Source organism: Myotis daubentonii, chromosome 1, assembly GCF_963259705.1.
Source record: "Myotis daubentonii chromosome 1, mMyoDau2.1, whole genome shotgun sequence".
In the NCBI taxonomy this organism is placed as follows: Eukaryota; Metazoa; Chordata; class Mammalia; order Chiroptera; family Vespertilionidae; genus Myotis; species Myotis daubentonii.
In genome coordinates this window covers 30135170-30259845 of record NC_081840.1, presented here as the reverse complement: position 1 = coordinate 30259845, position 124676 = coordinate 30135170, and the positions used below count along the sequence as shown (strand labels likewise).

Sequence of the window (124676 nt, the reverse complement as noted above, 5' to 3'; positions counted from 1 at the left end):
AGTTCTTTGTCTGACCCTCAATTCTAAATTATTGGAATCAGTGGATAGAGTAATATTAGTTGTAGGTCCTTACTATTCATCACTTTGAATATTTCTTGACTCTTCCTTCTGGCCTACAAAGTTTCGGTTGAGAAATCAGCTGACAGTTGTATGGGCTCTCCTTTACAGGTACCTAACTTCTTTCCTCTTGCTGCTTTTAAGATTCTCTTTTTGTCTTTAACCTTTGACATTTTAATTATGATGTGTTTTGGTGTGGGCCTCTTTGGGTTTATCTTGTTTTGAACGCTCTGTGCTTCCTGGGCTTATAAATCTATTTCTTTCTCCAGGCAAAGAAAGTTTTGTCATTATTTCTTCAAATAGGTTTTCAATATCTTGCTTCCTCTCTTCTCCTTCTGGCACACCCATAATGTGAATGTTGGTATGTTTGAAGTTGTCCCAGAGGCTCCTTATACTATCTTCATATTTTTGGATTCTTCCTTCTTTTTGCTCTCCTGATTGGGTGTTGTTTGCTTCCTCATGTTCCAAATAGTCTATTTGACTCTTGGAATCCTCTATTCTACTGTTTTATCCCTGTGTATTATTCATTACTAAGAGGCACAAATTCGTGCATAGGTGGGGTCCCTCTGGGTGCATGGGTGGCCTGCAGTGATCAGGCTGAAACCCACAGTCCAACGCCTCCTGTAGCTCCTACCTGCCATTCCCGCTCATCCCAGCCCCACTGTGCCTGTTGCAGGCTCGTGCCCAATCAGTCCCAATTAAGAGAGGCTCATGCTGCCGCAGCAGCACTCACCAGCCATAAGCCTTGCATCTGGCGCCCTCCCAAGGGGAGTGGCCTGCAGGATCGGGCTGAAACCAGCTCTCCAACATCCCCCAAGGGGTCTCAGATTGCAAGAGGGTGCAGGCCAGGCTGAGGGACCCCACCAGTGCACAATCAGGCCGGGGAGGGACCATGGGAGGGCTCCAGGGCATGTCAGGCCCATCTCGGTCAATCCTGATCAGCCAGACCCCAGGAGCAAGCTAACCTACCAGTTGGAGCATCTGCCCCCTGGTGGTCAGTGCATGTCATAGCAATTGGTCAACCGGTCAACTGTCTGCCCTCTGGTGGTCAGTGCATATCATAGCAAGCGGTTGAGCAGTCTTAGCATATCATTAGCATATTATGCTTTGATTGGTTGTTCAGTTTTGCCATTCGGTCTATTTGCATATTATCCTTCTATTATATAGGATTTCAGTTAGTGTATGCTTAATTTCTGGCTGGTCCTTTTTCATGTATTTGACATTCTTACTAAGATCCTTGAAAGTCTCATGAGATCCTTGAGTAACCTTATAACCATGGTTTTGAACTCTATATCCAGTAGTTTGCTTGTTCCCATTTCTTTCATTTGTGACATGTTTCCTTGTCTCTGCATTTGGGCTGCTTCCCTGTGTTTGTTACTATGTATTAGGTAGAGCTGCTATGTCTCCTGTAATTGGTAGAATGGCCTTGTGTCACAGGTATCTTGTAGGGCCCAGTGGGTCAGCAGCACTAGTCACTTGAGCTGAGCACTCTAGGTGCGCCTCTGTGTAGGCTGTGTTTAGTTTTTATTGCTATTGGCATCACTGGGAGGAGTTGACCTTCAGGTCACTTGGCTGTGAGGACAAGATGTGACTACAGTGGAAACACCCCTATGGACCAGGACTTGCTCCAGTTGGGCTTTGGTGCTCACTAAGTTTGCCTCTTGAGTAAGTCACATGTGGAAGTGTAGAGTTGTAATCCTCTATGGTCTGAAGCTGTCCACCAGGTGCACTGGCTCTAGCGCCTCCAGAGAGGTGCAAAGTCAGGCACTGCCTGGGGCTACCAGGCAGGCACTATAGAGGGATCTGCAGACAGCTGTGATTTGCTATTTATATTTGGCTTGGAGGTGCCCAGGAGGGGCCCAGCTGGGAAGCAAAGCAGTCTGGTGCTAGTGCTGGGTCTTGGCCTTTTTATTGATAGGTTTGGGGCACGACGTCACCAGCTGAAGCTTGTTTGAGAGATTTTAGCAAAGTCTCAAGTCTGAGCTAGGACAGGCCATTCATATGGAAAGATTCTGCAAACAGCTTGAGTGGGGCTGCAAATTGGATGGGGTGGGGTTTCAGGGAATCCCCCGGGCGGAACAATGTGCTCCAGGCTGATGAAGACTCAGATATAGTTGCCAGTCGGCCCTGCAACAGGAGAGGTCCCAGCACAGGAACAATGATCCTGCGAGCACCCCATATGGGAGAAAGCCATCCCCAGTTCCTGCCCCAGTGCCAGCCAATCCAGTTCCTACCTGTATGTGTCTGGGTCCCCTGGTGCTGGAGCTCGGAAGAAGTGGAACTGTGTAAGTTTATGCATGGGCACTTTAAGAGGAACACCTGGGATTCCAGCAGCCTCCTTGTCACTCAGCCACGATCCCTGCTGGTTTATACAGCCCATAGTTGTGGGGACCTCTCGTCCCAGCTTTGGAATCCTAGGTGTAGTGTGTGGCTGGGACCTCTTGCTCCTCACAGGCAGCTGCTGAAGAGACCATCTCCTTCCTGATTAAAAAACAAAAACAAAAAAACAAACACAAAAAAAACCCCGGCACATGTGAGTGTCAGACCAGCCTGTTCCACACCTTTACCCCTACTACCAGTCTCAATGTGCTTTCTTCTTTACTTCCCTAGTTGTAGGACTTCCATTCAGCCAGCTTTCAGGCAGTTCTAAATGATGGTTGTTCTGTATTTTAGCTGTAATTTTTATGTGGTTGTGGGAGGGGGCGAGTACAGGTGTTTACCTACACTGCCATCTTGGTTCTCCCAACTGTTTCCATCTTGTAAATGCAAACTCTATACCAAATAAAAATAACTCTCTAATCCCCCTCTCTCAGTCCTTGGCAACCACCATTGTACTTTAAGTCTCTGTGATTTTGACTACTTTAAATAGCTCATGTAAGTGGAGTTATACGGTATTTGCATTTTTGTGACTAGTTTATTTCCTTGGCATTATGTCCTCAATGTCCATCCACACTGTAGCATATTTCAGAATTTCCTCCTTTTTAAGGCTGACCAATAATAATAGTAATAATAATAATTTTGCTTATCCATTTATGTCAATAGACATTTGGGTTGCTTCCATGTTATTGTTTTTAAAATTGTTTTCCCATCATCATTTATCTCTCTATGCCCTCTTCCATCGCCACAACCCCCCTCCAATCACCACACTGTTGTCCATGTCCATGAGTTTTCTTTTTTGCTCAACTCCTCTCCCTCTCCCCTCCCGCCCGCCCCCCGACACACACACACAACCACTCCACCACCACCTCCACCAGAGCTGTCTGCCTGCTTTCTATCTATGAGTCTGTCTCTATTTTGCTTGGTTGTTCAGTTTGTTCATTAAATTCCACATATGAGTGAAACCATGTGGTACTTGTCTTTCTCTGACTGGCTTCCATGTTTTAAGCTACTGTGAATAATGTTGCTATATACCCAAAAGTAGCATTGCTGGGCCATATGGTAATTCAACTTTTAATCTTTTGAGGAACCTCCATATTGTTTTCCACATAAGCTGTACAATTTTACATTCCCACCAACAGTGAATAATGGTTTCTATTGTTCAATATCCTTACCAACACTTGTTATTTCTGTGTGTTTTTTATAGTAATCATACTGCTTTCCAAAGGGGATATACCATTTTTACATTTTTACCAGCAGTATATGAAAGTTTCAAATCTTTCACATCCATGCCAATGCTTAGTATTCTGTTTAATTTTAGCCATTCTAATAGGTGTGATTGTGGTTTTAATTTGCACTTTCCTAATAACTAATGATGTTGAGCATCTTTTCATGTGCTTCTGTGGTGAGATAATAATCAAATCTTTTGTCCATTTTTTAAATTGGTTGGTTGTTTCCATGCTATTACATTTTGAGAGTTCTTTACATGTTCTTTTATACCCGTCCTTTATCAAATGCGATTTGCAAATATTTTCTCTCATTCTGTGTCTTTTCATTTTCTTAACATTGTCTTTCCAAGAGCAAATGTTTTTAATTTCATGAAGTCCAATTTATTTTCTTTTATGTATCATGCTTTTGGTGTCATAGCTAAGTCTTTAACCCAAGGTCAAAAATATTTTCTCCTATATTTTCTTCTAGAAATTTTATAGTTTTAGCTCTTAGGTCTTACACTTAGGTCTAAGATTCATTTTTTTTTTTAATTTTTACTTTTTATTGATTTCAGAGAGGAAGGGAGAGGGAGAGCAAGATAGAAACATCAATGTTGAGAGAGAATCATTGATTGGCTGCCTCCTACACGCCCCACACTGGGGACCAAGCCCACAACCCCAGGCATATGGCCCAGCTGGGAATCAGATTGTGACCTCCCAGTTCATAGGTCAATGCTCAACCACTGGACCATGCCAACTGGGCCATTTTTAGTTTATTTTTGTGTATGGTGCAAGATCATATGGATCAAGTGTTCTCTCTCTCTACACCCCCCTCCCTCTCATTTTGACATATGTATCCAATTGTTCAAGAACCATTTGTTGAAGACTGTCAAACTACAGCGGGAAGGCTGGGAAGGGTTAGGGGTTGGTGGGGGGGGGGGGAGTAAGAGATCAACCGAAGGACTTGTATGCATGCATACAAGCATAACCAATGGACACAAGACACTGGGGGGCATGGGAGGCTAGGGGAGGATCAAGGGGAGAAAAAAAAGAGACATATATAATACTCTTTTTAATACTTTAAGCAATAAAACAATTAAAAATTAAATAAATAAACTAAAATAGAAAAAAAAAGAACCATTTGTTGAAAAGACTATCTTTTTCTCCACTAAATAGTCCTTCTAACCTTATTTAAAAAAACAAACAGATATCTGTATTTTTGTGAATCTCTCTTGGCCTTTCTACTCTATTCCAAGTGATCTTTTTATTTATCTTTATGCCAATATCACACTGCATTGATTACTGTAGCTTCAAATAAATACTACTCTTCTCCAAGAAAAACTTTGTGACAATGTATTTGACACCTTGAAGTAAAAAAAGCAGTATAACTCAATTATTCTACATCTATTTTTACATGCTCATGCAAATCATCAAAACTTCATCAAGTAGAAAGTAAAATCCACAAGTTTTTACCATATTAGGTACAAAAGACAAATCCAAACTAAATCCCAAAAAAGACTTGTCTTTTTCTTACACCCCAATATCCTCTCTCAATTGATATTTAAGTCAGATCCTGCCTCCCACTACCATTTCCTACCCTCTTACTTTGCCTCACTCAATATCTAAAATTAAAGTGTATATTTCTTTATTGTCTCATCAGAATATTAGATGTCAGAGCTTTGCTGGTTCACTCTAGTATCTCTACCATCAAGTAGTGTTTTTTGTTGTTGACATAGTGGCCACTCAATAATTGTTTGTTCAATAAGTAAATTATACGGGTCACACATAGATCTAGCCTATCTAATAATAGAGAAAGATGGTAATTAACCGTAACTTCGCTACGCTTCCCATTGGCTAATCAGCGGGATATGCAAATTAACTGCCAACCAAGATGGTGGCCGGCAGCCAGGCAGCTGAAGCGAACAGGAGGTTTTCTTGCTCCAGTGATGGAGGAAGCCAAGGTTCTCCGCCTGCCGCAGCCAGGCTCTGAGCTCCAGATGCAACAATGTTGCAATTATAGAAGTTAAACAAACTTCAGATAGCTGCTTTCAGCCGCCAGCAGGCTCAGAGCTTAGAGCACCAGTGATGGCAACAGAGTTTCAATTATAGAAGCTAAACAAACCCAGATACCTGCTTTCAGCCAGCCACAGCCTCAGAGCTGGAGCCGGCTCTCAGCTCCAGTGACAGCTATAGAAGGTAAATAAATCCCAGAATAAAAAAAAGAGAGGAAAAAAAAGAGGCTGGGAGCTTCAGTTGCCTGCCAGCCTGAAAACGGCCCTCAGCCCCTCACCCAGGCTGGACAGGCACCCCAGTAGGGACCCCAACCCTGAAGGGGGTGTGACCCCCTGCAAACAGCTATCAGCCCGTCATCCAGGCTGGCCAGGCACCCAAGTGGGACCCCCACCCTGATCTGGGACACCCTTCAGGGCAAACCAGCCGGCCCCCACCCATGCACCAGGCCTCTATCCTATATAGTAAAAGGGTAATATGCAAACTGACCCTAACAGCAGAAAGACTGGGAATGACTGGTCACTATAACACACACTGACCACCAGGGGGCAGACGCTCAATGTAGGAGCTGCCCTCTGATGGTCAGTCGCTCTCACAGTGGGGAACTCTGCTCAGCCACAAGCCAGGCTGATGGCTGCCAGTACAGCAGCAATGGTGGGAGCCTCTCCTGCCTCCTCAACAGCACTAAGGATGTCCAACTGCAGCTTAGGTCTGCTCCCTGCTGGCAAGTGGGCATCCCCCGAGGGCTGCCAGGCTGCCAGAGGGATGTCTGATTGCCAGCTTAGGCCCAATCCGCCGGGGAGCAGGCCTAAGCCAGCAAGTGGTCACCCCCAAGGGGTCCCAGACTACGAGAGGGCACAGGCCGGGCTGAGGGACCCCCTTACCCCCGAGTGCACAAATTTTTGTGCACCGAGCCTCTAGTATATATATAAAAGCCTAAGTGACTGGCTGACCGGCAGCTATAATGGGTACTGACCACCAGGGGGCAGACACTTAACGTACAGGCATGGAAACATGAAACAGACTGATGAATTTCAGTGGGAAGAGGGGGAGGGCAGTAAGAGATTAACCAAAGATCTTATATGCATATTAGAGGCCCGGTGCACGAATTCATGCACCAGTGGGTCCCTTGGCCTGGTGTGTGGGGATCGGGCCGGAAAGCGGCAGTCCGACATCCCCCAAGGGGTCCCAGATTGCGAGAGGGTCCAGGCCAGGCCAATGGACCCCACAGTGCACAAATCCATGCACCAGGCCTCTAGTCTATATATATAAAAGCCTAAACGGCCATTACGACCAGTTGACCGAATGACTGGTCGCTATGACACACACTGACCACTAGGGGACAGACGCTCAATGCAGGAGCTGCTCCCTGGTGGTCATTGCACTCCCATAGCCAACCTCTCCCGGCTGGCCAACCTCCTGCGGTCCTCTCCGACCCAGCCGGCCCCCACTTTCCCCAATCAGACTGGGTGAGACAGCCCTGATTGGCCCTGATCGCTGGCCAGACTGAGAGCCCCCATCCGTGCACAAATTCATGCACCGAGCCTCTAGTCTTATATAATAAAAACCTAGCAACCATACCGGCAGAATGATCAGAACAACCACTCGACCAGCCACTATGATGTACACTGACCACCTCTTGATCCCTTTTCCTGGCCGGCAGGCTCCGATCGCCGATGGCAAACGGGGACCCGAGGTGGGTGGTGGGGGATGTGGCCGGCGCCAGGCCAAGGCCCCTGAACCGCTGGTCGCCCCACACACACAGAGGACAACGGGTGGCGTGGGTGGGGCTGGCAAATGGGCAGGAACAGCCGACCTCTTGGTCCCTCCCCTGGCTCAGGCTTCCATCGCGGGCAGGTGAATGGGGAACCAGGGAGAGTGGCAGCAGGGTGCAGGGCAGAGCTCACTGTCAGCAGCCAGGGAAGATAGCCCTGATCGCAGGCTAGGCCTAGGGACCCTACCCACACACGATTTCATGCACCATGCCTCTAGTCCAGTGATGGCGAACCTTTTGAGCTTGGGGTGTCAGCATTTTGAAAAACCCTAACTCAACTCTGGTGCTGTGTCACATATAGAAATTTTTTGATATTTGAAACTATAGTAAAACAAAGACTTATATTTTTGATATTTATTTTATATATTTAAATGTCATTTAACAAAGAAAAATCAACCAAAAAAATGAGTTTGCATGTCACCTCTGACACGCATGTCATAGATTCACCATCACTGCTCTAGTCTATACTAATAAAAGGGCAATATGCTAATTAGATCAGACATCCTTCCAGACAAAGCCAGGGTGGCAGGCCAAAGCAGAGGCAGTTAGGGGGATCAGGCCAGCAGGGGAGAGCAGTTAGGGGGATCAGGCCGGCAGGCAGGCAAGTGGTTATGAGCCAGCGGTTCTGGATTGTAAGAGGGATACCCTGCGGGATCAGGCCTAAACTGGCAGTTGGACATCCTCCGAGGGATCCTGTATTAGAGAGGGTGAAGGCCAGGATGAGGGATGCCCCCCTCCCGTGCACGAATTTCATGCACTGGGCCTCTAGTCTATACTGTAAAAGGGTAATATGCTAATTAGACCAGACGTCTTCCGAACATCCTTCTGGACAAAGCCACGGTGGCGGAAGCTGAGGGAGAGGCGGTGATCAGGCAGGCAGGCAGAGCAGTTAGGGGACAATCAGGCCAGCAGGGGAGGGCAGTTAGGCAGCGATCAGGCAGGCAGGCAGGTGAGTGGTTAGGAGCTAGCAGTCCCAGATTGTGAGAAGGATATCCGACAGCCGGTAGTCAGACATCCCCTGAGGGGTCCCAGATTGGAGAGTGTGCTGGCCGGGCTGAGGGACACCTCCCCCCATGCACAAATTTCGTGCACCGGGCCTCTAGTCTATATATATAAAAGCCTAAGCGATCTATATATATATATATATAAAAGCCTAAGCGACTGTTACAACCGGTTACCAAACGACCAGTCACTGTGACGTGCACTGACCACCAGCGGGCAGATGCTCAATGCAGGAGCTGCCCCCTGGTGGTCAGTGAACTACCACAGCCAACATCCTGTGGCCGGCCAACCTCCCTCAGTCTCTCCCCAAGGCTGGCCAGCCCGATGGGCCCTGATTGGGACTGGTCGAAGCAGCCCCGATCAACCCCAATTGCCAGCCAGGCCGAGGGACCCCACCTGTGCACGAATTTGTGCACCAGGCCTCTAGTATTATAATAAAAAACCAAGATGTTGAGGTGGCTAAGGCAATAAATTTGGAGATAAAGCATCCAGGGTTGGGTCATAGTCCAGACACAGCTATGCAGCTTTTGGTAACTTATCTTTCAGTCATTTTCCTCATCTATAAAATGAGCTTATGCCATATTCATCAACAAACAAGACAGTTGAAATGGTCAATAACTTTTGGTATTACAAGACACAAGTTTCACTGCCTGCAACTTCTAAGAAAAAATTGGTTCTTTATTTTAAAAATTGATTTTAGAGGGAGAAAGGGGGTTGGGGGGAGAGAAACATACATGGATTGGTTGCCTCCCACATGTGTACCAACCAGGGATGGAACCAGAAACCTAGATATGAGCCCTGACAGGGGCGTGGAACCCAGGACTCTCCGTGCAGGGACAACACTCCAACCAACTGGGCCACACTGGCCAGGGTGCTTCAATTCTTTTAATTTCCCCATCTCAGGTATACATTTTGAATGTACATCTTCAGAGGCTCTTATGTTGTTGTGTCTCAAAAATGTGCACTTGTACAAACTTTGGGAATGGTAAAGGCAACTACCAGAAAAAAATTTCTCCAAAGATTGTCCAATTCCTGTAAATATGCTACATGTCATGAATTGAACATCTGCAACAGGTGAATTTTATGGTATGTAAATTCAGCCTCAATAATACTGTTAATGAATCAAGTTCAATAGATGACTCTGCCATCAATTAGACCCCCTAAGGAACAGTTTATAAAAGAAATCTAGGTATTTGATCAAGTTCAAATGATCCTGAATATCTTAAGAACTACAGTGGGATGACCGCTTGTACTCGAGCGCAGTAAGAAACCAGTCAGGTTTCTCCGACAGAGAAAGCGAATTCATTGGTTCGGAAACTTGCAGGACTAATCCTCACGAACACCCAGCTGCCTGGGCTCCTCCAGTCCTGCCCCCCAATCTCCCTTATCCTCCGGAGTGGACGCCTACGGGGAGGCCGAGGCCGAGCAGCCCTTCGCGTCCGTTCTCCAACCCCATCTGCGCGGGGGTCTGACACAGTCCAGCCTTGCTGGCAAAGCGGACGACCTGCCCTCTGCACTGGCCAACCCCGCGGCTACCCCGCACACGGAGGCTACCTCTGACACCGAGGTTCCCCCGCACATGGAGGTGACCCCGCACACAGAAGTTCCCCCGCACACAAAGGTGACCCCGCACAGGGAGGTGACCCCGCACACGGTGGTGACCCCGCACACGGAGGCGACCCCGGACTCGGAGGCGACCCCGCACACGGAGGCGACCCCGCACACGGAGGATCCCCGCACACGGAGGATCCCCGCACACGGAGGTTCCCCGCACACGGAGGTTCCTCGCACACGGAGGCGCAGGCGCCGCCGCTCGGCCGGCCTGAAACGGCGGGCGGGGCTTCACGGTGGCCGAGCCTCAGTCCCTGAGATCTTCAAGTTACGGGCGCCGCCCAGACCCCACGATTCAGCCTTGGGTGGGAGCCCCAACCCCAGTCTGACGGCGCCGATGAGCAGAACCCCGGAAGCCGACCCCACTCCACAGGATTAACCTCGAGGGCAAGCACTGTGCCGCACCAAGGTCTCCCGCAAGGAAGCCCCGTGTCCGCACACTAGGGGGCGCGCCCGCGCTGGTCCGGACTCCGCTTCACTTGCACCTGTTTTCCCGGGAGGCCGCCTCTTCGGCTTCGCCCCCGCCCCCGGTAGGCTGGAATCGAGGCCCGACCCCCTCTTCAGCGGGTTCCCGCCCCCCACGGAGACGCGACCTGAAACAGCTCCTTCCACCAGCCAGTCATTACCGCCAGCCAGTCACCACGAGCTACTCCGCGTCGTCTTCGCCCCCTTCCGCCTCCGGTGCCGACAGCCACGCCCCCAGGCGAGCGCCGCTCCGGCCCCTCCCGCGCAGGGCTGCGCAGGCGCAGCTACGTCAGGGGCGCGCAGGCGCAGGTGCGCGGACTCCCCTGCGGGATGGGCTGGCTCGCAGCTGTGGGCGGAGCGGCGTCCGCAGTTTGGCTGCGTTGACCGTGAAATCCCAGTGGGAGTCGGGCGCAGGCGGCGCCCGCGCCTGTCATGCTCTAAGAGCCCCTCTCTTGCCGAAATGGACGCCTCCAGAAATGTAGGAATATTTATTTTGTCAGCCACAAAGTTTGTGATACTTTATTACCTAAGGATCAGGAAACTAATACATCGCCTGTTTTCCAAAGTAAATTTACCAATTTACACACAAATGCAGCTTTGAAAAAAATATGCAGACTACAGCCTCACACCACACTAACTGAACTTGTAACCTCTGGACAGGCTCAGAAAAAAAGAGTTAAATTCATTAGGTGATTCCGACACATCTCGGAGGTTGAGAGCCACTTACCCAAATCTAAATCCAGCTCCCGCCATTGCCGGGAGCCGGTCCCTGCTTGCTGTTTCAAGGGACCTGGCATATATGGCATACGGTTCTTAATATGTTTGCTCACCTTCTTGGCGCTGTGTTTTAACCAAGGTCACCTCTCCGAGAAAGGTTGAATCCCCAGGTAGGGATTTTCCCCTGAAGTTAGGGAGGGAATAAAACCCCTCAACTAAGTGCCAGGCGGGTAATTAATCACTTTAACTATGAACAATCATGCTTAAGCTACATAATCTTTACTCCCTGGAATGGAGATAAGAAACGCCCTAACCTTTGGAATAGAGATTGATAGGATTGGAATCAACTGGTATAAATACAGATGCAACAAGACAACAATTGACAGAATTCAGAAGACAGAACCTACAGGGAACCAGGAGATGGAGGAGCTTCGCTGGAGAGAACATGGCAAGGGATCCTGGACTGAACCTGACTGCAGAGGTTGGCAAGAGAGCCTGACTAGAACCTGGTGACTGAACCTGGCTGGAGAACCTAGCAAGAGAACATGGACACAGAACCTCTCTGGAGACCCAGACCAGAACTTGGCTGGAGATCCGGGCTAGAGATCCTGGCTAGGCTGCTGATCAACTGAACACTGTCTCCGTGTCATTCCTTCTTCACCGACTCCGTCCACACCTTTGGGGACCCCTGGACCTGCTGGGGTTGGACCCCGGCACGCCATGGAAGCCAGTGTGCGGTGATTTGGCCACAGCGCTGAAAGCAGTTCTGGTCAGACGGTTCCAGGCCCCGGAAGGGTCCCTCTCCCGCCTCTGCAGAGTTAACATAGCCAACCTTCGAGTCTGCTCTGCGGTTGAACAGTCCGTTTATACTAACACAATTCACAAAGAAGCATTAAGACTGAAGCCCCTCTACTTACAGAATATTTTTCTTTAATATGCTAATGAATGGCTCTTTCACAAACTGCCACCCCTTGGCACCTTGGCCTTCATGGAGAGCTTGCTTCCAGGAGCTGGTAGGACTCTGTTGGGAGCCATGGCACAAGCAACTCCATCTTAGAAACTAGAAGTCTCTAGTTCCCAGTTGCTAGAAACTAAACGTTAGAAGTCTCTAGTTCCCAGTTGCTAGAAACTAAAAGTTCCAGTTCCCAGTTGCTGGAAGCCACACATGTCCTGTAGCTAACAATAAAGAATAACCATCACACACCATTTGTCACATCGCAAACAAACAGCTTCCACTTGCTGATAGGCTAATCGCTACCCACCCCTGCTACCCACCGTCGCCCCTGGAGCAAATATAATCTGCTGCTGTAAAAAATAAAATTTGAGGCTTGAACAGATTCTTGTCTTGCCTCCATTCTCTCGTGTCCCTTGTTTGTCTCATTCTCCTAGGGTGTCTCTTTGTTCCCCCGTTGTTGTCCCGTGGGTCGGGACAGGACTCCTGGTTCCTCAGAGAAGAGCAGCGCTGGAACATGGGCGACAGCCTGCCTGGCTCATGGGATGGTGCGGTCCTTGCCATCCTTGCGCTGAGGCTGCAGCAGGCAGCTGACCCTTGGGGAATCCAACAAGAAGGTAGTTGAACAGGTTGGGCTACAGGTGGAGTTTCTGGGCAGGGTCCCCTCATGCCAGCCCAAGGATATTCTTGAAAGGCACATGAGCTTCTTACATTGCAGCCAAGGATCTTAGGATTCCTTAGTGGTGATACCACCAACTGCTGGGCCTCCACTTGGTGACTAATTTAAAAGTCCTGAGAAGCCCTGTGCAGTTTCCATCACAAAACTGTGTCATCAGAATGAATGAAGAGCAACCCAATGTTGAAACTATAAACTACGTGGGGCTAATAGTTGGAGTATTTTCCTGACAAATGTCAGGTATCATTGTTTACCTTTAAAATGTAAAACACTCCATGGCCTGCTGATCCCTGCAGTGCAGCAGAGTGCCTTGGCACTCAGTTTGAGAGCCATGGTTATGATGGTTTAAAAATGAGTGATTCTCACCCAGACTGTGTGGCTCAGTGGTTGAGTGTTAACCCATGAACCAGGAGGGCACTGGTTAGATCCCTGGTCAGGACAACATGCCCAGGTTGTGTGCTCCATCCCCAGTAGGGAGTGTGCAGGAGGCATCCAATCAATAATTCTCTCATATCATTGTTTCTATCTCTCTATCCCTCTCCCTTCCTCTCCCTGAAATCAATAAAAATATTTTTTAAAAAGAGTGATTCTCATTTTTCCTTAGAATGCATATTCAAGCTAATCATTTTCTTCCAAAGTGCTACTACAGTAAAATCCAATGTAACCTGACTCCTTCCACCCTGAAGACCCCCTAAAACTAAGCCCCACAGGAGACCATAGCAGGTGCTGAGTCTCCACAGGCCTCTCTAGATTCTGACATTCCTACAGAAGACATCTTAGATAAATCTAAAATTCCTTTGGAAGAAGAGCAATTAACTATTTTAAATAAAATAAATTAGAAATTATACTTTTTAGAAAGTAGCCGATTAATTTAGAAATTGGCCTACTATTAGGCAAACACTGACAGACAATATTAAATGCTAAGAAAATAAAAAACACAATACAGTCCATTGAACATTTATAAAAATTCTTGATGACTTTCCTACCCTGCAATATTTCATATCTGATTTTCACACCTAGTTACCAAAGAGATAAAATAGATTCAAATTACAGAATACAGCTTTACCTGGATTCATAAGTGGGCATAGCCAATAAATGTTTCATTCTAGAAACAGGCTATTAACTATACTGGTAGATATAAATATTCTAACTAAACAAAAGTTCTGATTAATATCCTGCTTAAAATAACGTTAATAATAAATATAACTGGATATTACCATAGTACAAGTACCAATCTAGACTAGACCATAAATAAATGTATAGAACATTTATGATTATGACAAAAGTTGAATGCCAAACATCAAAGGAGAGAACAGATTGAAGTAAAAAATTTCTGAAGCATTTAATTCATCATGTAGCCATATTCAAGATGTTGAAGGAAATGTCTGTATCTGCTGAGTTCTTGTTGGCAGCAATGAGAAGGCAGAACTTTCTTATGCGTTATTCTGTCCAGTCTCACAATCAGAAGCAATCTTTGATTTGTTAGTTGCTTCATAAGCTTGGATAACAAGTCTTAGGTGAGTGATAATTTCCTTGTCTGCTGTTTTCATGTTAAATCCCAACATCTTCATGATAGTTTCTCGGAAGTCGACTTCCTTCAAAGAGCCACCACAAAATTCAAGACATGTCATTAGTTTTGGTCACCTACTTACTGTATACGATGAAATTGGTATGAGAAAATTAGTCTTATTAAACATTTCTTTGTGAAATATAACATCCTATATTCAAGTATTTTTAATCTAGAAAAATGGTCTCCTCTGTTACAAGTAGCCTTTATGTAAAATTTTCTTTTAAGATTTTTTTTCTTATTTTTACACTTTTATAGACTAAACTTAATTTTATTGCTGCTTATGTTTCATCCGTAAAGTAACTTCTTTTTGAACTTCTGTTTTGCTGTGGAGTAATAGCAGCAAATACATTTCTTTAAATACCTATTTCTCCACCCATCCTTCTAAAATCATGTGGCTCACAAGCCGTAGTTTGCCAACCACTGACTTAAAGAATCTTAATATAGTTATGATAATTTAAAAAAAAAACAACACAAAAAAAACCTCTTGTGGTCGTCCTGATACTTCTTCAAGTGTGTTCTTTTCTGTGCAGAGCTCAGGAGTGACAGCATCTAAAATCTGATGGGTCCCGTCTTTGTCCCATCTTGCCTCTTGCTTGGTCGGGTCTAATGTAGTTTTCAAGTTATCTGTTTTCATAGCTGCCTTCCCTTTCATTGCTTCAACTTTTATTAAAGATTGCCTGAGCTTCTGAATTGTTTTGTCCTGTGAGGGTATAAAGTTAAGGTTGGGGGAAAGTGAGATGACTGTGATTAGATCTCTTTTAAATAATAGGTAGGCATGATGAATGATAACTCATGCTTCTATTCTTTCCTTTAAAAAAAAAAAAGAGATAGATACATGGAAAAGAACATCCCACAACTTGTGAATTAAGAGGACATTTCTCCACCATCATACTCATCAATAACCAACAATCACTGAACACTTTCATAAACTAGGCACTTGGGTTAAAAGAGGGTGAACAAGTGTTCCATGTCCTCAAAAGTCTTATAGTACAGCCTGTGCTGATTAAATACAGAAACAGAGAAAATAAGTGGCTCTGTAGTAAGAAATATTGCTGATAAAAAAAGTTGATCAATAAGTATTTAGTGCACCTGTGGTTTAAGATTTTAAAAAAAAGTATATTTGAAATACTACAACTGAAGCTTGAAATAGAGAAGGTCCAAAGAGGAGCCCAAAAATGACTAAAATGTTTAACTATTACCCCAATAAAAAAGACAAAAGTAAGACTAAAACAAAAAAGCAAGGGATCCAGCAGTTACCTTTGAGGAGTAGGAAGAGGAATACTTAAGGGCTTTCATGGAATTGATATTAGTCTGTTTTTTTAAGATTAGTAATAGATTTGCAGGCATCAACTGTTATTATTATATATGCTTTAATATTATATACATTCTTTTGTATGCGTGTAAAATAATTTTAATGTTAATTTTTAAAAGTTTGATGAGACATATGCAGCTAAAATAGTAACAATCAAAGCTTAAATACATTTTTGAAAGCCTCACTTCCTTTACTTACTTTAAGGACATTTACTCTTGTCAGTTGGGTTTTCATATTTTTATTTGACAATTTCAAATTACTGAGCTGTTTCTGAAGTTGCTGAATTTCTTCCTCTAACCTTTGAGTTGTTGCAATTTGCAAATTCTGCTTAATAGTTAGTAATGTTTGTTGTTTGTTGTCTTTCTCTAGCTGTTTAAATATCTTGCTGTTCTCGTCTATTCGGGAATTTTTAGTCCTGGAGTTTTCCTTTGAAGAAATCAATAGTATTGAAATAAAGAAGTTGTGTTTTATGATGGTGTTCTACACTAGCAAACCAGATCTACTCTAGACTGATAAACTGCAGACTAAATTATTTACATAAGTAAAATATTTTTTTTACCATAAATATGCATTATTAGAATAATCCAGAAAGTAAAATACAACAATAAAAGTGATGGCTCAGTGCTATCAAGGGTAAAGTTAAGTAGACAATTTTATTAACACCAGGTGGTGGCACAGGTTACCGCAACTTTTCTAGGAATGTATTATAGGAAATAACCCAATATTTAGATAACAGTTCATGCACCAACATAATATTTACATTATTCATAACATGAAAAATAAAAATAATGCAAATGTCAAAAAGAATAATTAGATAAATGACACGATTGATTACAGATTTCCTAGAAATCAAGTTTTCAAAAATTTCTAGTAAGAGAAAATACTAACGATATAGTTAAATGAAAGAAGCAGGATGAGAAAAACTGTGCCTTTCTCAATTATGTCAAAATATACATGGAAAATAATCAGAAGGAAATATACCTATTAACACTGGTTATCTCCAAGTGGTAGAATTACTGGTAATTTTTAAAAATTTGTCTTTATTGTTAAAAGTATTACATATGTCCCTTCTTTCCCTGTGATTTTAATTGTATTCTTTCTTACCTGTAATTTATAAAATTACTACCAGGAAAAAAAAATAGAAAAAAAGGTGTGGGTTTTAAAAAGATACCATATATTTTCATTATATATAAATAAAAACTAGTAAAATGTATATAAAAACACTTTGGAAAGATAAAATAGATGTTCCAGGCAAGCCTGGTTAAAGAGGGAAGAAAGTGAAAACACATGATATTAGGAAGGAGAAACATACAGAATGCATAGATAGAGAAAATATACCAATCATTCTAAAAGAATATTTTATAACTCAGGAAAATAAGTTGAGAATATAAAAGAAATATATTATTTCCTAAAAAACAATATAATCAACACTAATAAAAGAGAAAAATGGTAATTGGCGTACGAGCTACCCTTTTCATTGGCTAATCAGGGCTATATGCAAATTAACTGCCAACTAAGATTGGCAGTTAACTGCCAACAAGATGGCGGTTAACTGCCAACAAGATGGCGGTTAATTTGCATATGTAGGCACAATGCAGGGAGGCGAAAGGGAAAGCAGGAAGAAGCCCCCTGCCACTGACAGTGATCAGAAACCCAGGGGGGAGCTAAGAGCTGGGGGGCAGGGCAAAGGTGGCCCTGAGGCCGCCTTTGCCCTGCCCCCGAGCCATGATCGGAGAATCAGGTGCCTTTTCCGCCCTGGCCAGTGATAGCAGGAAGTAGGGGTGGAGCCAGCGATGGGAGCTGGGCACGGTCGAAGCTGGCAGTCCCAGGAGCTAGGGGTCCTTTGCCTGGGCCTAAAGCGGAGCCCACGATCGTGGGGCCGCTGCAGCTGCAGGTCCCCGCTGCCCGGGCCGAACGCCTCAGCCAGAGGCATCCGGCAGGGGCAGAGCCCGCGCGATCACGGCGCCCCCCACTGCCACTGCAGGTCCCCGCTGCCCAGGCCGGACGCCTCAGCCAGAGGCGTCAGGCCTGGGCAAGGGGCCGATCCTGCGATTGGAGGGTGATGGGGGTCAACGCCTGAGGGCTCCCAGTATGTGAGAGGGGGCAGGCTTGGCTGAGGGACACTCCCCCCGACACACACCCAGTGCACGAATTTCGTGCACCGGGCCCCTAGTAATATATAATCATGCCCAGAAAACCCAAGAACTTTAGTAAAGAATATTATTGGACTGAATAAATGAATTCAGTAAGGATATTTAATAAAATATAAACATATCAAAGGTTTTTATCTATGTTAATAATAAGTATTTCAATTAGAAATGGGATAATATGCTATTCACAATGAGCAGAAAAATCCATAAAAGAACAAATTTTACAAGAAAGACTTATATGAGGGACTTACAGTACTTACATGAAGAACATTATAAAATTCTATTGGAATACATAAAATAAGATCTATTAAAGAGAAAGAGGTCATGTACCAAATTATCAAAAATTATCAGACTAAAACCGTAACTATTTAAATTATGGATTTCTGAAAAAGTAGTATATAAGTATAGTAATAATCTCATTTTAAGTAGACATTTTGAAATATTGAGAATCAAAAATATATTTTTAATTTGTCCAAAATTATATCATTACAAAGCTGAGTAAAATGTAAACAATACTTACAAATTGCCACTTTGACAAATATAAAATTCACATGAACAGATCAACTCATATAGTGTAATCATTAACTAACTTTACTTTTGTCCTTCGTTGTTCCTTTAAATGTATTCTGTAGGACTAATTCTTCATTTGCCACTAAATGAAATTTAGGGCAAAGTCATGTTTTTCCTGATCACTTTCAATTTAATGTAAAATTATAACAATTTTACTCAAAATTATGGCTACTCAGGAGATAAGAAAAACACTAACATTAAGAAATTATAAAGAAAACCAAGTAAAAATATATTGGGTATCACAAAAATAATAGTTGAAATAAACAACACAGATGAGATCAATAGGATGGATAAAGCTAAGAAACTCTCATAGGAGGCAGCAGGAAAGGATAAAAATATATAAAATATTTTTAAAAATATATTAAGGTTTTTCAAAGAGGCAGTATCAATAGGGTGGTGTGCATGCGTGGGTGCGTGGGTGTGCATGTGTGCATGTGTGTGTGTACATGTGTTTATTTAAGAGACAGAAAGAGATTTGGCTAATCACAATTGTGAGTGCTGGCAAGTCCAAAATCTGCAGGGCAACCCAGAAAGCTGGCGACCTAGGCAAGTTGATATTGTGGCTCAATCCAAAGGCAATTTGTAGGTAGAATCTCTCTTCCTCAGGAGGCCTCAGTCTTTTTTCTCTAAAAGCCTTCAACTGATAGGATTGGGGCCCACCAAAATTATGGAAAATAATCTGCTTTACTCAGTCTTCTGATTCAAATGTTAATTAGATCTAAAATGTAACATCTAGACTGCTTTTTGAACAAACATCTGGGCACCAAGTTGACACATAAAGTTAACCATTACACAAAAAAATGAAGGATTGAATTAGAATCTAACCTTAGCCCGGCCAGTGTGGCTCAGTGGTAGAGTGTCAACCCATAAACGAAGAGGTCACTGGTTCGATTCCCAGGGCAGGGGGGGGGCGGTACTTGAAATATCAGGAGGACTACTCTGTAAAGTATATAACTGTCTAACCATTATGTTGTACACCTGAAACTAATACAGAATAATATTGAATGTGAGCTATAACTGGAAAAAAAAAGATGGAAAATTGTATATGTCTTTCATCACAATAAAAAAAAATTTTAAAAGCCAACCTTCAGATACTAGTCACAGAAGGAGAGAATATAAAAAAGAAGAGTTAAAAAAAAGAAATAGAGCAGTGATGGCGAACCTATGACACACGCGTCAGAGGTGACAAGCGAACTCATTTTTTTGGTTGATTTTTCTTTGTTAAATGGCATTTAAATATATGAAATAAATATCAAAAATATAAATCTTTGTTTTACTATGGTTGCAAATATCAAAAAATTTCTATATGTGACACGGCACCAGAGTTAAGTTAGGGTTTTTCAAAATGCTGACACGCCAAGCTAAAAGGTTCGCCATCACTGAAATAGAGAGTATAAAATGTTGAAATAAATGATAAAATTGATAGATGAAAGACTTAGATTAAAAAGTTCAGCCCTGCCGATGTGGCTAAGTGGTTGAGCATTGACCAGGAGGTCCCAGTTAGATTCCCAGTCAGGGAATATGCCCGGGTTGTTGGCTTGCTCCCCAGTAAGTGGCATGCAGGAGGCAGCCAGTCGATGTTTCCTTTTCATTGATGTTTCTATATCTCTCTCCCTCTCTCTTCTCTCTGAAATCAATAAAACATACTTTTTTTAAAAGTTCATAAAGTGCAAACAAGAGAGATAGGGAAAAACCACGTATCTAAGCATATTATAACAAAACTAGAGGCCCGGTGCATGAAATTTGTGCACTCGGGTGGGGGGTCCCTCAGCCTGGCCTTGTGCCTTTTCGCAGTGCCCTTTCGCAGTCTGGGAGCCCTCAGGGGATGTCCAACTGATGGCTTAGGCCCACTCCCCGTGAGCCCAGCTCAGGGCTTCTGGCTGAGTGGCGCTCCCCCTGTGGGAGCACACTGACCACCAGAGGGCAGCTCCTGCATTGAGCATCTGCCCCCTGGTGGTCAGTGCGCATCATAGCGACTGGTCATTCTGCCGTTCGGTCGATTTGCATAGTAGCCTTTTATTATATAGGATTTAAGAACATCAAAGCAAATAAGAAAAGTCTAAAAGCTTCCTGAAAGAGTAAATCATCTACAAATGAATAAGAATCACATTGATATCAGACATCTCAACAGTAACAGGGGAAGCAAGGAGATAGTTTCAAAGAATTTTACGAAGGAACTTTGAACTTAGAAGTTTATATCCAGCCAAACTGTCATTCAAATATGAGGGTATAATAAAAATATTATCAGGCATATGTGGTGTCAGAAAGTTTTCCAAAGATCCAATTGTTAAAAATTCATGTAGAAAAGGAGGATGTTGCCCTAACCGGGTTGGCTCAGTGGATAGAGCGTCAGCCTGTGGACTCAAGGGTCCCAGGTTCGATTCCGGTCAAGGGCATATACCTTGGTTGCAGGCACATCCCCAGTAGGGGGTGTGCAGGAGGGAGCTGATCGATGTTTCTCTCTCATCGATGTTTCTAACTCTCTATCCCCTCTCCCTTCCTGTCTGTAAAAAATCAATAAAATATATTTTTTAAAAAAAAGAAAGAAAGAAAAGGAGGATGCTACAAAAGATATGCAACTGAAGGTGATCATATACCTTGTTCAAGTTTCGTGGTTATCTAAAAATAATCAGGACCAAGTTAAAGAAAACAGAGAAAGCATACTCAAATAGCCCACAAATTAAGAATTTAGAGAATAATAATATATTTGGGGGTTGTGGTCAGAGACCAAACAGGTATGACATTCTTGTAAATATTAAATAAATAAATTTTGTTCTTAGAAAACACCATCATCAGAATAAAAATAGAATATACAGCTTTAAAACCAGCAGAAAAAGATTGATTTATCTAAGAGAAACCTGGAAAATGAACCCCTGGCAGGGAAGTAAAATATATTGAAATTATTAAATAAGTTAACAAAAATATATCCTAATATAATAATTGCAATAAATGTAAATGTGTTAAATTCACCAATTGGCCCAGTGTGGGAAACCGCCTATTGTCTTCACTGGCAGAGAAGTATAAACAGAGAACCCGGAAGGCTGGTGACCCTTGAAGCCCTAGCAAAGGTCAGAGCTGTGCACCCAGTTAGTCCAGACAATGGTAGCTGAAGCAACTTCCCCACCAGATAGTCATGTAAATCCTTATTGATAAGATAGTCTGCCTATTACTGGAAATTGCCTGCTGATGGGCTAGTCTGTGTATTACTGGAAATTGCATGCCTAAGGGCTATCCTATGGGTGTATCCCAGATCAATAAAAGCTTGGTGAGGCCTGAGCACCAGTGGAAGTCCTTCCCCTTGAGTTGGACTTACCCGCCTGGCCCCCCAATATTTCCAAATTATCTCTTGTCTCTTCTCTTTCATTTGTGTGCAGCTCCTCTTCCAGATCCTGAACCCTGAACCACGTGGGACGTGGAGGGAAACATTTACAACAGCCCAGCCTGTGTGGCTCAGTGGTTGAGAATCAGAAGGTCATGGTTCGACTCCCAGTCAGGGCACATGCCTGGGTTGTGGGCTCAATCCTCAGTGTGGAGTGTGCAGGGGGCAGCCAATCAATGATTCTCTCTCATCATTGTTGTTTCTATCTCTCTCTCCCTCTCCCTCTCTGAAATCAATAAATATACATATTTATTTATTATTTTTTAAAATATATTTTATTTTTACAGAGAGGAAGGGAGAGGGATAGAGCGTTAGAAACATCGATGAGAGAGAAACACTGACCAGCTGCCTCCTGCACACCCCCTACTGGGGATATGCCTGCAACCAAGGTACATGCCCTTGACTGGAATCAAACCTGGGACCTTTCAGTCCACAGGCCAATGCTCTATCCACTGAGCCAAACCGGTTAGGGCTATACATATTTAAAAAGTCACCAATTGGAAGTGAATTTTATCACAGATAATGTCTTTTATCACAGAGAAAGACAGAAAGCTATAAAGATAAAAAGATATATCATGTTCAGACTAACATGAACTAAAAGAAAATTGCATTAGTAACCATAACTTCTGAAAATGGAGAATTTAAAGCAATCCTATATAATAAAAGGCTAATATACATATTGTCCCCTTGGGAGTTTGACTGCTCGTTATGACGTGCACTGACCACCAGGGGGCGGCACAGAATGAAGGAAGGCCCCCATCGGCCCTGATTGCCGGCCAGGTCTTGGGACTCTTTACCCGTGCATGAATTTCGTGCACCGGGCCTCTAGTATTTTATAAAGGACAAAAAAAGAAAATGTTTTATTGTGCTTAAAAGAAAAGATCATCATCATATGTGCTCCAGTAGGCTATAAAGCAAAAGCTGACGGAACTGTAGAGACAAATGGATAAATCAAAAATATAGTTGGAGAATTTAGCATACCATTTCCAGAATCAAGGAATAATCAGAGATACTATCTAAACCATGAATAATATGCTTGAGCATTAGCTATCTATGGAAATTTACATCCAACAAACAGAGAATACATTTTTTAAAAAATATATTTTATTGATTTTTTACAGAGAGGAAGGGAGAGAGATAGAGTTAGAAACATCGATGAGAGAGAAACATTGATCAGCCGCCTCCTGCACATCTCTTACTGGGAATGTGCCCGCAACCCAGGTACATGCCCTTGACTGGAATCGAACCTAGGACCTTTCAGTCCACAGGCCGACGCTCTATCCACTGAGCCAAACCGGTTTCGGCGAGAATACATTTTTTATAAGCACAGTTTCAAAAGTATACCGGTATTAAATTATAATGTTGTACATCTGAAAATTATATGTTATTAACTAATGTTACTCCAATACATTTACTTTAAATATATATAATGCTGAGCAGTAGAATAAAAATTTTTTTTAAATATATATTTTATTGATTTTTTACAGAGAGGAAGGGAGAGGGATAGAGAGTTAAAAACATCGATGGGAGAGAAACATCGGTCATCTGCCTCCTGCACACCTCCTACTGGGGATGTGCCCACAACCAAGGTACATGCCCTTGACCGGAATCGAACCTGGGACCCTCCAGTCTGCAGGCCGACACTCTATCCACCGAGTCAAACCGGCTAGGGCTAGAATAAAATTTTTAATGCAATAGCATTTACACAAATTTTAAATATATGCACAAAAATCACATTTAAAAGAACATATGTAAACAAAAGGATACACATTAAATACATTAGATTAGTCAATGTATTTGGGGAGGAGATGGGAAAGGAATTAGCAGAAGATGGATTTGTCTTTGGACTCCGTGAAGGACATTATTGATACCACTTCATTAAGTGCAGAAAAATTTTTAAATTGAGTGTTCAATACATATTGGATAAATGAATGAATGAACAAAGGGACAAATGGAATGAGAGACTAAATGAGTGAGTGGTGAGTGAGTGAGATTAAACTTTGAGCCATAGCAATTATAAAAATAATGTAAGATAGGTCTGAGTATGATGAGCACTTCTGTGGAGAGGTAGTGAAATAGAGTATCTCCTGAAAATAAATAATATTGCATCCTACCTATTTCCATCCCACTTTTAGATTGATTTTTTCCTTATAGATTTAGAGAAGCAGAAGGTAACGGTCTATATAATAATCATTTGAGGAATATTTCCAATACCCATCATATCTAGCTAAGTGCCTAAAATTCCACCTTTGACCTCCTTTTCCTCTAACCCTCTTTTTAAGGTACATTAAGACATACATTAGCCCTAGCCTGTTTGGCTCAGTCGATAGAGCATCAGCCTGCAAACTGAAATGTCCCAGGTTCGATTCCGGTCAAGGGCACATGCCCGGGTTGTGAGCTCGATCCCCAGTGGGGGGCTTGCAGGAGTCAGCTGATCAATGATTCTCTCTCATCATTGATGTTTCTATCTCTCTCTCCCTCTTCCTTCCTCTCTGAAATCAATAAAAATATATATTTTTAAAAATAAATACATTAATAAAAGCCCTCACAATAAATATCAAATATGTATAAAATGAGAAAAGGAAGATATGAAGTGAGGAGAGGTTTTTTGATAAAATCAGAAGGGTTTGTAGCAAATTTTCCTCTCTTTTCAATATTAAAAAAAGTATAAGTAGTATTAACAGCTTTAAACATTAGATAATATCACAAAATATGATCATTTTCACTGCCAAAGAAATGCCATATACTTCACAAAATTCTTACTTTATTCCTGCCCGAGTCTAATCTCGCTTGAAAAAAGTCATTAACAGCAATTTTTCCCTCCAGACGTTTCAAGGGTCTTTTTTGTTCCCTACACTTTTCTTCGATTTGGGATGGTTCCTCGTGGTGATGATGCAGCTGCTGCAGTCGCTTGGTGAGCAACTGCATTTCCTGCTTAAGGCCTTCAGCTCCCTGTGAAGAAAAAAGTAGATTGAACTTCCTGATGGTCCATGATTTCTATTTCATTTCAATACTGTGCAAGTTCTACTGTGCTGATATTGTGGAAACATTTACTAAATAGATGGTTTCCGAAATAGGAAGGTTTGACATTTTAGTTCAAGCACGTCAAACTCAAAGGCTAACACGGACCAAATAAACAAGGTTTACGTGGGCCACAAAAAAACAAAAGCTTCAATTTTCATAGAAACGTAGGCTTATTTCATAGAGACATGCTGAATACAAAGGGCTGAAATAAAAGAGTAATCATTAACATAAAATAATAGGACATTTTAATAAAAATTAACATTTTTTTCTTGAACATTAACTTATCAGACACTGAATAACTGCACAAATTAATAAGCATAACACAAATAAACCTATCTTTCTTGTTCTCGGAAAGCAAAATATTTTCTGTTGCACACACCAAACAAGTCAGTACAAGACTAATGACATAGCAATCAGCTGCTGAAATATTCGCAGCAAGTATTAGTGGAGAGAAATGGTGCGCCTGGGCATAAGGCGCGTAAGGGAAATGAAAGCAACATGATTTTAGTAATCAGTCATTAACAAACATTGTAGTTTGTTAATAATAATTATGTGTAACAGGATATTGTAAAAATTAAGTTACAAAATTTTCACTAAAACATTTCTTACATACCGTTATATTGGCTGGGCTGCAAATATATTCGTATGGGCCGCATGCAGCCTGCAGGCCGAAAGTTTGACATGCTTGTTTTAGTTAATACTGAGTAATAAACTTGTATGATGAATTTAAGAGAACAGTGTAAAGACATTTGGAACTCTACAATAAACAGGCTACTGTGTAGCAGGTTTTACTAACACATTGAATTAAAGCAATACCCATCTTCCTTTGAATTGTAGGGTGAAGAGGCATGGAATTTTACAAAGTGATTTGAACACAACAGGGAAGTCTCATTTAAACCCGAAGGTTCAATCTCTTAATAGAGTTGACCAATAAATTCAAATAACTGATTTAACTATTTATTTTACTGCACTGACTGAACACTTTGCTCACAATGGAAACGTTATCTGCATCATACCACTATTTTTAAGCTAGCATTTATTGAGCTTACACTTAGCTGTACTAAGCATTTATCAGGTATTTACCCATTTAATTGCAACCACTCTGAGATTTGAACTATGCCCCCCTCCCCAATCCTTCCTCACCAGCCTCCACTCCCACCAAATTTTACAAATGAAACTAAGGCAAAGAGTGGATAAGTAACTTGCCTAATAGCAGAGATGGCAGTGGCAGAGCTGAGATTCATACAGGAGCTCAGTGCTCTTAACAAGCACACTATACTACCTCTGCTGTAATAATGGACATCCTCTGCTCTTTTATTACTCTAACAATAAAATCAAAATGATCATTTAGAGCCACAGAGTTTACTGAATCAGCTAATACCAAAATCCACATCTTAAAAGAAACAAATCTGAAAGAATAACTTGTCTGCAATATACTTATAGACTTCAAAATTGCTCATTTGCACCGATTCCCTGAATTCTCTCTTTCACAGCTTCCTCTGTGCTGGGATGGGGACAACACTGCTGCTTAGAAAAGAAGCCAATTGACGAAGGAATTTCTGATAGTGGGACCGTGTAGTTTTAGTTCCCCAGCTGAATGAATATGGAGGTAATATTTTTGTTTTTCCTTATGGATCAAATCTTATTGATATTTATCCCAAACTTTCTGTTCATCTTTTGGATCTTCAGAGTAAAAAATGTCTCTCTCAAAGTTCTTGGACAGGATAGCTTTACCTTTTTTCTAAATATGCCAACACAGATGTTACATTTCTCATTCGATGATTCTCTCATTATGATGATTCTATCTCCCTCCCCCTTCCACTCTGAAATCAATAGAAAATACATATTTTTTAAAAAGACCAAAAAGTTTTTTAATTACTTTAAAATACTTTGAAAGTAGTTCTAATTTTTAAAAAATATAGTTTTATTGACTTCAGAGAGGAGAGTAGAGGGAGAGAGAGATAGAAACATCACTGATGAGAATCATCGATCAGCTGCCTCCTGCACGCCCCCTACTGGGGATTGAGCCTACAACCTGGGCATATACCCTGACTGGGAGTTGAACCATGACCTCCTGGTTCATAGGTCAATGCTCAACCACCAAGCCATGCCAGCCAGGCATTTCTGAAAATTTTTAATGGAATACCTCACATTAATTGGATTATGGGCCTTGTTTTACATTCGGATTATATAATAAACTGTTATAGTCTAAGAATTTAAAAACAAACTTTTACCAGTTCTTTGACAAGTGTCTGTCTCCCATCATTCTCCAACATTCTTCTATAAGATCTTCTACTAATCCTGTTAATTGCCATCTATGAGTGACCAGACTCATTTCTTCCTTCTAAAATGAATTCATGCCATAATTTCTGACTCCAATGTTCAATGTAGATAATCCAACCAATTTAGCTTTAAAGTCATTGCTTCTGTTTCAATAACTTTCACCTACACCTTTCTTCAATCCTTAAACCCAGATCTAAAAATCCAGATTTGTCAGCAGCAAGAAGTAAAACACAACAGAAATTTAAAACTTCAATATTTTGCTATCTAATAGACACTTTTTCTCCCAGCTCCCTATCAGCTCTATACCCTCTAAGCTTTTCTTCAACTTCTCCTTGCACTTTCTCTCCATGCTTCAGAAAGGCTTCCAGTCAGCCATTCTGTACTGCTTCCTTTTATCCTTGGAAAGAAGATGACCAACAAAGCACTCAACATTGCCAATTACCTCCCAGTGTAACACAAAGTAATAAAAATCCTGTCTCTGCAAAGATCAATCAAGATTTTTCTGGGGCCTGGCTAGTCTAGCTCAGTGGTTGAGCATCGATCTATGAACTGGGAGGTCACAGTTCTATTCCCAGTTAGGGCACATGCTGGGGTTGGGGCTCAATCCCCAGTAGGGTGTGTGTAGGAGGTAGCCGATCAATGATTCTCTTTCATCGTTGATGTTTCTCCCTCTCTCCCTTCCTTCCTCTCTGAAATCAATAAAAAAATATATATAAAAAAAAGATTTTCTGGGGCTGATGGTCAAGATGGCGGTGTAGGTAAATGTGATACTTACTGCCTCCTGCAACCACATCAAAATTTACAACTAAAATACAGAACAATGATCATTCAGAACCACCAGTATTACATGAAATGTTAAAGGGTCTTCTTAAAGAAGAAGAAAAAATATAAAAAATATGAACAATAAAATGGCAATAAATACATATCTATCAACAATTGAATATAAAAAATAAAAATAAATGAACAAGCAGAACAGAAACAGATTCATAGATACAGAGAATATTTCAGTGGTTGCCAGATGGGAGAGGGTATGGAGGGATGGGTAAAAAAGGTGAAGGGATTTAGAAGTACAAATTAGTAGTTATAGTATACTCCTGGGGGTGTAAAGTAAGGCATAGGGAATATCCTATCTAATAAAAGAGAAACATGGTAATTGGCGTACGACCGCTACCCTTCCCATTGGCTAATCAGCAAGATATGCAAATTAACTGCCAGCCAAGATGGTCGCTGGCAGCCAGGCAGCTTGAAACTAACATGAGGCTTGCTTGCTTCAGTGACGGAGGACTCCAACATTCCGCGCCTGCCGCTGCAGGCCTCTGAGCTGGCAGTTTGAAACATAGTTACAAAAATAGAAGCTAGCCGAGACCGGTTTGGCTCAGTGGATAGAGCGTCGGCCTGCAGACTGAAAGGTCCCAGGTTCGATTCCGGTCAAGGGCATGTACCTGGGTTGTGGGCACATCCCTAGTGGGAGATGTGCAGGAGGCAGCTGATCGATGTTTCTCTCTCATCGATGTTTCTAGCTCTCTATCTCTCTCCCTTCCTCTCTGTAAAAAATCAATAAAATATATTAAAAAAAAAAATAGAAGCTAAATAAAACCCCAGAAACTAGCTTTCAGCTAGCCGGGATCTCAGACCTGGAGTTGATACAGAGTTTCGATTGTAGAACCTAAACAAACCAGATACCTGCTTTCAGGAGTGGAGGCCTAAGAGCTGGAGCCTCAGAGCTAAAGCTGGCTCAGAATTTAAAAAAAAAGAAAAAAGAAAAAACGGAGCAGTTGGGAGCTTCAGTCCCAGCCTGAAAACAGCCCTCAGCTCCTCACCCAGACTGGCCAGGCACCCCAGTGGGGACCCCCACCCTGATCCGGGACACCCTTCAGGGCAAACCAGCCAGCCCCCACCCATGCACCAGGCCTCTATTCTATATAGTAAAAGGGTAATATGCCTCCCAGCACCAGGATCAGCGGAGCCGCGAGGTCTCCCAGCACCGGAATCAGCATGACAGGGGACAGCGCCCAAACCCCCTGATCGCCCTGTGGCTCTGTGTGTGACAGGGGGCGGGGCCACAACCTCCCTATCGGCCCTGCTCTGTTCCTGACAGGGGAAGGTGCCCCAACCCCCTGATCAGCCCTGCTCTGTGCCTGATAGGGGGGAGCTCCCCAACCTCCTGATCCCCCTGCGGCTCTGTGTGTGACAGGGTGCGGCGCCCCAACCCCCCCACCCCACGGGCCCTGCTCTGTGTGTGAGGAGGTAGAGCCATAACCTCCCCATCAGCCCTGCCTTGAGTGTGAGAGTGGCGGCTCCCCAACCCCCTGATCGGCCCTGCTCTGTGGGTGATAGAGGGCGGCGCCCCAACCCCCCCACCCCATGAGCCCTGCTCTGTGTGTGACTGGGTAGAGCCATAACCTCCCCATCAGCCCTGCCCTGAGTGTGACAGTGGCGGCGCCCCAACCCCCTGATCGGCCCTGCTCTGTGGGTGATAGAGGGTGGCGCCCCAACCCCCTGATCCGCCCTGCTCTGTGGGTGATAGAGGGTGGCGCCCCAACCCCCTGATCCGCCCTGCTCTGTGCGTGACTGGGGGGAGCTCCCCAACCCCCTGATGGGCCCTGCTCTGTGCATGACAGGGGCGAGCTCCCCAAACCCCTGATGGGCCCTGCTCTGTGCGTGACAGGGGGCAGCGCCCCAACCCCCTGATGGGCCCTGCTCTGTGCGTGACAGGGGGTGGCGCCGCAACCTCCCCATCTGCCCTGCTCTGTGCATGACAGGGGGTGGCGCCCCAACTCCCCAATTGGCCCTGCTCTGAGCCCGACCAGAGGCTGCACCTAGGGATTGGGCCTGCCCTCTGCCACCCGGGAGCAGGCCTAAGCCAGCAGGTCGTTATCTCCCGAGGGGTCCCAGACTGCAAGAGGGCACAGGCCGGGCTGAGGGACCCCCTCTCCCCCCCGAGTGCACAAATTTTTGTGCACCAGGCGTCTAGTAGTCAATAATATTCTAATAACTATGTATGGTGTCAGATTTTTCGGGATGATCACTTATTAAGTTTTATAATATCTAATCCCTGAGGTGTACACCTGAAATTAATATAATATTAGAGTCAAATGTAACTGAAAAAATAAAAAATCAAAATTTATTCTCACCTTTATCTTTAAACTACCCAAGGTGTCTTCTTGTCCTTTCACATTCATATAAGGAGTGAATCCATTAGCACCTGCTAACTTTTTCTCCAAAAGGTCTGCTTTTTGCTCTGCCCTTTCTCTTTCAACCAGATGCACTCTGTGTAAGAAAGTAGTAGGTAACAATGTCATGAAACCAGCTCAATAATCAAACTTCAATTAAAAATAATGAAATAAGCCCTGGCTGGTGTGGCTCAATGCCTAGCGTGTCAGCCTGGGCACCAGAGGATCATGAGTTTGATTCTCAGTCAAGGACATGTACATGGGTTGCAGGTTTGATCTCCAGCCCCAGTTGGGGCATGTGCGGGAGACAACAAATCAATGTCTCTCTCTCACATCAATGTTTCTCTCTCTACCCTTCTCCCTTCCACTCCCTCTCCATGTGCCTTTGACTGGAATCAAACCAAGACCCTTCATTTCGCAGGCCGACACTCTATCCACTGAGCCAAACCAGCTAGGGCTAAGCCTATATGGAAAAAATATCCTCACTACTTGGATAAGGGTTAAAATAATATTAATAATAATGAAAACAAATATTCCCCATTAAAAATATAGTAAATATGTGTATCAAGTAAAAATGTGACTGTTTCTAAGGAGAGACTAGAAATGGTAGAGAAATGGAGAGAAATACAATCCAGTGTTAAGTCCTGTAGTAGTTACCCTGGGGGAGGTCAATTTTGAAACCATCCTTTTCAAGGGGAAATTTGAGTATGAATATTTGCCTGCCATTACTAGTAATAGTGTGATGATCAGGAGGTTCCACATGAATACAAGTACTCCTATTTTAATAACACCTGAATGGGCTCTTCTACTGGGATTTGATGAGGGAAAAGGAACTAGAAATAATGATACAGCAATAGAGAACAGCATATCTAAAAACGTTATTTATTATCAAATATTTAAACAGCTAATTATTTGGTTCTTATTTGATTACTAATTGCAAGGTATTGGTAATATTTTCTACCCTGTAGCTAGGTTAAAGTTTCAATTCATCTTCCATGATTTTTATGTCCTTTTCTAAGAATTGCATCCTACAGAATTAATGAATATGAGTTAGGTCAACAGAAATTATCTGAATAATCTAAAGAAAAAATTTAAATTCAAAAATTATGTTAGAGACAGGTAGGACACACTCAATAGGTATAACATACCTGTAGGTCTAACATATTGTAGCCATAGAATGAGAATAGAGACAGAATGGGACAGAAACAATATTTGAAAAAATAATTTCCAAGAATTTTCCAAACCTGATGAAAGACATCAATTTATAGATTCAATAAATTCTGCAAATCCTAAGCCTTGCCAAGACATATAGTCAAATTGTTATCAATTAAAAGCAGTCAGAGAAAAAGCACACGTTACCTCAAAAGTACAACAATAAGACTGATGACTGAGTTTTCAACAGAAGCTATAGACGCCAGAAGATAACTGAATGACATCTTAGAGGGCTGAAAGTAAAAATACTGAAATCCAAGAATTCTACTAGTATATACAATAAAAAAAAAAATACCCTTAAAAAAATGAAGATGAAATAAACATAGTTTCAGAAGGGGAAAAAATGGAAAAATTGTCAGAAGAACTGCATTATAAGAAACCTACAGACAATTTCTCAGGATGAACAAAAATTATCCTTAGTGTGCACAGAACTGTAGGAAGGAATGAAATGCATCAGAAAGAGAAAATAGGAATTTATACTGGCAGTTAATTAAAATGATAATATCTTATGGGATTCATAACACTTGAAATGTTAAAATATATCTTAACAATAGTACAAGAGCATGAGATAGCTCAATGAAGTTGAATTGTCATAAGGTGTTTATTTTGGAATATCATAAAAGTACAGATCTAAAGTAAACTAATAAATATGTATTTTGTAATCATGAGATCTAGGTAAAAACTAAATGATAGAAGATATTACAGGAATGGAATTTTAAAAAGCGGATTAATCCAAAGAAAATGGTGAAGGAGTAATAAAGGAACAGAGAACAGATGGGAAAAACAAACAATAAATACTAATATGGTAGAGTTAAATCTAACAATTAAGACAGAATCACGCCCTGGCTGCTGTTGCTCACTGGTAAGAGCATTGGCCAGCACACTGAAGGGTCCCAGGTTCAATTCTGGTCAAGGCGATATATCTGGATTGTAGGTTAGATCCCAAATGGGCCCCAGGCGGGAGACAACTAATTGATATGTCTCTCTCACATCAATGTTTCTCTTTCTCTCCCCCCCCCCCCCGATTTCTCTCTCTTTCTTTGTCTCTCTCTCCCCACTACCCCTCCATTCTCTCAATGGGAAAAAATGTCCTCAGGTGAAGGTTAACAACAATAAAAATAAGGCAAGATAATAAGATTGGATTAAAAATAAAACATCTAATGCTAAGTTAGCATTTTGCAAGATATATACTTTAAATATAAGGACACAGAAACATGAAAATGAAAAAATGGAAAAAGACCTACCATGAGAACAGTATGATGGTGTAGCTAAATTAATACCAAAGTAGACTTTAAAGCAAGAACTATTGAGTTGTACACTTTAAGTCTGTATGGTTTTTTGTGTGTTTATTTTTTTAAATATATTTGTATTGATTTCGGAGAGGAAGGGAGAGGTAGAAAGAGATAGAAACACCAATGATGAGAATCATTGATCAGCTGCCTCCTGCATGGGGATCGAGCCCGCAACTGGGACATGTGCCTTTGACTGGAATTAAACCAGGACTCTTCATTTCACAGGCTGACACTCTATCCACTGAGCCAAACCAGCTAGGGCTAAGCCTGTATGGTTTTATTGACCAATAAATTCAATTTTTTTAAAAAAATTTTCAAATGGAAATGTTAAGAAGTGAAAAAACAACAACTGTTTAGCCATTTGTCTGTTTTTTAAAATGATATTGGGTTTGTAAAACTATATCAATAATATTTTATTATTAGATCCCTAACTCACACCACATACAAAACTAAGTCAAGATGAAACAAAGACATAAATTTAAGTGCTAAACTAACTCACACCACATACAAAACTTAGTCAAGATGAAACAAAGACATAAATTTAAGTGCTAAACTAACTCACACCACATACAAAACTTAGTCAAGATGAAACAAAGACATAAATTTAAGTGCTAAACTAACTCACACCACATACAAAACTTAGTCAAGATGAAACAAAGACATAAATTTAAGTGCTAAAACTATAACTCTTAAAAGAAAACATACTTGTAAATCTTCACAACCTTGTATTAGGCAGTGATTTATTTCTTAGGTATGATGACATCAAAGACACAAGTGACAATAAAAGATAAACTTCATCAAAATTAAGAAATTTTGAGCTTCAAAAGACACCATTAAGAAAATAAAAAGACAATCCATGGGTGGGACAAAAATATATGCAAATCATATATCTGATAAGGGTCTGGTATCCAAAATATACAAAGAACACTTACAACTAAATGATAAAAAGACAACCCCATTTAAAAATAGGCAAAGCATCTGAATAGTATTTCTACAAAGAAGATATACAGATGGCCAGTAAGCACATGAAAAGATGTTCAAAATCTTTAGTTATTTATATATATGCAAATTAAACTTATAATGATATATGACTTCATATCTACCAGAATGGCTATAATGAAAAAGATGAACAATAATATGCTGGTGAGAATGTGGAAAAATTGGAATCTTCATATATTTCAGGTAGTAATTTAAAACTGTGTGACTGCTTGGAAAACAGCCTGGAAGTTCCTTTAAAAGTAATTGTAAGCCGGAACCGGTTTGGCTCAGTGGATAGAGCGTCGGCCTGCGGACTGAAGGGTCCCGGGTTCGAATCCGGTCAAGGGCATGTACCTTGGTTGCGGGCACATCCCCAGTGGGGGCGTGCAGGAGGCAGTTGATCGATGTTTCTCTCTCATCAATGTTCCTGGCTCTCTATCCCTCTCCCTTCCTCTCTGTAAAAAATCAAAAAAATATATTTTTTTTTGAAAAAAGTAATTTTAAAAAGTTAACCACAGAGTTACTTTATGAACCAGCAACTCTTCTCCTCAGGCATACATCTAAGAGAAATGAAACATATAGTGATATAAAAACCTATACAAAAATGTTCATAGCAGCATTATCCATAAAGCCCCCCTCTCTAAAGGAAACCCAATGTCCATCAATTGATTAATGGATACACAAAATGTAGTATACCTATATAACAGAATATTATTCATCAATAAAAAGAACGAATTACCAATTTATGCTGTAACATGAATGAATCTTGAAAACATTGTGCTAAGTAAAAGAAGCCAGACACAGAGACTATATATTGTATAACTGAACTCATATGAAATGTTCAGAAAAGGCAAGTCCATAGGGAAAAAAAGTGAACTGGTGGTTGTCAGAGACTGGAGAGGGTGTAATAGAGAGTAACTGGAATGGACATGAATGGGGTTCTTTAGGGGGCAATAAAAATGTCTTGGAATTAGATAGTGGTGATGGTTGCACAACCTGTGAATTTACTAAAAATTAATGAATTGTACACTTTAAAAGGGTGAATTTTAATGGTATATGACTATGTCAATAAAATTATTTATATAAATTAATTTTGAGTTAAGCATTATGTGAAATTCTAATTTAAATTCTGTGATCAATCAGAAATACAGACTTCATATACTATTTGCAAGCTTATGACAAACAACGTGTGAAAACAAACTAGAAAATTCCTGACCCTCGGAGCCTAGTGCCTCTGCCAAGTCTTCCGGGGCAAGCGTGAATGCCCTGTAGTACATTGTGGAGACGATCAACAGTGCTGCATGCAGAAAACATGCAAGCATGCCCTACCAGTCGGTTGCCCAGTGGGAAGCAACATCTTCGGGGAGGCCAGATCCTGTGCTTTACTCTGAAGATTGTAGCAAAGAAGTTTGATGAGGACCACCTTCAGGCCCAAAGTGCTGAATGACTGTCTCCTAGTCTCAAGAAAAGATTTTCTTCTGACCAAAAAAATTTTAGATATTTCAGACCTTTCCTGTGGCCTGGTCCTATATCCAAAATTCTACAGATATTATAGAGTTTCTATCAACTAAGGAAACTGGGTAAAGGATATTTACATTTTGGGAAGGAAAACATTTTTTTAATGTAAAAATTTATATTTGTAATTTGTTGTTCCTAAGATTTTTTACATGATAACACAATTTGTTCTTTTCTCACAAATTTACAATCCTATATAATAAAAGGCCAATATGCAAATCAACCAAACTGCAGAACAACCAGTCGCTATGATGCGCACTGACCACCAGGGGGCAGAAGCTGCGCTCTCACAGGGGGTGCGCCACTCAGCCAGAAGCCCTGAGCCAGGCTCACAGCTGGCGAGCACAGCTGGCGAGCACAGCAGCCGTGGTGGGAGCCTCTCCTGCCTCCGTGTCAGTCAGACATCCCCCAAGGGCTCCCAGACTGCGAGAGGGTGAAGGCCAGGCTGAGGGACCCCCACCCCCACCCCCATGCACAAATTTCGTGCACCAGGCCTCTAGTTTCTAAATAAAGATAAGCCAGTAAAATTGGGGGAAGAATAGGCTTTATTAATCAAATGATGTCTTTCTTTTTAACATTAGATATGGGAACTATTTCTTAGTAAACTTGTTTGAAAAAAGTAATGTGTTATAAAGCAGATTTTATCTTTGTCTTACTAAGTTCCTCTACTCTATAGTTCTGATTGTACTTTTAAAATGCTTTATTTTAGCCCTAGCCAGTTTGACTCAGTAGATAGAGCATCTGTCTGGGGACTGAATGGTCCTGGGCTCCATTCCGGTCAAGGGCACATGCCTGGGTTGTGGGCTCGGTCCCTGGTAGGGGGCAGGGCATGCAGGAGGCAGCAGATGAATGATTCTCTCTCAACACTGATGTTTCTATCTCGCTCTCCTTCTTCCTTCCTCTCTGAAATCAATAAAAATATTTTAAATGCATTTTAAATATTTTAGGTTTTTAAAAAGATCTTTATGACTTACAGACATTGCAAATGATTAAAAACAAAGTAACGTTGTGGGGGGAGATAATTCCCTACCTTAGACGGTTTTCTAGCTCTATAATTCTTTCATTTAGATCCAAGTTGCCTCTTTCAGAAGTCTGATTATTGATGCTTTTCAAAGATTTAACTCTAGTTAGACAAGCAATAAGAACCTTTAAGTCCTTGATATCATTTTTCAGGGAAATTATCTGGAAAGACTGTTTCGCGTTATCTTCTTTGTAACTTTCTAGCTCATTCTTCATATCTTGCAATGAACTTTCTTTTATGAAAAGTTTATTTTGAAGATTTCTTAGCTAATGAGAAAGGAAACGTATTACTTAAAATCATTTATAATTTTGGTTTTAGAAAATTCATGATTTTCAATCAATATGGGTATTTAAATTACATGCTATAATACAATAAAACAAAAGCTTTCAAATCTAACAGTATATTCCAATATTAATACACTTTTAAATTATATCAAATTGATACATTTGAATAAGTGAATTTATTCTCATCAACATTAAAGTTATTTAAGTCTTCTTGATTATTTTTAAGACAAATAAAGGAAAGAAGAGCTCATAAAGTTATTAAGACAAGCAAGAGGGATGTCTTGTGAGAGGGGAAGCGAAACAAGAGAGCCACCACAGGCTGCTATTGGAAGGAAAAGATCAAAAAGGATTGAAGAGTGAGGTAAGTGATTTCATTATCTTTGGGTAACATTTTTAAAATCTCTGCTCTTCTATCTGGTAAATGAAGAAAGTTCACTAGATGAAAAAAAAAATTGAGGTATTTTTAGAACTCTTCACATGTCAGATCTCAACAAATGTTCAGTTGTAACTCTCTTCCTATCCAATATATCCCAACTTCTGGTAATCACAATAATTGTTAAAATCCTGCAGCATTACCTTCATTATTTTAACCAGTTAAGTCAGGGGTTCTCGGCACTGCAGTGGTTATCATTCACCTAAGATACCATAAAAATAATGAATGCCCCCTGGAATTGTGCAATGCAGTGGTCCCATTTCCCAGTACTGTGATATAAGAACTGTGTTTTAAGATCTCATTTTCAGTTATGCTATTGTTAGGATACTGTTAAGATATGTTTCGTGAAAAATAACTAAGGCAGCATGAGTCTCAGACTCACACAATATTGATTTCTAGAGTAATTGCCAGTTCTTAGTTGTTTTTGTTTACTTCTTCCATAGGAACGGTGATTTGCAAAATCTAAGATTTTAAAACACTACTGCGTTATTTTTTATGTCAAAAACCCCACAAAATTTGAATTGTTTGACTGGATTTGGACATAATGAATTGAAATATGTTCAGGACTTAGCTAAATGTATGCATCCCCAAAATTGAGATATAGCCAGTTGATAAAAATTATCAACAAAGGACTCAGATCTATAGTAAAGAATTCAAATTTCTCAGAAAACAATCCAATTAGAAAATGGGCAAAGACTTGAAAAGAAACTTTATCAGAAAGAATATATAGATGGAAAATAAATACATAAAAATATATACATCATCAGTCATTAAGGATAAGCACATTAAAGCTACAAAGAGATATCACTACACGTGTATGGGAATATCTAAGCTACAAAATAGTGACACCACCAAATTTTGGCAAGGATGAGGAGAAACTGGATCACTCATACATTTCTGATAGGAATGTAAAATGGTATCACACTCTGGAAAATACTTTGGCAGTTTCTTATAAAACTAAACATGCAATTATCTTCTGACCCAGCTATTACACTTTTAGGGATTTATTTCAGAGAAATAAAAAGTTATGTTCACACAAAAAACCTATATATGAAGGTCCATAGAAACTTTATCTGTAATAGTAAAAAAAAAACAAAAACTGGAAGTAACCCAGATATTTGTCAACAAGTGAATGGTAAAACAAACTGGTACATACATACCATGGACTCAGCAATAAAAAGGACCAAACTATTGATACATGCAACAACTTGAATAAATCTCCAGGAAATTATGCTGAGTGAAAAAGCCAACCCCAAAATATTACAAATATATGACTCTATTTATATAACATTTTAATAACAGCTTTATTGAGATATAATTTATAAATTCAGCCATTTAAACCATATAGTTGCAAGGTTTTTAGTATATTCATAATTGTGCAGCCATATTGAATTGTTTTTCACTTTTAAAAAAATGAGATGATTCACATACCATAAAAATTTACCCTTTAAAGCATAACACTCAGTAGTTTTTAATATATTCACAGGTTGTGCAACCATTGCCAAGATCTAATTCCAGAACATTTTCTTTTTTTTTTTTTTTAAATATATTTTATTGATTTTCCACAGAGAGGAAGGGAGAGAGATAGAGAGCTAGAAACATCGATGAGAGAGACATCGATCAGCTGCCTCCTGCACATCCCCCACTGGGGATGTGCCCGCAACCCAGGTACATGCCCTTAACCGGAATCGAACCTGGGACCTTTCAGTCCGAAAGCCGACGCTCTATCCACTGAGCCAAACCGGCTTCGGCCAGAACATTTTCATTATCCTCTAAAGCAGTGGTTCTCAACCTTCTGGCCCTTTAAATACAGTTCCTCATGTTGTGACCCAACCATAAAATTATTTTCGTTGCTACTTCATAACTGTAATGTTGCTACTGTTATGAATCATAATATAAATATCTAATATGCAGGATGGTCTTAGGTGACCCCTGTGAAAGGGTCGTTCGACTGCCAAAGGGGTCACGACCCACATGTTGAGTCTAAAAAAACCCTATACCCATTAGTAGTTACTCCTTATTATTCTTTTCCCTCTCAGCCCCTGGCAACCACTCATCTTCTCTCTCTCTCTCTCTCTCTCTCTGAATTTGCTTATTTTAGATATTTCATATGAATGAAATTATACAATATGTTGCTTCTTGTAATTGGTTTTTACTTAGTATAATATTTTCTATGTTCATCCATGTTACAGCATGAATCAGTACTTCACTCTTTTTTGTTTGAATAAAATGCTATTGTATGGATATACCACATTTGTTTAGCCACTCATTAATTGATGGACATTTGAATTATATCCACTATGAATAATGCTACTATGAATATTCATTTACAAGTTCTTGTGTGAATATATATTTCAATTCTCTTATGTATCTACCTAGGAGTGAGATTGCTGGCTCACATGGTAACACTATGTTTAGCTTTTAGAATGTACAACATCTGAAATGATAACATCTTAGGAATGGAGGAGAGATTAGTGGTTGCCAGGGGTTGAGGGTGGGGGAAGAAAATGGGTGTGGATAGAAAATGGCAATCGGAAGGATATTAGTGGTATTGTGCAGGAGACAGCCAATCAAATCGATGTTCTGCTCTCACATAGGTGTTTCTCTCTCTCTCCCTCCCTTTCCTCTCTCTCTAAAAATCAATAAAAATATCAAAAAACAAAACAAAATACAAATGCTTAATATATATAACTTATTAGATAGTGTGGCAGTTTGTAAGCAATTTTCTAATATCCTAGCACTTGGCAGTCAACTTAAAAGCACTTAATTATGTACCATCTTCAAAGGGATTTCTCTGGCAAAAGACAAATTAATATCTAAATTAAAGCTCCTCAGTGATGAGAATATTGAGAAAAAAGCAAAACTAAATTGAGATAATACTCTGAGCCCTTTATCAGAATGTGTTTTGCCCCCTACTTTTACAGAGGATGTACTTTCCCATAGTGTTTTATTTTCAGATAATCCATATACCTCAGCTAAAAGATTCTTGTTTTTCACCAACAAACCAGCAACGTCAGGATGGTCTAGGTCAGCAGTCGTTTTGTTGTACATGATTGGGTTCCTGGTGGAAACCTCTTCAAGAGGTGGATCAAAACAAGCCTACAAAGAAAAACTGCAAATTAACTAAACATGTACTCTGTAGATCAACCCACAATGTTCTAGCCTACACAAAATCAAATAAGTAGCTCTAAATAGAATGCAACTGTAAAACATTCACTTTAAGGTGCGACCCTAACAATGACAATAGGTCTCAGAAAAAAAAAAAAAAGCAAGTAACATGATCTATAGTTTTATTTTTATTATTATCTCATTCACTATGTAAAAATCTTATCTTTCCTACTACATTAAAGGTACCTAAGACCAGGATATATTTCTGATGTATCGCTATCATCCTATTCTAGGTGCCAAAACTACAGATTGAATAAAGAACCCAACAGGAAAGAAACTCTACATACAAAGTTAACTTATATAGATGATAGAACTTTTCTCCCAAACTAATCTTATAAAAATATTAAAAAATGTATAAGGAGACTAAAGCAAAAATAAACAAAATAAAGAAATATGGCATAATTATTCTATGATTTTAGGTTTGTACATGACTATTCTATTTTTATGCACTCATAAGATTTGTCAATACTTCAAATTAGAAAGATAGTCTGCTATGCTTCATATAGTAGAAAGTAAAAACCATAAATTTTGACCATATCAGGCACAGAGAAAATTCCAACTTCACGGTCGGTTCCCAGAAGAAATCTGAATTGCCCAATATGAGTGGCTTCCCTGCACAATCTATCAGTAGAATGTTTCCACATCAAAGAAGCTGTTGCTAGGGGAATGCATCACAGAGGTCCAGGGAAGGGAAAGGAGGATCTCTAAAAGTGGTACTACTAGTAAGACCTGTGGGTCTGTATTTCCCTAGTCAATGAAGTGAAAACACAAAGTGGTTTCATCAAGCATTAGTGAACTTCAGAACTCTTAAGAAAGTGACCCCACTGAAAGTAACCATTCTGGAAAATGTGAAACTCACATTTTGGGTCTTTCTTTTGAGGAATTCTTGGAATAAGTCAAATTTTATATTCCAATACCTACACCTCATCAAGGGAGAAGTACTTTGAGAGGAGGAGAAAAGTGATGATTCCATCTACTATTCCTAAAGTAAAGATGATTTGTCTGAAATGCTGATATCTTATTCCAGGGATGTACTTTTATGCCAGCAAAAGTACAAACCTATTATATATTCTTGATATGAGAATCACTAGGATTATATTTCAAATATCATCTAATATAAGAGTTGTCAACTTTGCCCGTACATCAGAATTTCAAAGAAAACTCAATATATATTGATACCCTGACCCTATCACATGTTCTGACTTAATTGGTCTACAGTGGAGCCTAAAAGCATAAATATTTTTAAAAGCTACACATGCGATTCTAATGTGACTTTAGGGTTGAGAAAGGCTGTTCCATTATCTTCATTTATATATGATAATAATGAAGCAGGGAGAAATTGATTTTCAAAGGAATGAAAGTAATGTTTACTAACTAAACCAGGAAAATGAGAAATATTTTTTCCTCTCAAACCAGCTTTTAAAATTGCATCCACAAGCAGCAGAAATCTATAATATGGCTCAGTGGATGCACATCCACCTATGAACCAGGTCAGATTCCTGGTCAGGGCACAGGCCAGAGTTGGGAGGTTCCATCCTCACTAGGGGGCGTGCAGGAGGCAGCAGATGGATGATTCTCTCATCATTGATGTTTCTATCTCTCTTTCCCTCTCCTTTCCTCTCTGAAGTCAACAACAAAAATTTTTTTTAACAGAGTAAAATTTAAATATTACCACCATGCACACAAAAAGATAATTACGTGAGGGGATGGAACTATTAACTACCTAATTGTGATAAGAATTTTGTAATAAATACATGAATTAAAACCATCACGGTGTACACCTTAAACTTACATACATGTCCATAATACCTCAAAAAAGCTGGGGGCGGGAGGAGGGAGGGACTTAGGAGACCTGAACAATTTATCTCTGAGCTGTATCGGATGACTGTAACCTAACTCACAGGACTCGGGGCATGTGCAGAACCAGTCCTCACAAACACCCAGCTGCCTGGCGTCCTCCCGTTCTGCTCCCCAGTCTCCCGTATCCTCCGGAGAGGACGCCCACGGGGAGGCCCAGCAGCCCTTGCTGGTCACTAGGTGGCTAGTTTACCTGAGGCCTCCAACCCTTCTCCAGCCCCGACTGTGCGGGCGTCTGACAAGGTCGAGCCTTGCTGGCAAAGCGGACGACCCGCCCTCTGCACTGGCCAACCCCGCGGCTACCCCGGACGCGGAGGTGACCCCGGAAACGGACGTTACCCCGACACGGAGGTGACCCCCGCACACGGAGGTGACCCGCACGTGGAGGTGACCACGCACAAGGAGGTGACCCCGGATACGGAGGTGACCCCGCACACGGAGGTGACCCGCACACGGAGGTGACCACGCACAAGGAGGTGACCCCGGATACGGAGGTGACCCCGCACACGGAGGTGACCCGCACACGGAGGTGACCACGCACACGGAGGTGACCCGCACACGGACGTGACCCCGCACACGGAGGTGACCCGCACACGGACGTGACCACGCACACGGAGGTGACCTGCACGTGGAGGTGACCCGCACACGGACGTGACCCCGCACACGGAGGTGACCTGCACGTGGAGGTGACCCGCACACGGACGTGACCCCGCACACGGAGGTGACCCGCACACGGAGGTGACCCGCACACGAAGGTGACCACGCACACGGAGGTGACCCGCACACGGAGGTGACCACGCACACGGAGGTGACCCGCACGTGGAGGTGACCCGCACACGGACGTGACCCCGCACACGGAGGTGACCCGCACACGGAAGTGACCCCGTACGCGGGGGTGACCCCGCACACGGAGGTGACCCGCACACGGACGTGACCACGCACACGGAGGTGACCACGCACATGGAGGTGACCCGCACGTGGAGGTGACCCGCACACGGACGTGACCCCGCACACGGAGGTGACCCGCACACGGACGTGACCCCGTACGCGGAGGTGACCCCGCACACGGGGGGGGGGGGGTTACCCCGCACACAGAGGCGCAGGCGCCGCCGCTCGGCCGGCCTGAACCGGCGGGCGGGGCTTCACGGTGGCCGAGCCTCAGTCCCCTGAGATCTTCAAGTTACGGGCGCCGCCCAGACCCCACGACTCAGCCTCGGTTGGGGGCCCGTTTGACAGCGTGGTTGGGCGGGAACGCCACTGCAGAACGCGCGCGCGAGCGTCCCGCCAGAACGCTTTTGGGGGAAGCCCGCGCCCTCAGCCCCCGGGGACTTGCTTCCCACCCCACCCCCGCATCCGGGAGGGTCTGGGAGACCGTCCGGCTCCCGCGCCCGCGAAACATCTCCCGCGAGACCGCCCCTCCGCCTCCGCACCCGATAGGCCGGAATAGAGACCCCGCCCCCTCCTCAGCGGTTCCCCGCCCCACACGAAGGCGCTTCCACCAGCCACTCATTTCTTCCCTCCAGGCATCACGGAGTTCAAATTCCCGCCGTATTCCAGACCCTCCACCCCCTCGCTGCTCCCAGACGAAGGGCAATGCGTTCTCTCGGACTGCGCACGCGCAGGCAGGGGCGGGCGGGGCGGGGACGCAGGCGCAGAAGCAAGCTCCTCCTCGGCGGTCGCTAACCTCGTGGGCCGGCTGTCCGCGGCAGCCAGGGGAGTCCAACCTTGATTTCGGCGGCATCCATCGTGGGCAGCGGACTAGGAAAGGTCATGGCGCCGGCGGAAATCTTGAACGGGAAAGTGGTCTCCACGTAAGCACCTGTCGTTGTCAGGGCGCGTTGGGCTGCAGGCAAGGGTTCTGAGCAGCGTGTGCAGGTCAGCAGCAATGGTGCCCGCTGGAGACGGTGCTTCTGGGACAAGCCCTCTTACCTGGCCCGCTCTGCTCCCAGAAGTGCGGCTGCTGACAACATTAATTTCAGAGAGGAAGGGACGGGGGGGGGGGGGGGAGAGAGAGAGAGAGAGAGAGAGAGAGAGAGAGAAACATCAATAATGAGAGAGAATCATTGATCGGCTGCCTCCTGCACACGGGGGATCAAGCCCACCACCCCGGCATGTGCCCCAAGCAGGAATCTAACCTTGACCTCCTGGTTCATAGGTCCATGCTCAACCAACTGAGCCATGCCTGCCGGCCAGGGGCTTAATTTTCCCTTCAATTTAATGGTCCTCCAACAACCATCTCCGTGTCCTGGTCCTAGAGTTACATTCTAGTTTGGCCCTTGAATTTTGACAGTATTCCATATTCCATTTGACTTCTTCCTGTGTTACCCCCACTGGAATACCCAGCGGATATGATTGCCAGACTTACTCCCAGGGAGTGATACCCCTCTGCTTTTTGTGTAGGAGGTGACTAGTGGGGAAAGATGAGGCTGGAAGAGAGAAAGACGTACAGGGTGGTGCAAAAATAGGTTTACAGTAATAATCAAGAATAAACGGTTTCACATAGTCACAACGGTAACCCTACTTTTGCCACGCCCTCTTGCAGGTTGCTCTTGGGACCTTGAACCTCACCAGTTATTTTGTAACTGCCGTAGTTGGCAACAATAACTCCTATGAACTCCTAATTTTGTGAGTAGAGACTTTTTAGTGAATTATAGAGTCGTTGGTGGCGAAACCCACCTTGGAGCAAAGTGATTGTTTCCTGGAGAAAGAAAGTGAAGTGTGAATTAGATTGTGGTGACTCACACTGGTGAGGAGAAGCCCCAGGCTTTTAGACTAGAAATCACAATGCTTATATCAGGTTGCTTTTTTATATATATATAAACTTTTATTCTTTAAATATATATACATATATATTTTTTTTATTGATTTCAGAGAGGAAGGGAGAGAGAGAGAGAAACATCAGTGGTGAGAGAGAATCATTGATCAGCTGCCTCCTGCATGCCCCCTACTGGGGATCCAGCCCACAACCTGGGCATGTGCCCTTGACCAGAATTGAACCTGGGACCCTGCAGTCCACTGGCTGACGCTCTATTCACTGAGCCAAACCAATTACGGCCAGATTGCTTTTCAACATGTGGTTTGTTGAATTGCATTGTTTCTGTTTGACCTTCATTTTTTGTTTATTTATATTCAAACCTACTCCCTTTAGCAGTGGCTTTTTCGTATGAAAGCTTCCTTTTAGAAAGTCTGGTTTATGGAGATAATTTAGGTTTGCTTCTTGGCAGGCTGAGAATAGGTGCTCACTGAATATGTTTTGAGTGAAGAGCAAGTTAAATATATAAGCTCCATAAGGGCAAACACATGCATTGTTTTGTTTATGTCTATATAAACACTTATAAACCTTCATTTAGAACATATTAAGTTTTGTGGCTTTAAGCAAATTAGCTTACCACACCGTGCCAAAATTTCCTCAAATGTAAAATAAACATAATATCGAGGACATTGAGTTGTTTGGAGAATTAAAAGAGTTATTAACTGAAGACCATTTAGAATTGCTCCTGGCACAAAGTAAGTATCCAATACACATGAGCTGTATTAATAATTAGTAATTACAGTTGACCCTTGAACAAGGGCTTGAACTGTGCAGGTCCACTTACATACAGATTTTTTTTCAATAAAGATATAGTCAGCTCTCTGTATTCCCTGCGTTTCACATCCCTGGATTCAACCAACCACAGACTGAAAACAGTATTTTCTTTTTTTAAAAAATATGTATTTTTTTAAATATATGTTTTATTGATTTTTATACAGAGAGGAAGGAAGAAGGATAGAGAGTTTTAAACATAGATGAGAGAGAAACATCAATCAGTTGCCTCCTGCACACCCCCTTCTGGGGATGTGCCCACAACCCAGGTACATGCCCTTGACCAGAATCATACCTGGAACCCTTCAGTCCGCAGGCTGACACTCTATCCACTGAGCCAAACCGGTTAAGGCTGAAAACAGTATTTTCAATCTGCAGTTGGAAATCGGCAGATGCGGAGGGCCAACTGTATTCATTCTTCTAGGCCAGCGGTTCTCAACCTGTGGGTCGCGACCCCCTTTGGTGGTCGAACGACCCTTTGACAGGGGTTGCCTAAGACCATCCTGCATATCAGATATTTACATTACGATTCATAACAGTAGCAACATGACAGTTATGAAGTAGCCACGAAAATAATTTTATGGTTGGGTCACAACATGAGGAACTGTATTTAAAGGGCCAGAAGGTTGAGAACCACTGTTCTAGGCTATTTTATATAAGGGCCTTGAGCATCCTCAGATTTTGAAAGCCTCATGGGGAGGAAGGGGTGCTAGAACCAATTCCCCTCAGATACTGAGAGGCTACTGTCAGTATTAAGTTTTGGGGGAATCAAGAATTATACTCAGATTTTCGACAGTATGGGGCAGTGCTCCAAATCCCTGTGTTGTTTGAGGACAACTGGAGTTCAAGTATACATGGGTGATTGATTCATTATTTTTTAGACAACTGCCTTAAGGTCTATTTCAGTGGCTCTCAACATTAGCTGCACATTAAAACCTCAGGGAGCTATTTTTTTTGTTAATTATTTTTATTTAAATGTGAATATATATTAAAGAGTGCACCTATCATAAGTGTGCAGCTCAATGAATTTTTCACAACTGAATTTACCTGAGTAACTAGCACCCAGATGAGAAGTACCATTGGCATTCCTCTCACTCTCATCCAGTCACCACCCCACAAAGGCAATCACCATCCTGCCTTCTAACACTGCCTTCTAGTGCCACCTGTTTTTGAACTTGATATAAATGATATCTTACAGGATAAAGTCTTCAGTGTCTGGCTTCTTCTGATCAACATTGTGTTTCTGAGATGATTCCACATTGCATGTAGTTGCAGTTCACTTACCCTCTGTATTGTATTCTATATGACTATGCCACTATTTTACTTATCCATGGACATTTGGGTTCCTAGTTTTTGGTGGTTATGAATGAATAGTGCTGCTATGAGCATTCTTTTCTGTGTCTTTTGGTGGAACATATAATATACACATTTCTGTAGGTTACATATCTAAGAGTAGAATGGCGGAGTAATAGGACATGTGTGATCAACTTTAGTAGAAATTGCCAATCTTTTTCAGTGTGGTTTTACTAACTTAGGCTTATAAGGACCTTTTGAAAAAAGTATCAGTGCTTGGTACTCACACCGGACTGATTTAATTGGAATTGCTATCCATAAGCTACTGGACTCGGTATTTTAACAACATTTTAAAAGCTCGTTCTGTGATTCTAATGCACCTTGAAGGTTGAGAACCGCTTAAAGCCTTAACACGTTGAGCGCCATGTCAGTCACCAGTGACTGACACGGAAAGGAAGACAAACAGGCGTGGTGCTTAACGTGTCACGTCCAGTGCTCATCACCGGAGAACAATAAGGCAGGAATGTGGCCGTAGGCATTGAAAGCACTTTTCTGGAGAAGACTGTTTTGGGTATTGAAAGGCTCTCTCCCAGCATGCTCAGGGTTAACATAGCTAACCTGTCCAGTGCCCCATGGTTGAGCAATCAGTTAGTTCCTGCTAACACCGGTCATAAAGGAGCATTAAGACTAAGGCCTCTTTGTGCTTGCAGATTTCTCTCTAATGTACTTACAAAATGGCTCTTTCAGACACTGCCACACGTTGGCACCTCGACTTTCATGGAGAGTTTGACTCTAGGAACTGGCAGTGCTCAGAGTTCCTCAGAGAGGGGGAGCTCTGCAAGGAGGGGCAGCCTGCCTGGCTCACGGGGTGGTGCAGCCCCAGCTCCTTGTGCTGCAGCTGGCCCTTGGGGAAGCCTGAGCTAGAATGTGGTTCTGACAGCTTGACTAGGTTGGGCTACAGAGGCTCTGGGCAGGGTGTCCCACCTTCGCTCTTTTGCTGGGCCAAGGATATTCTTGAGGAAGGTGAGCAAACTTCTTACATTGCAGCCAGGGATCCTGGAGTCTGGGGAAAGGGTCCCTCATTCCCAAGTTTGCAGGTCAGCTTCCTCGGTTGCCATCAATTTTGGGGTCTCTGGGGGCGAATTTGCAAGCCCTGGGCAGTTTATTCCCTGATGTAGTGTTTGAATTGTAAACTCTCTTCCTTGGAGGGAGGAAAAGTAGGGCAGGTCATGAGTTCCACAGTCAGAATTTCTCCAAAATCCGGTCTACTCCCCACATCCCATCCTGCAGCGAAGGAAATAGTTGAGGCCAGAAACGTGATGAAACTTGGCCATCGGTTACTAGGCTGGTTAATGGCAGAGGCTCCACTAGAACCAAGGTCTTCACAGGGTACATGGTGTTTTCCACTTTATTAGGTAGTTACCACTTTGCTTAAAAGGAATTTCATAAACTAATCTTTTTTTCTTTATAGCAATCTTCTCACTGCCCTACTTCCCACTCTGCTGAGAAGGCCGTTCCTAGCTTTTATTTACTTTTATTGTTCTCCCTTTATACTTTCCTGGTAGCTAAGACTAGACAAAGTTCATCCTTCCAGATTCCTTCTCTGGCTTTTCCACCCTATCGGAAATCAGGATCTTGTTGCCAAATTATCTCCTTTTGGGAGGAAAATCCCCATTTCTTCCTTAAGGGGAGTTCCAAGGTTGCAGCCTGAATTTGATAATTGGAGGAGAACTGAGGGTTAGAGATAAGTCTCTCTTTTTTTTTTTTAATCCTCACCAGAGGATATGTTTTTACTGATTTTAGTGAGAGGGGAGGAACATCAGTGCCTGAGGATGCCTCCTGTACCCACTCCCACCAGTGATCGAACCCGCCACCTGGGTATGTGCCCTGACTGGGAATTAAACCAGCAACCTTTCGGTGCAAGGGATGATGCTCCAACAACTGAGCCACACTGGCCAGGGCAAGTGTGTGTCTTTTTTGGATACTTACTTATTCAACAAATATCTGTGTGCCTCCCAAATGCCAGGCACTCTTCAAAGTCATGAGGCTGTAAAAGTGAACAAAACCTCCCAAATCTCTCATATAGTTTGCATCCTGAGGGGTGGAGCTAGGCAATAAAAAAAGGTAAAGCCAAATGTGAGAGGGTATGAAAGAGAAAGCCAGAGTAGGGAAGAGGGACAGATTTCTGAGGCATGGGGTTGCAGTTTTCAATATGGGAGTGAAGTTCATACTCACTGTCAAAGTGATTTGTGGGCAATGATTTGAAGGACGTAAGGCCATGAGCCTGCCAATGTCGTGGGGAAGAGGACTCTTGACCAAAAGCAAAGCCTATGCCATGGACTTTGACCTCATCAATTATTAAGCCATTGCCTTGGATCCTGGAAGCTGATTGTGAATAGAGGAGCTGAGTGAGGGGAATCGACATTAATGGTGACAGCACACCCTGGTTTTAGGGAAGTGTCCCTTAGGAGATTATACAAAAGGGTTTAAATTAGACAGTGTTAGAAAAACTACCCTGATTTGGTTTTTAGACTAGAAACCACAGTTCTTCCATATGTATGCTTTTCATAGTGGGGCCCACTAAATTTTGTGATTTGTTTGACTATCCCTTTTCTTTGTTTGCTGTAATGGAGCCTGCTCCCTCATTGATGGCATTTTTCTTAAGTCTTTTTTCTAGAAAGACCAGCTATACACCGACAGATGATTTGCCTCATGGCAGGCCACTGAGTGAAGGTGCTCTGAGTGTTTGTGGGTTGAGCAAAGGAAGTTGGATGGTTTGTGAGCTTCCTCTGTTTGTGGGTGGTATTCTCGGAGCTAGCTTGTTCCCTCCTCCATGGGCCACTGGGTAACTCAGTTTACCTCTTTGTACCTTAGTATACTCATCTGTATATTGGAGTAATATGGCACCTAATTCATGAGGTTGTTAAAATTAAATGAGTTATTACTTCTAATAAAGCAGTGCCTGGCACATAGAAAGTTTTAATAAATAGGTGCTTGGAAAATACTTGTTGAATAAACATGTGGTATTTGTGTTTATTCAGACTGTATCTTTGGTAGCCTGTCTATTTCAAGACTATCTAACCACAGATTTGGCCACCAGAGCAGATTATGTTCCCAAGTCCCAAGCAGGCCTCTGGATCATCACCCAAGGGGAATATGGAAAGAATGTGGAAAACTGGGGTTCTCCACTTGGAAAGAAAGAGCAGGTCAAGAGCTCTTATCTGAGATAAGCCTCACAAAGGCCTGGCCTTTCTTGCTTTTAGAAATGACAGAAGTGCTCTGGCTGCTGTAGCTAAGGTGGCTGAGTTCATCCCATGCACCAAAAGGTCACTGGTTGCAACCTCCGACAAGGCACAAGCTCAGGCTTTGAGCTAGATCCTCCATAGCGGGGCATGCGAGAGGCAGCCAATCGATGTTTCTGTCTCACATCCATGTTGCTATCTCTTTCTTCCTTCCTCTCTCTCCAAAAAAAGAAAGAAAGAAACAGTTCATTCTTGTATTATTTATTACTGATCACTTACTAAAGCTGTGCTCTGTGGGCTTTTTAAGAATCGTTTGAGGATTACTCTAAGCTTCAGTGTTTGTTGACTCAGGCAGCTTCATTTTCATGTAGCTGTCTTCTCCATATAGTTAAATATCCTTTACTGCCTTCTTTGTCTACCTGTAGCTTCTGTTGAGATGTCTTTGTTAGGTCATATTTTAGGAATGCTTTTCTCTCAGTCCTAAAGTTCCAAAATTAGAAAATGAGCCATCATCTTAAACAGAATGAATTGGATTTGTAATGGACTTTTCCAGGAATAATTGTACAAGACTTTGGGCAAAAGCTATCTGGGTGACTGTTTAGGAGTGTTAGGGGTCCTCTGACTAGGACTCTTCAGAGGTAATATGATTCCATACAGATGTGCATCTTTGACTTTTATTATCTAGGCTTTTTTGCAACTGTTTGGGAAATGTTAACTTGGAGGAAACTGATAGTAACAGACTCTTGTCCATACACATTCAAACACACATTGACAGGTTGAGATAAATTATTCCCACTTTGATGTTTGCCTCTTAGAAAGAAAAGATAATGCCCCAAATTGTGTTTTATTGTTCAATAGCAGGGTTTCTCACCCTTGGGCACTGTTAACATTTCCGCTAGATAATTCTTTGTTGTGGGGAGGGGATATCCTGTGCATTGTAAGATATCTAGTTGCATCCCTGGCATCTACCCACTAGATGCCAGTAGTAACTTTGTTAAAGCTTCATCAGCGTCTGTTCAGAACTAATTGGCTATGATGACTAATTTACTAGTATCTATTGTCATGACTTGAGAAATTTTAATGGTTTACTACTATTTGTCTTACTACATTCGTTGACACTCAGATATTTTCTCCAACATCGAGACTGAGATATTTCTTCCCCTTAGATTTTAGAAGATGTTGATAGAGGATGGTGTAACTTTGGCATGAGTAGTTCTATTTGGGGATCGGGAGTATTTCTCCAAATGCCTATTTCTGCTTCACTTTGTCCCCAGATCTTTTACTAGGGTGGTATAGATCATGGCCTTGGTAGAAATGGGCATCTGCAACTCAAGGAAGTTTCTGTTAATTTAGGTTTCAGTGGTTAGGAAATTCTTCTATTATAGCATTTAAACTTTCTGGAAGTAATGAGCTATAAAAATTAAGGCACTTTCCACCATTTAATTCATCACAGCTCTGGGACCCTAACGTAAAGACACAAGGGAGAAGGAGTGCTAACTTTACTCTCCAGAGTCCTCTTTTTTAAAAGTTTCTGAACTTCAGCCATACCTGACACTTGGCTTTCTTTATTTCACTTTTCATTTCAGGGTTCTTCAGCTAGTGGCCTACCCAGGAAATTAAAACAGGAAAGATATTTTTAAGGGACTTACGGAGACCCAATTACCACTGTCTTTTTTTTCTTTTTTCTCACCAGAGCTGAAAACTTTCCACTTGTTGCTTTAGTGTTTGGAGCTATTGACTTAGTTCTTGCTGACTGTGCATTTCTAAATGCCTCTTATTGCTATTCTGGTCATGTCTCATAACAAGGCCTAAATGTTAGCTTTTAAATAAATCTTTTTAGTGGGGAGAATATCCCTGCTAATACAGTTTCAAAAACAATCCTGCTTTTAAAAAAATATATTTTTATTCATTTCAGATAGGAAGGGAGAGGGACAGAGAGATAGAAACATCAATGATGAGAGGGAATCGCTGATCAGCTGCCTCCTGCACACCCCCCACTGGGGATCAAGCCTGCAGCCCGAGCACGTGCTCTTGACCGGAATCGAACCTGGGCTCTATCCACTGAGCCAAACCAGCTAGAGCAACAATTCTGCTTCTGAGGAAAAGTTTCAGGAAGTCAGTGTAACTAATCTGAAGCTATAATTTTTTTTAGAAAAAAATATTGCAAACTGAGACCCACTTAAATGATATCATAGAAAATACAGAACATTTTGTCCTTTGTTCTTAACATTCTGGGCTGACACATTTTCCACCTATTCCACCTTGTAGAACTGGGTTCCCATAGCTTGCTACCTGCTGGAGAAAAGTATTATTTTTAATTTTATCTACACTTCCTTTTTCAGGCCTCAATGCTCACTTATTCTAGAACCCTTATGTGATTAGATAAATAAATGCACCGTATCAGTATGAAATCTGCTCTGTGCCTTAAAATGTTTGTAATTGTCAGTCTTTCCAGCTCATTTCACAACCCCAAAACCTCAGAGTCATCTGTAGCTCCAATGTTTTCTCTGTGCTTCATATTAATATGTCTAAAATCCAACCACATATTGACACCATATTCCAAGCCACCATCAACCCAGGCCTGGATATTAAGAAAAAAATTGTAAATGGAAGGTTATAAGAGAGGGTTTCGCGTGCCAGCAAAGGTTACTGGCGTGCCATGTTTGGCACGTGTTTCAGGGGTTGCCCACCCCTGACATAGACAGATCTTGTTATGTTTATGACTATGTCAAACTGGGCAAGGACTATTTTGACTATTTACTTATGGATGTAATTTAATATACTTGATGTCCTATTTGTTGTATTGTTGAGAAGTTGTGTGTTGATAAGCTAATTTATCATTGTTTCAGATCAGGTTATACTTTCAACCTTGTGTTAAATACTTTTGTAAGGAAAATCCTTCTGTGAATTAGAGTATAATTTTTTAAATTTTTATTGAGAGAGAGAGAGGAACATTGATTTGTTGTTCCACTTATTTATGCATTCATTGGTTGACCCTTGTATGTGCCCTGACCAAGGATCGAACCCCCAACCTTGGCGTATTAGGATGATGCCCTAACTAACTGAGCTACCCAGCCAGGGCTAGAATATAATTTGTAAATTCATATTGAATTTCAGTGGGATTTACTATCATTCAGCCTTATGTGGATACCCTGTGATTATTGTACTATGGTAAGTTGAGCAGGTGTGAGCTAAAGTTCCTTCCTGCAAAATTTTTTAATACAGCACTTGGTGACTAGAAACAATGAAGAAATATGAGGATTAGCAGCCTTCCAGAAGTGTTGGGCCAAGTTTTCATTTGTTCACTGTGTTATCTTGAATGCCATAACTAATATGTTTTAAACTGTCCCCAACTACATGACCCAGTCAGTATCAATAGAAGTTAGAAATGATCCATGTCGCCCTAGCCGGTTGCTCAGTGGTTAGAGCATCAGCAAGCAGACTGAAGGGTCCTGGATTCGATTGCAGTCAAGGTCACATACATTGGCTTCAGGCTCAATTCCTGGCCCTGATTGGGCCTGTGTGGGAGGCAACCAACTGGTGTGCCTCTCACATTGATGTTTCTCTCTGTCGCTTTCCCTCTCTTCCGCTCTCTCTAAGAATCAATGGAAAAAATATCCTCAGTTGAGGATTAACAAAAAAAAAGAAGAAGAAAAGATCCATGTCTATTTGAAGCCTGGAAAATTGATGGGCAGTACATAGTACATATTATACCTGTTAATGACTCTTCTGTTTTTAATTTAAAAGAGAAATACATATAATAATCCACATCATTTTTTGCTTGAAACATTGTGTTAACTCCAACCTTTCCTTTTTCTCTAGGCAAATAAGGGAGCAACTGAAGAGCCAGGTCACTCAGATGAAGGAGCAAGTACCTGGTTTCACACCAGGCCTGGCGATATTACAGGTATTATGGCAGTGCATTTCCACCAATAACCTCCTTACTCAGTCTCTCAGTAGCACTAAGACAACAAGAACTTCAGTCTCTCCCCATTTTTTATTTATTGGGAGGGGCGTGGTTTCTGTGAAACCTTAGACCAGTGGTTCTCAACCTTCTGGCCCTTTAAATACAGTTCCTCATGTTGTGAACCAACCATAAAATTATTTTCGTTGCTAGTTCATAACTGTAATGTTGCTACTGTTATGAATCGTAATGTAAATATCTGATATGCAGGATGGTCTTAGGCGACCCCTGTGAAAGGGTCGTTCAGCCACCAAAGAGGTTGCGACCCACAGGTTGAAAACCGCTGCCTTAGACCTTTGCAATTTCTCCTTGCAGGTTCCCCTTCAGCTCAACTTCTAAATGTTGGCGTGCCCTGGCCCTCTGCTGTTCTCTGTGGTCACCCTTCCCCTAGTCCATTGTCTCTTGAGATTTGGTCTTAGGATCCCTTTATGCTTTGAAAAATTGAAGACCTTTAGGAACTTTTTTTTAAAGGAGCTTTTCTTTTATGTTGATTTATCCATTGGTATTTACTGTATTAGAAATTAAAAATGAGAGGCTTAAAAAATATTTACACGTAAAAATGCCCAATAGGAAGATTATTATATATTAGCATAAGTAACATTTTAATGAGAAAACTTGTAGAAAACAAGATTTAGTGAGAAGAGGGACAGTATTTTACATTTTTTGCAGAACCCTTTACAGTCTGGCCTAATGGAAGACAGTGGGATGCCCATCGCATCTGCACTCAGTCTCTTGCTATATGCTAGTGTGATTGAAATGTATGAGCCAGCGGTCCCGGATTGCAAGAGGGATGTCTGACTGCCGGTTTAGGCCTGATCCCTTCAGGGATCCCTACGGGATAGGGCCTAAACTGGAGTCGGACATCCCCCGAGGGGTCCTGGATTGTGATAGGGTGCAGGCTGGGTTGAGAGACACCCCCCCCACTCCGTGCACGAATTTTGTTCACCAGGCCTCTGGTTTTTCTTATAAAGATGTGAAAGGGAAGGCTTTTTAAAATAGTCTTTCCAGATAATTGTGAATATACCAGGATTCAATAAGCAGAGTTTTTATTTTATTTTATTTATTTATTTATTTATTTATTTATTTATTTATTTATTTATTTATTTTTAAATGATGATTTTCTTTTCTTTTTTTTTAAAATATATTTTATTGATTTTTTACAGAGAGGAAGGGAGAGAGATAGAGAGTTAGAAACATCGATGAGAGAGAAACATCGATCAGCTGCCTCCTGCACATCTCCTACTGGGGATGTGCCCGCAACCCAGGTACATGCCCTTGACCGGAATTGAACCTGGGACCTTCCAGTCCGCAGGCCGACGCTCCATCCACTGAGCCAAACCGGTTTCGGCAATAAGCAGAGTTTTTAAAGGTTAATTACAATGTGTAATCTGAACCTTATCTTTGAACTTTCATACTTTGTTGCATCGAAATCTGTGTTGGAGTTTGAAAGAAAATGTACCCCATGCATAGTTTTGTTATGTCCTTCATTCCTCATTTGGAAAATAATAGCTCACTGGATTATGCAGATCTTCCAAATGTTAACACATTGATCTGGTATAAAAAAATCATGATCATTAATATCACCAATGAATTCATCGGAAAAGACTTTAAATATTGAGAAGTCAAGCTCACAGGAGTGAATTAAAAAATTCCGGTTTCTCGCTTGGAGACTCAAATTTTATCATTGGCCAACAAATACAATTCGTTATTTTCCTTGAAGTAGCAGGCTAACTTTGTCCACTGTTGAGAAAATATTGCCAAATATTCAAAGCTGAATAATATTGTTTGTCAGTTCTTCTTTCAAGTCAAGATGGTGTTCCATTTAAAAATGCAGCTGGCTCAGCTTGCAAGGCAAAACAGCACCAGTGCTTCTGCCGCCTGCCAGTGTACTTTGGTATGCAGCAGAAGTGCTCTATGCGTGCTCCCCAGTTCCCTACACAGGGTACTAAAAGGTCGGTTCTCAGGGTCCAGGTTTAGTAACAGGAATGGCTCTCCTGCTTCACCCGGGCACTTGTAAGTGACACTGGCATCAGTTTTTCCTGAGCATGGATGGCAGTGAAGTCACCAGCCGTCTTACTCATTCACCATTACTTGTGCAGCCTCAATATAAATGGCAATACAGTGAAAAAAGCAAGTGACATTGTCATGTCATTATGAAAATCGTTTGGCACTCAACAGGTCTGAAAGGTCTTGGGATTGTCACAGGAATGTGTGGACCATTGCCCCAGGCCAGCGATTTCCAACCTTTTTGCATCTCATGGCAAACAAACTAATTACTAAAATTCTGTGGCACGCCAAAAAATGTATTTTTTGTTGACCTGACAAAAAAAGAAAAAGGGTATAATTTTGACTCATTCACACCAGACAGCTATTGTTGTGTTGGCTGTTGGTTTTTGTTGGTTTTTGACAACCTAAGAGAAAAGAGGTCAGTGCCTCTAACTAAATAGTCAGGCATTGCATGTTTTAAAAATTCTTGCGGCACATAGGTTGAATATTGCTGCCCTAGGCAATTTCACCTGGCTCTGAATATCAGCGGTAGGCCAGTAACTTATACACCCTGGATCTCTTCTGAGTTCTGGACTCTGGCTTTCTGGGACATCACTTATTTCCCTTTCTTCTAATCTTTTTTGCTTGTTTCTCATCTCTCTGAGGAATTCAAATCTCCTGTTTCTTCCTCATCTCACCTAGAACATTTGAATACCTTAAGGCATAGCTTTCAACCACTTTTCCATCTTGTTCTTTCTCCAGGTGAGCTCACTCAGTCTCATGGTTACATGGGAGAATACATCCTAATTTAGACCTCTGTCCACATTTTCTTCCCTGAGCTCCAGGTTCATTCAGTAGGAGGCCTTCAATAAATATTTGTTATATAGACAAATGTACACAGAATGTTTTGAAGGGTTGATTTGGGTGACAGGAAACTGATAGCTTTCATTTGAAATTCCCTTCAGAAAAACCTGCTTCCAGGTAGCTCAGTTGGTTAGAGTGTCGTTCTGATATGCCAAGGTTGTGGGTTTGATCCCCAGTCAGGGCACATACAAGATTCAACCAATGAATGCATAAATAAGTGGAACAACAAATTGATGTCTGGCTCTCTTTCCCTCCCTCTCTTTCTCTCTCTCTCTAAAAAATACCAGTTAAGCCCAACCAGCATGTCTCAGTGGTTGAGCATTGACCTATGAACCAGGAGGTCACAGTCAGATTCCCGGTCAGGGCACATGCCTGGGTTTCGGGCTCAATCCCCAGTGGGGGTGTACAGGAGGCAGCCGATCAGTGATTCTCTCTCATCTCCCTTGCTAAGTTTCTGTCCAATGTTCATCAAGAATTTCAGAGTGAATAGTACTTAAATATTTCCCCCATTTTTGTTAAATTTATTAAGAGGCCTTAGCTGAGAAGACAAACACAGAAGGCCTGTTCTGCCTGGTGTGTTCTCTCCTGTGGTGGATATTTCTCTTTTTGCAAATTACTAAGAATCAAAGGTTTATGTTGTGGGTATATACTCAGTACATGTGGGGGATCAGTTATTTCTTGGCTCATGCTTGTGAGTTGTTTGTTGTAGAAAGAGTAAATGTCATAAACTAGAAATCTGTTTCTTTACCCCTTTCCTTAGCAATATTGGGTTTTTTTCCTCCTGTTTTTTTTGTTTGTTTGTTTGTTGTTGTTTTTTTAATATATTTTACTGATTTTTTACAGAGAGGAAGGGAGAGGGATAGAGAGTTAGAAACATCAATGAGAGAGAAATATGGATCAGCTGCCTCCTGCACACTCCCTACTGGGGATGTGCCCGCAACCCAGATACATGCCCTTGACCAGAATCGAACCTGGGACCCTTCAGTCCCCAGGCCGACGCTCTATCCACTGAGCCAAACCGGCCAGGGCCTGTTTTAAAGATTGATTTGTAAACTCATATTTTAAATTGATTGATTGCAAGTGTTTTTGTTTACATGAACAGTTTTCTACAGCTTTGTCTTCTCTGTCCTCACCAATAAAACAGTGGTAGACTATTTTAATCTTGCACTTCAGCACCAGAGTTAGCATCTTTCCATGATGCAAGGCTTACACATACTATGGTGTAATTGTTGGCCTTAAACAAATAGCTAATATTTCTCTAGCAAAATGGGTTTATTCAGGAACAACAAACAGTTGTAATTCAGGACATGCAGTCTAAAGTGCACCACGTGCAAGTCCAGAGAAACAAAGGAGAGCAGAAGCTCTTTTGGGGACTTGGGAGGGGCTGCTGTAAAGGACGAATCCACTGGAGGAAACTGGAAGGTCAGGGTCTGGTGACTGTTCATTGGCTGAGCTGTGGCAGCCTCCCATTGGCTGGGCTGTTAAGGTGGAAACCTTTCTTTCTGCTGAGGTAGTCAAGTTATACCACTTCCTGTGAGAGGTGCATGGTCCATCTCTTCCTGCTGGGGTCAGTCCTGTGCTTTGAGTGATGTGTGTGAGTTCTCTCTTCCAGCCTCCCAACTCCACTTTCAATGAGCTTTCTGTTTATTTTCACATAATCACATCTCTGCTGCCTCGACCTCTCATTTTTTTTCCATCCTGGTGACCTGGCACCACCATCTTCGCACACCTGCAAACCAGAAACCTGAGATCACTTCTAGGATCTCCCTCACTCCACACATCCCCTTGGGGATTATGGTGCTATTGAGCCTGCCTCTTCTAAGCTCTTGGAATCTGTTCCTTGTTTTGATTTGTGCTGCTCCACCCCCTGGGGCCACTGCAGTCTGGCGCTTACAGGTTTTAAGTTTCTGATCTGGATGCTTCCAGTCCTTTGCTGCCCTTGTCAAAATGCAAATCTGATCACCACCCACCCATCCACACCCACTCCCATCCCTCCGGAAGGAAAAACAGTACTGCTTCATAGTGCCTGCTGACATCCAGTGGTTTGTGTATATTGGTACTAGCCCTGCAGGTTGGGCACTGCCTCCTTATCATCACAGAAACTGATGCGCAGGGATCTTGGGAAGCTTTTCCGCAGCCACGGTCTGCAAGGGACTGAGTCTGGGATGTGAACCCAGATCTATCTCCAAAAACCATTTGCTTTTCCCCTTTTTTTCCTAATTTCTTAGCATTGCAGTCAAGGATATTCATGATCTGGCTAGGGTATATGTACCTAAAAGTTGGAATTTTTAAAAAACATAATAGACTGTTAACTTCCCAAATAACTGAATATTTAAAAGAAATTATGACTTGACTTTTCATTCTCAGAGATACAAATGAGGTTGTGTTCCATCCCCGTAGCATATAAAATACTTTATAGTAAGAAAAGCGTAATATGCTAATTAGACCAGACAGCCAAACAACCTTCCGGATGTCCTTCTGGACAACCTTCCGGACAAAGCTGGGGCTGTGAGGGCTGAGGTAAACATCCATGGCTGCGAGGGCCAGCCCCTTGCACGAATTTAGTGCATCGGGCCTCTAGTCATTAATAATGTAAGAACTAACACTTGCTTCCTACCAGGACTATTCAGAGTGCAACTCATTCAGTCCTCACAAAGGACATGGACAAAACAATAAAATTAATGAAACAATAAAATTAATTAATTCACCTGACCTGAATATCTCCTGAAGCAGAAAGGAAGATTAGTGAGTAGACCAATACCCAAGTTATTTTATGTTATAAAACAGGGGCCCAAGTCCAAATGCTGTTCAGGTTGTAAAGTGTTAAAAAAAAGAAGCAAAATGTGTGACAATACATGGCCTGAAAAACCCTAAATATATACCATCTGGCTTCTTCCAGAAACAGTTTGGAGACTCCTGTTGTTTAAAAAAATGTTCCTAACTCGTTCTGGGCAAGGACTTTCTTAATAATGTAATTCACCTCCTTCTGAAAAGAAATTAGCATTCTGATAAAATGCTTAAGTGATTTTCTTGATAAACTCTAATGGATTTAAGATTTGTTCTGGGGAACCAGTCTTCCACCCACCCACTTGATTGACAGTCACGAATCTACTGTTCTTCATAAATCTTCTTTTTGCATCGAGTCTAGGATGATTGTATAACCATTTTCCTGTCCTGAGAGTGAGTCTTTGAATTGGCTCCTAAGAGGTCTTTTGCTTTGCATTAGGACAGTGATGGCAAACCTATGACACGCATGTCAGAGGTGACACGCGAACTCATTTTTTTGGTTGATTTTTCTTTGTTAAATGGCATTTCAATATGTAAAATAAATATCAAAAATATAAATCTTTGTTTTACTATGGTTGCAAATATCAAAAAATTTCTATATGTGACACGGCACCAGAGTTAAGTTAGGGTTTTTCAAAATGCTGACAAGCCAAGCTCAAAAGGTTCGCCATCACTGCATTAGGATTATAACAAAACTTTGACATACGCTCATAACTGTAACTGTTAAGCTTTCTTTTTAAAATGAGTGGCAGTTTTGCCCTAGCCAGCTTGGCTCAGTGGGTAGAGCGTCAGCCTGTGGACTGAAGGGTCATGGGTTCGATTCTGGTCAAGGCCATACGCCTGGGTTGCAGGCTTGATCCCCAGTAGGGGCTGTGCAGGAGGCAGCCGATCAATGATTCTCATCATTGCTGTTTCTCTCTCTCCCTCTCCCTTCCTCTCTGAAATCAATAAAAGTATATTTAAAAAAATAAAATGGAGGTTTAGAAAAATTCTTTCTGAAACATTTAGACAGAAAACAGTTCCTATAATGGAACGACAACAGCAAAAAATATTACTACGTCTCTGAAGGAAAATGATGTGACAGCAAATTCAGCCAAGTGGATCCTTCAAGTGCAAAAATAGCAAAACGATATTTTCAGATACAGAGAGACTCAGAAAAATGCCTACATACCTTTCATGGAAAAGTGACTTACAGTTGCGTGTCAGCTACCTGAGAGATGAGTGAAAGTAAACTGCAGTAGAGAAATTATAATTTTAAAAGGACGGGCAGTGGGCGATAAAACCATTTAAACTCAGAGTTAAGTCTAAATAATGAATTGTAGTTATAAATATTAATGAAAATGTAAAAAAATACTCTGTATTTAGGACATCTTCTTTCCTACTTTGATCTAAAAGTCAGTGCATTAAATCTGGTAACTCAGTCAATGAAGGTTGGATGCTAGGGGCAAAGAATGTATATAGAAAATGGCCAAAGAAAAAAATATGTGAGGCACTAAAATTCTAAGGAAACCCCCACAGGAAGCAGGTTAGATTCAAATAAGCCATTAAAAAAATTACATTTCCCTCAACAGACTTATCTTTCAAGAGATGAAATTCAAATTGGCATTGGCAAAACAGATCTGTGTAAAGAACAACAGAAGCTAAGAGTGAGACAATGATCGTGGGCCTTGGGTTGGGGGAACTTCCCATTGTAGCATCAACATGACAGGGACTGGAAATACTCTGTCACTAAGGCCAGCTTCTTTCTCCGCGGTTGTCCTGTTAAAAGGAGTCTTGCGTCAATATTGATGGACCTACCATTTTTCCCTCTGCAATTTTGGCAGAAGCCAAATTTATAGCATTTCACCCAGAGCGTCTATTTCAACCTTGAAAAGGATAATTGTCAACCACTGGAACATGGAAAAATATTTGTAAAATAAAATTTTACAGATAAACGGTTACAGGGAAAACCTATAAATACGATCGTGATGAAGTAAATACTCGTAGAAGGAACATGGTGAGACCTAGCACAGTGGTTCAAAGGATTTGGCTGCTTCTTTGTCTTGGGGCCAGCAGACTGCCCTTTGTCTCGCACAGGTGCCTGCTCTGTGTAAGGTAGGAATAGTCCACCCTAGCTGGTTTTCTTTTGTGCGGGCATGAGAGCTCTCCACTGCCCTTGGGAGTGAGGGAGAGGAAACAGAGTGTGCCCTCTGGGGGTTCCTGTCTCAGCTGTATTGTTTCTCTTCCTGATGGCAGTCCCCCAGCCCTGTCTCTCTCAATGTCGGCAGAAATTCTACGATTTAGGCAGGCCTGCAGCACCCTGGCCTAATTTTCAGGGCAGATACAGACGTCCCCTGCTGTTTCTTTTCTTTTGGCCTTGTTTGGGGAGGGAATCCCTAATCCTACCTGTGTCCACATCTCCACCCTGCTCCGACCTTCTCCTGATTCTCCTGTTAGAGTTCTCTGCAACAAGAGTCAGAGAAGCTTTTCTGTACACCTTGACTTTCCTGATCGTCTGATTTGCATGTATTTATTATTCTAGGTTGGCAACAGAGATGATTCCAATCTTTATATAAATGTGAAGCTGAAGGCTGCAGAAGAGGTAAGGCGAGAACAGCAGTGTTGTCACCCCCACCTCACCCAGGTCCTGCCTGCTACCCTTGCCCTTTGTGCCCCTCCCCATAAAACCTTTTCTCGCCCACAGCAGACTTTCATTTATGTTGCAAGTCAGAAATGGGTGACTTAGAGCTGCAGCCTCTGGTTTACCCTTGAATATTTTCTAATCAGTGATCTGCCTACTTCCCAACGAGCAGGAATAGTGGACATGAAATTGCTGAAGTGCAGTGATGACAATTAAGTAAATGATGAGTGGGTCAAAATGAGAGGCTGATTTTTCAGAACATAGGGTGAAATGATTAAAACACCGCATGGTTTGTTTTAGTCATATCTGTATGTCTCAAGTTCTCTTGCTGAACACCTGTTTTAAATGTTCATTTTTGCAGATTGGGATCAAAGCCACTCACATTAAGTTACCAAGAACGGCCACAGAAGCTGAGGTGAGCTTTTAGGAACTGAGTGTGAAGGGGGCAGCTGAAGGCTTTCCTCTCTGGTTTGGGTTTAATAGAACTTTAGGGATTGATACATTCGGCATACAGAAGACCTCCAGGTAATTCTTTCTCCACAGACTCTGCCTCCAGAAAATCTTTGAAAATACCTACGGAGTAAATGGTGCAAAGCTAGGGTATGAATGTTTGGTACTCAGAGTGTGATTGCAGCAGCATTTGTTTCCAAATCACCTGCAGTGTTGATTAAAAAATGACCCCTTGCCTATAGTTATATGCACCTTAAAAACCAAATGTGCATTTCATTTATATGATGCTCCAGAATAAGCAGAACAGCCCAGCCGGTGTAGCTCAGTGGTTGAGCATCAACCTATGAACCAGGAGGTCACCGTTTAATTCCCTGGTAAGGGCACATGCCTGGGTTCCGGGCTTGATCCCCAGTAGGGGGCATGCAGGAGGCAACCGATCAATGATTCTCATCATTGATGTTTCTATTTCTCTCTCCCTCTCCCTTCCTCTCTGAAATCAATAAAAGCATTTTTTAAAAAGAATAGACAGGATAAATAAGTCTGTGATTAAAATCAGAACTGTTGTTGCTTGTAGATAGTGGGTTAACTGAAGGGGCAGGAGGGAAGAACTTTCTGAAGCCATGGAAATGTTCTGTATCTGCAGTGTCCAATAGGGTAGCCACTAGCCCCCTGTGGCCATTTAATTAAAATGAAAGAAAATTTAAAAATTCAGTTCTTCAGTTGTATTAGCCACATTTCAAGTATTCAGTAACTACTATTGTATTGTAAGCTGTGTAATAGAGAACATTTCTGTTATCACAGAAATCTTGATTTAGACCACGGTGACTGGGTATTATTGTTGAAGTTCTTAGTTCTTTGATGGGTTTCTTACCAGACCCCTGGTGACTATGTTCTGTGGCAAAGTAGAATTCTCTCAGGATTCAAGAGGAGGTAATTTTTTATTTTATTTTATTTATTTATTTATTTATTTATTTTATTGCTTAAAGTATTACAAAAGGTATTACATATGTATCCATTTTATCCCCCCGCCCTAGACAGTCCCCTAGCCTCCCCTGTCCCCCAGTGACTTATGTCCATTGGTTATGCTTATATGCATGCATACAAGTCCTTTAGTTGATCTCTTACCCCCCTACCTCCTGCCCCCCAACCCTCCCCGGCCTTCCCGCTGCAGTTTGACAATCTGTTTGAGGCAGCTCTGCCTCTGTATCTATTATTGTTCAAAAGTTTATAATGGTCTCTATTGTCCATGAATGAGTGAGATCATGTGGTATTTTTCCTTTATTGACTGGCTTATTTCACTTAACATAATGCTCTCCAGTTCCATCCATGACGTTGCAAATGGTAAGAGTTCCTTCCTTTTTAGAGCAGCATAGTATTCCATCGTGTAGATGTACCACAGTTTTCTAATCCATTCATCTACTGATGGGCACTTAGGCTGTTTCCAGATCTTAGCTATGGTGAATTGTGCTGCTATGAACATAGGGGTGCATATATCCTTTCTGATTGGTGTTTCTGGTTTCTTGGGATATATTCCTAGAAGTGGGATCACAGGGTCTCTGTGGTAAAGTAGAATTCTCTCAGGATTCAAGAGGAGGTAATTTTTTTAAAAAAATACATTTTATTGATTTTTTACAGAGAGGAAGGGATAGAAAGTTAGAAACATCGATGAGAGAGAAACATCGATCAGCTGCCTCCTGCACACCCCCTACTGGGATTGTGCCCGCAACCAAGGTCCATGCCCCTGACCCGAATCAAACCCGGGACCCTTCAGTCCGCAGGCCGACGCTCTATCCACTGAGCCAAACCAGCCAGGCCAAGGGGAGGTACATTTTGAGATGATTACAATTAAACTCTTAGGGGGCAATGGGACAACCTTCCTTTTGACTTGGAAAGTGTTTCTCTACCCTTTGATTTCTGTGTGACACACAGATTGTATGTGGTATTGTTTTTAGGTATTAAAGTACATTACGTCTTTGAATGAAGACCACACCATACATGGGTTCATCGTGCAGCTACCTTTAGATTCAGAGAATCCCATTAACACTGAAGCAGTGGTCAATGCTATTGCACCTGAAAAGGATGTAGATGGGTGAGTGTGGCTTAACTTTCTACATCACATTGCATGGTTCCAAATATAAATAATATATTTGCTTCTAAAGAGTAAAAACACCTAAATTACCTTTATTTCCCCCTTCATTGCTTTCACTGTTTTAGATTGACTAACATCAGTGCTGGAAAACTTGCTAGAGGTGACCTAAATGACTGTTTCATCCCTTGTACACCTAAAGGATGCTTGGAACTCATCAAAGGGACAGGTAAAAACCAAAAGCAAAGCACTGTTTCTTAGAGCCTGGCCTTGACATGTGCAGGTACAGAGGAGGTTCATTGTGGGCATAAATGGACTTGATTGGCACGAGGACTGATCTTCTAGGGGGCTTTACCTAAATCCTCAGTATTCTCAACAAGCCTGTGAAATGGGTACTCTCATTGTTCAAAAGTTGAGAAAACAGGCTCAGAAAGATTGAGTAATTTGTCCAAGAGGCAGCAGAGCCAAGTTCAAAGCAATTTGTGTGTGTGGGGGGGGGGGGGTGGCGGGGGGGCTCTATGGTGGTAAGAATTAAATAGTATGTAGGGTACAATGTGAAAAGTCCCCACCTCCCCAGTGGGCACCTAGACCAATGTCTGGAAACCATCTCTGAACAATTGGCTATATTACCTCATCACCTAAGGAGCATCTTGGTGTTTTGATTTCATCACAAATCCTTTAGCAGAGCTTATTTTTTACAAGGAAGTGTGTCCTGTGTAGAGGAAGTGGATCAGAAGTTTGAAGTGGAAAATGTTGGCCTATGTAAAAGAAAATGTTCTGTGGTTAGTGAGAAGAGGTCAAACGATAAGCCTTGTGACAGCTATCGCTGTTCATTCCCACCACTAAGTTTATATTCTGCTGCCTATTTAGCAGATTGTTGCAACTTGATAAAAACCAATCCCATGAGCCACAGCAGCTACAGGCTTCTACTTCCTCTAGTCTAACGGCTCGTGAAGCTGCCATTAGTTTAAACACTTCAGACTTTGAGGGCTTTACTTCTAGATGTTTGTGGTGTTAGCATTATATAGAAGCTTATCTTTTTTGGATAAAATTAATGTTTTGCAAGAAGCACAATTTAAGCACCAACTGCCTTAAGCACTTCAGCCACAGCTTAGGTAGGGGGGCTCAGGTGGAGTCTTTGGTACTTTATTTCTGCTCTTTTCCTAGCTCATTCTCAGACTCCGTTTGGCGGCCCCAGCAGCTCTAGCCTTGTTCCATCCTTGTGCCTAACAGTCATGGGATTGGATCTCATTGGCCAGGGGATGAAATACGGTCACATAGCCACTGTTGGGTGCTCGCCCAGACCATTTCTATTAAGTAGAGTATGTCAGTCGAGAAAAGGACATGGGTGTAGTGCCAGAAGGAGGGATGCTGAGTAGGCAAAAAGAAAGCTTTCTACCACAGTTAAATTCCCCTTTTTCACTTTCCAGCAAATAACCCTATGGATCAGGCCCTAAGCCAAAAGAAAGTTAGATGAGGAACTGCATAAATACGCCTACCCAGGTGGAAAGAATCACCAACATGTATTAATCTAATTTCCCGCACTTCCCTCCACCCCATTGCATGCCTCCTATTTGTCATCACTATTTTTTCCATGGAGTTGAATCTGATGTCTTCTTCCATATGGCTGTTTATTAGCTGTATGTCACGGTTTCTTTTTTTTCTTTAGTGTAGGTTTTCTTCCCACTTTCCGGTGACTGAATGAATGTATCTTGGCTTAAGCAGCTCTCAAAAAACCCACAGCAAGAAAGACACATGTGCTGCAAGCCTCCAGCGTGCTTGGGTCTGGGGTGACCCTGTGCATTCCTATAGTGCTTGCTAGAACATTTTGGAACGGTTTGAGGCCTTGCCCTGCTGCATCCGGAGCAAGGTTATAGAAATTTCAGACAATCGCAAAAAAAAAAAAAAAAAAGAAAGAAAGACAGACAGACACATGTACAGGACCAATTTGTAGCTAAAACCCTAGAGTTGTTGGAAGATTTCTTATTGGTGCTCTGAATCTGTTTCCATGCACTTGTTCTGAATTTTCCCACATAGGTGACATGCGAAGGAGGGCGGTTACCCCCAGTTCTCTGATGCACGCTGGCTTTTCTTGCAGGGGTGCAGATTGCCGGGAGGCACGCTGTGGTGATCGGGCGCAGTAAAATAGTCGGTGCCCCCATGCATGACTTGCTTCTGTGGAACCACGCCACAGTGACCACCTGCCACTCCAAGACTGCCAATCTAGACAAGGAGGTAGGGGGTCCAGCGTGGAGTGGAAGATGATGATGATGATGATGATGATGTGTGTGTGTGTATATTTGTGTGCATGTGCATATGTGTGGTGGCGTGTTCTCACTTAATGGGAACAACTAACATTTAAGTGCCAGAAACTATCGTGTACTTTACCTCATTATCTCATTTATCCTAACAATTCTATGATTCTTCTATAACTGTTCTATGATTCTTGTCTCATTTTGTAAGATGAAAAAACGAATTCACATGGAGCACTTGCCCAAGGTTATGCGGATTTTGTTCTGACTATATTCTTTCTGTACCAGATAGGGATCGGCAGAGTAAGAACTAGGATTGACTCCTGGCAGCCAGATCCCAAACTGATAAGAATGGTGGCCTCAGAGATAAAGGTGCTTCGGGGGGAAATGTGTGACAGAGGTCCCATGACACCCGTCGCAGCTTGTTCTTGCCCCCTGCTTCAGATTCCTGAGCCCGGGAATTCTCACATGTACACATCCTGTTGACAGTGCAGTCTCTTCAATGTGGAGAGAGCAGGAGAGAGGCCCAGCACCTTCTCTTACAATTGTCGCCCAGCAGCCTTCTGCGGGAGGTGGAAGTTCCCACATTCCACAGGGAGCAGCCTTTGGATATTTTTCATTCAGGACATCATCCTAGGCCTTTGGCTCCTTTGGGTTCTTATCAAGTTCCCCATTTGGTAAAATAAAAGGGGGGCTTTTGACGTACAGGAATGAGCAGAGCATCCGGAGAGCTGTCAGTGAGTGGCCTGCAGAAAATAGCTGATGACGGTGAAAATCTCCTGCAGGGATGGAAGGAATGTCCTTTCCACGTCTAGATTTTTTTATGTTTCGCTTTTAATTTCTGAAGTCAGGATCCTCTCTCCTTAGGTAAATAAAGGTGACATCCTGGTGGTTGCCGTTGGTCAGCCTGAAATGGTGAAAGGGGAGTGGATCAAACCCGGGGCAGTAGTCATCGACTGTGGAATCAACTACGTCCCAGGTGAGTGCTGCTGGGAGAGGAAGGCGAGTCTGGTGGAGGGCTGGGCTGAGGAAGATGTCTAGGTCATCAGGTGAAGCCTCAGTGGGAATCCCTGATCCTGTTTTAGGCTGAAGTGCTGAGGTTCAGTGTGATGGGCCTGCCCACGGGTGCTTGCAGTCAGTAGATGGGACGTCGCCCCTGGCAGGCAGGCAGGCCAGCTTGACAGCAGAACCCGTGGTTTTAGCCGCTGCTATGCAGCTCCCGAGATGACTTTGTCCAGGGAGAAGACTGCACAGGGGGCAAGAGGGAGGTTTTACAAGAAAAAGAAGGGGTTTGACCTCCTTTTTCTAGGCTGAGAGGGTAAAGCCTTACACCACGTCCATAGCTGTCCTTGGCATCCTTCTCCCTAATTCATGCCTCTCTCCTGTTTCTGTTTATGTTGTCACCATTCTTCCTTCCCACAGGTCTCGACCTTTTCTTCTCCCTCCCAATTATTCCCCTTATTGGATTTATTTTTAAATATTAGATTTTCTCCTCCCTTCTCTGTCCTCAGTCTCACCGTTGAGTGTAACCCTCTCAACTGGACGGACTGCTGTGAATTTCTTACCAGCCTGATGCCCATTCCGATCCATCTGTGTGCTCTTGCCATATTCACCTTGACATGGGCCCATGGGCCTCCTCGTCCATGTGACGCGTCAGACTCCTTAACCCCGTCCTAGGGGCAGCCACCTCTGCGGCCTCTTCTCACATGCACTTCGTGAAAACCTGCCTTAAGTTGTTGTAAACGGATCGCATGCCCGTCCGCACATGCCTTGTTTGTCCTTTGCGGCATCTACTCCTGCATCTTCAGTGGAGCAGGCTGTTCTTTCTTCATGGCGTTTTCAAACATAACATTTGAAAGTACAGTACAGTGTGTACCTGTGTACATACCTCATAGATTCAAGAAGGAACAATCTTTAATCGAGAGACTGTTTCTCTGCACAGGCCTTGGGCTACACAAAACTGCCTAAGCTCAGCTGTGACCTTCACTTTCAACCAACTTCCTCCCCACCTCGTTTCTGTCTGAAATGCCCCTTCTTCCTCCCAAACCTTGCCTGGTTTCCCTTCAACAAGGGATAGTGTCCTCTTTTGACAGTCCTCTCTCTTCCTCCCTCCCTTCCTCCCTCCCTCATTCCCTTCCTCCTCATAAAACTTGTGCTTCTTTTATCATATGTGTCTCATACTTGGTGCCCTGTGGGCTCCTCCACGAGTCAGTCAGCTTCTCCAGGGCAGTGGTCTCTGCGGTGCCCTGTCCAGCATACGCCTTCTAGCCGCTTGCACCCTATTGTATCTATCGAATTATTGAAGAGAGTTACAGCAAGGATGATCATTTTTCTCCCTTGCCATCTCAGCTTTGAAATACAGACACTAAGCTGCCAGGAATATTAGTCACTGTCAAGCCTTCGCTGTTTTTAACCTGCCTCCCACTCTCCCTACCATGCTTTTAAGACAGTAGCTCATAAATGAGCACTAATTTTCTTGTAGCGTAATTATCTAATGGGTGATCGAGAAAGTACTTACCTACAACTCCTCACTTTGAGCATTTGCGATGTGACATTCACGCTCATTCTCTTCAAAACCTTGCATCTTCTGTGTCATATTTCTGCACTGGGCATTTTTTGGGGGGGACTAGATTTGAGGGAGATGAAGAAACACCTGGGTGGGGATCTTAAGTCTTGCAGTTAGGTAAGAAATTTGCATATAACTATGAAATGTGACTTAAACATGAAACTTACCATTCTGCTCACATTTATTCCTCATGTAGATGGTAAAATGTGAATAAGATCAATGCACTATCTTTACCGATCATATAGGTGAATAAATATCAATAAGGCAGGATTTTAATGTCCCCACAAGATGGCAGAATAACTGAGTTGCAGACAATGGGTCTTCATTTTGAAAGCAGAGCTGGGTCACTTCTTGGTTCATATTTTGATTATTTAAATCATTTGTGTGGATAACATTATGTCACTTGCCAAATAAGAATGAATTAAGGTGTGTGCTTCCCTCCCCCCACCAAAAAAAAGGAATATTTTAAAAGTGTCAAGTGCAGAGCAGAAAGAATTGGCCAGAGAAACACATCAAAGTGTTCTTCCTGCTTGGCTTACTAAAGAATTTGAGAAGGACTAGATCCGTGGTCGGCAAACTGCGGCTCTTTGGCCCCTTGCGTGTGGCTCTTCCTAAGCTTTAGGAGTACCCTAATTAAGTTAATAACAATGTACCTACCTATATAGTTTAAGTTTAAAAATTTTGGCTCTCAAAAGAAATTTCAATCGTTGTACTGTTGATATTTGGCTCTGTTGACTAATGAGTTTGCCGACCACTGGACTAGATTAATAGTAGGTTTTATTTGAAGGGGTTATAAAAAGGGAACAGATTCCCCACCCTGGCCCAGTCCAATCTCAACTCACCCAGCACAGTGGCTTCTATACTGGACTCTATTACTGGGGCACCCAAATTAAATGCGAAGGAGTAAAGTCTCAGCTGGATCTTCAGTTGAATTTTGCCCCTATAATTCCCAATGAAAGAAACGTTCTAGGCCCCGGGGTATTTAACCAAGATGTTTGTTGGTTACTAAATCCATTCACTCACCTAGATTGAGAAGTGGTCGCTTTTTCCACCGACCACATCAGACTGTCCACGAAATACTATACAGACATCAGAGGGCACTCAAGTCAACCCTGTTTGATTAACTAGCAACACTGAGCTCTTCCAGTACAGCATTTGGTTGTGCAGTACATGACATGTCTCTTACATATTGAGAAACATGAAGAAAGCGACTCACATTGATAATAGTTAATAATAATTAATAGAAAGAGGTGTTGGGGTTTGAAGCTAGCTTCAGCGTTGGACTATTGAAACCTGTACAAAGGACACAACCTTGACAGTATTTGCTTGACCTTTTGAGACGACATTAGTGTTATGAGAGCTGCTGCTTTGTAATTTCTAGAAACTGTCTGAAGAGTTTTTATTTATCAGCTCCTTATAGTACATAGTGAAAATCTCTTATGTGGCTAGGATGGGAAGAGAAACTCTTACAGTTAGGTAAGAAATTTGCAGAATGCGGTTTCAATGTCAAGAATATGCCCATTTTTCACTTGATTCTCCGCAAGCTTGTGAAATAAGTAGCATTATCCTTCCTTGCATCTTTGGACTTCTGATCAGTAAGGAGCCCACAGGGTTGAGGACTAGCAGTTAGGGGAAGAGCTGATCCCATAGCCTAGGTCTCTGGTTTCTGGCCTTTGGCTACACAGATAAGCCCTCAGTTAGTATGGTCTGTCGGTTCTTGGAAACTGCGACTTTAAGTGAAGCAATGTGTCACGAAACCAGTTTTACCATAGACTAATTGATACAAATAAGAGTTAAGTTTCGCCAAAACCGGTTTGGCTCAGTGGATAGAGCGTCGGCCTGCGGACTGAAGGGTCCCAGGTTCGATTCCGGTCAAGGGCATGTACCTGGGTTGCGGGCTCATCCCCGGTGGGGGATGTGCAGGAGGCGGCTGGTCGATGTTTCTCTCTCATCGATGTTTCTGACTCTCTGTCTCTCTCCCTTCCTCTCTGTAAAAAATCAATAAAATATAAAAAAAAAAAAAAAGAGTTAAGTTTCTATGGCGTATTTTTGGTCACAAAAATACCACCTAACTTCTAAATAAAGACTGAAACACTTCTAATATTAAACATCGAGATACATGTGAGCTATACATACATTTAAGAAAGATGAATAAAAACAAGAAAGATCATTCTTTTCCAGCCCACTTCTTCCAGTTCAGGATCATACCGCTCAGGGTGCAAGGAGGGAACCAGCCCTGGATAGGACCCCTCCCATTGCAGGGCGCATCACACTCACTCGTGGGGCGAGTTCTTTTCTCATTGATGTTGAATGAAATGACATTATTTGAGGACCTGCTGTACTCTGAAGCATCCTCTCATTGTGGTGCTCCGATCAAAGAGAGGTCGTGAAAGGGCTACGATCCTACCAGATCCTGCCTGGGAGCCTTAGCGCTGCAGGGCCTGGCCCTGTCCGCCAGCCCCTCCCCAAGTACACTGAAGCCAAGTGGGGATGCTTTCTGTGTGCGGAGCAATGATGCATCACTGGGCTTTGTTCCCTTGAATAGCTATTCTTTGCTGGTAAGAATTGTAGTTATTCTTGTATCCTTTTAAGGGAAGTGTAATTATATTATTTGCCTCTTGCATACATTTAAGTAGCTGCTCATCTTTGGAATTGGATGTTGAATTGTTCCTCCATCTCATGCATGGAACTTACAAAATGCTGACAGTTGCTGTAGAAACGGTATCTGGCAGCTGTGGCATAGTTGGAGGTTTGTGCACCCAAAAAAAATTTTCCTTTGTAGGCCTTGGCAAATTAACATTTTAAAAGGAGCTCATTATAAATTGGATAGTTGGCTTTAAGAGTAAAAAACAGTTGGTATTTTATTTGTCACTTGACAGACTACAAAAGGATTCTTTTGGTTCTGAAAAACCACTTAATGCAGCATGTGAATTTTTGCAGGTAAAATAAGTTTTTCCCTAGGAAATAGCAAACACCTGTCATCCCATAGCTTTTAGGTAAAGTGGGCACTTGAGCCAGATGGGACTACACACCCTAAACTTTACTTAGTTTTTGGAACAAGCGGTCATAGTTGATCACTTCATTTAGAAATAAACACCAGGATTACGTTCTGACACTTTGCTTTGATGTTTCCCCCCATGACCAGATGATACTAAGCAGAGTGGGAGAAAAGTTGTGGGCGATGTGGCGTTCAGTGAGGCCAAAGAGAGGGCGGGCTTCATCACTCCTGTTCCCGGTGGCGTCGGGCCCATGACGGTGGCAATGCTAATGCAGGTGCGTTTGAATCAAGGTTTCTATAATAGTTCTAGGAAACTGGTAGAATTCAAGTTACTGCTCTTCTCCCCAAGTAGAAATGTCATAAAACCTGCTCAGAAGCTAAGGAGGGATATGAATCTGTGGACGAAAAAAAAAGGGAATGGAAGAAGAGAGAAATAGAATCAGTCATATGAGTAAAGTAGGGAAGGCACAATTCTACTTTACTGTGGAATAACTTAAGGAAGAGAAAGTGCAAACACTGACTTTGCTAAGTAGGATTTGGCTCTCTTGCCCTTTTTAACCCACACCAGCTGATACGGGGAGAGGCAAGCAGCCCAGAATGGAAGCATGTGAATAGATGGACCATGAAGGTGTTCATTCTGATTGCACTTGAGTTATGCAGAATTAAGAGTTGAGGTGGAGGTTGAAAGGTTCTGTTTATATTTTGTTTTTTTTAGAGCACAGTAGAGAGTGCAAAGCGTTTTCTGGAGAAATTTAAGCCAGGAAAGTGGCCGATTGAGCATAACAAGCTTAACCTCAAAACACCTGTTCCAAGGTAAAAATGAAGTTTTACAGGTTTACAACTTTGTGGGTTGTTGATTTGTAGCCGTGGCTACATGTATCTATATCCCTTCTGAAAGTACCATCAGTGGTTGGGGTGGGTCATGACTAGGCTGGGATTAATACCTTCCATGAATAAAGATGGACTCACCTTTCCTATATTTCTTTTAAGTGACATTGACATATCCCGATCCTGCAAGCCAAAGTCCATCAGTAAGCTGGCTCAAGAAATTGGTCTGTTCTCTGAGGAGGTGGAATTGTACGGTGAAACCAAGGCCAAAGTCCTGCTGTCAGTGCTGGACCGCCTGCGGCAGCAGCCCGATGGCAAATACGTGGTGGTGACTGGGTGCGACTTCTATTCATTTGCCAATCAAATCTTAGTATTAATCCTGATTGTTATCACCAGGGGTTGCATTTGCTCTTAGCATGTATGTGTGGAGGTTCCTTTACTTTGGTTTTAGCATTTTCACAGGTATTTTTTTATCTAATTTGGTCCTTATAGCCACACTGTGAGTTCAGAGTAGATTATGACCTTCAGAGATGAGAAAATTTGTCAAGTTATTCATCTAGTAAGTGAAAGAATTGGATCTTAAAACCTGGTCTTCGTATGGAATTGCTTTTTCTTAACCCCAGATTCATTAATTCGTTAGCTCTATTGAGCATTCATTTTTATTGCTGGGCTGAGTTACATATAAAAGCTAGTTTTTGAGACTAGGTTGAGAAATCTAAATCATGTAGTGCCTTTCTACAAGGTAAAGTGTATTTCTCCTTACAGTGAGAACAGCTAAAGCACAGCAGTGTTTTTGATTTAAAATTAGGGGGAAGTTACAACCAAGACTCCTAAGACCTTTTTCGGGTCTTTCGTCTTATTATTCAGGTTAGGAATCATTCTCTAGGATCTGTTAGATCTGTCTTAGTGATTCACATCAATTTAATTCCCCTAAATGTAACTTTCCTCTTTTGCTTTCATCACGAAGAATAACTCCAACACCTCTGGGAGAAGGGAAAAGCACCACCACAATTGGGCTGGTGCAAGCCCTCGGCGCCCACCTCCATCAGAACGTCTTCGCGTGTGTACGGCAGCCTTCTCAGGGCCCCACCTTTGGAATTAAAGGTATCCGTGGGAGCAGACCGTGGGTGGCCAGAGGACACCTGCCTCGCCCTCAGTCTTCTCTGGCCCTCTTGACCCATGAATGCTCACGGGGCCCTCAGCTTTTTAGACGTTAGGAATGTCTTCCTCGCACCCACCTGTCGTGGTGCTTTTGGTGAAGGCTTTCATCGGATCACCCCAGCGCCTGCTCCTGCTGTCACTCTGTGACACCGCACAGGGACTCCTAGGATGAGTACTATGTAGGCAGAGGTGCTTTTGTATGACTAATAGTCGATTGTCATGGTAACAATAAAGGTAATCAGTCACCATGCTGACTCTCTAGAGCAGGGGTGGGCAAACTTTTTGACTCGAGGGCCACAATGGGTTCTTAAACTGGATCGGAGGGCCGGAACAAAAGCATGGATGGAGTGTTTGTGTGAACTCATATAAATTCGAAGTAAACATCTACACTAATAAAAGAGAAAAATGGTAATTGGCATACGACGATACCCTTTTCATTGGCTAATCAGGGCTATATGCAGATTAACTGCCAACTAAGGTTGGCAGTTAACTGCCAACAAGATGGCAGTTAATTTGCATATGTAGGCACAGTGCAGGGAGGCGAAAGGGAAAGCAGGAAGAAGCCCCCTGCCACTGACAGTGATCGGAAATCCAGGGGGGAGCTAAGAGCTGGGGGGCAGGGCAAAGGCGGCCCTGGGGCCGCCTTTGCCCTGCCCCCCAGCCATGATCGGAGAATCAGGCGCCTTTTCCGCCCTGGCCAGTGATAGCAGGAAGTAGGGGTGGAGCCAGCGATGGGAGCTGGGCACGGTCGAAGCTGGCAGTCCCAGGAGCTAGGGGTCCCTTGCCTGGGCCTAAAGTGAAGCCCAAGATCGCAGGGCGCTGCAGCTGCGGGTCCCCGCTGCCCGGGCCCGACGCCTCAGCCAGAGGCGTTAGGCCTGGGCAGGGGCGGAGCCTGCAACCGCGGGGAGCTGGGGGTCCCCTGCCCAGGCCTGACACCTCTGCCGGAGGCCTCCGGCCTGGTCAAGGGCCGATCCGGTGATTGGTGATCGGAGGGTGATGAGGGTCAACTCCTCTGGCTGAGGCATCAGGCCTGGGTGGGGGGATGAGCCGGGGATTGGGGAGATATGATGGTCCCCTTGCCCAGGCCTGAAGCCTGGGTCAGAGGCATCAGGCTTGGGCGGGGGGTGGAGCAAGCGATCAGAGGGAGATGGGGGTCCCCTGCCCAGGCATGATTCCTGGGCCAGAGGCCTCAGGCCTGGGCGGGGGCCAGAGCCAGTGATCAGGGGGAGATGGGGGTCCCCTGTCCAAGCCTGACACCTCTGGTGGAGGCGTCAGGCTTGGGCAAGGGGCCGATCAGGTGATCAGAGGGTGATGGGGGTCTACGCCTCTGGCTGAGGCATCAGGCCTGGGCAAGGGGCAGAGCCAGCAATTGGAGGGGTCTGGGGGTCCCCTGCCCAGGCCTGATGCCTGGGCCAGAGGCATCAGGCCTGGGCTGGGGGCAGAACCAGTGATGGGGGGAAATGAGGGTCCCCTGCCCAGGCCTGACACCTCTGTCAGAGGCGTCAGGCCTGGGCAAGGGGCCGATCCTGTGATTGGAGGGTGATGGGGGTCAACGCCTGAGGGCTCCCAGTATGTGAGAGGGGGCAGGCTGGGCTGAGGGACACTCCTCCCCCCCGCCACACACACACACACACACACACACACACACACACACACCCAGTGCACGAATTTCGTGCACCGGGCCCCTAGTCATTACATAAAAGGGTATGGTCTTTTTTTTTTTTTTTAGTTTTATTCATTTCAAACGGGCCGGATCCGGCCCGCGGGCCATAGTTTGCCCACAGCTGCTCTAGAGACATAGACAAACCCTACAGATGTCTCACCCTGTGGGAATAAGAAAAGCCTACCCTGGTTGACAATGTGCTTTATACCAGCTTTTGTGCTAAGCAGTGTATGTGTATTATTTTATTTTCTAATGTAAGACAGTATTATCTCCATTTTGCAATAGCAGCAACTGGGACTTCAGAGGCAACTGGGTCAAAGGCACTAATCTTAAGTACCAGAGTGGGCCCCATGTCTATTTCAAACTCTAAAACAACACCATCAACAGTGTTTCATCTGAGTGCAAGAAAACACGATGTCTGTCATCGTACTTCACCTTCAGTTTTTGATAGCTGCAGTGCTGTAGACATGTTCTTTTAATTAAAATTATTTTTATTAATTATAATTAAGTACAATCCTATTGGCTCGGTGATAGGGCATCACATATTTTGCCTGTTCTAATGATTTCTCCTAATGTTAATTCGGGGTGCCATCTTTGCTCCTTTGCCTGTTGTTTTGATCTGTTTCATAAATGCGCTGACTTAGCTCTGCTTTTGAGCTTGTCTTAACTCCCTTACATTTGAATGAGCCTTTTTCCTTGTTCTACTTATTGAACCCAATATTCTCCTTTTCCTCATATCACAAATTGCCCCATTTTCATTGCATGGTCTCTGCCTCACCAAGAAATAAAATTTAAAATCCATCTCAAGCTGACATTTATCTCACTGATAACTTGAAACCTGGATATTTTTTTGACTGGCCTTTGGTTATTATTCCAGATACGCCAGCAAAAATCTAGCAGTTAACCTGTTTCCTAATGTGTGTCTCCTACTTAGGAAGAATTGCAGTCTCTGTGTTTGGTGTGTATTTTAAATATTCCCCTTTTTAAAATGCCACAGTAGTGTTTATGAGAGTGGAAAATTGAACAGGTTTGCCTTTATGTAACTGTAGGCTAGGACTTCTAAGATGTTAGGAATCACAAGGAACCTGTTTCTAAAGATAATACTAGTACGTTGGTATGTATGTGTTCGTGTTTTTGTTAGACTCAGATTTCAGTTGAGAGGCTGTTCAGCACAAGAAAGATCGAGTGTTTCAGCTTGTAGGAAAAAATTAAAGACACTGATCAAATCCGTCCAAATGGTTGTAGAAAATAAATAAATAATATGTGCAGCAGTTATGAAATCGATTTGATTTCCTCTGTGGAGAAACATGCCTTACATGAGCCTCACCCTTGACCTGTCCTCTAGGTGGCGCTGCAGGTGGTGGCTACTCTCAGGTCATTCCTATGGAAGAGGTAACGTGTTCTGGGATTTGGTTGACTCAGACCCTTTATTATGGCTTTTCCTTCTAGAAATTAAGCTTTATTGTAGAGGTCTTAGTGGACAAATGACTTATTTCTCAGCAGAAGTGACACTTAAGGAAAAACACCTTAATTTACAAAGTTGTGAGGCAGCTTCATTTTTTTGACATGATAAGGACTTCAAAGTCTGGCTTTCACGGGGAATTAATAATTATAAGCAATTGATCAAATGAAGCATGAGATTGAGAAGAACCAACATGGAGTAAATTCAGAGTAATAACTGCAGAAACAGGAACAGTGTATAGGCATAGAGTTGGGTTGCTCCATTGTATCCTTGCTCACTGTTTAAAGGGCATGACGTGTCGTCAGTAACTCAGTGTTGCTGTTGATCCTGGTGGGATGGTGTTTGTGGTTCCTGGACATGTCACTTAGGGGAAACCACAGTTTCTTCTGAAGACAGTAATTTATGTTCAAGATCTGCCTGTATTGGGGCTTTGTCCACTAGCTATGCTGCCATCAGCTGTCCATTGGCTTTGACATGGGGATTGATTTGGTTGGAATAGAATGGATGTTGGAAAGTTAGAAGACTAATGCGGCTTCTGCTCTTTCCCAGTTTAATCTGCACCTCACTGGTGACATCCACGCCATCACTGCAGCTAATAACCTTGTTGCCGCGGCCATCGATGCCCGGATGTTCCATGAACAGACTCAGACGGACAAGGTAGGCACGGAGGTCCCTTGGGCACTTTTGAAAGGGTTCAAGAACCTGAATTAATGTTGGTCCCTTGGATGCTAGTGATACAGGTAGCAAAGCAATGGAGTTCATTTAAAAGCCCTTTTCCTCCTTTTCTTTCAGGCTCTCTTTAATCGTTTGGTACCATCAGTAAATGGAGTGAGAAAGTTTTCTGATATCCAAATCCGAAGGTTACGGGTAAGCTCTTCCTTTTTCATTTTTGATATTGTATGACACTGAGTAAATGATAAGAAGCAGAAATCTCCTTAGAGTCACCTATTTTGGGTAAAGTTACCTCCATAACCATAGTCTTAAGAGCGTAATCGACATAACAAAGACTGGCAATAGAGGTTATTTCCCATTTACCTGTAAGTTATAATTGGTTATCCTGAAATAAATAAAGCACTGACAACCTGCCCTCAGCTACAAAGGCTGACACCTCCTGTGTGACATGGATAGGAGTCAGGAGGCCAGCATGGCAGCATAGCGGCTTCTGAAGTTTTAATCTCTGCTCTTCCCAGTACTGAGACTTTAAGCAAGAATGGTTATTTCTCTATCTTGAGTTTCTATAAAAAATATATAGTCATTGAATATACACTATACCAACCACATAGCCAGAAATCTCACTCCTAGGTATTTATCCAAGAGAAATACAAACTGTGTTCATACAAAACCATGAATGTTTTTAGCAGCTCTATTTAAAAATCTCCAAAATTGAAAAACAACCCGAAGGTCCTTCAGTGGATGAGTGGATAAACGAACTGGCACATCTACATATATAAAAGCCTAAGCGACCTTTACGACCAGCCAGTAGCTATGATGCACACTGACCACCAGGGGGCAGTCGCTCAATGCAGGAGCTGCCCCCTGGTGGTCCGTGAGCTCCCACAGCCAACCTCTCATGGTCCCTCCCCCCGGTCGGCTGATTGGCCCTGATCGCCAGCCAGGCTGAGGGACCCCACCCGTGCACCGGGCCTCTAGTCTTACAATAAAAAGGAATGAACATTACATTCCTTGTGTGTGTTATCAACAGTAGTTATATTCTCACTTTATTTTTAATTTTTACAACTTGATATTTTGATGCTGTAAGAAGAACACATGGAGCGCCCCTTTATCCAGAAGCATTAATTGTTTACATTTACTCTACTTACTTTACAGTTCTGTCACTATGCATGCGTTTTTTCCTAGACTTGGAGAAAAGTGTATTTTACATAGTGCAATGTTCTTTACCTTATTTTGTTTTTACATCCACCCCCCCACCCTCCACCCCCAATCCTATGCATCAGGTAAGGCAATTACTACCCTATTTATAAGAGTTGTGTTCTGTGAGGCAGCAAAATACCATGGAAAGAGCCAGCAACTTTTAATCTTGCCTTTGTTGGTGGAACTTTCTGTTAGCTGTAGGGAGGTACAGGACTAAATTGTTTTTTAACTGATTTTGTTTTGAGAGAGAGGAAGGAAAGAAACAGAGAGACAGAGACATCATATGTGATAGAGAAATACCAGTTGGTTGCCTCCCATACGCACCCTGACCTGGGTCCCAAATCTAGGTTTGTGCCCTGACCAGGAATCAAGCCGGCAATCTTTCGGTGCATGGGATGATGCTCAACCAACTGAGCCACACTGGCTAATTGTGTTTTAATAGCAAATTTACAGGAATAGCACAGAAGACAGATACTAGAAACAGGACAACTCAGAAAAGTACAGTGAATGGATGGAATCTACTATTTGATTTAAAAAAAAATGCTATAAACACCATTTACTGGTAGTTGCCATCAGTAAGAAATTTACTTGTTTTTTAAAAATCCAAATGCTGCCGAAACCGGTTTGGCTCAGTGGATAGAGCGTCGGCCTGCGGACTGAGGGGTCCCAGGTTCGATTCCGGTCAAGGGCATGTACCTGGGTTGCGGGCACATCCCCAGTGGGAGATGTACAGGAGGCGGCTGATCGATGTTTCTCTCCCATCGATGTTTCTAACTCTCTATCTCTCTCCCTTCCTCTCTGTAAAAAATCAATAAAATATATATTTTTTTTAAAAAAAAAATCCAAATGCTGGCATTGTCCAGAAAAATTTAACAGTTTTATTTATATTGTTATAAAGTTGAACTGCTAAAACTTGTTCACTGAAACATTTTGACTTGCATTAATGCTTTATGTCCCCACATTTATATTAAATGATCCTTTAAAAAGCTCTAGGATGCCGAACCAGTTTGGCTCAGTGGATAGAGCATCGGCCTGCGGACTCAGGGGTCCCAGGTTCAATTCCGGTTAAGGGCATGTACCTTGGTTGCGGGCACATCCCCACTGGGGGGCGTGCAGGAGGCAGCTGGTCGATCTCTCTCATCGATGTTTCTAACTCTCTATCCCTCTCCCTTCTTGTCTGTAAAAAATCAATAAAATATATTTTTTTAAAAAAAAGCTCTAGGATTTGCCCTGGCCAGGTGGTTCAGTTGGTTGGAGCATCATCCTGTATACCAAAGGTTGCAGGTTCGATTCCCAGTCAGGGTACATACTTAGGTTGTGGGTTCAATGCTGGGTCAGGGCATGTACCGAGGCAACTAATTGATGTTTCTCTCTCACATCAGTGTTTAACTGGGCTTCTCAATTGTCTGATTGAAAAGTTTTGCACCTTGTTTGGGGTTGTTGAATTAGCCACAACACTTCTTGGTCACTGCTTATTTAGGGCTAGGTTTAGGAAAATGCCTCTGGTGCTCAGTTATTGGGACAAACGTGTTAATTATTTTTAATCCTCACCCAAGGATATTTTTCCATTGATTTTTAGAGAGAGGGGAAGAGGGCAGGGGCAGAGAAACATTGATGTGAGAGAGAGACATTAATTGGTTGCCTCCCGCAGGGCCCCTGACCATGATCTTGTCTGTAGTCGAGGTACATGCCCGTGACCGGACTTGAACCTGGGACCCTGCAGTCCGAGGGCTGACGCTCTGTCCACTGAGCCAAACCAGCCAGGGCCAAGCATTTTAATAATATTTACACATGTGACTGGTAAATCAGGGCATGGCAAAAAGGATCATAGTTTTCCCTTCTGAATTTAACACGGTTTCTATTTCTGAGAAGAGACCCTATCTGGAGACAGGGAATCAAAAATTTTTTTAATTTATTATGCTTTTGTTTGGTTTGTCTTACGTTTTAATTTTACTGCCTCTTCAGAGACTAGGCATTGAAAAGACCGACCCTACCACACTGACAGATGAAGAGATAAACAGATTTGCAAGATTGGATATTGATCCGGAAACCATAACTTGGCAAAGAGGTACAAGAGCAATATACACGCCCCATTTGCTTTGGTTATACTGCACACACCATGCCCTCTGTAAGGGTTGTTAAAATGTGAAGTCTGGAAGCTTGCATATTGATATTTTTATGGTTAAGACATGACCAAGATGATGACTTACTCATTTTTCTGGCCACCTCCATCCATCTCTCTCCTTATTAGCTGTACTCAAACCTCCTTTTCTTGGGTAAGTTGGACGTTTGCTGACTATTCAGTGTTGATTGGAGTGAGGGTGGTTTCAAAGAAGTTCATGCATAAACCAAAAATAACATGTTGCAAGTTTTATTTTATGAAAAAAATGTTAGTGTCATGAAGTAGAAAAATTGCGTTCAGTCACTTCTCGAATCAGGTTGCCCTTTGTTCTCAGAACCCTTGTCTGGCATAAGTGACTTGATTTTTCTTGTAACTCTCTAGCTTGCCTACTCAGTTTCACCTCTTTTTATTATACTCTGTTATAGCAAAGTAGGTAGCTTTCAAGGTTCAAACATGCAATTTAGTGAGTGAGTTGCCTGGCTTCACTGCCATATGTTGCTTTTCTCTATGTACAACTAGCCCAGCTTAGAGTTTTATTTTGTACCAAGAGTGCATCCATCTACCCTGTATCACTGCTGGGAAGGAATTTTCATCGTCATGCAGAATGCAACTGACGGCCAATTTATTGACTGTTTTGTGATTTTTATTGGCTCAGTAACTGTTGCTAGCTAATGGCATTTTTAAGATGTCTCAGCATATAAAAACACACTGATGTTTCTCTCTTTTTTTGCTTCAGTGGCTTTGGACAGATAGTATAATATTTTATGAGGAATAAGCTAAAGATCCACTTTGAAAATTTAGTATTTCATTCACTTTTCCTTTGCTTAATGTCTAATTTATGTTTTCTAAGAAAGCAAAAGCAGACCAGTGGGGGGGAATGGATTATACCTGTTGACTGGCTATTTTATACAGAGAAACTAGACACAAGGAACTTGACACTGTATATTTTTTTAAAATAAGGATACGCTTTAACAACACATTATATCCTTCGTTTATCAAGCGGGGGGTGTTTGAGTGTGTGTCCCTCTGAGTGCTGTACAGAACTGCTTTGGGTGTTTATTGGTTTTTATTGAAAATAATTTGGCATGTTATTAAGTGTCTTAAAAATGCCTCTCCTCTTTGACCCATTTAGAGTGTAATTAGCACACTGTTCTTTCTTTTTTTTTTTTTTCCTTTTTATTGAATTTATTGGGGTAACACTGGTTAACAAAATTATACGGGGTTCAGTGCACAATTCCACAACACATCATCTGTACACTAGTATTGTGTATTCACCACCCCAAGTCAAGTCTCCGTTTTGTATTTTGTAATTGTTTGACGCGTCATACAAAAAAAGAACATTGGAAATACACTAAAATGTTAACAGTAATTTGTCCTGGGAGACGGAAGTAAGACTAGTTAGCTGGTTGATCTTTGTCATGTTCTCCAAGGGTATACAATTGGATAGCTATTCTGTCTTCTGAAGGGAGGTGATTCTTCTCAGCGTGCTGAAGGGAAGAGCAGGCCTGTTACCCAACATGCTTCTAAAGGCATTTGCCTGGCCCTGCGCTCATGGCCCTTGTGTTTCCCAGGATGGTGTAAGACCAGTGAGTCATCCCGCAGAACAACACAGACCTCTGCCTTTTGAAAACTGTGGCCTGCTGTTTTTCTTGTAAGCTCGAATATGCTTTAGAATAGGTTCCAGATTTCTAGTTGTTTGAGTTATCTAGACAGAATAAAACCAAGCCAGTCCACATTTGTTTCTTTAAAAATAACTCCTGTACACTTACTATATATGTACATCATGTCTTCATTTGAACCCATATTCTAGCTTTGCCATCTGATTTGAAATCAGATATGAATAGACAGGCATTAAGTTGGACTTGTTGCTCTACAACTTGGCTGGTTCCTTTAACTTCATGGTCCTTTTCCCAGCATTGTCCTGTGTCTTCCCTTTCTGCTGTAGTGTTGGATACCAATGATAGATTCCTGAGGAAGATCACAATTGGACAGGCTCCGACGGAGAAAGGTTACACACGGACGGTAACTGTTTGTTCCTTTCTAAGTAAATTAGTTCCAGTGAGCCACATCCTTGCTCCTTCTGTCCTCCTCCATCTGTTCCCACCCGACTGGTACTGCCAGGTGCTTTTCTGCCTGTTCCTTTCAAAGTGGAAGCGAATAGGTGTGTGGGATTGAGCGCTCCTGACAGCTTTTGCAGTACATCCTATGTGTCACCTGTGTGTTTTTCCCCTGGCATTTTTTCCTGGAGGTGGAGACCCAAGTGAATATCAGTGCACACAAATTGATTAAAATTGTGGCCATTTTGCAGTATGTCTCTTTGGTGTAAGAGCTTCCGGGTTGTATTTTAGGGAAACCATAACTACAAGCTGCTTTCACAGGACTGTCCTACTAGAATATTTATTTTAAAGATTTGACTAATCAAGGTCTTGGAATAATTACAGATTTTTTTCTGTTGGGGAGAACTATTTTCATTAAGTTCTCTGTGTATTACTGTTATTCGACCCATTTAAGCTTTTGTTTAAGCTGTGGATGCAAACAAGGATTACTTTTGCAGTTCACTGTTGTGGTTTAACGAAGTTTTCCCTGTTGTGTCTCTTTCCTCCCAACAGACCCAGTTTGATATCTCTGTGGCCAGTGAAATCATGGCTGTCCTGGCTCTCACCAATTCCCTGGAAGACATGAGAGAGAGACTGAGCAAAATGGTGGTGGCATCCAGCAAGAAAGGAGAGCCCATCAGTACCGAAGACCTGGTAGGTACCCCACGTATGGGCCAGATATGATTTTGTTGCCGACAAGGTAATTAGGGAATTTATAAAATGTACTTCATGGTGAGTAATAGGTAGTATGCTCCAGTTATAGACCACAGGTTTCTGATGGTTTGAACAACATGTTCAACCTGAGAGTATTCACAGAAGTGGGTATATGGCTTCAGTTTGCAGAGGGCACCAGAGTCCGAGTGAGGCCCTTAGTTGCTGAGCTTGGGGTCACACCCTGGCCTCTCCCCATGACGCCTCCCTACACAGAGGCCACTTGTCATGTGTTTGTTGGCCGCCACTGTATCCACGCTGATAAACACATTGGGAATAATTCATTTTCCAGTTATCTGATGGTCCTACAAGGTTAGTTCTCTACTTCAGATTTATTTCTGAACTGTCTACATGATAATATGAAGTTTGAAATGAGATGATCTTATAGATTAAATTTCTTAAATTGATTTTAGAGAGAGGAAAGGAGAGAGAAAAACATCAATGTAAAACAGAAACGTCGATTGGTTACTTGTTATATGTGCCCCAACCAGGGACGGAACCCAGGCATATGCCCTGACCGGGAATCCAAACAGCGACCCTTCGGTGCATGGCACAGTGCTCCAACCAACTGAGCCACCCAGGCCAGGGCTAGATTAACTTTTTAAAGGTCTGTTTGTGTTGACATACACCAATATGGTTGGCCTATGATTAAGCAAGCAGTATGTCAATATGCACTCATTCCAATGAACCAGATCCTTGGGGGAAAACATTAACATCCTCTTTTCGCAGTTAGTATGTGTGAAAAAAGAAAATTGTTTTAAATTTTTACACCCACAGCAGGAACTTCAAAACTCATAAAATTGAATATAAATGGGGTCTATAGTTTTATTTTACTTTGTCACCAGTTTTTCCCGCTGTGGTTGGAGGGCTTAGAAGAGGGACCTGCTATTTAAGAGTTGGTATTGAATTCCTGGGTAAATTCTTAGTTTTTGCTTTGGGAAACACATATTGAACTTGGTTTGTGGCCACTTCTGACCAGACACCAAAGTTACAAATAATTCATTACTCAGAGAACTAGCATCTGCATATGTAAACTAGATGGATTCCCCTCGTCCAGCAGCAGCAGAGCTTGATTGAGATGCTTGTTTCCAGAATTATGCTTTTTCCAAGAATTACATGTGAATGTCATTTTTATTCTAGCTGTTCTCTCTGCTTAAAATAACTGGCAAATTCAGAGTATATCCAGAAAAAAATAAATAACTGAATGGTCTAGTTCAGGTAGAACTACTAATTGGTCTAAGACGGCTAAAAAAAGGAAGATCTAAGAGTGCTGAGTTTTGGGTTAGAAGGTTGGTTTTTTGCTGGTCGGAGTGAACACATCGCGCCTTCGTTTTACAGGGTGTGAGTGGGGCACTGGCCGTGCTCATGAAAGATGCGATCAAGCCCAACCTCATGCAGACACTGGAGGTGAGCAGAGCGGCGCCAGCCTTTCGGATCAGTTTTCTGTGTCCACACTTTCCTTGGGGAGTCAAGACTTTTCTACCTGCTCGTGGCTCCCCATTCTTCCTCGAGGTTGCAGTTGGGACATTGCTGTCATAAAGAGGCAGCTTCATGTTTAACTTTTCGGGATGTCTTTTTCTTTGGGATTCCAGCTAACTTTCCTCTTGACTGTGGGACCCGTTTCGAAGCAGGATTCGCAGATTCACTGTCGTGGTTTCCACAGGGCACTCCGGTATTTGTTCATGCTGGACCGTTTGCCAACATCGCACACGGAAACTCCTCTATCATTGCAGACCGCATTGCACTCAAGCTCGTTGGGCCTGAAGGATTTGTAGGTGAGTCTTTTTGCACAGTCAGTGAATAGGTGTTTTTTTGTTTTGTTTGTTGTTGTTTTTTAACATCAGGGGAGTTGAAGTAGCATTTTGACAGTTGCTTTTCTCCTTACTTACAGTGACGGAAGCAGGATTTGGAGCAGACATTGGAATGGAAAAGTTTTTTAACATCAAGTGCCGGTATTCCGGTCTCCGCCCTCACGTGGTGGTGCTTGTTGCCACTGTCAGGGCTCTTAAAATGCACGGAGGTGGCCCTACGGTGAGGATCATAAGTAGGAAGAGTCCACCCTAGTCGGTAGCTCAGTGGTTAGAGCATCAGCCTGCAAACTGAAGAGTCTCAGGTTCAATTCCCAGTTAAGGGCACATACCTGGGTTGCAGGTTTGATACCTGACCCCAGTTGAGACTTGTGTGGGAGGCAACCAAGCAACCAATCTCTCTCTCTCTCTCTCTTTGCTTCTCCCACTCCCCTCCCTCACTCCCTTCCACTCTCTCCAAAAGTCAATGGAAAAAATATCCTTGAGTGAGGATTAACCAAAAAAAAAAAAGAGTAGGAAGAGTCTGATTGTCAGGAATAGTCTGAAGGCTAAAGGGAAGCTGCATGGTTTGTGCCTGTTTGTTTCTTCATTAGCAGCTCTTATCTTCATGATTAATAGAGTGTCAAAAGCAAGGGATGTTCAGGCAGGTAGCCTCTTATCATTCGGCACGACCAGCTCTCGGCATTTTCAGAGGGCTGGAATTGGCGTCATGGCCTACCTTTCTGAGGAAAACATCTGATAATATCTAAACGCCTCCAAGGACATGCGCTTGCTATTCCCTCAAAAAATTCCTTTATGGTCAGACTGTTCTTTTAAAATCTGTCCCATTTTTCCTCCAAAGAGTGACACTGGCAGCCAGCCCACAAAACTACTTAGCTGAGACAGGTCAGCCCTTCTGGGGAGGCGCACGCTGGAGGGGACCACCAGCATCCTGCGGTGGGCGGGGGAGGGAGAAGGGGAGAGATGCTCGCCTGTGGGCAATGCAAACAGGTTAGGACTGGGTTATTTCACCTCCAACCCGAACCTTGTGTTTTCTCGAGTCCCTATGGGTTGGGAATTTCACTTTACATCCTGTTATTGTAGCACCTTTCTTCGGCACTTACATGTGAAGACATGGTGCTGGTGTTCAGAAATTACTTGAATTCAATTCCCATCCTAGGAGCTGGTCCTCTACTTGAGAAAGAAGACCTCCTTCCCCTACAGAACAAAAGCAGTGTTTCTTAGTGTAGCGGCCACTACAGCAGTACTTCTCAAACCTTTTGGTCTCAGAACCTCTAAAAATGCATGAGGGCCTGAAAGAACTTTTATTTAGGTGGGTTATATCTATTGATATTTATTACATGAGGAATTAAAGCTGAGTTAATATTAACATAAAATTTTTGTATTGAAAAGTTACTGTATTTTTCCAAAACAAAATTCAGGCATTGTACATTTTTCAGATCTCTTCAGTATCTGGTTTCGTTGAAGGCTACTGGATTCTCTTCTGCATTTGATCTTTTGTGATATCCCATGTCCCATAGTCTTTGGAAAAGTCGGTTATATACTCCGTGAGAGAGAAAGAGTGAAAAGGGTTATGATGTCTTAGAATTATTGTGGAAATAGTCTTGACCTTGGAGACCACATGGAAGGCTAGGTCTCCAGGCCTTGCTGTGAGAACCGCTGCCATAGCACAGCCCCCGCCTCTCTAGTTTAGCTTGTTGTCCCTGAGGTACAAAGCACCCCTAGCCCAGGACACCCCTTTCTGCTAGCAGTGCAGCATGGCTTGACTCCCTTTTCCTTCCCAGTTATAACCAACATTTCTCTCTTGCACCCCTGCACTCATCCTCACAACTTTGCACCTTCATTTCCTTTCTCCTCATCTCATGGTCTAAAAAATATGCCGGGCCCTTAACCTGGGCAGCACTGAGGAGGGTTTTACACACACCTCTGCCAAGGAGCCAGACCCGCTGCTCACATTCCCTCGTGCGGCTACGTATAAGGCCAGGACGAGGTGGCTCGGACCCCTGCTTCGTCACTGCCCATGGCCCACAGTGGGGTTCCTGGACCAGCACCTTCACCCCCATGCTCAGCCCTGTGGGTGCAGCAGGGCCAGGCCTCCAGGTGCCTCTCTAACAGTGAACTTACAGCTTATGTACCCTGAGACCTTTACGCTGTGATCAAGGAAGAGAACCTGTGTGTGTTGTTTCCCTCCTGATGGTATTGCTTCTGCATCCCGGTTCAGATCCACAAAGGCGTGGGTTGGCTCTGCAGACCAGCTCATGGTCCCAGCACAGGGCTTGTCACAGACTCCATTGGTGGGCATGTCAAGGTGGCCTTCGGAGGACTAACGGCTGCCTTTTCCCTATACTAACCTTCACTTCCCCCTCTGCTGTGGGCATCACTCAGAGGTTATTGCCCTGACTAGACTACACCCCCCCCCCGCCCCCATAGATGCATCCTTTCTCACCACCGAGTTTTAGGCCACAAAGGTCCACTCTTCTCAAAGCAGCCGTTTTTGTTCTGTGCTGTAGGATTGGTCATATGTCCTAAATCCTTAGGGCAGGAAACACCCTAAACTGTCCTATATGCCCAAGCCTGCAGCTCCTGGCCTTAACACATGGCACACACCAGTTGAAGCTGATATTTAATTGTAAACAGAAAATGCCTCTGACTTTGCTTCCTTTCCTTCCAGGTTACTGCCGGACTGCCTCTTCCCAAGGAGTACATAGAGGAGGTAACGCCAGTCATTTCTAATTATTTGACCTAGAAAGCACCACAGGCTGAATCAGCACATCTCAACCGGCTCCTTTGGAGATGAGTCGGGCTATCACTCTGACCCAGGCTTGCTCCCAGGAATGCCAAAAGGCTGCAGTGTGCCGAAGAATTGGATTAAATGCAGTAGGGAAGAAGTGCCTCATAGAGCAGAATTGCCCCACATAGGATACCAGTAAAGCCACTGCCTTCAATCAGCAGTGGTTTCTCAAACTGGGAGCAATTTTATTTCCAGGGGATGTCTGACAGTGTCTAGAGACATTTTTTATTATAATAACTTGTGGGGAGTGCTACTGGAATTCAGTGGGTAGAGGCCCGGGATGTGCCGAACATCCTTCAGTGATGCACAGGGCAGCCCCAGCTACAAGGAATGCTTTGGCCCAAAATGTTAGAAGCGATGAGGCTGAGAAACCCTGCCCCAGACTATTGGAAGTTTCCTTGTCTTCCCTGGACTGGCCGGTGGATTACCAAATTCCGTTCCAATCAGAAGCAAACACGGGGACCTTTTTAGGGATGTCTTTTCTTCTGCAGCATCCTGGTTATTTTTCTAGGCAAAATTTCTAATTGGTTTGTAGCGTCAAGCAGGAGCTCAAACAATTGTGAGCTTGAACCTTTTCATATTTATGTCATTTACCATCAAAGAAACATCTCCAGAGTCAGTGTGGGGTGGTTATGAGAGAGGCCCTCGAATGAGATGGTAAGGTCAGCCGCTATCACTAATTCAAATTTTCTGCTTTTTTTTGGGAAACTTAAATTATCAAGCAATACAGGTCACTGTTTAGGCTCCAAATGAAGTATTTCAAAAGCAGCTAGAAAAAATTGTCAGTGCCTTGAGTCTGCCTTTCTTCTGAGCTATGATTTGCCTTTTATGGTCATTTGTCTGACTCACGCGTGGGAGTGCAATTCACGGTTCTGGCCCTACTGCCACCCCACCGCCTTCCCTGTGCCTGATTAGAATGACTGCCCCTAACGGCCCAGCTGGTATCTTCATTTAAGAAAGTCCACTTATTTAAAACTGTTCTCAATGAGCCTTACATATTAATTGGTTTTTATGTGACTGGAGGTAAAGAATTAGCAGTGCTTTTTGGAATATCAAGTAATCCTAATCTTGGTTTTTAGTTATTAAAGGAAAACATAAATCATGATTATAAGGATCTCAGATGTTTTAATACTTTTACCTATTTTTTTCTGCTGTTTCATGGAATCCCCAAACCCAGAGCTATTACTGCTGGGTTTTGCTCGTGATCCAGTGTATATCACTTTATATATATGACTGTTACATATTTTTTAAATATTTAATGTGTTTTTAAGCTTATGTTAGTATCATACCCTTTGTATAAAAGTTAAACAGTATAAGAATGTAACGTATAACTTGAATCTTCTTAACCATTTTCTGTATATTTCTCAACATTAAAACAAACTTCATGATATATACATATATTTTTCTATTTGTTCAAAAATGGAATTAAGTTCTCCATTGCTTTGCAACTTATACATTCTTTTGCAACTAAATACACTTTTGACAGGTTCCGTGTCATATAGATTATCTCATTTTTCATAACATCTCCATGATAAACATTTATTGAGTGTGTATATTATAAATCCCCTATGAAGAAAGTTTGTGTTATTTGCAGTTTTTCAGTGCTGCAGGAAACATATTTAAACGTATGTTTCCTTAATTTCTTTCTTTTAAATTACGTTATTTGGTTCTTACAGATGGCTTCATGTTGTTTTCTGTTGTCCCCAGTAAAGGCTCATGGTTAAGTTCCTTAAAACCTCTGTGATAGCATCCCTGATTCCCTCAAGTTTTCTGTAGCAGCTGTACCAGGCACTGTGCTAGGCTCTGTCTTCTGATGGAAGGGCCTGTGCAACACTGAGTAGAGTTAGTGAGTGCCATTATATCATATGAGTACATAAAATCTATAAACATAGGGGTTATAAACATAATTTATTTAAGGGCATCTGGTTCCCTTCAAACAGCAAGCATGCTATTGAGATATGGTATGATGGCAGCAGACAGAGCAGCTCTCGTGTTGCCAGGACAGCCAGGACACGAGCACCATTCCACTCCATGTGCACGTTGTGAGGCCGCACAGTGTTAGCGGCTCCTCAGCGCACACTCGCTGCGGTGGGAGATACGTCCGCTGACCTGCGCTCTCTCAGCTTGTCCTGACAGGGAGTGGCTCAGGCTTGAGGAGACAGGTTCTCCTTTAAGAAGGGCCTGGGCCCTGACCAGTTTGGCTCGGTGGCTAGAGCGTCGGCCTGTGGACTGAGGAGTCCCAGGTTCAATTCTGGTCGGGCATGTACCTTGGTTGCGGGCACATCCCCAGTGGGGGGTTTGCAGGAGGCAGCTGATGGATGTTTCTCTCATGGATGTTTCTAGCTCTCTATTCCTCTCCCTTCCTCTCTGTAAAAAATCAATAAAATATATTTAAAAAAAAAAAAAAAGAAGGGCCTGGAACCGTCTTCAGCTGTGCTCTCTCTGACCTCACAGAAGGACCAACACCTTCACTGTTGTTTTTACAGAACCTGGAGCTGGTGGAAAAAGGCTTCAGTAACTTGAAGAAACAAATTGAAAATGCCAGGATGTTTGGAGTCCCAGTGGTGGTGGCTGTGAATGCATTCAAGTAAGTGCAGCGCCGCGGCTCAGGGGACTGTGGAAACTGGTCAGAAAACATCTCCTGGAGCTTTTAGCTCTTTTGATTCATTTACCAGTCTTGGTTGTTAAGCTGGCTTCAGGGGCCATTAAAGGAGCCTGCACTCTGACGGGCACCGCACACGGCACAGGGAACTCGTCACCTCGCCCACTGAGGGTCCAGGCTCAGATTTGGCTCCCCTGGGTCCCCTCCCCTCCCCTCCCCTCCCCTCCCCTGCACCGGGTGAAGTGGGTAACACATAGACCTGATGTTAAATGTTCTGTTTGGTGTCCAGAGGCCTTTTGAGCTAACAGGAGATCATAGCCCTACAGAGTTGCATTATTTCTCTGAGCCTGGTGGGATGTTGTAATGACAAAGAGTCAGACGTATTGAGCTGGAAGTGTTCCTGTGAGAGAGGACTTGCGTGGGTTGTATAAATATTGTAATGCTATTTTTGGTCTTGTCATAATGGCCTAATCACAGCAGAATGGGAAGCAAAATATTTTTAAAGCGAGTACATATTGATTCCTATGCTATACCTGGAATGGTCTGGGTATTTTGACATCTCAACCTCATTGACATCCCAAATGAAATAAGTGCTATGATTATTCCCACTTTACCCACGTGGAAATCCAGGCACATAAAGCTTAAGTAACGGGCCGAAAGTCACCTCGGTAGTAAATCATGGAGCTGGGATTCAGACCCAAGCAACATTACTTGATTAATGTCCATTTATCAGCAGGTAATTCACATGGGCTTTAATGGCAAAAACGAGAGATTCTATCCTCCTCGGGCACTGTCAGGGCTCTAACATAAAATGCTGCCTTTTCAGGACAGATACAGAGGCCGAGCTGGACCTCGTCGGCCGCCTCGCCAGAGAACATGGGGCTTTCGACGCCGTGAAGTGTACTCACTGGGCAGAAGGGGGCAAGGGTGCCCTAGCCCTGGCTCAGGCCGTCCAGAAAGCAGCTCAGGCACCCAGCAGCTTCCGGCTCCTGTATGACCTCAAGGTGGGTTACTTGCTCTATGCAAAAAGCCAAAAAGCACAGTGAGGTTTCTGTGTGGCTGCCTCTGTTCAGAGCCTGTGTTTAACAGCTTCAGCTCTGTGGGTCTGATTCCCATGTAGGTGAGTTACACATCCTGGACCCTCAACTCTAGGCAGAGTTCTTACCAACTCATATTGCTGCCTACACACAGAGTAAGGGTCCAGGCAAGAAGACCCTGGGAGATTGGCTCACGTCCTCGCTTTTGGAAAGGCTCACAGCGCAGTTCCTCTGCTGGCAGGAGGAAGGGTCATATATAAGAGTGTAATTCACTACGGCCTTTTACCCAAGGCACCAACCATATTAGGGCAAGTTGACACGGGGCTACAGCAAGACTCAGATATGTTTTCTCACTTCCTGGCACAGAGCTACCTCAAGTTCAGAGAAGCCCTCGGGTGCAAAACCACGCACCCCAGCAGGCTTTAGCATTTTTTCCATCACTGAGTAAACTACATGATGTCTGGCCCAAGCAGAAGCACTGCTTATTCCATGAACAATAAAGTATAAAGTTAGTTCAGAGAAAGGTGTTTATATTATAGAGTTGTGTTTTGTTTTCATTTCTCTGTCCATGAATTTCAGGATGTGATTGGGCATTAAGTGGTGTGCCCACAACAAGGAACTTCATTAGGAACTTGGGATGTGGTAGCTAATTCTGTTTGTATTCTCTAAGCGGGTTCTTAGCTTGGTTTTTAAACGATAATCATAGACTTTCGAAAATTGACATAAAAAAAGCCATAAAGGGTTATTTCCAAAGGTAGAAGGAAGAAACCCTATTTCTCTTGAATTTTAACATTCTTTTGTTTCTCTTTGCCTCTTGCATATATAATACACTGGTGGTTAACAATGCCCTGTGGACACGGACATTTTCCTATGGAGCTTTAGTTTCACAGATGGGCTTGAAAATCTGTTCAACCGATGGTCTTTTCAGGAAATGCCATGAACACAGATGCGAAGCCTTTATAGGCGCCCTCTCTAAGCCCCATCCGCAGTGCCTACTGCTGGGGGCCCCAGGCCTCGAAGGCGAGCAGGAGACCTGCTTCGCTATAACCCATTTCTGCTTGGAACTTTGCTCTGAAAAACAGGAGGCTGCCACTTTTTGTCTTATTCCACATCTGTTGGTCTTAAATCACCCTTCCACAGAGTACTTTTGCGTCAGAAGTTTGAATGTGCCTTGGCACATAGAGCCCAGTCACAAGATGCATATGACACTAATCTCTGTTCCATCTTTATTTTATTTTTTAAATAATATTTTTAATTGATTTTTTACAGAAAGGAAAGGAGAGGCATAGAGAGTTAGAAACATCGATGGGAGAGAAACATCGATCAGCTGCCTCCTGCACACCCCCTATGAGGGATGTACCCGCAACCCAGGTACATGCCCTTGACCGGAATCGAACCTGGACCTCTCGGTCCACAGGCCGATGCTCTATCCACTGAGCCAAACCGGTTAGGGCACTGTTGCATCTTTATAAGCGACAACTGAATAGTTGCTTTATTCCTATCCATTATGCAAAGCCCTTTCATAAATTATCACTGTTTAGTTCAAAAAGGAACTTTTTTTAAAATAGATTATTATTCCTTTCCAAAAAATAAAACTCACCCAATGCATTCTCTTAGCTTTAGTTGCTAGGGAGTAGAGTCAGATAAATGGACTAATTTTAGTAATTTGCTCATCCAAGTTACCACTGAGTAGCTTTCCTTCCCAGTTCCTTTGCTGTTTGCTGTGATTCCCCCACTGGGCAGCATGTGAGAAGCCAGGCACCCTGTTGTGGATAATCAGTGGGGCCAGGCCCTCACCAGTTAGACTCCTGGCCTCTGACCACTGCGCTCTGCTTCCGGTGCCACACAGGGCATAGCCTTTCACACTGTTCCCACTTCATAGTCACCGTAGAAGTCACCGGATTGTTTTTTAAAACTATTTCTAAGTTGCCCTAACCGGTTTGGCTCAGTGGATAGAGCAACGGCCTGCGGACTAAAGGGTCCCTGGTTCGATTCCAGTCAAGGGCATGTGCCTTGGTTGCGGGCACATCCCCAGTGGGGGGGGGTGCAGGAGGCAGCTGATTGATGTTTCTCTCTCATCGATGTTTCTAACTCTCTATCCCTCCCTTCCTCTCTGTAAAATATCAATAAAATATATTTTTAAAAAAACAAAACTATTTCTAAGTAACAGCAATTACCAATCAATATGTTATATTAAGAATAGCATCTACTTCTCATATGCAAACCGGGAGTTATGTGGATGGATATCGGTTTTATTTCATAAACAGCTTTGACAGGAGACTGCTTTCCAGTCATAGAACATTATTTTTTACTTATAAAGAAGTAATTATTCTTGGGTAGTCATCAATATTGTTTGTGATGTACCTGGTGAGATCCTAAATACACACAGAGAGAGAGAGACTACCTCTGTGGGACATTTTCCACTGACAAACTCTGGGGCTTGGCATTAAAAGAAAATGTTCTAACCCAATAAACCTCAAACTATTTGCGTGTCTGTATATGTATGTAAAAACATCTTCTGGCCCTTGTAGGGACTCTGACCTAGAATGGGCCCGTGTTCCAGCGATGGTCTCCCCCTCTTTTCTGTCTATCAGCTCCCCGTAGCAGACAAAATCAGGATCATCGCACAGAAGATCTATGGGGCAGATGACATTGAATTGCTCCCTGAGGCTCAGCTCAAGGCAGAAGTCTACACGAAGCAGGTAGTTGTCTGATTGTTTTGTTCTTTCAGCTGTTTATAAAGCAGGCCTTGCAGTCAAGAAGCCCGAGTTCCCCCAGCCGCTAAGCACCCACTGCTTTCCCTCCTCTGGCAGCAGCCTCTGCTCTTCTGAAATAGTGAGTTTGCATTGGGCGATCCAGCCCCAAGTTCTTTATCACCACAGGTGGTATATGCGTGTGTGTGGAAAAGCCAGGAGGAATTGTGGAATGTCTTACTAAAGTATTGAGAGCTGGCCTTGAGTTGTATTGGCTATATAGATGAAAATAAAATACTCACGTTTGGGATATGGTTGAGTACTTACTCCCCTCACCCAACAGATTCTGCCCCCGCCACTCCTGCAATTTTTTTTTTTTTTTTTACACTAAGCTAGAAGGCAGTGAGGTGGAGATGGGTATAAGGGGAGTTGAAATGTTTCAGATAAATTGAAGCATCCACACCATCGCACCCAAAAGCTCTTCCTCGCAGTGTCAGCTTTTCATTTGCCCTGCTTCTGTTCCCTTCTTTCCCCAGGGCTTTGGGCATCTGCCCATCTGCATGGCCAAAACACACCTGTCCTTGTCTCATAACCCAGAGCAAAAAGGTGTGCCTACCGGCTTCGTCCTGCCCATTCGCGACATCCGTGCCAGCGTCGGGGCTGGTTTTCTGTATCCCCTGGTTGGAACGGTAAGTGAGTGGTGCAACTTGTCTTAAACTGAGTGCGAAGCCAGCAGGCAGATGCCAAATGAGCAGAGTTCATTGCTGAGGAGATAGTCGGAGTTGGGCCTGTTAAGGATTAATCCTCTTGCTGTGGACCCTCTGGTGTCAGTTCAAGGATGACGCATGACTACTTGTGCTGAATAACAATTCTGTTTCCCAGTGTGTGTGACCTTGGCTGAATCCAGGATGGGCCTAGTGGATGGGCTGTGATAGAGCTTGTTTGTAAGCACAACTGACATTCATTGGGCACCTTTCACGGGTTGACTCCGTGCTCCCAACAGCTATGAGGCAGGAGAGGCGCTGCACCTGCTGGGTCTTCTTGACAGGCCGCGAGCTTACTCCTGAAATTTGGGCAGTTCATAGTTTTTAAGTAAAGAAATTCCCCCTTAAAATGTGAATGAACCCTGTAGATGTGAAAGGTGAGGTTACTTATTTACACTTCAAGATGAATTATCAAATGCCTTCCTGTGGATTTTATGCATATTAAAGGAGGAAAAATGCTTAAGGGCATAGTCGCAGCTTGAACTTTGTCCCAAGGTTAGCATTGATCTGGTGCCCAGGTTTCCCCCTTAGATCATGTATCGGCAGATTGTACTTACCTGCACATAGGATTGAAATATTAAACTCACTTCATACACAATGAAAAGGAAATCAATAGCCCTCCTTTTGGAACTTTATTATTTTTTTCATATAGTAAGAAAGTGGTAGAAGGTGCCATTATAGAGACAAAAGTATGTAACATTAAAGCCAAATCCTGTTTTGAGCTCTGCTGATTTTGGCCCCGTGAGCTTGTTATTAAAGATATGACCCTGCTCCTCTCAGCTCTCAGTGTGGGTCAGGCAAGTGCCTGCACCCCTATGCTCCCTCAGCCTCGCAGGGAACGGGGGGCTTGGCTATGTTCTGATGTTCATCTTTGTCAGTCCTTGGGGTTTGTGAAATTCCTTTTTCGTAGGAATGATAACCCGTTTGCCCAGCACCTTGAATACTGCAGAAACATGTCCTTTCTAGAGGAACTATTAGCAACTGCCGGCTGAGAGCAGTAGCTGCAGTCTGTATTGTCACGATGATGTGTGTGTGCAATGGGTGACTAACCAGGAAAGCAATACTGGAAGTGGTCAGGCCAATGCGTTTGCCTGTAGTGCAGAGAGAAACACATCCTGCCCAGCTCAAGACTGTCATTTAGAACTAGCTCTCGCATTAGAAGCCAGCTTGGACCAGGACATTTCTGCACATAACCTAAGTGGCATAACCTAGATGAGCACTATTCTTAATGCCTCCTAACTGCTATTGCTGCCTGAACAGGACTGAGGATTTGAGTATTTTATGTATTAATTCAAGGTGTGGTGGTTTCTTTTCAGAATTTTATGTCTACATTCATATGTGTATGTACATATAATCTTTTCATTTTTAAAATTTTCTGATTGTCAATATGACCAATGTGTAGGGAGCAAAATCTTTGGATAAGAGTAAAAATACTGAGAATCTTTATCACTGTTTTGGGGACCATCTTTAGCATCTTCTGCCAACATGCTCATCTATGTCTGCATCAATGGCACAAGTCCTTTGTCTTTTTTTTTTTAATTAAATCTTTATTGTTCAGATTATTACAGTTGTTCCTCTTTTTTCCCCCATAGCTCTCCTCCACCCAGTTCCCACCCCACCCTCTGCCCTTACCCTCCCCCCCAACTATCCTCATCCATAAGTGTACGATTTTTGTCCAGTCTCCTCCTGCACCTCCACACCCCTTTCCCCCCAAGAATTGTCAGTCCACTCCCTTTCCATGCCTCTGGTTCTATTATATTCACCAGTTTACTCTGTTCATCAGATTATTTATTCATTTGATTCTTACATTCACTTGTTGATAGATATGTATTTGTTGTTTATAATGTTTATCTTTACCTTTTTCTTCTTCATCCTCTTTTTAAAGGATACCTTTCAGCATTTCATATAATACTGGTTTGGTGGTGATGAACTCCTTTAGCTTTTTCTTATCTGTGAAGCTCTTTATCTGACCTTCAATTCTGAATGATAGCTTTGCTGGATAAAGTAATCTTGGTTGTAGGTTCTTGCTATTCATCACTTTGAATATTTCTTGCCACTCCCTTCTGACCTGCATAGTTTCTGTTGAGAAATCAGCTGACAGTCCTATGGGTATTCCCTTGTAGGTAACTGACTTCTTTTCTCTTGCTGCTTTTAAGACTCTCTCTTTGTCTTTTGCTCTTGGCATTTTAATTATGATGTGTCTTGGTGTGGTCCTCTTTGGATTCCTTTTGTTTGGGGTTCTCTGCGCTTCCTGGACCTGTAAGTCTATTTCTTTCACCAGGTGGGGGAAGTTTTCTGTCATTATTTCTTCAAATAGGTTTTCAGTATCTTGCTCTCCCTCTTCTTCTGGCACCCCTATAATTCTGATGTTGGTACGCTTGAAGTTGGCCCAGAGGCTCCTTACACTATCTTCATATTTTTGGATTCTTTTTTCATTTTGCTTTTCCTGTTGGGTGTTTTTTGCTTCTTCGTATTTCAAATCTTTGACTTGATTCTTGGGATACTCTTGTCTGCTGTTGGATCTCTGTATATTATTCTTTATTTCAGTCAGTGTATGCTTAATTTCTAGTTGGTCTTTTTTCATATCCTCCAGGGTCTCACTAAATTTATCGGCGGTTTCCAGAAAATTCTTTTTTTTTTTTAATATATTTTATTGATTTTTTGCAGAGAGGAAGGGAGAGAGATAGAGAGTTAGAAACATCGATGAGAGAGAAACATCGATTAGCTGCCTCCTGCACATCTCCTATTGGGGATGTGCCCGCAACCCAGGTACATGCCCTTGACCGGAATTGAACCTGGGACCCTTCAGTCCACAGGCTGACGCTCTATCCACTGAGCCAAACCGGTTTCGGCCAGAAAATTCTTGAAAAACCTTATAACTGTGGTTTTGAACTCTATACCCAGTCGTTTGCTTTCCTCCATTTCTGTCATTTGTGACCTGTTTCTTTGTCTCCGCATTTTTTATGCTTCCTGTGTTGGTAGAGTGGCTTTGTTTGCTAGGTGTCCTATAGGGCCCAGTGGCTCAGCCTCCCCAATTACCTGAGGAGGACACTCTTGGTGCACCCCTTTGTGGGCTGTGTGCACAGTCTTATTGTAGTTATGCCTTGATTGTTGTAGGTATCACTGGGAGGAATTGACCTCCAGGACAATTGTCTGTGAGAATCAGCTGTGTCTACAGTGGGAGGACTTCTGTGCTAAAGACACCCTTCTGGGGCAAGACTTGCTTCAGTGGGGCTTTGGTGCTCACTGAGTCTGCCTCCTGAGTGTGTCCCTTATGGATCTGAGGAGTTGTAATCTGGATGATCTCACTCTGACCACTGGGACACTGGCTCTTGGATCTCTAAGGAAGTGCTAATTTAGCCTCTGCCTGAGGCTACCCAGCAGGAGCTACGAAGAGACCTGCAGATTCCCCTTCCTTTTTGGGGGTTTGGAGGTGCCCAGATGAGGCCCAGCTGTGAAGCAGTGCAAGCTGCTGTGGGGCCTTGGGCCTTCTCTTGGAAGTTCTGGGTCTGTCTGGCCCAGCTGCAGTTTGTTAGGTAATTTTCAGATTGCAAAGGGCCAGGGCATTCATATGCAAAAGCCTCTGCCACAGCCTGGGTGGGGCAGGGTCTCAGGGAATCAACAGGGCGGAACAAGCAGCTATGGCTGATCCTCAGCCCTGCCCTAAGGGGCCCTCGCATCTCAGTGTCCTTGTAATCGCTGCAAGCACCTGAGGGAAAGCTGCCCTCAAGTTCCGAGATCTGCCCACTGCCAGACAGTCCAGTTTCTCCCCGTATGAGTCCTAGGTCTCCAGAGACTTTCCGGAACTGGAGTTCAGAGCAGTCAGGAGCTTGTGACTACCTCCGGATTCAAAAAGACAGCCGTGTCCTCAGGTGCCAGCCCCTTTCCACGCGCATTCAAGCCTCCGTACCTTATCTCTTATAGAATTTGAGGGTAGAGACTGACATCAGATCCCTATAGTACGTTCTAGGGCAGCAGTTGCCAACCTTTCAGACCTCATGGACCACCAATGGCCTGCAGACCACCAGTTGGCGACCACTGTTCTAGGGAATACTGATTGGCATTCACATGTCAGAATTAAGTTTTCTAAAGTGTAGGTGTTTTGTGTCACAGAAGGTGACTCATCCTATTCTGTGACATTTTTACAGTTAAGTCATAAAAGTTCAACTTAAACTATTTCCTGTCTGGATCTGATTTGGAACCTGTGAGTATTCATTATATAGAACATTGTTATAGATAAAATATACTGAGTTTTCACTTATAAGCCTTATGAATTTGCACCTAAGTAGATGTTTGTGAAAGCCAATTCTTTAGAAAAGACGCAAGTGCAAATATAAGCCATAAGCATTACAGGTTCAGTCTTAAAAAGCCAATTTGGACAAGTAAGAATAGTGGTTGTAGCCTGGCTGGTTGGGTCAAAGGTTGAGCATCGACCTATGAATCAGGAGGTCACGGTTCAATTCCCAGGCAGGACATATGCCTGGGTTGCGGGCTCAATCTCTGGTGGGGTGCGTGCAGTAGACAGCCAGTCCATAATTTTCTCTCATCATTGATGTTTCTATTTCTCTCCCTCTCCCTTCCTCTTTGAAATCAATAAAAAAAAAAATTTTTTTTAAAGAATAGTAGTTACAAAACCAAGTACATTGTGTAGAAAATGTCTTGGCCCAAGTTAAAAGATACTAATTTCTAATGATGTGTTGCTGTAGCAAAAATACTATGGGCATCTATGCAAATTTAATTAAAACAAAATGTGAAAGTGGACAAGCCTATACCTCCTTTTGGTCTTGTGAATTGAGGGCAGAGGAGGTGAGTAACTGACTCCTTAGCCTCCTCAGCACCTGCTGCTTCTTGTTGCAACTGTCAGTATGGAAGAGGAGAGTGAGGCCTGGCATTTGGTTTGCTGAAGGATCTGAGGGTTTCTCTTTGAGGTTATACAGGAGCAGTGACTTTATTTTTAACTAGAGGCCCGGTGCACAGATTCGTGCACCAGTGGGGTCCCCCGGCCTGGCCTGCAGGGATCCGGCTGAAACAAGCTCTCCAACATCCCCCAAATCCGGGCACCGGGCCTCTAGTATGCATATAAGATCTTTGGTTAATCTCTTCCCGCCCTCCCCCTTCCCTCTGAGATTCATCAGTCTGTTCCATGTTTCCATGCCTGTGCATTGAGCATCTGCCCCACTGGTGGTCAGTGCGCGTCATAGCTACCAGTCAAATGGTCGCTTAGGCGTGCGCGTGTGTGTGTATGTGTGTGTGTGTGTGTGTGTTAACAAGAGGAGTACCATTTTGTTGACAACTATAAAATCATATTCTATCTTTGTGCCTGGGGCTTTCTATCTGAGGGAAACATGGGGGAAAATCACCAAGTTTATTTGGAATGCTATTTCACACCTCCTAGATGAGCACAATGCCTGGACTCCCTACCCGGCCCTGTTTCTATGACATTGATTTGGACCCTGTAACCGAGCAGGTGAATGGGCTGTTCTAAACAGGTAAGTTGTTTCTGGTGAGAGTATTGCCATTTTCTTTATGAGGCATACCTATGAATTACAGGACTCCAACTAAAGTGATGTCATTTTAGATATTGCTGAGGGGAGAGGGGGCAGTGATGAGAGTAACACATTTTTGGAGGAAGAGCATGGCTATCACAGGTGGGCAGTGAGCGGGAGAGCCGCTGCCTCTTGAACTGAGGAGGGACGGTAGCGGAGGCTAGGCCTCCTCTGCGGGAGCCCAGGAGGCTCTGCGTTCCGGGTTGATGGTGCAGGGGCAGCTGAGGTCTGTACTCTGAATAGAGCAGCTAAGAATTGGGTCAAGTCCTCGGGAGTAGACACGAGAAGGAAACAACCATGCAGATCTTGGGTCTTAAGTGAAAGGCCCACGCACTCATCACAGTGAATGAGCCATCCCGAGGCACATTCAGTTTAATTTCAAAAGCGTCAATGATGAAAATCCCAAAAATCCTTCTCCAGAGAAAGGCTGGCCTGTGAAAAATGAGAATTAGACTGAACCAACCTGTCTTAGCAGCAGCAAGAGGAATACCCTCCATGTTCACAGGGAAAGACGCCCTACCAAATCCATCCAGGTGTTTCAGGCACATACAGGGTCCCTAGCCCATATCTCCTCTGAGGAAGGGATTTAACCTTGTACTCCAGCAAAATGAGGAATAAACCAAGAAAAAAGAAGACATGGTTCTCAGGAAACTGAGTCCTGATCTAGACAGCAATGAAGTACAAGTGGCCTCGGGTTACAAGTCCAACGTGAAACAGGAGGAGGGAGGCCTGAGAAAGACTAGGAAGAGCTAGAAAAGACTGGGGTATCAAGGGGTCATGCGAACCGTAGTCCTCACCTGAGCAGCCGCAAGGATGGTTACTTACAGAAACAACTGCTCCCACAGCGGAGAGGCTGTGCTTGATGCTGGGGGAGCACATTCCTCAAGAGGCAGGTGTGACGTTGGAAAGGTCATCCTGGCTCATGCCTGGTCTGGCCTGGCAGTGTTCACACAGCCATAATGTAGATGCCGCGCATTGTTTCCAGGTCTTTGGACTGGCCCGCCAGGAGTTGTGGGAAAAGATGTAAATGATCACCGCTTTGGTAGCGCGAGAGGGTGATGGTGTAGTGTGGAAGGGAAGAGGAAACATTTCCGCAGTTAGAGAAAATATTCATTCCTGGTTTTTTTTTTTTCCTTCTAGATTGTCCATCTTCAAGAAGCTACTTTGCAAGTTAGGCTTAGTGTGTATTCAGGCCAATGGGCAGGAGTGTGGAGAAGCCGAGAGAAGTCAGCCCCTGCCTCGAAGATCTTCTGAAAGAAATAGTGGGAATTTCCCCCAAAGCCCTTCTTTGGTCTTAATTCCTATCATCATGTCTAAATGAACATAAAGTATGCACACGTCTATATACTTTACTGAAATTTCACAGAATAAAAGAAAATGATTTTACTATCTTTGTGTTTAAATATAAACTGCAGCATTAACAGACTGCTGCTATCTCTGCTGTCCTGGCTGAGCTTGTTTGTCCGGCATACAGTGGGACTAAAGAAGCAACTTGCAGTATGTACTTTATGATACTGCTCTGTTTAAAGGGGAAAATGGTGCATGCTTGCATATTTCTGGGAGGGCATATATCAGGAGGAGCAGGGTACAAAGGATGTACCTTTTTATCATATCTTTCTATGTTTCTTTTTCAAACTATATTTTTATTGGTTTCAGAAAGGAAGGGAGAGAGAGAGAGAGAGAAACATCAATGATGAGAAAGAATCATTGATCAGCTATCTCCTGCATGCCCCCTACTGGGGATCAAGCCTAAAACCCATGCATGTGCCCTGACCAGGAATCCAACCGTGACCTCCAGGTTCATGAATCAATACTCAGCCATTGAGCCACACCTTTACCCTGAAAAATAGTGCTTACACAGGCTTTTGTCCTGAACTCCCTTGGAATTCTCATTTCTGTCTCAGCTTTAAGACGATTTATTTCTGGAGTCCTCAAGGCTGGTCATGCAGTGCTAACTGTAGGTTAGCCCTTTTTGCTTTATTGGTTCAGCAAATGTTTATTGAGCTTTTACTATGTACCTGAGCTCTACTACCCACAGGACATTTTTTTTGCTCAAATGTTTTTCCTTCTCTGGTTTTCTATCTTTTATCTCTTCTTCCTCTCCCATTTTTTCCTCCCTTTCCCCCCTAGTCTTCCTGCGTTAGATCCTTCCAGAAGTTATTGCATCTTCACGCGTTGGCAAAGCAGTATTTTTCCTGGGGTTTTTGGGTTTTTTTTTTTTTTTTTTTTGGTTTTATTATTTTTAATCCCTTAGGTCAGTGGTCAGCAAACCGCGACTCACAAGCCACATGCGGCTCTTTGGCCCCTTGAGTGTGGCTCTTCCACAAAATACCATGTGCGGGCGCACACATACAGTGCGATTGAAACTTTGTGGCCCATGCGCAGAAGTCAGTTTTCGGCCTGGGTGAAACAAGTATACAAGATGAGTGTGGATGGGAGAGTTGGAAGGGGTCAACCTCAGCTAACGTACCTCAATCAGATTGAGGACGTTTTTAGCAAAAGCCAGCTTAGGAGTACCCTAATTAAGTTACTAACAATGTACCTACCTATATAGTTTAAGTTTAAAAAATTTGGCTCAAAAGAAATTTCAATCGACTGTTGATATTTGTCTCTGTTGACTAATGAGTTTGCCAACCACTGCCCTAGGTTTACATCAGTGTTGTAATTCACTGTTTTATAGCCCAAATAAAGAATGGTGGTACAGCCCAGCAGGCATGGCTCAGTGGCTGAGTATCAATCTATGAACCAGGAGGTCATGGTTCAATCCCGTCAGGGCACATGCCCAGGTTGCAGGCTTGTTCCCCAGTGTGGGACGTGCAGGAGGTAGCCATCAATGATTCTCTCTCATCGTTGTTTCTATCTCTCTCCCTCTCCCTTCCTATCTGAAAACAATAAAAAATATATTTTAAATAAAGAATGGTGGTACTTTGGGGACATATGGCAAAGGGGTCATGAGTGCAGAACCCCTGCTCCCCTTACGTTGTGCACTTCCTGGCAATGGTGCACACAATGGCGGCATCAGTCCTGTTCCAAAGCATCATGCAGACCCTGTTTCTGATGTTTTTTCAAATGTCCTAGAAAGCTTCATCGGGAATGAGCCTTTGGGAATGCAGTTTCGTAAACAAGGGAAGAAAGCAGCCTATTGTCAGACGTGGTGACTTAAAGACCATCTTAAAGGTTTTAGGCTCCTTCCTATCACCAAAGGCCATGTGGGTTTAAATCCTTAATGTTGAGGCCTGGGCAGTGTTGCTAAATGGTTAGAGTGTCAACCTGAGTACTGAAGGGTCATGGGTTTGATGTTCAGTCAAGGGCACATAGCTGGGTTGCAGGTTCCATCCCTGATCACAGTTGGCACAAGCCAACCAATCTATGTGTCTCTCTCACATCAATGTTTCTCTCCCCCTTCTTCCCTCTCTTCCCCTCACTAAAAAGCAATGGGGCCCTAACCGGTTTGGGTCAGTGGATAGAGCGTCAGCCTGCGGACTGAAGGATCCCGGGTTTGATTCTGGTCAAGGGCATGTACCTTGGTTGTGGGCACTTTCCCCAGTGGGGGGTGTGCAGGAGGCAGCTGATCGATGTTTCTCTCTCATCGATGTTTCTAACTATCCCTCTCCCTCTCTGTAAAAAATCAATAAAATATAAAAAATATTAAAAATAAAAAAAGCAATGGAGCCCGGCCGGTGTGGCTCAGTGATTGAGCATCGACCTATGAACCAGAAGGTCCCAGTTGGATTCCTGAAGGCACATGCCCAGGTTACTGGCTCCATCCCCAGTTGGGGATGTGCAAGAGGTAGCCAGTCAATGATTCTCTTTTATCATTGATGTTTCTGTCTCCCTCTCCCTACCTCTCTGAAATAAAAAATGTTTTTAAAAATAAATAAAAAGCAATGGGAAAAATATCCTTGGGTGATGATTTTTAAAAGTCCTTAATGTTGATAGGAAAAATAAACAATTAGCGGGAGAGAAGGTTTTATAAGCCAAAGATTATAAACAAAGCCCTAGGACAATAAATAATGCAAATGTTTCTACTGGGTCTTGCTTGGAGTGAATGGACCATCACCAATGCAAGAAGTTCCTGAGTAGAACTGCAATAGGCCTTGAGTAAAAATTCAAATGTTACAAGTTGCTTTTTTCACTTGGTGATAAATCTTAGAGATCTTACTTCATCCGCACTTTGAATTGCACTGTTCCTGCCCACCAGATGAACTTGCTGAGGTCATGTGGCTCCACAGCCCCTGCTCTTTACCATCATTCTGCCTTTCAGAGCTCTTCCTGCCGGGTTGCACAAAAATGGACGTCCCACTGTGACAGATGGAAAGCTGCCCATTTCACATCCCTTCAGAAGGAAGGGACGAAACAAGGTGGAAGAAGCAGAGGGAAGAAATAAAGAGGCGAAGAAGGCTGCCAAGCAATTATTGATGCCATGGGTTTTATGGAATTGATTCTTCAATCTGATAAGAGGTGTGATAAAGAGGAGGCATACAGAACAAAAAACTGCTGGCTAATTGAAGGCCTGAATTCAAAACCTACAGGAGAATTGCTGCCAGAGAAGGTCCAGTGCCTTTACCTTGGGGCTAAGAGTCCTTGCAGATCACTGGCTTCCCTGTCCTCATTCCTACCCTTCTCTGGGCTGCTAGTAATGCCTTCCCTCCCCATATTCGTAATATTACTGACAGATTGCAGCTTCTCTGATCTGTACCTCAGAAGCTGTTGCTATGCACTGAAGATGTATATACACTCTTAATCCCAAAGAGACAGCATGTATGTGCTGTCAAGTGAGGCAGACGACAACAGAACTACTGTTGCGTTTGTGTTGGCTGGTGCAGCCCTCATGGTGCCTAGGAACAGATCCAACCAGCAGAGAGCTGGAGCCACAGGTTCATTTGATGGTGTGCCAGGGAAGACGGTGTGGAGGCTTCCTCCCAGATCTCTAAAATGGAGGAAGTGTTACCAAAGAGTTATAAACCATTTTTGGTAGCTTCAGGCCCAGGCTGTGGGTGGATAGGAACCAGGATGGGAGAAATGGTATGATCAGTAGAGATCAGATAAATATGTAAGCTCTGTTTTATTGGCGTACTGTATCTGGTGATGCTAACAAGATAAGCTGTAGGTAGGATAATTCCTCATCAGATGGGATAGATATATTTATAGCCTGTTTCTCATTATATAATGAAAAGCTACTAAGGAATAACAGACAATGATAAGGGTAACAGCTTCCTGTCACTTAAGTGAGTTCAGGGATGACATTTCTTTCATGCATGAGATACTGGATACATTTTTTAAAAAAACTAAAATACGGCATTGAATTCTTGTCATAAAGAAAAACCACAGTGCACTATTTTATGTATAGTGGTATATCTGTCAGTGTGTGTGTGTATAGTATTATATCTGTCAGTGTGTGTGAGGGGAGGAGTGTAGAGGTCAGGGATGAGTTATTTGTAATAGGCCTTAAAGAAATCTGCCCTTTAAATACAAAATCAATTCACCTCTAACCTCAAACCACCCTTCAGTTCCCTTTCACTAATCTTTTTTTCTTTTAAGTGGGCCCTGGATGGAGCTCAGTGGTTAGAGCATCAGCCCGTGGACCAAAGGGTCTTGGGTTCAATTTCCGATCAAGATTTTGTACCTCAGTTGCAGGCTCAATCCTAGCCCTAGACAGGGTGCATGGGGGAGGCAACCAATTGATGTGTCTCTCTCACATCGATGTTTCTCTCTCTCTCTCTCTCTCTCTCTCTCTCTCTCTCTCTCTCTCTCTCTCCCCCTCCACCCCCCACCTTCCTCCCCTCCACTCTTTCTCTTAAAAAAAAATCAATTGAAAAAAATATATCCTCAGGTGAGGATTAAAAAAAAAAAAAAGAAAAACAAGTGGAGCCTGGGGGTGAGTGGGGGAGTCAATGGGGAAATGGGAACATCTGTAATACTTTAAAAAAAATTTATAAAGACACATTTTTAAAAAAAGAAAAGCAAGTGGAATAAGATCTACAACTTATTAAGGTGGACTTTATTGTTTTAACCTGTCCCTTGTTTCATTTTCAACTATTTCCTAATAATACAGCTGTGCTACCCTGTCTTCAATAAATAAGCTCATCTTATTTTTGCCGGAAATGTTACAAATTCCCAGATCTCAGTGGGTAATATCACCTCCATTGGTTATGCAGGTATAGATTTCTTTGAGCCAAAGTTCAAAACTGGCAGTAAGCAGGGTTAGCAACCCTCTGAGGATATAAAGGACATATTCAGACTGGTGTTTGCTGAATGAACAGATAAATTGCATTCTTAATTACAACTAAACTAGATGCTTATGGGTTTTCTTGTTTTATAATCCTTGTCTCTTCTATCTATGAATTTAAGATCTTGACAACTTGGCCCTAGCCGGTTTGGCTCACTGGATAGAGCATCGCCCTGGGGACTGAACGGCCCCAGATTTGATTCCAGCCAAGGGCATATACCTTGGTTGCAGGCACATCCCCAGTAGGGGGTGTGCAGGAGGCAGCTGATCGATGTTTCTCTCTCATCGATGTTTCTGACTTTCTATCCCTCTCACTTCCTCTCTGTAAAAAAATCAATAAAATATATATTTTTTAAAAAGATCTTGACAACTTGGATTCAGTTTTGCTATTGTGTTATCACAGTTCTTTCCTTAATGAGCCACTGTGAAAGCTATAGAATCTTACAAAGGTAAAATATATTCCTGGAAAAACATCCAAAAATGGATAACTGAGATCCCCCCCACCCCCCCAGATCATGATCCTACTGAAGAAAAGGGGTGAGTACAGCCGCTGTCCAGTAGTTCTTCCCTCCACCATAACAGGTTCTTCGTCTGGACGGTGTACTTGGGAGGGGCTGGAGGAGGAGGCAGGAATTGAGCATCCTGCAGGACCTCACAGCTGGAGCTCCCACGAATGCCCTTGTAGGTAATATTACATCCGGAGCAAGTCACCCTGAGCTCTCCCAGCAACACCTTTCCTAGGTGTTCATGAAAACAGTGTGTTATGTGTACAAATAAATGCTTGTGGTGCTTTTCACTATGGCCAGCGGCTTGTTTAAGGATTCGGAAAATGGCCATGGCCGGTGTGGCTCAGTTGGTTGGGCGACTCCCGCACCAAAGGTTGCCGGTTCTATACCTGGTCAGGGCACATGCCTGGGTTGCAGGCTGGATCCCGGGGCAGGGAGAGGGGGCGTCCTCTATATTTCTTTCTCTCCCTCACTCTCTCTCTAAAATACATATTTAAGATTCAGAAAATGTATGAAAATACACAACCTAGCCTGGCAGGAAGTAGATGCTGCCTACGCCCTTGGCTCTGATGGGACTGGAACTCCAAGGAAAGCCTCTCCACCCGCCCCGCCCCCGCCCCGCTCAGTTGAGAGGGACAAGGTTAAACGGGCAGCCAGGAATGCCCTGAAGGGAAATATGGGTAACTTGCAAGCTACCTCAACTTATTCTTGGAAATATTTAAGGCATAAAAGACGAGCGGGGCTGGGTTCCTGTGCCCGTCTCACCTTGTGCGCACACAGGGCGCGTCATCTCTACCGGAGGGTCTGGGCTTGGCCTCTGACAGCCCGTTTGGCAATGAGCCACGATGACTTCATTACACCCAAACCCACTCCGAGGAAAGTTTTTTGTTGTTATTGTTTCGATTCGTATATGTAATTTTCTCTCCAAACAAACGAGAGCCTAACACGCTGCACAGGTTTTTATTGATTGATTTGAGAGTGAGAGAAACATCGATTTTATTGTTCCACTTCTTTCTGCATTCATTGGTTCTTGCATGTGCCCTCATCTGGGACTGAACCTGCAACCTTGCCGTATTGGGAGGACGCTCTAACCAACTGAGCTGCCCGGCCAGGGCCCACGCTGCACTTGAAGTCCTGCTTTTAATATGTTCTATCTGCTGTGTCTTTAAATATTCGGTTTGGGATGGTGTGGGGTTTATAATGAGAATGCCTATCATTTGAAACCAGATTCTGCTACTTTGCGTCTCAGAAAATGTGGGGCTCCCGACTCGGGTCCCCTCCCCATCCGCCGGCTCTCTCGATGGTCCCCCTGCCCTTGCCGGGATGTGGACGCGTGGCAGGGTTCCCGCCCGGGCTCGGAGCTGGAGGTCTGCTCCCACCTGCTGGGTGGACCTATCGCAGGTGGCCCCGCAAAGCCCCGCGGAGCCCCGCCTCCCCTCTCCCCTCCCCCCTCCCCGCCGCAGCCCCCCGCCCTGGCCCCGCCCCGCGCCCGCTGCTCCGCGCGCATTGGTGCCGCGGGCTGTCAGTCCCTGCGCTCTGAGGAGGGGGCGCCGCCGGGCTGCGGTCCCACTGCGGAGGGCTGCTGGCTCCGGGCGCGACCGTGGCTTCCCGGCTGCCTGGGTGCCCGGCCCCGCCAGCGCTCGCCCCTCTCCCCCGCACTGAGCAGCAGGGACCCCTGGCCACGGACCCCGGCGCCATCGGTAAGTGAAGGAGGGCGAGGAGGTGGCGGGAGAAGAGGGTGCGGGCCAGTGTCCGGTCCGCTGACCCTGCGCGGCGTGGTGGGCGGGAGGAGCCCCTGAACCCCGGAATCTGCGCCCCCGGAGATGGCCGGTGTGAGACCCGGGAAGGTCACTTGTCCATACGAAGCCCCAGCCCGCGCGACCCTCATCGGTTCTGCCCAACCTACCCTCTTCCTCGCAGCTCGCCCTGGAAGCATGGGCTGCGGTAGGTTTCTCCTTCTTCGCCCTTTATTTGAGAGGAATGGGTTTGGGTTCCTGGCATTACGGTTGTGCAGAGAGCTTGAAGCTGGGTTATCTGTCGCACGCCCCCGGCACTTTCCTTTTTGAGTTTATCCTGAGCTTAGCTCCTGCCTTAAGGCTCCTCCAGCCGCATGAGACGCCCTCCTCCGGAGGAAGCTCCGCGGTCCGCAGCTGCCGCTGGGGAGTCAACTGCTTTCCCGGGAGTCACTGCTTCCCCGGGAGTCACTGCTTCCCCGGGGAGTCACTGCTTCCCCGGGGACTCACTGCTTCCCCGGGGAGTCACTGCTTCCCCGGGGAGTCACTGCTTTCCCGGGGAGTCACTGCTTTCCCGGGAGTCACTGCTTTCCCGGGGAGTCACTGCTTTCCCGGGGACTCACTGCTTTCCCGGGGAGTCACTGCTTTCCCGGGGAGTCACTGCTTCCCCCCGGAGTCACTGCTTTCCCGGGGACTCACTGCTTCCCCGGGGAGTCACTGCTTCCCCCCGGAGTCACTGCTTTCCCGGGGACTCACTGCTTCCCCGGGGAGTCACTGCTTCCCCCAGGGAGTCACTGCTTTCCCGGGGACTCACTGCTTTCCCGGGGAGTCACTGCTTTCCCGGGGAGTCACTGCTTCCCCCCGGAGTCACTGCTTTCCCGGGGAGTCACTGCTTTCCCGGGGAGTCACTGCTTCCCCCCGGAGTCACTGCTTTCCCGGGGAGTCACTGCTTTCCCGGGGAGTCACTGCTTCCCCCAGGGAGTCACTGCTTCCCCGGGGACTCACTGCTTCCCCGGGGAGTCACTGCTTCCCCGGGGAGTCACTGCTTTCCCGGGAGTCACTGCTTTCCCGGGGAGTCACTGCTTTCCCGGGGACTCACTGCTTCCCCGGGGAGTCACTGCTTCCCCGGGGACTCACTGCTTCCCCGGGGAGTCACTGCTTCCCCGGGGAGTCACTGCTTTCCCGGGAGTCACTGCTTTCCCGGGGAGTCACTGCTTTCCCGGGGACTCACTGCTTTCCCGGGGAGTCACTGCTTTCCCGGGGAGTCACTGCTTCCCCCCGGAGTCACTGCTTTCCCGGGGACTCACTGCTTCCCCGGGGAGTCACTGCTTCCCCGGGGAGTCACTGCTTTCCCGGGGACTCACTGCTTTCCCGGGGAGTGCTCGCTCTTTCCTCCGCGCTTCTCCGCTTCAAGGGAAAGGGGGCATTAGCCTTGCGATTCTATCAGGAAATGACAACAGGAACTTTAAGATTAAGGAAGAGTCACTTGCAATCTAACATTCTGCAAAGTTTTAATGTCTGCAGACTGCATTTTCCCCATTGCAGTTAGGTTTTTGTGTGGGTATGTGTTTTATTTCTACAGTGTGATAATCATACAAATGAGCTTCTAAATTCCTACACATGTTATCATTTCAGTATTTCTGTTAGTTATACATCCTCTGGTTAATAAAAGTTTTCAGGAGCTGAGAACTCACAAGAGGTGAAAAGACTTAAAGCTCTAATCAGCTGTAGTTCTAGTACTTATGGAAGCATTAAGTGAGGAGGGACACTTTTAAATGTTCATATTTAAGCGCCATTTTTGCTGTGAGGACTGTCTTTCTGTCAGAGGCATGTAGTATGTAACACCCAACCTTAGGGAATACTTAGATCATAAACTGATTTTCAGAGTTCCAGTTCCTTATGTGGTTCATAGAATCAAGAACTTTAACAGTAAAACCTTCAACAGTGAAAGATTTACATAAAAATAGCCCCAGGGATGCGTCCCTTTGCTTATTTTAGGACATCCATCAACTGAAATGCATAGGATTTTTGTTAGATGATCACCTCGACCTCTGTTCATCGGTACCATCATACCAATCTGTGGATTAATTTTTAAACATGCCTTTATATTTAAATGTAACTAACCAGTTTGCCAGTTGTAAAGTTTATTGTTTACATTTGGCTTTTGAATTAGTTCCAGAACCAAGAAAATAAAATCTAAGGAATTTCAACAGCTGAATTTTAAAAATAGCAAGAACTCAGACTAATCTTGATTCAATTACGAGTTGATGGGCTACATAATCTATATTTATAAAAGCCTAAGCAACCGTTCGACCGGTAGCTATGATGCACACTGATCACCAGGGGGCAGATGCTCCGACCAGTAGGTTAGCTTGCTGCTGGGGTCCAGCGATCAGGACTGGGTGAGATGGACCAGACACACCCTGGAGCCCTCCCGCAGCCCCTTCCCGGCCCTGATGTGCACCAGTGGGGTCCCTCAGCCTGGCCTGCGCCCTCTCGGCCTGGCCTGGGACCCCTCAGGGGATGCTGGAGAGCCAGTTTCGGCCTGATCCCCGCAGGCCAGGCTGAGGGACCCCACCAGTGCACGAATCCATGCACTGGGCCACTAGTGGTTAAATAACCATTAAACATTTTAAAATTTTTTGACTAGTGAATGTAGTGCAGATTAGCATCTTTAAACAGTTCGTTTTTCTGATGAAACTCTCAAAGCCCAGTTTCAGAGCATGGGTTTCAGGCACAATATTCAGTTGAATCTGAGCTCTGTTATCTACCAGCTGTGTAATCTCGGGCAAGTTGCATAACCTCTCTAAGCCTGTTTCTTGGTCTGTAGATGGCGATACCACCACCTACTCACTTTGTAATGTGGGGAGGATTAGAGATGTATATAAAAGTGCTTAGCACTGCCTAAGACACAGAAGTTGCTCAATAAATGTCAGCGATTACTATCATTTGCTCTTACTGACCTTCAACTATGAGCTCATTATGGAAAATGTTTGAACAGCAAATACTTAGAAAAAATTTATACAACTAAATTTAAGAGTGGCAAATCATAGTAATGTTACATTTCCCCAGAGTATGTATGAAAAGTAGCACTTCCTTGATGGAATTTACATTTTTAGAACAGAAACCTTATGGTATAATGGAAAGAGCATTGGAGAGTCCAGGTCTTTAGTTCTAACTCTGGCTATGACCTTACCTAACTATATGGCTTTCCACAGGCTAACTGTCCATTACCATGCTCAATTTCTTCATCAGACTGGACTTGATTAATCTTAAATAATCTCTAAAATCCTATTCAGCTTCAGAATTCTTTATTGCATGTAATAAAAATTACACTAGCTTGCTTATCACTATCATTCTTTGTCTGTTTAACTTGGAATTCAGAGTCATAAACAAGTCAAAAAGATAGCACAACTTGGCCCGTGTAGCTCAGTTGGTTGAGCATCCACTCATGCATCAAAAGGTCACCAGTTTAATTCCTTGGTCAGGGCATATACCCAGGTTGCAGGTTTGAACCCCGGTCAGGGTGCACACAGAAGGCAACCAGTTGATGTCTCTCTCGTTGATGTTTCTCATTGATCTCTCCCTCTCCCTTCCTCTCTCTCTCAAATCAATAAAAATATTTTTAAAAATAATAACATCAGATTTGTAGAAACAATCCAAATTGAAGTTATAACTAGAGCAGAATATATTTACATTGAAATTTTTCTGACAAGGCAAAAGTTAACCCCCAGACCTGGCTGATATAGTTCATTTGGTTGGAGCACTGTCCCATGCACCAAAGTGTCCCAGATTTGATTCCTAGTCAGGGTACGTACCTGGGTTGCAGGTTCGAACCCCAGTTGGGGTGAGTATGGGTGAGTATGAGGCAACCTATGTATTTTCTCTCTCTCTAAAATCTTTTTTTTTTTAAGTTAACACCAATTTTTATTCTCCATTTTCAGTCAGTTATAATATGGGAAACATGCCTGGTAGAATCATACACATTCAATGAAAATTGTCTGTAGAAAACAGGCTGATGGTGAAATAAAATATTTTATCTTCTCTCACCTCTCTCTTCTCTTACCAGGTTAATCTTTAACTAAAACAAAGTCTATCAAGTAAAGGGCTCTCATGAAGAAATTGGAGAGAAAATACAAGTAATAGAGAAACTAAGCATTTGCATACTGGAGAATCCACCTCAAACAACTGTATGGAATAAGATGAAAGGAGTGACTACATCTGGAAGAAATTTTGCTTAGGATGACACTTTTGCCCAGCTTCTTGTCATAAACGGCTGCTAAGGAAGAGAGAATATCATTTTCGAGAGAAGGAGTGTATTGTAAAAATGGAGACCCCAGTTTCTGACATTCAAGTAGAAAGCAAGGATGAGACGAGATCAGCAGAAGTTAGAGCTCATGATGAGAGGCAGGAGGGAAAAGCATCAATGCTTTGCTTCAAGAGAAGAAAGAAATCAGCCAAAGCAATGAAGCCCAGAGCCGACTCCGGAGCTGCGGACGTGGCCAGGACGTGTGCGTCAGGAGCTGGAGCTTCGGAGCAGCCACAGCCCCCAGGGGGGGCCTGGGCCTCAATAAAACGTCTTGTGACACGCAGGAAAAAGTCAGGTTCTTCCCAGCAGCAAAAGCCCGCTGAGGCCAAAGTGCAAACTGAAGTCAGTGCCGAGGATGCTAATCTTCCCAAGAAAAAGGCAAAATCCAGACTTAGGATTCCCTGCATAAAATTCTCAAAGGGGAAGAAAAGACATAATCATTCCGAAATTATAGAAGATGCAGACTGCAGCATCAAAGTTCAGGGAGAGGCTGAAAGGTTGGATACAAAAACTCCAGCCAAATCGGATGACCAGGCAACAAAGACCAAGTTGACCCAGGAAGTAAGTGGAGAGGTCTCACAGAAAGGGGGTGATGAGGTCTGTGAACCAAATGTGAGCAACCGCAGAACTTCTCCTGGAGAGAATGTGATTTCAGTAGAACTTGGGTTAGAAAAGGAGCATTCTGCTATTCAAACAGGAACTCTAATCCTTGAAAAAGACATTGAAACAACTGAGGAAACCCCAAGTATCCAGCCCCAGCAAACAAGCCCACTGGAAACTTCAGAAACAGAACATCAGCTGCCAGTGGTTTCTGATGCTCCCCGCTCTCCTGCAATCCCAGATCAACAAATTGCGGAAGAAGCCAGAAACAATGTCCTAGAAAGTGAACCAAATGGGAAAGACCATGAAAGTGGAGAGATTGTAGCTGAAGAGATTAAGCCAAAAGATAATGAAGTGAGCCAGGAATCAGATTTTAAAGAAACGGAGATCAGTGCAGAGAAACCCAAACCGGAAGAAAACAAAAAAATGGAGCCCATTGCTATTATTATTACAGACACTGAAATCAGTGAATTTGATGTCAAGAAATCTAAAAATGTCCCTAAGCGATTCTTAATTTCAATGGAAAACGAGGAAGGAGGGGGTTTTGCTGAGTGTGGTTTTGAGGGTAGAACTTCAGAACAGTATGAAACACTCCTAATAGAAACAGCCTCTTCTCTTGTCAAGAATGCTATCCAGTTGTCTATAGAGCAGCTGGTTAATGAAATGGCCTCTGGTGATAATAAAATAAACAGTCTTCTACAGTGACTCCATTTCCAGATCATGGGAGGGGCAAGAAGTTTAACAATGAATTATTTTCCATAATTGTGGCATTTCTTACTCATTAACAAATGAGAGATTTTCATCTGTGGAATTTAAAGGTACCACCTCAGCCCAGAAGTGTTGAAGACTTAATAAAGTTTATGAAACTCTGCCTACCACTAAAACGCAGCTACTTCTGGATTGGAGGAAGTCAGCGTGGATCACAATAGCAAAGTGACATAAAAGGAGTTGCTGAAATGGCATATGAAGATGTATTGATTGAGCACTTACAATATGCCATAATCTCTTTTTGGTCCTCTGATGTCACAAAGCCTGGTTTCCTTCTGATAGTTGAACTCTGTGTACAGGTTAACATTACATTTAGTTTTCAAAAACTTTTTGTTACAGTGCACATTTATCTTGTTTAAAACAATGAATAAGGTGAGCTTTTTTTTGGTGTGAATGTGTTATTTATAGTTGTTACAATTCTAAGCAGTAGTCTTACCTTTAAAAAAATTGCATTTTCCCAATTTTAGCAGAATGTGCAGAATATGCATAGTTGAACTTTAAACATGAGTGGTCTCTAGTCTTGCTCAAGTCCCTCACAAAAGCCATTCACAAATGTATCCAACAGGCAAATCATTACCAAGCGCCGGGCTGTGGGAACACAACACGGAGAGCATTCTCCCTCGCCTCCTTCCTTCTGTCCCAAACAGACTTGTATAAATCCATGTCTGCAGGGGATCCTCCGATGAAAAGGTTCAAAACAAACAAACAAAAAACTAACAGCAAGAGCAAAAAGAAAAAGAGTGGAATGTCACTTTCCATCCGGGAGACGGCAAACTTCCCAGGTAACAAGTCACCACAGAACAAGATTCCTGTTGCAGGCTTTCTGCTCCCAAGACCTCACTCCTCAGCCCTCCTCAGAGCGGGGACAGTGACCCGAAGCCAGTCTGGCAGCAGAAGTCCTAGGAAGTCTTAATCAGTAAAAATATTACTCCTGACCAAGGATGAGCCAAGTACAAGGTTGAATAGAAAGTAAAACATTATTGCTAAAGCACATTATATTTTAAATGTCAGTATTCTTTCATCGTGCTTGTGTTTTGAGAGACACCAGGAAAAAACATTTCACATGGACATTGGAAATTACATTTTTCATCATTTTTTTTACAGTACAGCTAATTCCTTACCAAAAAAAAAAAAAAAAGAACTTATAACAATGAGAAGGGCTTATTTGCATTTTATTCAGTTATTGAAATCATCGATCTAATCAGTGATTGCCATCCTTTTTGAAAAAGGGATTCTATTTCAATCTTTTCTTGTGGCCATAATACTAGAATACACTTCCTTACCTCTCAGGTTAGGCTTCAGACTGTACAGTCCCCCACTGTTTAAATTGACTGACAGTGTTACTCTGGACGTAGATAAGCAAGGAAGAGCTTTCACTGGAGTTGTATAGTATTTGCTAAAGAGCATTTGTACATTCCTAGAAAAAAAAATGTACAGTAGATGATTTTAAATGATCCTGTGACTTCATGAATTATTTATGGATTGCATATAGAAAGTATGTGCTAATTTGTCCTGTAGAATCTCCCTCCCTCCCTCCCTCCCTCTGTTCTTTCTTTCTTTCTTTCTTTCTTTCTTTCTTTCTTTCTTTCTTTCTTTCTTTCTTTCTTTCTTTCTTTTCTTTTTCTTTCTTTTCTTTTTCTTTCTTTTCTTTTTCTTTCTTTTCTTTCTTTCTTTCGTTGAGACCTCTGGCAGAAGAACCTAATCTGACTTTGGAACTGAACTATTATCAGTAAGATTCTTTGCTGAAAAGCATGCAGATTTTCCTATCTTCATGCTTGTATAAACTGGGGGGGAACCCACCCAAATCCTTTCGTTTAACAAGACGAAAAGTGGATTTTTCAAAACACATGACCCAAAACACCAATTTCTTTTATTTGTCTAACTTTTAAACATTTTTTTAAAAAGATGGCTGAGTCATCCTCCCTAAAAATATTTCTTTTTCGTTCACTATATGTGGTGCTAATGGACGTGGACAGCTACCAGCAAATATATATTTAAAAGTGAACAATTTAAAAAACCTGACTAAAGTTTGGTACATTTTACAGTGTTTTGAGGACTCCTGCCTTCATTTACTGCAAGATGGCTCAAGCCAATACCTAGCATTGTAAGTTTTTAATCTCTCATAATTAAGCAAAAAGTACATCACTTAGTTATTGAAAATATTTTGAAAGGTTTAGGTGTATTCATTTGGGAGTTTTAAAACTGGATACTAGGTAAATATGTGTAATGAACTTTTTTTTTTGTTAAGGAAGTAACCTTTTATCTAGTGCTCTGTTTCTCCCCCTCACACTGTGGTTTGATATATATTTTTATTAGAATGTATTACAATGGATTGTTTTTATGACGAGTGTACTCTACTTACATTCATTCTTAAGTGATTTCTTCTCAATCTTTGCTACTGGAAATATCTGGTGAATTAATAAGTAGGATTCCAGTTTGAAAAAGGAATCAAGATATTAATTGGTTTCATTCTGATTATATCTTCCACGTGCTAAATCCTACTACAGTGAATTCTAAGGTGATCCACATTGTTTTGTTGTTATAGAAATAATTAGGAATCAGATGACTTAGAAATCTCTCAAAACTTTTTATTATAATGGTATTTTAAGCAATTTGATTGTATATGTAAGACATTAAATGAATAGAAATAGGTTCTTATTCACTCACAATCCTTTAACAATATTAACATGATCATTTAAAATGCAATTTATAGCACATTTTCATTTAAATTTGCTGTGGTCGAAGTGTCTTTAGTGAACATTTATTAATTAGTGGGATTCAGTTTCTCTTTGAACTCAGAAGTTTAAAAGCTGGTTGGCTTACTGGATACTTGTTAAGTTTTCAGCATTATCCTCCCCCTTTTAAGAATCAAGTGTTAATTCACTTTGCTTTACAACCCAGAGAATATGAAAACTCTCCTGTATTTTATGTATCATTATTCACTTAATACTTTCTTACAGTACTTTATAGGATATAAAAACAGCACCTGGTAACACTTAGATAAAGGTAGCAGAAAACAAAAGAACTTTCAACAGAAATCATGTTCCCTGCCACCTCCTCCACTTTAAAGAATAATGAACACGTGGCACATATGGAGTTCTTCAGAAAAACTGCATCATTTTCTTCCAAGGTAATCTATTTGACAGCTCGGAGTCTGTGATGATCTTAATTGGTCTATTTAGTGGAGTCTTAGAAACTCTGATTTATTTCTGCGAGGCTGTTTTTTCACCAGTGCGTGCAAATAGCCTTCCCACTAAAGGCTTTTAAAGATATGAATCATAACAGGGCATGCAATTCCGAGTTAACTTCATAAATTTCTAACTTCAAGTTGCCTTATTTTTTGCAGTTAAGAAATACGTTTTTCAGGGTTAATAGCAGAATTTTTAAAATAATTGTTAAACTTTAGAATCCTATTGTTTGAAAAGATCCTTTTAATGTCAGCTTTATTCAACTGTGTAAAAGTCTTTCTAATTTTATCTGACACTTAATACATCAGTTGACTTTCCTGCCCATCATTTAAGGTTTAGAATTCTTTACAAATGCCTATGTTTTATTGTATGACATGAAGTTTCTTATTTTACAGAATTCAAAATTTCAATGCATAGATTTTATGGTACATTTTTTAAAAGAATTTTTGTAGTGATCTCTATTTAGTTATAAAAATGTAACAGAAGGAAATTACATCAAATTTGGGTGTCCTGATTAAATTCAATTTGATGCAACGTGTGTGGGGTATAACATATGCCAAACACTTTGATAAAGGGGACAGGCTGCCTGCCCTCCAAGAGCTCATCCAAGGGAGCAGTACCATCAGACCCTGGGACAGGAGTGAAGGCAGAGGGCCCAGGTAATGAATGCAGCATTACAAGTGCCATGGAGGGGAGAATAAAGAGAAAAACAATTTTATCTGGTGTGGGAGGTGGTCATAGAAATACAGGGGCAGCTTGAAAGCATTCCGTTTCTAACTAGTTAAACAGTATATTCCTTCTGGTGTGTGAGCAGGTGCAGAAAAATGCCTGCATAATGTTACATATTTATAGTAGTTCTTTGTCTGTAAAATGTTAAGTGGGTGAGCTGTTATAAAAAGTTCCATATTGTATTTCTCATTAAAATTAGTACTATATTACTGTGGGTCAGATGCTGATATTCAAGAAATAATCCTCTAGAAAAAAGGTTTCAACCTGAATTAATATGTGTACTGACTATTAATATAGAATAAATGTTATATTGGCTCATGTTTATTTTACTTATTCAAGTCTTTGAAGACAAGCATGGTGTATTACTTTCATTTCCTAAAACTGTGAAGATCACACTGATGAAAATACTGAATTTACACTACAAAAAAGTTCTACTCTGCTGATTGGGTGTGGGACAGACTTTACAATGACATGCCTAAGGGCCCACCTCCAGCAAAGACACTAACACCTAAACCTTGAATTCAATTTCATTGACCTGATTCCATGGAAAGGGCAATTCTGACTGGTGTCTCCTATGAATTTGACAGAAGTGTGCTTGTTTTCATCACCTCTTGCTATATTCATTGTTCCTACTTTATATTAAACTACAAATTATTAATAATCTTTATGGCTTTCTAAATAACTAAGCAATCTTGACGTGAAAATGCTTAAATTATTCAGATGATGCCTGCTAAAGCAGAGTGTTTCAAAAGTTCTGAGTGTTGCCATGGCCCGTGTTCTCAGTGGTTAGAGTGTTGGCCTGCACAGAGCAGGGTCTCGGTTTCCATGCCAGGTCAAGAGAACGCACCTGGGTTGCAGGTTCGAACCCTGGGTTCGTGCAGGAGGCAACCAATCGATATGTCTCTCTTTCTCTCTCTCTCTCTCCCTCCCTTCTATTCTCTCTAAAAATCAATGGGAAAAATATCCTTGGGTAAGGATTAACAAAAAACAAAATAAAAGTTCGGAGTGTTCTGAAGTTTATGAAGACACTGATTTTATTCCCCTCTTGTTGACAATCCTGTTTTTTCTTAAACACAGCCCAATAATAATAATTGAACTCTATGAGATAGAGTTGGTAGTGTCTTAAAAGTCCTAAAACTAAATCTTGCACCAAAGCAAAATATTTCATTAATGTACCAATACTATACATAGGTATTTAATATTTCACATTTTGTAGAATTTTAAATCTCGTTTTTCTAATATAAAAGATACTCTACCTTGTGCAAAACTTGTCCTCACAGGCAATTCTAATTTTCTTTTTAGATGTACCTTTCATGCTGAAGTCTGGAGTCCCCAGCCCCTTTGTGAATATCTAACTTTTTATTTTCTCTCTGAAGGCTTAAGATCTGCAGGGGTTGCCCTAACCCAGGGGTGGGCAAACTTTTTGACTCAGGTCCACAATGGGTTCTTAAACTGGACCGGAGGGCCGGAACAAAAGCATGGATGGAGTGTTTGTATGAACTAATATAAATTCAAAGTAAACATCATTACATAAAAGGGTACGGTCTTTTTTTTTTTTTTTTTTTTAGTTTTATTCATTTCAAACGCCCCGCGGGCCGTAGTTTGCCCACGGCTGCCCTAACCGGTTTGGCTCACTGGATAGAGCTTCGGCCTGCAGGCTAAAGGGTCCCAGGTTCAGTTCCAGTCAAGGGCATGTACCTTGGTTGCAGGCATATCCCCACTAGGGGGTGTGCAGGAGGCAGCTGATCGATGTTTCTCTCTCATCAATGTTCCTAACTCTCTATCCCTCTCCGTTCCTCTCTGTAAAAAAACCAATAAAATATATTAAAAAAAAAAAAAAAAAGATCTGCAGGGGTTAAGCTCCTGAGCTTAGGAAAGAGAGTACTTATGTGTCTTTGTGCATGAGCACACATCCACAGAAAATCCTGAGCAAGGCTGGCCAGGGGCACCATGAACAAGTAAGAAAAACCGAGGGGAGGGGCGGGGGAGGGTGCAGTGAGTGGCCCAAAGCTTGGAAAACTCCCAAACTGAAAATTGTCTCCATAAATGCCAGCCTATCGTAACAGCAACAGTACCAATGTCCAGCATTTTCTGCACATTTGCAAGACAAGACACATCTCCCCATGACTCATTTGGTGGCTAGACTCAAATAGGACTTAAGGTCTTATCTTGATGACAGTGTAATTATGGAGCAGGAATTAAACCTGTCATATACTGCTCACAGCTATACTTGTGGGCTTAACCCCAGGCCTTCCACTTCTGCACTCCTGGGAAATGGGGGGCCACAGGGGAGCACAAAAGCAGATACAGCCATTTGTACACTTGTACTCAAACCTTTTATTCCCAAATCCCTACTTTGACATCTGTACCTTTAGGTCATAGGTCTGGTCAGTATGGCTACAAGTTGGTCTCTGGGCCATATCTGTTATCAGTCACAACCACAACTAATGCAGCTACTGGCATCCATGCTCCGATCAAATAGCCTCCTTTGAAAACTACAGTGAGGATGTTTCACGTGGAATAGCTATTTGCAGCATAAAGTCAGAATATCGCGTCTCTTTACACAGATCATCCCAAACCAGAGTACTTCCATCCTGCTCACCAGAATGGTTAGACTTGTCCTGTACTCATACGGAATGCCATACAATTGGTAACTACTCAACTTAGGTGAAAAAAGCCAAGTTTCTCAATAAAAGATCAGGATTCTATTGAGTCTCCTATCTACTCCAGGGCTTCTGTGAGGATCAAATGAGATAAGGCAGGGGAAAACGCTTCACAGACATTTGGTTACAGTGTGAAATGTTTGCACCTGGCTATAAAGCAAGTCGTGTTCCTGAGCTGGAGAAACACCAAGGAGGCTAGTCACTAGGGAGAGAGGAAGCCGGGTGTTGCTACGTGACGTCATTACCCAGTGCCCACAGCGACCGTTTAGGGCTGGGCTGGGCTGGGCTGTGGGCCGCATTTTGCACCATGGGGTCTCAGCAGTATTGGCTGTGATTTGGTGAGCTGTCACTCCGGGGTGGTGGCGGGGCCTGTGTCCCACTTGGGGGAAGCCGAATGTTGCCTTGTTGGCACCAGGTCCGTGGTGTCTTGTCTTTGTAAATGGCCAGTGCGAGCCATGGCAGCTCACATCATAGAGACCAGTGGGACAGTTGGAGGGACACTTAGCATATTAGCCTTTTATATAGAGAGAGATACCACAAGCAGCTTTATCAAAAATGTTGATTTTGGAGTGAATTTGCTTAGAATTATTCTTAGTTTTATGGATTGCCTCTATATTCTCAATGTCTGACTAATGTGCTTTTTCTGATCTGTGAAAGGTTGAGTAGTGAATGATAATCATTTCATATTTGGGTGATCTTAATTTTTTCCACTAAGATATAATTTACACACATATAACATCTATCCTTTCTAGTGCAGAGTTCTATCTTTTGTTGTTGTTAATCTGCACCCAGTGATATTTTCCCATGGATTTTTAGAGACAGTGGAAGGGAGGGGGAGAGACAGAAAGAGAGATAAACACACATGCCCCAACCAGAACTGGGGATTAAGCCTGCAACCGAGGCACGTTCCCTTGGCCAGAATCGAACCTGAGACTCTTCAGTCCGTGGGCCAATGTTCTATTCACTGAGCCAAACTGGCTAGGGCCAGAGTTCTAAAATTTTTAAAAAAATATATTTTATTGATTTTAGAGAGGAAGAGATAGAAACATCACTGATGAGAGAGAATTATTGATTGGCTGCCTCCTGCACACCCCTTACTGGGGATCGAGCCTGCAACCCAGGCATATGCCCTTGGCCAGAATCAAACCTGGGACCTTTCAGTTCGCCGGCCAATGCTTTATCCATTTAGCCAAACCAGCTAGGGCCAGACTTCTAAATTTTGACAAATACATACAGTTGTGTCACCTAGGGAGTATTTTTTCATTGTTCTTCATACACCTGTATATTTTAATATAATTTCCTGGATGCATCAGTGAAAACTGCTCCTGCTGCAGAAATTCAAAATAAGGGCTTCTTAAACCCAGCACTTAAACCAGAACAAGGAAAGGCAGAGCTACCACGCATAGCTGTGCAGATCAACTCCAGAAGCATTCGTTTGGTAGTGGTGCCCCCTAGCGTTACCTATGCATAATCGGCTTGGTCATAATAGTGGCTCTGAACACAGCCACCGGTTTGAGAGACCTGCAAAGCCTGTGGTGTTAACTGTGAGACAGGAGATGTTTCAAGTAAAAAAGAAGCCTTCCATTTACGTGCCTTTCTTCCCACTTTACAACAGTGAGATAAAAAGAGAGGACAGGAGCCACTGAGCTCATGGCATCAGACTTCGCACGTGTGAAAGAAGGGTAACGTTGGTAAATGAGAATTGGTCCGATACAGACTTCTGAGACTCATTCCACTGCAATCTTTGGTCTGCATTTTAAAAACTTTTCTCTTACCTTTGCAGATGTTATATCATTTTTCTAAAGAACTACCACAGGTTCTTTAGATTTTCCTCCCTGCAAAGCACTTACTACAAAAAGAATGTTAATGCTTACCTATATGGTTTGAACTACCATACTGTTTCCACTACAGAAAAATGTGGCAGCGCTAAATTCATGAGATCTCATTCTTTTTCAATATATTTTTATTGATTTCAGAGAGGGAGAGGGAGACAGAAACATCAAGGATGAGAGAGAATCATTGATCAGCTGCCTCC

General features: G+C 43.0%; 3 protein-coding genes and 1 non-coding gene across 8 annotated transcripts; 3 read left to right on the top strand and 1 right to left on the bottom strand.

Moving 5' to 3' along the window:
* Nucleotides 1–13973: 13973 nt before the first annotated feature.
* LOC132216682 (centromere-associated protein E-like) lies at nucleotides 13974–40148 on the bottom strand. Of its 2 annotated transcripts, XM_059666088.1 has the most exons (7): nucleotides 40015–40148; nucleotides 36337–36593; nucleotides 30271–30406; nucleotides 24593–24781; nucleotides 15929–16156; nucleotides 14900–15118; nucleotides 13974–14443 (listed from the first exon to the last, which is right to left on the bottom strand). In XM_059666088.1, the coding sequence occupies exons 1-7, from the start codon at nucleotides 40093–40095 to the stop codon at nucleotides 14282–14284; spliced, it is 1272 nt and encodes a 423-aa protein (XP_059522071.1). In that variant the 5' UTR covers nucleotides 40096–40148; the 3' UTR covers nucleotides 13974–14281. The 2 variants fall into 2 exon arrangements, with proteins under 2 accessions (XP_059522071.1, XP_059522157.1); XM_059666174.1 differs by lacking the exon at nucleotides 36337–36593 and having other exon boundaries at nucleotides 40015–40135.
* A 2372-nt stretch (nucleotides 40149–42520) lies between these two features.
* Nucleotides 42521–103302, top strand: MTHFD1 (methylenetetrahydrofolate dehydrogenase, cyclohydrolase and formyltetrahydrofolate synthetase 1). Of its 4 annotated transcripts, none has more exons than XM_059693714.1 (28): nucleotides 42521–42598; nucleotides 43167–43880; nucleotides 62310–62369; nucleotides 62770–62823; nucleotides 64811–64947; nucleotides 65073–65173; nucleotides 67043–67179; nucleotides 68064–68175; nucleotides 72908–73035; nucleotides 73476–73573; nucleotides 73751–73924; nucleotides 74556–74692; nucleotides 77758–77804; nucleotides 78424–78531; nucleotides 78667–78741; nucleotides 81712–81814; nucleotides 83814–83890; nucleotides 84478–84618; nucleotides 86014–86082; nucleotides 86339–86450; nucleotides 86567–86706; nucleotides 89155–89196; nucleotides 91761–91861; nucleotides 92703–92880; nucleotides 95508–95615; nucleotides 96143–96295; nucleotides 101766–101859; nucleotides 103057–103302. In XM_059693714.1, the coding sequence occupies exons 7-27, from the start codon at nucleotides 67105–67107 to the stop codon at nucleotides 101853–101855; spliced, it is 2268 nt and encodes a 755-aa protein (XP_059549697.1). In that variant the 5' UTR covers nucleotides 42521–42598; nucleotides 43167–43880; nucleotides 62310–62369; nucleotides 62770–62823; nucleotides 64811–64947; nucleotides 65073–65173; nucleotides 67043–67104; the 3' UTR covers nucleotides 101856–101859; nucleotides 103057–103302. The 4 variants fall into 4 exon arrangements, with proteins under 4 accessions (XP_059549697.1, XP_059549714.1, XP_059549706.1 ...); XM_059693723.1 differs by lacking the exon at nucleotides 42521–42598 and adding an exon at nucleotides 54010–54094 and having other exon boundaries at nucleotides 43720–43880; XM_059693739.1 differs by lacking the exons at nucleotides 42521–42598; nucleotides 43167–43880 and adding exons at nucleotides 43926–43944; nucleotides 54010–54094.
* LOC132224851 (small nucleolar RNA SNORA9) lies at nucleotides 66705–66836 on the top strand. Its single transcript, XR_009450744.1, has one exon. It is a non-coding gene; the product is annotated as a small nucleolar RNA SNORA9 (small nucleolar RNA).
* Nucleotides 103303–110134: 6832 nt separating the features above from the next.
* AKAP5 (A-kinase anchoring protein 5) lies at nucleotides 110135–117618 on the top strand. The gene is made up of 2 exons (XM_059693703.1): nucleotides 110135–110351; nucleotides 114454–117618. The coding sequence occupies exon 2, from the start codon at nucleotides 114712–114714 to the stop codon at nucleotides 115996–115998; it is 1287 nt and encodes a 428-aa protein (XP_059549686.1). The 5' UTR covers nucleotides 110135–110351; nucleotides 114454–114711; the 3' UTR covers nucleotides 115999–117618.
* The last annotated feature ends 7058 nt before the right edge of the window (nucleotides 117619–124676 follow it).

Coding starts and splice junctions, on each gene's coding strand:
- MTHFD1 (XM_059693723.1), top strand. CDS start 43,840: ATGGCGCCGGCGGAAATCTTGAACGGGAAAGTGGTCTCCAC. Junction 68,176..72,907: donor TGGAATCAACTACGTCCCAG/GTGAGTGCTGCT, acceptor CCCCATGACCAG/ATGATACTAAGCAGAGTGGG. Junction 77,805..78,423: donor AGGTCATTCCTATGGAAGAG/GTAACGTGTTCT, acceptor GCTCTTTCCCAG/TTTAATCTGCACCTCACTGG.
- LOC132216682 (XM_059666088.1), bottom strand. CDS start 40,095: ATGTACAACAAAACGACTGCTGACCTAGACCATCCTGACGTTGCTGGT. Junction 30,407..36,336: donor GAGCTAGAAAACCGTCTAAG/GTAGGGAATTAT, acceptor TTTCTTACACAG/AGTGCATCTGGTTGAAAGAG. Junction 14,444..14,899: donor TATCAGGACGACCACAAGAG/GTTTTTTTTGTG, acceptor GGCTCTTTGAAG/GAAGTCGACTTCCGAGAAAC.
- AKAP5 (XM_059693703.1), top strand. CDS start 114,712: ATGGAGACCCCAGTTTCTGACATTCAAGTAGAAAGCAAGGATGAGACG.